At 40.2% G+C, this 144,179-nt stretch overlaps 3 protein-coding genes across 6 annotated transcripts; 1 reads left to right on the top strand and 2 right to left on the bottom strand.

Moving 5' to 3' along the window:
- Window positions 1-35,350: 35,350 nt before the first annotated feature.
- LTN1 (listerin E3 ubiquitin protein ligase 1) lies at window positions 35,351-99,434 on the bottom strand. The gene is made up of 30 exons (XM_063448221.1): window positions 99,297-99,434; window positions 94,953-95,156; window positions 93,995-94,093; window positions 91,914-92,144; window positions 89,340-89,392; window positions 88,456-88,636; window positions 84,775-84,948; window positions 81,041-81,231; window positions 80,331-80,478; window positions 78,239-79,054; window positions 77,398-77,439; window positions 76,622-76,814; window positions 75,934-76,173; window positions 75,245-75,398; window positions 74,599-74,749; window positions 72,874-73,072; window positions 68,146-68,308; window positions 66,826-66,930; window positions 65,390-65,532; window positions 64,338-64,473; window positions 63,174-63,327; window positions 60,973-61,186; window positions 59,430-59,664; window positions 54,333-54,407; window positions 50,322-50,508; window positions 48,038-48,209; window positions 45,715-45,935; window positions 43,936-44,130; window positions 42,029-42,196; window positions 35,351-35,616 (listed from the first exon to the last, which is right to left on the bottom strand). The coding sequence occupies exons 1-30, from the start codon at window positions 99,336-99,338 to the stop codon at window positions 35,554-35,556; spliced, it is 5,349 nt and encodes a 1,782-aa protein (XP_063304291.1). The 5' UTR covers window positions 99,339-99,434; the 3' UTR covers window positions 35,351-35,553.
- Window positions 99,435-102,095: 2,661 nt separating this feature from the next.
- On the bottom strand, window positions 102,096-113,330 carry RWDD2B (RWD domain containing 2B). Of its 2 annotated transcripts, none has more exons than XM_063448208.1 (5): window positions 113,241-113,330; window positions 111,688-111,934; window positions 111,023-111,090; window positions 109,787-110,155; window positions 102,096-102,452 (listed from the first exon to the last, which is right to left on the bottom strand). In XM_063448208.1, exons 2-5 carry the CDS (start codon window positions 111,892-111,894, stop codon window positions 102,206-102,208), a joined length of 891 nt encoding a protein of 296 aa, XP_063304278.1. In that variant the 5' UTR covers window positions 111,895-111,934; window positions 113,241-113,330; the 3' UTR covers window positions 102,096-102,205. The 2 variants fall into 2 exon arrangements, with proteins under 2 accessions (XP_063304278.1, XP_063304268.1); XM_063448198.1 differs by lacking the exon at window positions 113,241-113,330 and adding an exon at window positions 112,985-113,171.
- A 78-nt stretch (window positions 113,331-113,408) lies between these two features.
- USP16 (ubiquitin specific peptidase 16) lies at window positions 113,409-136,601 on the top strand. Of its 3 annotated transcripts, none has more exons than XM_063448167.1 (19): window positions 113,409-113,526; window positions 117,869-117,965; window positions 118,053-118,122; window positions 118,908-119,086; window positions 119,755-119,858; window positions 120,763-120,872; window positions 123,056-123,255; window positions 123,482-123,565; window positions 124,626-124,759; window positions 125,567-125,654; window positions 126,814-126,895; window positions 127,267-127,358; window positions 129,950-130,006; window positions 130,891-131,067; window positions 132,111-133,017; window positions 133,812-133,906; window positions 135,063-135,149; window positions 136,203-136,359; window positions 136,449-136,601. In XM_063448167.1, the coding sequence occupies exons 3-19, from the start codon at window positions 118,071-118,073 to the stop codon at window positions 136,571-136,573; spliced, it is 2,730 nt and encodes a 909-aa protein (XP_063304237.1). In that variant the 5' UTR covers window positions 113,409-113,526; window positions 117,869-117,965; window positions 118,053-118,070; the 3' UTR covers window positions 136,574-136,601. The 3 variants fall into 3 exon arrangements, with proteins under 3 accessions (XP_063304237.1, XP_063304246.1, XP_063304256.1); XM_063448176.1 differs by lacking the exon at window positions 113,409-113,526 and adding an exon at window positions 113,582-113,622; XM_063448186.1 differs by lacking the exon at window positions 113,409-113,526 and adding an exon at window positions 113,582-113,622 and having other exon boundaries at window positions 117,869-117,971.
- The last annotated feature ends 7,578 nt before the right edge of the window (window positions 136,602-144,179 follow it).

The raw sequence follows: 144,179 nt of genomic DNA, 5'->3' as shown, positions 1-144,179 counted from the left end.
ACATTTTTTGCTAAGGTACCAGATGGTAAGAGAGAAATTATTCAGTGAAACTCTCTTATTTGTGCAAATCGGATCACCTGTTTTCATTTTTATTTACACCAATAGGGAGGAGTCGGGCAACTGTAGGCCAGTAAGCCTTACTTCAGTAGTGGGGAAAGTGATGGAAACCATGTTAAAGGATAGGATTGTTGAACATCTAAAATCACATGGATTTTAAGATCAGAGACAACATGGGTTTACTTCAGGGAGATCATGCCAAACTAATCTTATTGATTTTTTTGATTGGGTAACTAAAATTATAGATCAGGGTGGTGCAGTAGACATTGCTTACCTAGATTTCAGTCAAGCTTTTGACACTGTTGCACATAGAAGGCTTATCAATAAACTGCAATCTTTAAGTTTGGATTCCAATATTGTTGAATGGGTAAGGCAGTGGCTGAGGGACAGGCAACAGAGGGTTGTAGTCAATGGAGTATATTCAAAGCGTGGGCTTGTCACCAGTGGGGTACCTCAGGGATCTGTACTTGGACCCATTCTCTTTAATATTTTTATTAGTGATATTACAGAAGGTCTTGATGGTAAGGTATGTCTTTTTGCTGATGATATTAAGATATGTAACAGGGTTGATGTTCCAGGAGGGATAAGCCAAATGGCTAATGATTTAGGTAAACTAGAAAAAGTTGTGGCAACTGACATTTAATGTGGATAAGTGCAAGATCTTGGACGTAAAAACCCAAGGGCAGAGTACAGAATATTTGATAGAGTCCTAACCTCAACATCTGAGGAAAGGGATTTAGGGGTGATTATTTCTGATGACTTAAAGGTAGGCAGACAATGTAATAGAGCAGCAGGAAATGCTAGCAGAATGCTTGGTTGTATAGGGAGAGGCATTAGCAGTAGAAAGAGGGAAGTGCTCATGCCATTGTGCAGAACACTGGTGAGACCTCACTTGGAGTATTGTACGCAGTACTGGAGACTGTATCTTCAGAAGGATATTGATACCTTAGTGAGAGTCCAGAGAAGGGCTACTAAACTGGTTCATGGATTGCAGGATAAAGCTTACCAGGAAAGGTTAAAGGATCTTAACATGTAAAGCTTGGAGGTGTACTGAAAATATACCCCAACTCGCAGGATTCAACTCGACAAAAGACAACACAGAGGAGAGATACGTCTACCGGACCTTAGAATGTCCGGACTCGACGTATATGAGAAGAGACAGAGTCAGGAACGATCCGAGGTCAAGGGCACAGAGAGACAGCGTAAACTAGGACTAGCCGGGGTCTGGTACACAGTAAACAGCAAGCCGGCAAACAGAACAGATAAGGATAAAGAGATAACGTAGTCAGAAACAAAGCCAAGGTCAATACGAAGGAACACAACTGAACACAACAAGCGCTAAAGGGAACTGAAACAGAAACCACGATAGGGCAGGGAGTAAAGGGAGAGGTACATTTAAATACCTTCAACTTATTCGTGATTGGCCCCTGTCATATCCACGCCCCCAATATGTGAGAGTATGGGGAGTGTGGGGTGACAGGGGCCAATGGGAGACCGTTTTGATTTTCGGCTCCCACTTCCCCTTTAAGAGAGTGCTCGTGACGCGCGGCGCGCTCTCAAAGCTAGACGGGACACGTGACCGCATTCCGCGGTCAGCGCCCGCCGTCATCGGTGCTCTGAGCGCGCCGAGAACAGAGGACCTCGGCCGGCCCCCGGACAAGGTAAGTAACGCTACAGTACCCCCCCTGAGGACACGCCCTCTGGGCAGGTAGGGCCAGTTCTGGCAGGAAAACAAGAATGGAAAGAACGCACAAGGTGGGAAGCATGAACAGCATCAGCTGAAATCCAACTGCGCTCCTCAGGCCCAAAACCCTTCTAATGTACCAAGTACTGAAGTCGACCCCTAAGGAAACGAGAGTCAAGAACAGCAGAAACTTCGAATTCCTCATGACCCTCCACAGAGACAGGAGGGGGAGGAGGAGTATGACGGGTATAGCGGTTGCATACGTAAGGCTACAACAATGAGGTGTGAAAGACATTAGGAATACGCAGATTCTTTGGCAGACCCAAGGCATACGAAACAGGATTAACCTTATGTAGAATACGATAAGGACCAATGAAGCGGGGAGCCAATTTCATAGAAGATACCCGTAGGTGAATATTCCACGTGGAAAGCAAAACCTTGTCCCCCACAACATAAGAAGGAGCCGCTCTGCGATGCTTGTCAGCCTGAGCCTTCTGGCGAGCAGCAGAATCCACCAAAGAACGCTGAACCTGCTCCCAAGTATTACGCAAACCAGCCAAATGCTCATCCAGAACTGGCATGCCCTTTGAGGAGAATGCAGCCGGAAGAACAACGGGATGCTGGCCATAGACAACGTAAAAAGGGCTTCTGCCGGAAGAATCATGAGTGGCGTTATTCCGAGTAAACTCAGCCCAAGGAAGAAGGTCAGACCAATTGTTCTGATGGTGGGACACAAAACAATGAAAGTACCGCTCCAGAGACTGGTTGGCACGTTCTGCAGCTCCATTAGACTGGGGATGATAAGCGGAAGAAAATGAGAGAGAAATACCCATTTCTGAACAAAAGGCTTTCCAGAACCTGGAAATAAATTGGCTACCCCTATCGGACACAATAGATACGGGAATACCATGCAACCGGAAAACCTCTCTAGCGAAGATACTAGCTAGTTCCCTGGATGTGGGCAACTTGTGAAGAGGCACAAAGTGAGCCATCTTGGAAAACTGATTTACCATCATCAGGATAACTGATAACAGGATAACTGATAACATTCAAAGGGGGTAATTCAACAATAAAATCCATGGATAGGTTAGACCAAGGTCTCTCAGGAACGGGTAACGGATGCAAAAGCCCACAAGGAACTCTACGAGAAGATTTCATACATGCACAAGTAGTACAAGCACCTATATAGTCAGTGACATCCTTGCGTAAGTAATCCCACCAAAAATACCAAGAAACAGCTGACATAGTTTTGGAAATACCAGGATGTCCAGCAGTCTTAGTATCATGATATAACGACAGAATCTCCCGTCTCTCGGCAACATCAACGAACAATTTATCAATAGGCCTCTCGCTAGGTGCCATGCTTTGTTTCGCCTGTATGGCCTGCAAGAGGGATGAAGAAATAGACAAAATAGTGGTAGCTACTATTCTGTCTGGGGGAATGACAGGAGTAACATCAATCTCCTGTTTGTCAGCAGTTTCGAACTGTCTGGACAGAGCGTCTGCTTTAATGTTGCGATCACCTAGTCTATAGGTGATAATATAATTGAAAAGGGACAAAAACAATGACCACCTAGCCTGCCTAGAAGATAATCTTTTAGCTTCCCCAAGGTAGGATAGGTTCTTGTGATCCGTAAAAATGAGGATAGGATCCTTAGTTCCTTCTAACAAGTGTCTCCATTCTTTAAGAGCTAAGATAATAGCAAGGAGTTCGCGATTACCCACATCATAATTCTTTTCAGCTTTGGACATTTGTCTAAAAAAGAAGCCACAAGGATGCAATGGCTTTTCAGGCGATTCTCTTTGGGACAAAACAGCACCTACCCCGATATCAGAAGCATCAACTTCAAGAATATAAGGCAGTGAGGGGATAGGATGCTGTAAAATAGGTGCAGAGGCGAATGTAGTTTTAAGAAAGTCGAAAGCCTGAAGTGCCTCGGGAGACCAGACACGAGTATTACCACCCTTTTTTGTCATACGGGTGATAGGCGCTACAATAGAAGAAAAACCCTTAATAAAGCGTCTATAATAGTTAGAGAAACCAAGAAAACGCTGAATTGCTTTCAAACCTTGTGGTAGAGGCCACTCTATGACAGCAGAAAGCTTCTGGGGATCCATACGAAAACCTTTGGTGGAAATCAAATACCCCAAAAACTGGACTTCGGATTGGTCAAATAAACATTTTTCTAGTTTACAATAAAGACCATTAGCAAGAAGGGTCTTCAGGACTATTGTAACATGTCTGTGATGAGGGTGTAAATCTGTAGAATATATTAGTATGTCGTCCAAGTATACAATTACATATGTGTGAATAAAGTCTCTTAAGACATCATTAATGAATTCTTGAAATATTGCTGGGGCATTGCAAAGACCAAATGGCATAACAGTATACTCGTAATGACCGGATCTAGTTTTGAATGCAGTCTTCCATTCGTGGCCTTTCTTAATACGTATTAAATTGTATGCACCTCTAAGGTCCAATTTAGTGAATAGAGTAGCATGTTTCAGCCTGTCAAACAATTCTGTAATTAAAGGTATAGGGTATGCATTTTTGATAGTGATTTTGTTTAGACCTCTATAATCGATACACGGTCTTAAATCACCTTCTTTCTTAGATACGAAGAAAAACCCCGCTCCAGCCAGAGAAGAGGATCTCCTAATGAACCCCTTTTCTAGTGATTCCTTAACATACTCCTCCATGATACATATTTCTTGAATAGATAAAGGGTACACCCTGCCCTTTGGAGGTATAGTGCCAGGCAATAAATCGATAGCACAATCATAGGGTCTGTGAGGCGGTAATTTATCAGCTTCCCTTTTATCGAATACAGTCTTGAGAAACAAGTACTGAGGGGGTATAACAGTAGACAAAGAAGGAGTAGTAGGAACATAAATAGTATTTAAAGGGGTGACTTTAATCATACAAGATTCGTGGCAGGCTTTGCTCCATGATTTTAATTGTCCCAACTCCCAGTCGAAAATGGGATTGTGAGAACATAACCATGGGTACGCTAACACGATATGAGAAGAGGGAGAGGTGATAACCTGGAACTGAATGGTCTCAAAGTGTAAAACCCCTGTGTACATGAATAATGGTAAAGTTTCATGGGTAACGACTGTAGTACTTAAAGGTCTACCATCTATGGCCTCAATGGCCAAGGGTATCTCCCTCTCTCTGACGGGGATGTTGTTTTTCGTAACAAAACCAGAGTCTATGAAATTCTCAGCAGCCCCGGAATCAACCAAGGCTAGTATGCTTTCAGCTGTGAATAGCACATTTTCTGTCTCTTTGCATTTCATTCTCCTCACCCTCTCTTTTTAAGTTATTAGTTTTAGTTATTAATTTTGTTATTAATTCCATTAATTTACTACAGTGATAGTTGTCCTTTAAGACTATCCAAGCTATCCAAGGATAGCTGTGATTTTACATGGAATAAATGCCTTATGAAGAGGTCTATAGTTCAGAATCTGGGATATAAATAAAAATAGGTGTTTATTAGAGGATGCGTTGTGGAACAGTAACCTCAACGGACTATGGTGAAAACTATGAACTATGGAGTGGAAGAATTACACCATTGATGCCTGACCTCCTCCTGGTACAAACAGACAGAGAATGCACATGCCCACCTTAAATCAATCAGAGAAAGACTAAGATCCTATGGGGCTGTAGGCCGGTTAACGTTTCAACGTTTGTGAACCCCCACCTTAATTTTTTACATAGCGATAGTTAATGGGGCCAAACATTTTCAGTGTTCTGGTGGCCCCTGATGTGAATCACGTAACCAGAACTGCCCAAAGGGTCAAACATGCCCAAAAGCGGGCGTGTCTACACCCACTGCACGCACCCATTGCAGCCCTGCACACACCCACTGGGTTTTATAAATCGAGATTTTAATGTTGGACTCGATTGTCACTGCTCATCTCTGACTTCACTTTGTGGAAATCATAAGTGTCTTGTAATTATACTGATATTCCATGGTATGATTACGCAGGTCATACATTGGTATTCTAGGATTCAGTCCACCAAAACATATCAATCGAGTGCTGATAACTATGATGCTTTAAATACCACCTGTTGTCATTGAAACATAGAAACATAGAATGTGACGGCAGATATGAACCAAGTACCAGACCCCGGCTAGTCCTAGTTTACGCTGTCTCTCTGTGCCCTTGACCTCGGATCGTTCCTGACTCTGTCTCTTCTCATATACATCGAGTCCGGCCATTCTAAGGTCCGGTAGACGTATACATTACGATAGGGCCATGGACCCCGCAGATTTGGCTCAGCAAATGGCTTCTCATGAGGCAAGGTTTGTAGAGCAGGATCACCGTATGGATCAGATAGCTCAGGTTCTCCAGACGCTCTTGCCTAGAACTATTCCTGCAACCGCACCTAACCCTCCTACACCTCTTCTTCCCGAAGTATCCAATTTACCTAATACTTCGCCCCATTTAACACCCCCTCCCAGGTATGGAGGGGTAACTAAGACATGCAGAGGTTTCATTAATCAAATAGAATTCCACTTTGAGATGTATCCACATTACTTTCCCACTGATAGGTCTAAAGTGGGGTTTTTGATGCATCAACTTACTGACAAAGCACTTGAGTGGGCAAATCCTATTTGGGAGGCCAATGGACCTATGGTGCATAATTTCAATAGTTTTCTTACGGCTTTTCGTAGAACTTTTGACACAACGAAAAGGTCAAAGAATGCCGCAAGAGCATTAATGAGAATTAAACAGGGTTTTAGGTCTGTGGCTGACTATGCCATTCAGTTTCGTACCCTTGCTTCACAGGTAGATTGGACCAATAATGGGTTAACTACTGCATTCATGGAAGGTTTATCTGACACTATTTTGGATGAGGTAGCAGCATGGGAGCTTCCCATTGCATTAGAGGACCTTATTGATTACCTCATTGATATAGATAATAGGATTCGTGACAGGCTCTATACTAAGAACAGGAATAGACGTTTTATTACACCTATTAACCCCAGAATTGATAAATCTGAGAGTGTTAAAGTATCTGAGGAGGAACCCATGCAATTAGGGGTTGCCAAACTCTCTGATACTGAAAAATTATTTGGGAGAAGGGACGGCTTCTGCCTATCTTGTGGTAGTTTAGACCATATGGTAAAGGAATGTCCTTTGCTTCCGGAAAACTCTCGCACCTAAGACCTTACAGGGGACTGGCCTTGGGTGTGATATCTAAGTCTCCTAAATTGCCTCCTAACCGTTTGCTTCTCCCTGTTTCTCCCTTAGGATGTAACAGAACCAGAGTGCCTCCTGGGGGCAAGAAGGATTGCACTGGAAGAGAATGGAGGAGGAATTTATCAACAACCCAACTGTTTTTTTCCTGGTGAAAGGCCATGTGTTTCACAGAGGACTCCATTATTGCCTTAGGGTAAAATTAGCATACAGTTTGGCATTTAATCAGTCACCCCACTTATTACAGTCACCTAAAAAATATTTTTTTAATATAATAATATATAAAACTCAACCTGTTTATGACATGATCCTTTAGCCATATACATGCGTGTTGGGTCAGACTGTGTTTAAAACCCGACAGTTAGTCTCTATGGTCTTTCCTGCTTTACTCCTTGCACAGATGCAGTGAAGACCATAGAGATTAGCTGTCAGTTTCCAAACACTGTCTGACTCACGTTGTATGTATATGGCTGAAGAATCCTGTCATAAACTGAAGGTAGGGAAGAGTTTTTCATGAACTTCATTTGAAAAATATATATATGGCGAAATGTATGCACAAAACAAACAAAAGTGGCAAAGGCCCAATATTTCAGTGAAAAACATATCAAACCCAAGAAACTTTTGGAAAATCATAAATAGCATACAAACTCCCACAATCCACTCCCATCCCTCCACTGTCAAAATGGACAACCAAACACTTTAACACCCCCTAGATGTAGCAAATGCCTTTAATAATTATTTTGTTGGATGTGCTACCACCCTGGTTGTTAAAATAACAAATGACACTCATTTTCAGACCACAAATAAAGATCAGGCCCTGACAAATCTTCAAAAGCCTCATATAAAGAAATTAAACTTTAGACCTATGCCTGTTAGTGTCGTTAATAAACATCTTAATAATTTAAAAATAAAAAAACAGCGTGGACCTGATCAAATCCCAGCAATGTTGCTGAAGCTCAGTGCTCCAGCAGTTGCTAAACCTGTCAGTACCCTTATCAATGAATCCCTGGTGTCAGGATACATACCCAAACTTTGGAAGACTGCAAAAGTTGTACCTATCCATAAAAGTGGTGACAATACTTTGGTATCTAACTATCGCCCGATATCATTGCTCAAATCTTGGAAAAATGCGTCCACACGCAACTATGTGATTATTATAAATGATCAAATTATCTGACCCCTGATCAATCAGGCTTTCGATCAAATCACTCAACTTCGACTGCCCTCTTAAAAGTTTGCAATGACATCCAGAGACTTAACTGGAGCTATTTTCCTTGATTTTTCCTAGGCCTTTGACACAGTAGACCACGGCATTATTTTGCAAAAACGTAAAAACTCAGGCATTGGTGATCGTCCGCTAACCTGGTTTCAATCATTTATTTCAGACTGATTGCAATATGTGGCCATTTCTGATAGCGCTTCCCTCCCTCTTCCAGTAAGGTGTGGTGTTCCCCAAGACTCCATACTCAGTCCCCTGCTATTCAAATAATTTATAAATGATCTGCCTAACGTCTGCAAATCCTCAACTGTGCACATGTATGCAGACGACAACGTAATCTACGCTAGTAAACCCAAACTACCGCAGCTTGAGGCTGTGCTCCAAAACCAATTCCCAGAGGTAGAAAAGTGGATAGCGTTAACAAAATCTTCCTAAACACTGACAAAACAGTTACAATGATCTTTGGAACTGTACTTAAATTACGTAAACTAAAAAATCAACAACTGTGTATCAGAACAAATTCAGATAGCTCACTGACAGCAGTCTGTTCTTTTAAATATCTAGGTATGTTGTTAGACCCCAATCTATCCTTAGGCCTTCACATTGAAAAGACCTCTTCAAAACTTTACCCAAAACTAGGTGCCCTGTACAGAAACAAATCCTGCCAAAGCCCTACAGTAAGTAAACAGATTTTGCAACAAATTCTAATGCGGATCATTGATTATGGGGATGTCGTGTATGCACCGGCATCACAAACCCACCTTCCTAAACTTAATACGTTATATAATTCGTTTACCGCTTTGTACTAGAATGTAATTACTTTACCCACCATTGTGACATGTTAAAAGAGCTAAACTGGCTATCACTTAAATCCCGACGCACTCTTCATCTTTCCAGCCTTGTGCATAAAAGCATTTCTGGGAAGCTTCCCACCCTACCTGACTAGAATGCTCTCCCCGGCTGTTCCCACCTTCTGTAACCTCCGATCCAGTACTAGTGCGATATTTAGCATACCGCAATACAAAAATAAAGTAGCTCGATACTCATTTTCCTACAGAGCCCTGCAATTATGGAATAACCTCAAGGACATAGTCAAATTTTCATTAATTCTAAAATCTTTTAAGAGATCTATGGCAATATACCTGAATGCACTTGTCATGGTTGAATATATTTATTACCTGTTATGTGTTAAATTATATACGTGTATGTATATATATATATATTGTTGTATATTATATTTTTTGTTATATTGTATCCTATTGTAACAATGCGATGTTTTGTGGACCCAGGACATACTTGAAAACGAGAGAAATCTCAATGTATCCATCCTGGTGAAATATTTTATAAATAAATAAATACATTTCATTTCAATACTTGATTAAACAGACATCACAACATGCAAAAACTAATTTCAAGGAGGTGACTGCACCCCCCACCTCCATGCCCGTCCCTACATGCCCTACCCTTCTCCCCAAGCGGATGAAAGCTTTCCTTTAAGTGCAAAAGCCTCCAAATCACTTCTCAAACACCACAAATTAACTAGAAATGAGTGCTTACTCACTGCTAAACTAAGGTGTTAGCGTTCTCTAAAGGCTGAGTGGAGAACCTTTCCCCAAAAAGTTACAAATATAATTGTAATGCTATAGAATATATAGCATTGCAAATATTACCTCCTGCTGGGACATGCAGGGTTAAGCCTACCACCATCAGGCTAACAATCAGCAGGTGAAGGCTCTGCTCTGTATATATTCCACAGCTGTTGGACATAGTTCTGCCCATCAACTGATTGTTTCAAGAAGATATTCTGTTATCTAAAGCTTTATGCCCCCCCCCCTCCGTCCCCCACCCCATCCAGCTGTTAAACAGTGATTTGTTTGTTGTTCGGTTCTCTTGACTATCTTTGGCAGAAGAATCCTGGAAATTACAAGTCAAAATTTGTGGTCTTGCTATATTCCAGATGTTTCGACAATCCTATATTTTTTTTTCAAGGGGTTGATAGATAAATAGTTGAAACATCAGTAATAATAGTATTTTTTATAACTCTGTTCTCCCTACAGGACTCAAATAACGCGCAATGCATTATTACAGAATATTACAAAGAACATCATAAAATGTAACATAGAATGTGACGGCAGATAAGAACCATTCGGCCCATCTAGTCTGCCCAGTTTTCTAAATACTTTCATTAGTCCCTGGCCTTATCTTATAATTAGGAAAGCCTTGTGCCTATCCCACGCATGCTTAAACTCCTTTACTGTGTTAACCTCTACCACTTCAGCTGGAAGGCTATTCTGTGCATCCACTACCCTCTCAGTAAAGTAATACTTCCTGATATTATTTTTAAACCTTTGTCCCTCTAATTTAAGACTATGTCCTCTTGTTGTGGTGGTTTTTCTTCTTTTAAATATAGTCTCCTCCTTTACTGTGTTGATTCCCTTTATGTATTTAAATGTTTCTATCATATCCCCCCTGTCTCGTCTTTCCTCCAAGCTATACATGTTAAGATCCTTTAGCCTTTCCTGGTAAGTTTTATCCTGCAATCCATGAACCAGTTTAGTAGCCCTTCTTTGAACTCTCTCTAAGGTATCAATATCCTTCTGAAGATATGGTCTCCAGTACTGTGTACAGTACTAAAAGTGAGGTCTCACCAGTGTTCTGTAAAATGGCATGAGCACTTCCCTCGTTCTACTGCTAATACCTCTCCCTATACAACCAAGCATTCTGCTAGCATTTTCCTGCTATTACATTGTCTGCCTACCTTTAAGCAGGCCCGGACTGGCCATCGGGCATACCGGGCAAATGCCCGGTGGGCCGCGATGGCCGTGGGGCCGAGGCCGACAGGGGAGATCACAGAATCTCCCCTGCCAGCCCCTGCAGGGCCAGCGCTATCAGTGTGCCGGCCCTGCATAGTGCCTCCTTGGGGGGCCGGTGGGGAGATCAAAGATCTCCCTCACCAGCCCAGAATCACTAAGATGCGGCCGCCGGCTGTGTAGTGTGGGAGGGAGGAGAGGACCGGCGGAGCTCTTGCCAGCAGCTCCGCCGGGTCCTCTCGCGAGGTCTGAGCGTTGCCGCGGTTACCGCGGCAACGCTCAGATCTCGCGAGAGTTAACTCTCACCACTGGACCACTAGGGAAGATAGGAAGCATGGCAGCACAGCACCCCCCCCCCCCCATGGCAGCGCAGCACGGCACCCCCCCATGGCAGCACGGCACCCCCCCATGGCAGCACGGCACCCCCCCATGGCAGCACGGCACCCCCCCTCCCAGGCTAAAGGTAAGAAGGGAGGGGGGGGAACATAACTTTTTTTTTATAACAAAAAAATATATTTAATTTAAATAAATACATTCACACTCACACACAGCACCCCCAGACACACACAGCACCCTCACACACAGCACCCCCAGACACACACAGCACCCTCAGACACACACAGCACCCCCAGACACACACAGCACCCCCAGACACACACAGCACCCCCAGACACACACAGCACCCTCACACACAGCACCCAGACACACACAGCACCCCCAGACACACAGCACCCCCAGACACACACAGCACCCCCAGACACACACAGCACCCCCAGACACACACAGCACCCCCAGACACACACAGCACCCCCAGACACACACAGCACCCCCAGACACACAGCACCCTCACACACAGCACCCTCACACACAACACCCTCACACACAGCACCCTCACACACAGCACCCCCAGACACAGCACCCCCAGACACACACAGCACCCACAGACACACAGCACCCCCAGACACACAGCACCCCCAGACACACAGCACCCCCAGACACACAGCACCCTCACACACAGCACCCTCAGATACACACAGCACCCTCAGATACACACAGCACCCTCAGATACACACAGCACCCCCAGACACACACAGCACCCCCAGACACACACAGCACCCCCAGACACACACAGCACCCCCAGACACACACAGCACCCTCAGACACACACAGCACCCAGACACACACAGCACCCTCACTCACACACATCACCCTCAGACAGACAGCACCCTCGCTCACACACACAGCACACACACACATATATATATATAATATATAAAATAACCCTCAGTGAGTTAAAAGACAAAGAAAATTAGAAACCTAGAATGTGACGGCAGATAAAAACACCCTCACACACAGCACCCTTCTTACACACACACACACTGTGCCCCTCACACATACAATACTTCCATATAAATTATATATATATATTATATAAATATATATATATATACACACACTACAGCACCCCTCACACAGCACAACTACATACATTACACTCCAGATACACGCTAGATCCCTTACCTTATATGCACTCTTAATCCTCTACACACACACACACACACACACACACTCTCCTATACACACTCTCCTATACACACTCTGTGTCCTTTACACACTGCACCACCTAAGCACACACTACATTCTCTAAACACACCCTCTCTACAACCCCTACACACACTACGTCACCTATACACACACACTACAGCCTGTATGCACACACTCGCTACGTCACCTATAACACTATGCCCAATATACACACACTCTCTACATTCCCTAGCCACACATATTACACCACAAACACAAATGAAATTGACCTATTTACACAATACCACACCACACTCTACACACACGCAATCCCACAAGCAGGCTCCAAACACATGCACCATACACTTTCCTGGCCCTTTTGTCCTCTGGTATCCCACTTGTGGAGACACCAGAGACAATTTAAAAGCCAACTCAGTGCAAGCATGTTATTAAATTTGCTTGCGCTGCGCAGAACAAATTCAGGGCCTTTTTCTAATGCCAGAGCTCTTTAGCGGGGCTCTGCGCATTGAACCAACATGCTCACTTTGAGGGGGGGCGTGCTTGTCATTAGTGATGACAAAACACACCCTCTCTGGCCCCGCCCCCTTCTTAGGGGGCCGCTCTGATTGAAAAATGCCCGGGCCTAATTTTTTTCCCAGTCCGGCCCTGCCTTTAAGTCATCAGAAATAATCACCCCTAAATCCCTTTCCTCAGATGTTGAGGTTAGGACTCTATCAAATATTCTGTACTCTGCCCTTGGGTTTTTACGTCCAAGATGCATTATCTTGCACTTATCCACATTAAATGTCAGCTGCCACAACTCTGACCATTTTTCTAGTTTACCTAAATCATTAGCCATTTGGCTTATCCCTCCTGGAACATCAACCCTGTTACATATCTTAGTATCATCCGCAAAAAGACACACCTTACCATCAAGACCTTCTGCAATATCACTAATAAAAATATTAAAGAGAGTGGGTACAAGTAACATGTAAGGACTGCCATAATATAAAGCAATTGTATAAAACCTACATGATGAATGTGCTAGAGAAGCAAAATAATTTGTACGTTCCTGGCAGATGGATTTAAGTTTACTTGCACAGGAGAATAGGTGAGTCTTGAATTAGATGTAGGAATTTACAGCAAATCTCACTTATGCCTCAATCATGGCTCCCTGTCAATAATTGTTCTGCGTTTTCTTATTTTCTGTCATTCAAAAAAAACAAAATAAAAAAATTAATTAATTAAAAAAAAGAATACAACTCCACCACCAAAACTAAAACAAAAACCTGTCTGCGCTGTTTCTCCTCCTTCAAAGCAATCTGTGCATTAACTGGACCGCAAGAGCCTCCACAGATCAAATGTACTAATCAATGATACGGTGGTTCATTCCCAACTGTCGATAGTTAATAGGTAAAACTTGAAAGTACATTGGATATTTTATTATCCTGGGAATAAACTTACCTGTTTCCCTCCTTCTCTCGAATTTTACCCCATAGTTTGTTGCATATTTTCTATAGTCGCTACACTCTTAAGCATACTCTCAAGACATTCAGCTTATTCAATCTATTCAATTTATGCAATTTATAACATTGTGTAACTTTTATATAGTTACTGGAGTGACTGCAGCTTCTTTCCATATTGGGTGGATTTGATTTAGGTATATGTCTCCTTTTTTAACATATCGGTTTTTTTCTGTCACATACACTTTTTCTTATCACTATTTTCGTTTCACGTCTATGTGTGGTTATGTGTTTAATAAAGTTTAAAGTATTTGTGTTTTTACCAATTATACTGAGTTATTAACTTAATTCTCCCTGTTTTTGATAGTCAATATCTCAGGTGATTTCACCACTGGGCTGTTTTTTTCTTTCAAAAACTGTTCTAGCTATTTCTCTCAGTGTCCCTCTTGGGTTTCGCCCATATTACCCACCTAGTCCTACTTGACTTCTAGGTCAGGCTTGTCCTGTACCTTTAGTCTTGAAATTCTCTGTCTAAGGTTTGATGGAAGTAGCTTGGTCTTGTGTCAAGCTATGCCAGGTGTAGGAAATATACTGAGACATTACTTTGTCTCAGTATATCTTTTGACTGAGTTGGAATTCCAGTAAAATCTAACACAGTCAATCTGAGTGTTTCATAGAGATCCAATATTCATGAAATACTCATTTTGGAGGAGGTAGACAGTGCCGTGGCAATGCTCCCTTTAAATACAATTACAATATACATACAGATATACAGCCATGTGCAACCTGTTGCTCCTATTTTAATTCTCCACTATAATGATCGTCACGCAGTCAAAATCAACTCTAACTGGCAAACCAGAGGGAATAAAAAATATTTTCTTCAAAAATCCAGTAACATATTGGTAAATTTCCCTTTAAGTCAATCCATTTTCATACGTGGGCATATTTCATTCTTTTAGCATATGAAGACAGATGGAAAAAAATATTTGGCTTGAACACATCTTTAAACAAGATAAGACTACATCATGTCTGGCTCTTGAGGGGGAAATAAAACAACGACTGGCTCTGCAACAAAGTTTCATAATTTCCAAATTAGTATCTAAGGAGACTGTTGTGCTTTTTAAGTAATAAGTCTTTAATCAACACAGTGTAATTAAAATGAATTGTGTATCTTCTGCTTTAGCGGCTCATCTGGACCCGTAGGTGCATGTAGATATGATATAGGAATCAATCTTCTTTGCAGACAGTGATTTTACGTTTGAAGTCATTGTTATAAATTGTTAATAATGGAATTTATAATTGTAGAGGTTACTCGGGGCTATAAAGAGACACTCCAAGTCCATTAAAAACTAGCAAATGTCAGATTAGAATGCATGTGACTGCCTGGTCTCTTTGTCCTAATGCTTAATAATGTAGCAGTTTTCAAAAATGAATGTATCTGTGACTTTACTGGACTGACTGATGACATCGTAGGTAGATTCTGTGCTTTTTCATGGCGTGCATGTGTGATATGGGAACCCACTCTCTCCACAGCATCTCTTCCAACATTGCATGCATGACTGGAATGGGAAAAATTCAACCTGAAAATGTTTTAATCGCAGCGAGCTAGTGAGAAGGTGGTTTTGTGTCATCGCAAATGACAAGCGTGCTGTAGAGAGTGTGTATAGGTGCTGTAGTGTGTGTGTCAAGAATGCAGTGTGTGTCTGAAGGCAATCTAGTGTGTGTAGGGAATACAGAGTGTGTATATTATTATTATTATTATTATTATTATTATTATTTATAAAGTGCCAGTGCAGTACAATGGGTGGATAGGGGATGTAGTGTGTGTGTGTGCGTATAAGGGTGCAGTGTACTGTCTATAGGGGGAGTAGTGTGTGTAAAAGGTGCAGTGTGTGTGATAACACAAGTCATGCATCTAGGTCATGGGTTAATATGCAGTACTGACCTATAACATACAGCACGTTTTGCTAGTTTCATATGTGGATGTCCAGGTATCATTTTTCAGATTTTGTGGCCCCACAATGACAGATTAGCTGTGTGCATGGCCCAATGTGAACACTGACACAGTCTTTTTAATACAATAAAAAACAAAGAAAATAGTTTCTTGCCCACTACCCAAATCCCTATGCATATTTAAAAAACTGGAGGTTTTTAGTTACCCCAATGGTCATTAGATTGTAAGTTCACCAGCCACATCAAGGCAAACCTCTAAGGTGAGTCCTACACTATGAGACAGAGAGGTGTATATTTCTAAACCCTTACATATTTATTAACCCTCAATAGGAACACATGGGGTGGGTGGCAGTATCCATGTGGCCCTTTTATGTCTCCTGCTGAAAGTGATCTGTTCTTGGTGGATCATGTGCATAATAGCAAGACAGCTTGTCAAGGTATTATTCGATAACTAAGAAGGAGCTTTCCCTCTCATGCTACAGTCACACATAGAGTACTCTGTGCTATATAACCAGAGAGAATCCATCTCTGCCATGTCAGCAGTAACATTGGCAGAGAAAATCCCTCAGCTTTATTGTTTGGCTTGGTGTGGGGTTTAGTGTAGGGTAAGCATAGGGTTAGAGTTGGTGCAGGGTTAAGGTCGGGTTTAGGGTTGGTGTGGTTTTATGTTTAGGTTGGAGTAGGGTAACTCTCTCACCCTATTAGCACTCACTGAGACCTGACTGCCCCCCTCTGAAAGCACTACACCTGCTTCTTTATGCTTTGGTGGTCTAAAGCTATCCCAGACTCAATAACTGTAAAGGAGGCCGTGTAGGCATCCTTCTCTCCCTCAATGTACCTTTCAACTAATCTTCCCTGCCCTTGCTTTATCGTTTCTGTCATTTGAAGTTCACATTGTCCGCCTATTTAAACCCACTCCTTTAAGAATTTCTATAATTTATCGCCCCTCTCCTGGTCATTCTAGGCTATTCATTGAATACTTTTCTTCCTGGCTCTCCTCTCCTCTAGCACTCCTTCTCTTACCCTTTGGGAATTTAATATACCAATCAACAGCTGTGATGCCTCTTGACTCCTATCTGTAACCTCCTCCTCCGGCCTCACACAGTGATCTAACTCAGCAACTCATACAGCTGGAAACAGCTTGATCTCATCCTCTCTGCCAACTCTAATCTTTCCAATATTCCATTTCCTCTATATGACCCCATCTACTGACCTTTGATATTGGCACACCGTGTGCACAAATTATACCAAAAGTGGTACATCAATCTCATAGGTGCCTTTACCGTCTTGACTCTTGACCTGCAACTATTCTCTACCAACCTCCAAACTTTCCTTTTATCTATATCAAACTTCACCTTCCCTAGCTCTGCAACCTCCGTCTGCAACTCCATCCTCTCCTCTGAATTAGACTTAATGGCACCTCCCACATTTAAACATTGTAAGCAACCCAGTTTCAACATAGGCAGACTTAGCTAACTCAATACCTCCAAAAATGCTCCAGAACTGCTGAATGCTGCTGGAGAAAGTCTCATTCCGCATATCACTTCCTCCGATATAAATTCATGCTACGTACAAACAGCTTGACTGCTTCCAGTACAAAAAAAAAAAAATCAATACCCTCATCACCACACTCTCCCAAGAACCCAAACGTCTCTTTTATACTTTTAATGCTCTTCTTCACCCTGTTGCAAATTCTTGTATGTTTGTCCACATATTGTACAGTGATGCGGAATAATAATATGAGCCTAAATCAATACTTATGATGAACATGTTATTTCAACTACAAATCTCCAACATATTTTCAAATGAGTATTTTAAAGCTGTACACTACACATTTGGAACATAAAGCAAAACAAGGCAAACAAAGATGAAAAAGGATGACAAAGAACGGAAATGGCCTCATCCCAAACTGCTGAAACCCTAATGCCTACACAAAAGGAAATAACTGGTGATTACTTATGAGCTCCTAAATGATTGTCGATATTAGACATGTGCATTCGTTATCGGACGAATAGGATTTAGTCAGAATTTTCAAGCTTTTTCATATTTGTTTACTATAGCATTAATGAAAGTCCTACATACAAATTATATACGAAACAAAATAGCAAATGCTGAATGCTTTACTTTTTCCTTTCAGTTCTTTTTTTCCCTGTTTTGTTCGGTAACTGAACAAAACCACGAAATACCAAGACCACCCGTATGCTTATTAACCTCGTTCACCCCTGTTAACATCTCAATAACCATTCTCAATAACAGTGTTCTAAGTGGTCGGCTGAGTGGCCACCGTTCGTATGCACGAACACGTGGTGGCAGGCATCTTGTTCTCACGAACGCAGGCAGCGGTGTTTGGTCGTCGAGTGCATGGAACTAAAATCGGACACTCAACCTCACGAACACCACTGAACTTCCATCCCCGCCTGCGTTAGTTTCTTTATATCCTGGAAGCGCACTGTTCTGTGGAATCGTTCGGATGGATTAGGTGAACACTATCTGCATACCAGCTGGTGCATATGTCTAATCGATATGACCACATTCTGACAAGTCTATAGGCAACATAGAGAGAAAGTATTCCATTGGGGTCTCCTGATTCTGATTATATATAGTCAAGCAATAGCATCCAGATTTAGTAGAACAGGACCACACATCTGTGAAACAAGATGAGTTACTGGAAGGAAAAAAAATACGTATGGATCCGGGATCAGAATTAAAGTGGAAACAGTTTTCACACATTTAATAAGATGTGCACTCTCCAAATATGACTTTCCCATGTGGCTTGTTGATCGCAGAAATAAAAATAGAACATAAAGATGTTAAGCATTAGAAGACTTTGTTTCCAAACATGTTTATATTGCATTCTATGGCTACAAGGGGAAAAAAATGTGAGAAAGGAAAAACGTTTACCATATCTTTAAAATGAGAGATAGAAGAAAGGCATTTTAGGAGGAAAATGTATTTAGAAAATATACATTAACAGTTTAAATAGAATTAAATCTAGAAAAATGGTGCAAAAAGTATATATATTTTCGACCAACAGAAATATTGATACAGGATTCTGAGACCTTGACTTAAGTCCAGCTGATAAAGTTTATCGGTTCCCAATGAGACATTCAACAGTTTGGATCAATTTCATTAGAGCAGTTAATGGTTTATTGGGAGCCGATCAATATTGGTTTGAATATCGATTCTGATAACTATATTTTACTTAGAAAATATTGAATTTAGTGATTCAATTCCATGTATTGAGGACATAATTCAAGATAGATGGCCTTATAGGGTGGGTGTTATTGATTTTTTTTTAAAGTGGGAAGGATATCCCACTGTCCCCCTGCCCCCCGAGTGGGGGGTTATTAACTAAGGAATACACAGGAGGACTTAGACTACCCACTGTCCCCAACCAAAGTAAGCTAATTAAAATAAATGAGGGATACCTAGTGTCCAACCGAGGCCCCACTCATAGGTGGCAGGTGGGGCTCCAATAATTATAACTGGGGGGTCTAACATTTTCATCTTCTTTTCTTTCCCCCCCAAAAAGGTTAAATAAAATCCACTAAGTCCTGACACAATTATTAAAATAAAAAAATTATAAAAGCTATGCAATCTCACTCTAGAGTACATCGATAAGCAAATCTCACTTCTCTCATCTCGAGAAAAATGATACCTACCTGTCAGAGTACTCAGACAATGGCATGCCTACCCCTTAAAAATGTTATTAATAGCCTCTACCCACTACCTATGAGGTCTACCAAGGTTATTATTAGAACCCCCACCTCCACCCATGGGTGAGGGCTGGGGGGCATTAGCCTCTAGGCATTAAAACAACTATGGCTTCCACCCATTGTCTACGCCAGGCTGTGCCTTGACAGACAAATATTTAGTATACGTAATTTAAAATAAAAAAATTTCATTTTATTTTTTAAAAATAAAGTGCAATGTAAAACTTTTAATTAGCTACGAGTTTGTACAAAAGTCAAGAAATGTACAGTTCCTCTATATCATGTATGAACTATCGCGCAGGGACTCAGTGACCAGCTCAGTGAGAGCCTGTGATGCCCCTGGTTTTAATAAATCAACACAAAAATAGTTTGACCAAGAACCGGGAAGCACACAGAGCCTGCTAGCCCCATAAACACTACAATAGCACACAATAGTTATGGTGTTTAGACAGCCCCTTTTATTTGAAACAAACAGTGCCCAGAACTATATTTTCACTTTAGTGTACTACTTAACACGGCTCTTAAATAGCAATAATTATTCTGTGATCCTTTAATGCTGATATTTCTGGTGATCTCAAATGGAAGCATAGATTCCACAACCTATTTAGTTTTGTACTGGTAAACATATGCTAATCAAATAAAAATTACTTGCAAATAAGTATTTTCAATGCATATTTTCAAGCACGGATGTCAAAGTGCCATGAGATTTCTCATTGTTTTCATAGCACTTTTTACTCATTTTCATTCGTCCCTTAAAATTTTGTTCCACCATCCACAACAGTACCCCAATTTGACTTCTGTATATATTGGTTTCCTCTTTACATTAACTCACAATCCACTTTTGGGGTCAAGAAGGAATTTTTTCCTAGTTTGTTGCAAAATTGGAAGCGCTTCAGACTGGGTTTTTTGCCTTCTTTTGGATCAACAGCAAAAGCATATGTGAGGAAAGCTGAACTTGATGGACGCAAGTCTCTTATCAGCTATGTAACTATGTAACTATGTAACTTCCCCTCCATTTATTTTGTTTCTCCTTCATAGAATATCAATCCTCTTGTCTTTCATTGTTTCATGAGTCCACTTTTCTATATCGGTTTTATTTATTCTCCTCTGAATGTCAAGCCATCTTCTTGAGTTTTCTCTCCTCTTCCAGATAAGAAGACGCTAGGTATTTGAGGATCTCCAGTCCTACATGTCAGATACATGTTTGTCGGGGTAAGTCCAAGTAAAAATCATACATTAAAGAGTCAAAAAGAGTCAAATGTGTGTTCATGTCTGCACTGGCCACAAACAAACCAGCTACTCCTTAAATGAATGTTCTGGGCACATCACGCACCCCATGAAATATCCTATATTTTTGGTGACATTATGGTCACCCGCTATGTGCCACCTCAGAGACTTAGGTGTGTCAGTGGTGGCAGGTGTGCAGCCTCTTTACTGGCTAAACATTAGGGGAAATTATCTAACGCACAAAAGTTTCAGTCTTAGAGTTTAGTCATCTCTGTGCTGTGGTAAGTTTCCAAGACAACTGGTATGCATCTTGACTAAATTAAGTAAGATCACATTTTCCCTCAAAGAATTTGTGATTGTAATTATCAACACGATTATATCATATTTTAGAGAACAAACTGGTACAACTTCTTGGAATAAATGAGAAAAAATAAAGTTTTGTGACATTCTGTACAAAACAGTATTACATGGGTTCTGCATTGTTACACTGTACACACGTAATTGCTAGCTGAAAAAGACGTATACTTATTGTTGAAAAAAACAGTATGGTCCCTAAAAAGATAAATATAATAAATAAGACCCATAACAGAATTTTATGATTTTAATTGAAAACAGCTAAACAGCACAAGCTTTAGATTTTTCTCGATGTCATTAGATAGTCATCACCCCACCGTATTATTTCAATATTAAAATAATAATAATGCTTCAATTTATGTTAAGCTTATATAAAAAAGCAAATTTCGAGGAATTGAAGATTCAAGTAAGTCTGAATTCTTGAGAACGTAAGCAACACGATGTACTATGTTCTTAAGTTCCCATAATTCATGAAGGAGCATGTTTCAACAAAAACGAAATACCCTGATGACTACATAATGCTGATCTGTATACCTTTATTAGTATGATGGCGAAACGAATTACGTAAGAATATAGTTTGTTTTTTGATTGTTTGTTTGTTTTTAGCAGTATGACAGTAGAACACTTTGGAGAATTACATAAGAATATAGTTTGTTGTTTGTTTGTTTTTTTAAATTATAGATCCTGGACCTCTAAATAAAAATGTGTGGGTTGAATAATGTTCCTCTATTGCCACACCATACTTCAAAGCTTCCACCTATAAGAGTTAGTTTGTATATGCTAGTTATTTAGCATGGGATTGTGTGAGGGACTTGTTTTGTTTAAATGTACCATGTACCTCCCTCAGGATTTTAGAGAGGATAAGATATATAGTAGGCATATATAGTTACCTGTTAATAACCCTCCATGAATGAGTGAGTGTGCGCTAACCAAATTTTCACTACGAGGAGTTGTGTTGACCACATAGTTAGCAGAGGTTGCACAGAGCATTGCACAATTGCGAAAGTAATTTTGTATCCAAATCCTTCATACTTATTGTGGATGATGATTTATGTGTGAGCTTGATGGTTATTAGTACTGGAGATTAAAAAGTTATTTTCTTAGTATTTGTCGCAATAAAAGAGAGTTGATTCAAAGCTAAAGTGGAAAAGAGCTTTGTATAAATGTGAAACGCAATGGGCTGGCAATAAACACTGTGTGCGCAACTCTCCGAAGGTTATAGCAGTTCATGTCAGGGAGGGAGATCATGGGATGATTCCAATGGGTGACTTGATGGAGATTTACTTTTTATAGCTCCATAGATAAAAATAAAATTTTAGAACTGGAAAAGAGAGCATCATCCCCATTGCATGTGCGAATTCCTTGAAATCTAGATTGTCACAATTTATGGATGTGGAATGGCTCGAGCCCAGACAAGAATTAGAAAACATGTTTACATGATTTCCAGGCTATTCCAGCTACATGCTCGCTTTTGCTTAGAAGGAAACCTCACTTTGTGGTCAAAACAAATTCGAAAGCGACTGAGAGAAAAAACATTCGAAGCATATCCCCAGATTCCACCAGGTTTCCTAAATGGGAAAAATAAGCATACAATAATTACATAAATTTAAAAAAAAAAAAAAACTATTGTAAACTTGTCCGAAGTGAGAGACAAGTGCCCTTGGTCTAAACTAAAAATTCTGATAGTACTGAAAATATCGAATGATTTCCATCATTCCAAGAATTCTCTCAAATACAAAGCTTTGAACTGCCTTTGTTACACGCAATAATTACACTAAATAAAAGTATTAAGATACATGCTTCATAAGTAATTATAAAGAACAGACAACATAACATCGTGGAAGTTAAAATGTGGTGTTAAAATGTCAATACTAACTTTCCAATCACTTTCAGAAATACAAATGGAATCTGATTTGGCAAAAATAAATCTACTCTACACCAAGTAAAACATTTCTTTATATCATAGCTGTGCTAAAGCAATTAAAACAAAGGTTGCAAAACATTTGTAGAGGAGATTTATAAGTTAAAAAATGAATCATAATTAGTTCGGCTTTAAGCCGCATATAATAGCCAAGACCAACAGTGAAGACAGCTGAAAAGGTGAGGTCATTATTTGAGCAAGACTCAAAAGCACTACCACCTGTAGAGATAAAAACAGGCAACGAATTTGTTTTCCAGTAATGGACGGAGTGTGATCTGCCTCTGGATATAAATGTTCCACGTCTATTTCCATGGATTTCAATGTAGCAATATTCAGAATCTCATTGTTTATTTCTGGGAAATAAATCTAGTCCCATTAACAACCACGTTACAAGATACACACAACAATGTGAATGCATTAGTAAGGCTACTAAGGAATATCATAACTTTTTTTCTTTATGTATGACTTTTTTTGGCCAAGGCAGCTCTATGTTGTAGAAATTTGATAAACTGACTCGACTTGAAAAAGCGGTGTCCTCAAAATGTATCAAGTTATAAGGCACTGAGTTCCACAATATGAGCCATTCTAATACCAATGTTTGTCTATGAAGTCTGCATGTCTTTAGACTTGTTTTTATGAACCAGTCTGCAATGGGATATCTACATAGATTAGTCTATCTAATGTGGCTCAAAATCTTGACCTAGAGAGTGGACCATGCAAAATAATATTTATAGGAATAGCAATACCTTATGCCTTTGATGTACTGGAATGGTGACTGGATTAGAGTTTAATGCAAAATGTGTGGTTATATTACACCTGATGAGTGGGCACAGTTGAAGGGTATGATGAAAGAAAAAACAGTCTTCAAACTTGCCACTTGAGCAGTAATAGCAAATGAGTCGGACCTTTATTCGTAGACATAACATGGCATGTATATACAGTGGGGAGGATTTTGATTTATCCTTTAATGTATTTTGGACCTTAACAGAACTTCATTTGATGCTGACCATCTCTGGACTGGAGGCACAGTGACTACTTTGAACGTTGGCCTGGCCAACATTTCGTTGTGCTAAACTCTGAATAAAAGGAACACTGATCTACAGTGTGGTTTTCTTCTTCCAGATACATTGAGAAGAATACAGGTCACTAAAGAACTTCACACATATTCCAACAATTATCAACTTTATCATCGGAATAAAAAGTTCCACTGAAGGTAGATTACCATAGTTGAATTAAAGAAACCGCTTTGTGCCAATTGATATTTTCCTCTTCACAACGAGATAAAATATAGTAAATCCTGACATCTAATAAAATCTGTAATCCGCAAGGAGAAAAAGGAAAATAGAATATGATAAGTATGCCATTACAATCGTATTCGCTTAATTATGTAATAGTAAAACGTTGCATAGAAGTATGAATTCCCTGAGAACACATTGAAACTATCATCGCCATCCAACCATTGTTATCAGATACCTCAATTCTGTTTTTTCTTACTCCGTAATAGCATTCAAAGTACAGATGTGTGCTGGACACACCACAAGTAAAATACTTTTGGGGAAACTAAAAAGAAAAATTAGATGTTAAAAATATCCTGTCGTATAAGTTACTATTATTGTTTCATTTATTTTATTTGGCAAAATATTTTCTATTTTGAGTCCGGATGAGATCATTTTATTTTTCTCTAATAAATCTTATGTTTCACGACGGCAAGGTGACTGAATAATGTTTTGTTTTTTTTGTAAATTTTATGCATATAAAAAAATAATCACATTCTCAGCAGTATTAATAAAATTTAGTATGAGTGAAAAAAAAAGAACTGGAGGTAGAAAATTATTTCAGGATATTACTTTTTTTTAACAAAATAGAATTACGTATATATGGAAAAAATACTATATGGCATATATGGCATGGCCTCGGCAAACATTATATTAATAGCTTATGGTCTAAAGGTATATATATATTTTTTAACTTTATGTATTTTCTAGGTTTTGAAGCTGTATGAGAGTATACGAATCATCTGTGTAATCTGTTCTTGTCACTTTACAGAGAACAATGAGGGCTTATTGACGAAGACAAAGTTGTAAAGTTGGAACAGCAGAAACATGTGATTGGGTTATTAGTATTCGTATTTATAAAGTGCCAGCATATTCTCAGGCGCTGTACAATCGGTGAAGGCTGACAGTACAATATAAACAGACTAATACAGAATGAATAGAGGACTCTGTCCGTGGGTTGAGATCTAGCATGCACAGTCCTTTTATACAAAGTACTAAACTAGATGGCTTGTGAGCTAACAATCTACGGGTTATGATGGGGACTTGAGACAAGAGGGAGCAGGGGGGAAATGTGACGGTCATGGATTGGGAATTGTAGAAAGTAATCCAGGCACTCCAATGAATTCCAAATTAATAGGCAATTTATTTGAACCAGGAATTACACAGCAACGTTTCAACCCCTTAGGGTCTTTATCAAGCTGGGTATCTAGCTTGATAAAGACCCTAAGGGGTTGAAACGTTGCTGTGTAATTCCTGGTTCAAATACATTGCCTATTAATTTGAAATTCATTGGAGTGCCTGGATTACTTTCTACAATTTATAATTTTATGCTTGGTCCTTTTTTGGTACTGGGACTAGTCCATTGGAGCACCCTGGATTCCTGGATAAAGGGCTGAGTGCACTTCCACCATTATATATATTGGTCATGGATTGGGAGTCTTAATGCTAAGATGTGATATGAATGAGAGGGTAATTGGAGAAGATGCCAAACACATTGAAAGGCATTTTATAATGGAAGTAGGAAACGGGGTAGGTGGGTGGAAAGTGCTTAGTGAAAATGGAAGATATTGCATAGAGTGGATTTGACGTGAGTGAGGCCCCTAGATGAGATGAAATGAGAAGATAACAATTAGCAGAAGGTATCTACTGCTGGGGAACAGGAGGTGGGGGGGAGGGGCAGGGTAAGAACAAAAGGAAGGTGGAGGTGAAACACATGTGGAGGTTAAAAATTAAATGTTTGCCCAATAGTTGATATGCCCCAAAAAGTATAATTATACAGTAAATATTTAATATTGATTGCTCAACTTTAAAGGGACACTATAGGCACCCAGACCACTTCATCTCGTTGAAGTGGTCTGGGTGCAATGTCCTTGTTTCCCATAGTCCTGCAATCTAATTTCGAAGAAACCTCAATGCTTATATTGCAGGGTTCAGCCAGAGAGCCACTAGAGGAGCTTTATGCTGTTTCACTGAGTTTGTCTCTGTGAAACAAAGCTGGATGTCCTCACACTTTGCATGAGGACGTACAGAGTATTGAAATCCCCCATGGGAAAGCATTAAATCAATGTTTTCCTATGGTGAAGGCCTAATACGTGGGTGGCACCAGGTTAAGGTAAATGTAAAAAGGGCTTTTAACCCTTTATTTGATGGGGTGGGGGGAGGGCAGATATACAATTTAGTGTCAGGAATACAGCTTTGTACTCCTAACGCTAACGTGTTCCTTTAAGAACTTTTCCAGAGAATTGCTCATTGTTTGATACAAGAACGGGGAACATACACAATTCAGTAAAACTGTAAGGCAAAGTAAAAGGGCAATGAGAAAAACCATAAAAGCAATGGCATGCAAATACAAAAAGCAGAGATTTATAGGAAGTAGTTATAGTGCTGCTTTCTACTTGCCTAATCCCTTACACTATGGACTCAATACCTACATTGATTTTGACATTGTTTCCTCTTCTTTTCTTCTCAGAATTTGTACTTTATGTCTTATTTATTTGTCCTTTAAAATATAAGACAAAGGGGGGGTGGAGGAGCTGGGCCTGATAGCCGACCAAGATGGTCGCATCATACTGGAGCTCTTCGAGTAAACCTTTCACTAAGCCGAATTCTGGACTTTAGCACTCTATTTTGTTTACATAATCCTGCACATTGCCATCAAGGAGCATCCTGTCGAGCAAGTAGCCCGCTTTGGCACCATATCTGTTGGGCTCAGCCTTTACGGCCTGCGGACATACTCGAGGCGGGAGAGTTGGCTGATCCTCTGCCAGGGTCTGTTGAGCCCTGTTTCCCTCCAGAAAGATAAGGGTTATCCTGGTCCTTATAACCTTATAACCCAATCGACCCACAAGGTAGTGGCCTACTGCTCAAGATGGACATCATGCCGCAGCCTGCACAGTCCTTTCCACAGCCATCTACCTATGCTGCTCCATTCCTGCAAACCTTTGACAGTTGTGTGGATAGTTCTTGGTGAAGCTAAGCACTCGCATACTCACCACTCCTCCTATAAGCCCAGGGGAAGTCTCCTGGCTCTGGTCTGTGGATCGACGCCACATGGCGGGATCTCACCAACGCGGCCACCCCAAGACTTTTTCAGGCGCCCAACGTGGATGGCCACAGCTGATCCATGATCGCAATATTCAGTTCACTGCACTCCATCATTGTGTCCCTGCAAGGCGCTCAGGAAGAGGCAAACACCATCTACGTGGTGGGAGATTTAATGCATGGCCGCATGCATACACTCCACGACTTGATGGACTTTTGAATCCTTTTGTCACTGGCCTCCCATCCGTCGATATTGGCTGAGCAGTCCCATGTAAAGATCGCAAGTTATGATGTCTTCTGTTTCAATACTTTATATAAGATAGGTAGCATTTATATAGGCCTGGAACATTTGATTCTTGTTATCCCTCTGCAGTTAATGCCCTATAGAACTTTATCTAATTTGTTATGTCTCTTCTTACTGTAGTCCAGTACCGTGCTTTTGCAGGTCATATATATATTTGGGTTATGGGTTCTTGTTACTTACTCTGTTAGGGGACCCTAATAGTTATCTGCATTGGTTAATATTACTCACCCAGTGGTATCATCTCATTCAACTATCTATCTACAGTTCTATGCTATAGCATTTGTGTCTCTCTCTTAGCTTTTCTAATGGAATTGTGCATCTGATGTTTTTTCACATTTATTATAAAAATAGTGCAGTAATCTTGACATTTCATGTTCCTACTACAATAGTGTATTGCCATGTATACTCTTAAGGAATGTCTCTGCAAACCTGTTATACTATGCACTGCAAAATTAAAGAATATTTACAAAAAAAATTACATATGTTTTAAGGCCATAGGCCTGTATTTGTGGGAGGAGTTTAAATCTTTTGTTTGCCTATAAAAACCCAAATCACCCTCTTACCTGGTCTTCCTCGTTCAGGTTATCCCACCCACCTCACTACTTATGTTATTTATTTACTTTTCTTAATACCTTTACATTGGTGGGCCCTCTTTTATTACAGGCCTACCAGTATGTTGGTTACGGCACACCCCAACCAACTTTTGTATTATCATGAACCACGCTTACTCCATAATATTTCCGACCACAAATGTTATATGTTGGAAGGCCATTTGGCCTGAATTTGTCAGAAGAGTTATGAACCTATATAAACCCTAACCCCCTACTTACCTTGTTGTGCAAGCTGTTTGTCTTCACCATAGCAACCAGCACTTCCGGTCCGTTGTTCCCGCCAAAGTCAGTCTCCAGTAAACAGTCGGTCGCCAGCAGCTCCAACCTCCGTCTTCCGTGCCCGTCCACCGGCTTCTACCCATCTTCCCTACTTGCTACCCAGCTTCCGGTCACGAGACCGGCACGTCCACGTAAGCATAACATGGGAAATAACGTTCCGGCCTAAAAAGGCAGGGATAGGCTCCCTAAATCACTTACCTATTAGTGCTATTATGCTGTTCGTGTACTTCCGTGTTCGTGCGGCTAACAGCCGAACGTGGAACACACACGCTTTCTTTTACTTTTGCTTAATTCTATGTACCGTACGTGCACACTTACCCTACGTTCGTCTGTTCTTTCATACATTCATTCAGCCGAACACGTTCAAACGGCTTTTTCATGCAACCTTTGGTTAATTGACACGTTACAGCCTGCAGCTGATTATTCAATTGGCTTTCGTTTAAATCCTTTCGTGGGTTCCATTTACCGAATGCGTTCTTTCTATTTATAGTACTCTTGTTCATTCGGTTAACTGAACGAAAGGGGCTACAGTGTTTAAATTTACTAATCTATTATAAAATATCTAGTTATGTCTCTTTACTTATACCAAGCACTCACATAATTTGTTTCCTATATGATGTTAAGTTTATTATATGGCTCTTAAAGTCACCACTGGGTGAAATATATGTGTTTTACAGATTTTCCTTCCATGGTCATATAATTGTGGGCACAACTATTTTTCACAGGGTAATCTTCTTAAAGGCACAGTTTGGCCACTTTCTTTTATAATTTACGTATAATACACCTCCACTTTCCTCCAATCAGTCTTTAAGAAGTGGTATCCCAGTACCCTGTATTACTGTATCAGGTAAGTAGGTTTACCAGATCTCTTTTCCCTCGAGGCCTCATTCAGCCTCCACGGCCTCATTCAGCCTCCCCACCTCCCAAAGTGGGTTCTAAACTTCTAACAGGCCAGTTCTGAGATTCCTCACGGCGTTTAAAACATCAATCACACAAACTTACACCACCTTGCTACTACTTATACTTTTCTTCAAACAGAGCTCCAAGAAGAGGTACCCAGTATCCTGCATTTCCGTAACAGGTAAGAAGGTTTTATCATTTTACGTTTTCCTTTGAGGCCTCATTCAGCCTCCACGGCCTCATACAGCCCCCCACCTCCCAAAGTGGGCTCTACAATTCAAAACATACCTGGGCTAAGATTCCTCACAAAATGTCAACAACAATCTCATAATCATAATCCACCATATTACTACTATATTTAATGGTACATGTTTTGTCATTTATTTCTACATATCATTACTTAGACCTGTGTCATTGCCGCAGCTTACCAAGTCCTACGCCATCGACAACCTACAGGCTACCTGGTTCCCTGCATTGCAGTATCAGGTATTGGTAATCTTACTCACTACGATTACGTTTCTCCTTAAGGCCTCACTTTGCCTTCATATCATTCAAAAAATTCACATTTATGTGAACCCAGGGGCTTGTCTCTAATTTACGGACCAACGTTCAGGTCCCTCAGCTTACCCACGTTCGTACGTTACAGTATCTCTGATACACACCTTCTCATACGTTCAACATTTTTAAACTCATTATATTAGTGGCACACGTCAGGCCCACTAGCATCTTTTTCCCCCTAAGGTTTCCCGGACCGGGCCCGTTCCCTGCAGAAGCAAGAATATATTGTAATCTTCCGGCGCGTTGCCATTCTAAGAGACAAGCCCCATTAGGCTAGAGAACTGGCATTGAGGGTTAGGCGCTGGCCTTAGCTATCCTAAGTAATACTACGGTCCCGCGAGGTCTACACCCCACCTCAACACGGAGGTTCAGCCCCACGACCAAATCATAATTAGCCACCTCGCTCGTCCTTCTTTAGGGCTACAGTTAGGGCTTCCCATGTCACGGCCACACGTTTTGAATCTCTTACGGTCACCGAGAGGCCGACATCCTGCCACCACGTTCAAGTGGCCACAAAATCCCCTCGGCCCAAATCATAGGTAGAGCCTCTCTCCGCCACTTGGCACTAGCAGGGCCTCACCTGTCACTTGGTTCTAGGTAAATTCTTCGCCTTGGCACTAGCAAGCAGGCCAGTTCTCCGAAGGTCTCATCCATACCTCTAAGACACATTACTTATCCAAATCATTATTTATTTTTCAGAATGTCACAAGTATCCATCCCGATAATCGGTCTGCTGTTGGACGAAATACCCAGCACGCCAGTCTGGCCAGGGTCTCCATAGGAATCCCTCACCCCTTCTACCCTCAGTTACCTGGGATTCTGGTACATTCCAAAAAATATCAGCAGAGCTCTGACACAGGGGTATCCCCTCCCCAGCCACTAAGGTAGAACTACACTGGCTCACAACGGCTCAGCCCAATGTTCCCAGGCCCGGCTCTAGTTCTTACTCCTCAGATTCCAATCAGGAGACCCCAGTCGCTATCCTGGCCAACTTCCAAATGATTAACAGGCTGATAAATGGAATCGGCTATAGCCACACCAGGTGTCTCGTTAAGCCCGGCAGGCACTCACCTGGTGATCTCGGTCATACAGGCTGGCTTACCCCTCATTTCCCTCCCCGTCCCCCACCACCCACTATCACTACTCCATACGTCTCACCTTCCCACCCTGTTCCAATTTCCATGGAGAAAGTCATTCTCGATGGTAAGGATGTTAAACTAATATCACTACTTAACTTCACAAGACTCCCTACAGTACAAAGGTTATATTCTTGGTGACATTTCAGTAGTCCAAAGAGTGACACCCACGACTTAACAAGCTTTCCATTCCTCTATTTATCATTGCCTCTCGCATAGAGACAGTTACTTCCACTTCTCACCACCCCTTCACCCCATGCACTAGTCAGGGAGGTGGCCAGAGGGACAAGCGGGGCTGACCATTTCATTTCTGGGGAAGGCTCGGGTGCACTATGACTTTAATCCTGGGGTATGCTATTTCTCTACTTGCAGGGTTTTGCACATCTGCTCCAGAACCTACACCTAGTCCACATACGCAGCCCATCTGTCACCTAAGATACGCCCAACTAAGGTTAACATTGTTATCCTGATATACTATCTGCATTTACACCCAGCTAGACATCTGGTAAGCTACTTCATGAATTCCTTCGCTGGTCACTTTTTTTCGCAGGCGCGCTGCATCAGCGGTTCCAAGCTCTTACACCCCAGTCCACATCACTCGGTGATGGGGCCACAGGTAATCCTCAGCTTAGTTACATATATACCTCAATCAGAGTAAAAGCTCCTTACTAGCTTTCAGTACACAAGCTGCATAAACTTGCAATAAAGTGTGTTTTCTTTGAATCCTCTTTTTGCCCTCTTTTACAGGCCTATTCGTACATTGGTTTCGGCACACCTCAACCAACTTTGCTTCTCCTTCTACATTCCATTACGTATTAGATAAATTCCGAGCACAAGTTGGAAGGCCATTTGGCCTGAATTTGTGGGAGGAGTTATGATCCTATATAAACCCTACCCCCCCACTTACCTTTGTTGTGCAAGCTGTTTGTCCCCACCCACCTACACCCATCTATATTAACAATTCACCTTTGTGGGCCCTCTTTTACAGGCCTACTCGTACATTGGTTTCGGCACACCTCAACCAACTTTGCTTCTCCTTCTACATTCCATTACATATTCGATAAATTCCGAGCACATATATATATATATATATATATATATATACACACACACACACTTTGTTTGTCAAGAAAACTCTTCCCACAATACTTTCCATGCGTTGCCTGTGAGATCCCCGCTCATCATTTCTGAGTGCTGTGCAGATGGTCATACACAGGAATTAGATCCCATCGCATACTCTGGGCAGTGTTTAAAGTGCAAAAGATAAAGACGCCACAAACATAGGCAAACAAAATAAGGGGACGTAGGGATAAATAAAAAAAAATTGATTTGGGGACACTAGGCTTGACTTGAAGAGTTGGTGGGTGAGCTGAAATTTTATTTTTATTTTTTTATTTATTATTTTTTTATTGTATTTTTTTAATGGGTAATGGCCTGGCCAGAGTAAAACAATTACTACCATGTTCATCTGTGCTCTTTTTATTTATTTTTTTCTGGAATCAAACTGTTATTTGAAAGAAAAGCAGAACACATTGAGGTTTATACAGCAAACAGAATTGTTTGGAGAAAAAAAAAAGAACACATTCATTCACATACAGGAAGACAGACAGTTTAGATCATTTTTGGGAAGTCCCACCCATTGTTAACATTTCTGGTAACCAGCAACAGTTAAATATCAAGGAAAATGAATGTAAGCAATCATTGCCTTCTTGCATCAAAACCTCATCCACCATGGTATATTTAGGAAAATATATATTTTTATGTTTTATTTCCTTTTTAAGGTACCAAAAAAAAAAAAAAGTGTTTATACAAAAGAACTCTCATATCCTGGACGAAAGAACCCCTTTGTGTATTCTGTAATCTGTTTCAATAACTTAATGGACCTCTCCTCCTGCAGAATTAAAGAGTCTTTAAATACAATTCATTTTACTTTAAGGCAGTTGTGATGGTTTGTAAATGAGAGCACGTTGACTGTGTGAGGCAGCATTCAACAGCAAAGTTTGTCCTTAAGCGACTTTTGCCCTTCGCAATAATGTTCGGCCTACGGGCTTCCTATCCTACTGTGTGACATAATGCAAGCTGCAAAATCACTCTAGTACATAACAATACTTACCATTACAGAGAGATCATATGGATGCCAGCATGTATTCCTTATTAGAAAAACACTTTGAGAAAGTCCCCCAACGAAAACTATATAATATATATATATAGTAGATTTTAACACTATAAGTATTTTATTGGAGTTATATTGCACTGTAATGTTTAGAAATATAACTCCATATTTTCATTTTGTAGTTCATTTTTAGCTCTGTGTAGAGGTTACTGCACACAAGTGTTCTTATAGTATCTAACGTAGAGCCAGGACAAGCTGCTGTTTTATGTGTTTGGACAATTTGACAACTTTTCATTATTAATACCATTTTCCTTTATACGTGTCTGGATATGTCACTCGTGAGGAAAATTGTTAACGGGAACAAGATCAGCCATTTAAAGGGGAAGTACCATCTGAGATTTATACTAGTACGATCCACTCTAGTGCTGAGATTAAAGGGACACACCAGACCCCTAAAGCATTTTAGCCTGCTTAAAAGCTTTATGTGTGAAGATTGTGTCCGTTTATTTCATTTTACAAAAAGTGTAGATTTCAATAGAAATTGACTCTTTTATAAATTATACTTGGTTACAACCCCTGGCTTTTCAATCAGACAACACGTCATGTTACTTCCTGGTTTGGTTAGCTCAGTGGAGCTAAACTGAAGAGGCTGCAATTGCGCAGAGCACCTGCCTTGTAAAGACTTCTCCTTGAGATGCATTGGGAAGTCTGTGATTGGACAGACTTAAAAAAAGTCTGGGCGGGGTTATAAAGGGAGGGCTTGCAAAGGCTTCAGGCAAGCTAACTACATATTTTGCAAGAGGTTTTTAGATATACCCTAGATAAAAACAGGCAAAATTAAATACATGAAAGTTTTCATTAGGGTTTATCTACTAAACGGTAATTTTTATTTATTCTGTTTTTGGGCAGTAGTCTGTCCCTTTGAGGTTTAAGTCAGTGTTATTTTTTAAGTATTTTTTTTATACAGAATTGCATCAAAGGGACACTTTGGGCACTACAACCATTTAATCTCATTGAATCAGTTAGAGTGCCTGGCATGGTCCACCCATCTAGTGTTAAACCATTTTCGAGCCTTACTGATGAGCTCCATGTACCCCTTCCTTCATTGGCGCCAATTTGTTGAAGATGCTTTTAAAGACAGGACGCCGAAGTAGAAAGTACAAGCTCATGAAAAAGTCTGACGGAGAACGAAACGTATTAAGTAAGCAAGCTTTATAATGCAAAGATTTTCATGTCGACTTTTAAAAGAGAACAGCACCATGAACCTGGAATTGCGACCGGGCTTATATGTTTGTACACTTTACAAACTGTGTGTCTTTTTACCTTTTTTATGTTCTATGTTTAATAAAATACTATATATATATATATATATATATATATATATATATATATATATATATTATACATTTTTGCCATTCATATTTCACAATCCATATGGAGGATTTCCCAACACCAGGACATACTGTATTATGCTGTATATTTTATAACTGTGTCACAATATTTTTGTGGGGTGGTGCCTTCAGAGCAAATTAGTTTTAGTTTATATTGTATATAGTATTTTGGGAGAAGTACTACGGATTGGCTGCGGGTTTTACCCTCTTTTTCACTTACAATTATTATGTGATTTAATGGTGTAAAATAAGTGGTTAGCATTGCTAAACATTGATGTATTTTTGAATTAAGCGGACAATCACAGCATCTCATTCCTTCACAGGCTAATGATTCCTTATAAGCCCAATTAGTACATAAGGGATAGGCTGCCAAGAACCTTTCGCTTAGCATTAAAATTGATGTAATGTCGAATTGAACGGTGGTGCCAGGTGACTGCAGACACTTTAACCACTTCAATGAGATGAAGCAATTACGGTGCCCACAGTGTCCTTTTAATTAGTTGATTTCCTTTCGGACTTAATCGAAAACAGAGTCTGCAAAAGCTGGACTGCTGAATTAGCTATAAATCCTGAACAAATTAAAAATAAATTACAACACAGAAACACAGCAATGGAGCATAAATTATACTTTAATTATAAATTTACATTTCTTTGTGTTCAGCAGAGATTGTCTTATTGCTGAAATGGAAGTAAAGATTTTCTGTAACAATAGTGAAACACGGTAGAACATTTTATTGTAAAGAAGAAGTGTGACTTTCTTGCAGAATCTGTCCTGTACACCATAACTTGATAAAATCCAATAACTGCTACTTTTAAAAAAAGGTTTCTCTGCAAAGCGGGCACGTAGACTTGTTGCTGGACGTGAACCATTTGTACTGAAAAACACAAAACAAAATGAAAGCTTTACTACAATACTGCTAATATAATTAATACAATTTACTACAAGCTGAAGATATATACCTATTCAGATCACTTTTCAGCATATCAAACTTAAACTGATATAATACAAGAGCACAGGTATGACATTTCACTGTCCCCAACTCTTATGATATGTGTAGAAAATTGAATTTTATATATTTAATGTATTTGTTAAAGGGAACCTATAGTCCCAAAAATATGTTTTTTTGGGGGACTATAGGATCCCTTCAAGCAATGTGATTTCCACTTCTGTAAATAAAAGCTAACGATTGCTTACATTGCTTCCAACTCCAGGACTCCTCCACTACAGCCGCCCACACTGCTTTTCGGAGACATCAACATGCCAGCTGATGCCATCCGCCATTAACGCCAAATCAATGTTTCTCATCGAGAAGCAATGGATTGGAGATACACCAGCAAGGCCCAACAGTAGCGTTTTATTCGAGGACCTAGTGCCTCTATGGGCTGTCAGGAGTACAGCCTCTAGAGATGCATTTAACCTTGAAATATAAACATTACAGTTTCTACAAAGCTGCAGTGTTTTACATCGCAAGGTTAAAAACACTGCACCCAGGCCACTTTATCTGTGTTTACATATTTAATCTGGAGGTTACACCAGAGCATTCTGGCTGTTGCAGACATCTATAAAGTACCAAATTATGTAAAATGGCTGGAGACAGCTGTAATAATGTCAAACCTAAGCAGAAGTCTAACAGTGAGGCTGAATAAAGCCACGTCACCTAACATTTGTTCTGGTGGGCATAGCTGGTAGCAAACAGTAAAAGTTGCTTTATTATAATCTAATGGATTGCTTTCAGAGGAAGCTGGGTCATGAGGCAACACTACAGGGCAGCATGTGTATATGACAGATGAGTGGAAAGATAGAGCACGGAATTGAAGCACATGGCAAAATTTCACTGAAGTAAAATCAAAACGGCAACTTAAAGGGACACTATAGTCACCAGAACTAAAACTTATTGAATTTGTTCTGGTGAGTAGAATCATTCCCTTTGGGGTTTTTGCTGTAAACAGTCTTTTCAGAGAAAATGCAGTGTTTACATTACAGCCTAGGGATACCTCCACTGGCCACTCCTCAGATGACTGCTAGAGATGATTCCTGGGGCAGTGCAACACAGTGAGCAGCACTGTCATTCAGTGTCTCTACCCTCTGCATGCAGACACTGAACTTTCCTCTATGAGGAGATGCGGATTAGCCAGGGCTGTGTTTGACTTGTGCTGGCTCTGCCCTTGATCTGCCTCATTTACAGCAAATCCTATGGGGAAGCATTGTGATTGGTTCAGACCACCACTTCTGATGATGTCAGCAGACAGGAGACAGGTCAGAGGCAAACAGGGGCAGAGCCAGCAGCTGCAGACTTAAATACAAGTAAGATTTAATTCTTTTTTAAGAAGGCAAGAGGGGTCAAGAAGGGCTAGATGGTGGTTTTAACACTATAGGGTCAGGAATACATGTTTGTGTTCCACATCCTATAGTGTTCCTTTAAGATAGTTAAAGCTGGTGGACCTACGCAGATTTCAGGAGAAGAGACTGGCTATATGAACATTACGCTCTGCTAAGTATTTAAACATGTTCTGCATATGAAAAATAGTCTAAATGTTATTATTTCTTTAATACCCCCTAATGGATGGCATAAATCTAATCTCAGACCTAAAGAATTTTCCTCTCTATTAAAGGTTGTCTTATCTGCACACAAGAGGGAGTTGGTTGAAAAGTGATATATACGTTGGATACTGCCCGGGTTGGAATACACCGCTTACAAAATTACTCCTTTTCAAATAGCTTTAATACAAAATCATTCACAGTGACAGCCGCTCTCAAAAGTCTTTATAGTAAAATATAAACAGAGTAATTCAGCACTCTGGATAAGAAAACTGGTTGAGAATTTAGTTATTCAGGGGCCAATAGATAGTGACAAAGTAGAAAGCATATAAATTTTTTAAACAAATCTGGATATGATGCAGTAAGCACTTCTACCGGGGATATTTAAATAGCATGGTAAACATGTCTAACAATATTTAATGCAATGGGAATACATAGAGGATCTGCAATGCTTGATAAAAAGGGTCCGTTCACCAATAAAATAGCCATAGTAAGGACATTTGGATCATGGAATGGGTACAGCCACAAGCCCCTATATCCCTTATGCCCAGAGAATAGCAGTTGACCCAGAGGCCTGGTATCAGCAGACACTGATGATCCAAGTCAAAAAACAAACATGTTTTTATTAATACACTTTCTATCACTATGAACAATAAAGATGAAATACTAAGCTCTTCATAAAGAAACCATATCATCTTCTAATAAATGACTCCTGTTTGTTTCAAAACACCGACCGACATACTGATCTCTCTTGTTAATATGGCACTTGTCTTTTAAATACAAATGGACAATGAAACCTTAGAACTTGTTAAAAAAGGGAAATTGCTTTTCAAAATCTTGTTGAATATCCAAAGACAGAAACAAAACAAAAAAACAAAAAAACAACAACAACATTGAAAAGGTTCCAAAGGCAGTAACCAATCTTGAACGTTCCAAAGTTCAGCCATTCAAGTAAAGCGTGCTGAGTGGAACCAGAGGTTAAACACCTGCTATCGTTTAAACTTCAGACTGACTTCCTACATATGTCATTCGGGTTCCTGCAATGTAGAACTGCACATACTGTACTGAAAGTAAGGATCCTAAACATTACATGGTACTTTTGGCAATATATTATAGTGATAAATTTAAATCGTCTGTCGCAAAGCATGATCCCCTACTGTGCAGCAGGGTTTATGAGCTACCCACAGCAGACAAGGCCAGAGATTACATGCCGTGATCTGTGGCCTGCTTTTCGTTCCTGAATTATAAATGAGAATTAAGTCATCGGGGCGCTCTGTATTCACCCCCACTGGTAATAATTTTCATCCTATAGTTTTCTGGGAAATGTAATAGTGGCTCAGTCTACACAAACAATAGGAAATAAGTCAAACAATATAAATGCCCTGACAACGCTGACAAACACGAACACTGACATAGTAAGATTGGATGTTATATATTCCCCCATGTACCTCTCAGAGATTACCAATTTACAACCAACTTTTCCAATCCCTATCTGACCTATTAGATTTACACCCATTTAATTTTACCACCAACTTCGTAATTAAAGCGGCCATGTACATAGCCTTCTACGGTTTTCTCAGGCCAAGAGAATTCACTACCATCACCACCACTTATACAGATAGATGTATTCAACGATCCCACCTACGTAAACACATGGATCACTACATATTGGCTCTACCACAGTCCAAAACGAGCCAACACGCACCACCAGTAGAAATAACGTATTATCCTACGCACAATAAATGGTGCCCAGTTGTGGTCCTAGATTAATACCTTCAAAACCCTACCTCACAACCATCACAACAATTATTGGTATTACAAGGCTCAGTGCTTACCGCTGTTACATTCATGAGATATGTCAGATCTCTGTTAACCCAGCTAGAACGCAACCCTTTTACCTACTATATTATAGTGATAAATTTAAATCTGCTGTCGCAGATTTACCTAATCGGGTCACTCCTTCCGCATAGGGGCGGCCTCCACAGCCTCCAGCGTCAACATACCAGTACACATTATCAAATCCCTGGGGCGATGGAAATCTGCTGCTTATACATGATACATACCCAAACCAGTACACCAATAAGAGATAAGAAATGCATTTAAGGAAGTGTCTGGTTAATTTGTATGTATTTGTTGACTGAATTAAATCTTTGATTATTCACTTTTGCCGTCTTTATTTACAGGCCTACCGTATCGTCGGTCCCGGCACACCACGACCGACTTTCTCTTTATACTATCCTACGTTTATACTGGAACTTACTCCATATACAGCTATGTGCCCCTAACACAAGTATTAAGGCAGTTGGGCCTGTAATTGTGGGAGGGGCTTATGGTCCGTGTTTGAATGACCCTTCCACCATTCCTCATTCTCAACACTTTTTCCTTTTCTTTTCTTTTCTTACACCTTGGAGGGCCCTCTTATTTTAGGCTATGTGCCCCTAACACAAATATATATATATATATATATATATATATATATATATATATTGAGGGCTTGCACTCCTGGTGTAATCCTGTGGTGCCCGTGCTAGTCTGGCATGTTTTGTCCTGACGGAAGCTCCTTGTCCTTGGAGTGCGGTCATTTCTGTTATGTATATATATATATATATATATATAATACAATGTTAAACAGAAATCTGCACACCAGTCAAGCCATAAGACTTGCTTTTCCCACAGAAATCACAAATCTGATATTTCTACCGCAAAGGATTCTGGGTGGGCATATGCAAATTGTTTTTTAAAAAATGAATCACATTTTTGCCTCATTCCATTTAATGTGATTCTTTGTTAAACTGATTTGCATATGCACACCCAGAATCCTTTGCGGTAGTAACATCGCTGCAAATTTGTGATTTCTGAGGGAAAAGCTTATGGCTTGACTGGTGTGCAGATTATGTTTAACATTGTATTAACTATCCACAGACTTCAGGTGGAAGTGTATATAATTACAAAATTCAAAAATGTATGTGTATATATGTATATATATATATATATATATATATATATATATATATATATATATATATATATATATATATATATATATATATAAATAGAAAATAATCTTGCACTCCATGTAATAAAAAAGTACTTGCCCGGTGCTTGTCAAGCAAAGTATAGAACAGGATCATCAAGATAGCACTCTCAGGACTCTGAAGTAAAATTTAACTTTTAATAAATCAAAGTAAAAAATCATGATTTTTTACTTTGATTTATTAAAAGTTAAATTTTACTTCAGAGTCCTGAGAGTGCTATCTTGATGATCCTGTTCTATATATATATATATATATATATATATATGCTCTTACCTATATGGCGTTAATAATATTAGGGGGTGTACTCACCCAGGGTGACAGGCGCTCATCCATATTTTCTGACTAGTTGTTATACACCTGACTAGTTGTTATACACCTAGGAGCTATCCTGAATTTTGGAAAGGGCACTTTCCCTGAGGAATAGGTGTATATATACACTTAGGGGTGTTATTGGGAGAATAATGAGGTTATCTATTTCTCGATAATATACAGAGGCAACACTCATGATATGTGCTTTCTATGACTAATCTGGATGACTATGCTTCATTTTACTATTTTTATCTATTTGTATGTTTCTTTCTGCTATATTTAGTTGCCTGTTTCATGCTGTGGGTCTAATTACATGGCTATGCATGCTTTGTCTGCACAATTGGGCTGTAATGTATACATCCGGTTTAATGCTGTAAGATATATTATTCTTGTTTACTAGTACAGATTACCTGGGGGATGCCCGTTAGAAATATGATATTTAAAGGCTTTCCAGCCACGTGTTGTTTGTTTTTATGTTGCTATGGACACTGTGGTCGCATAGCAACACCCTCCCAATTAGGCTGCAAACCCGGCCGATCACGTGACGTGGTAATGACGCCGACGTCACGTGACGACGTCACGTACGCACACGTGACCCATGGCAGAATCCGCGCGTTTTTCGGACCGGTTGGACAGTGAATGGGAGTTAATTTCGGTGGTGGGTAAGTTAATTGCTTGTTCTCTTATGTGTATATAAGTGTGTATTTGTATTGTATATATTAGTCCTGATGAAAGTCTGTGTATAGCAGACTGAAACGTCGATCTTTTATCCTGTAAATCATTAAAAGTTAAATCTTATATTGGAGTCCTGAGAGTGCTATCATCTCTACAATTTTCTACATTTTTGCTTGACAAGCACCAGGCAAGTAACTTTCTATTTCATGGAGTGCAAGATTATTTTCTATATTTATATATATATATATATATATATATATATATATATATATATATATATGTGTGTGTGTATGTGTGTGTATGTATACGGCAATCTGACACATGGCTAATATAAATGGAAGATTTAATCTTGATGCAGATCCTCTCTAATCTGTGGGGTTCCTTAGCTTGTCACATGTCAGCTGAAGCAGCTTTATCATGTCTGCTTGAGACAAAACGATTGGACATGTACACGACTACCCCAGATTTGACACATTTCATATAACTGCTGCAGGCCGAGCATCTGCCCAAAATGAATCATTTTACAATGCATACAGGGTTTACACTCTAAAGATTGTGCACATTTGCTGGCAATGGTCTTACAATATAGTTTTTCTTTCTTTTTAAAGATCTCATATATTACATTTGAATGGAAGTAGAGGTTCCCTTAACATTCTCCTTTTACACGTTCTAAGCTTCCAATTAACACACATTTTCCGGAACAGATCGAGGAATTTCCTTGTCACTTACCAGGCACTCCGAGTGGAATTTCTTTTTGCATGTCCTGCAGGCTTTCTTTGGTAGAGAGTAATTTGAACCATGGATGACTGAGAAACAGATCATACAGTCTTCGACACCTTCAAATCGTTTGTCCACATTGTTCTTCCACAAGGCTAGACCTTCCATTATACTTCCGTTCTACCAGACACAGAATAAAGCACTAATCAAGGACAGGACTCCAACAATATGGGTATTGTTGCATTGTGGAACTTCACGTTGCTAGTTAAGGGTGCAGAGATGTTAGTGATGTAGAAAGGTCAGATTAAATAAAGTGATGGGTTTAGAATTAATGAGAAGATGAATGCTGGATATGTGGAGATTGGGGGATTTTGGGATCACACCTTTATTTGAATTTGAGAATGTACCAAAATAAAAAATAAATAAAAAAAAAAATCAATCTTGTGACATCTCCTAAATGCAGGAAAATTACTAATACCTGCCCCCTCTGTAAGCACCCAGAGATACCCACGAAAGAACAGTGGCTAAGGATATCGAGGCAGTTGAGGCCTGAAAGGCCTTCACGGTCGAGAAATAGCTGAAATCACACCAAGCACTGGTATCCCTGTATTGATTACATACTCCGAAGAGATGCTTAGTGGGTTACGGGTGTTGGGGGTAAGTGACTTAAAAGTCAGGGTAGTGGTGATGTCTCTCTCTCTCCCTCCCCAGTGGTGTACTGTGTGTGTGTGTGTGTAAGTGAGATTTCTGTAGTAAAATCGTAGGGGTGGGTGGTGTCAGTTAGCTGTCGGTAGTGAGCTGTGTGACGATGTGTGTATATTAGTGACCTTGTGTGTAGTGAGCTGTGTGTAGTGATGTTGTATTTATCAATGAGCTTTCTGTAGTGAGCTTGTTTGTGTGAATCAATGAGCACTGTGTAGTAAGCTGTGCGTGTTAGTGAACTGTCTGTAGTGAGATGTGTTATCTTGTGTGTGTCAGTGAGCTTGTGTGAATTGAGCTATGTTTAATGAGCTTTCTGTAGTAGCGGTTTTTCTGTAGTGAGCAAGTAAGCTGTGTGGTCTTGTGTGTGTATCAGTGAGCTGTACATAGCAAGCTTGATGTGTGTGTCAGTAAGCTTTCTGTAGGGAGATGTGTGCAGTGAGCTTGTCTGTGATTGTTCATGTATGTGTAAGAACATTTTGAATAAAAATAAATATATATTGCCCCTCCCAAATTAGGTTCTGGAGCTGGGTCTACCCAAAGTCTTGTTGGTATAGGGAATATATCCCAACCATAAGCATTGGGAAACAAATTGTGAATCTGCACTAACAGCAGAATGCCCTGCCACTGTGCTGTGATCAGTTGTGGTGAGATGCTAACACTGTATTAAATAAAGATTGTGAAAAAAAATAAAAAAATACTGACAATACTGAGAATATTTGGGAGAAGCAATAAAATAATAGATGGTATAGTAAAGAAAATCTAGCAATAAAAAAAAAAAATACGTGATCAAAGTCCAAGTAACATGCATCTGTCAATGGTTATCAAGACAATCCAATACGTTTTGGCAGCATAGAACACAGATTCTTATTAATACAGGATCCAACTGCAAACTGGCACTAATAAAAGACCGCTTAGGGCAAGTAAAATGTTCTGTAGGTGTCAGAGCTCTACTCTAATGGGAACAAACACCACACCTTGTTGTAACACGCAACCCTGCATTGTAACCAAATCAGCAGGTGATAAATGTATGTAAATATTACCCAATGTAATGGGCTCATTTTACCGACCCCAGAACCATGAATGGCTGATTAGATCCTGACTGGAACATAATGTCGGAGTCAGAAGAAGTTTTGTATCCAATCAATCATGAAATAATTTATCAGCATACTATCGGTATATGATGTAACATATGTTTCTTATTTCGCCAATATAGCCACCTGGTGTGTGAGATATGTATTTAGCTGCAGCATCCAATTCCTCCACTGCTGTACAGACACTCCAACTCGACGTCCACTTTCTACCGCGATAGATCCCAGGGGATAATTTATTGGAAGTTTTATGTTGAGTTCGATACAGATATCATCAACGGAATAGTTAGCAACCACCTCGCGTGTGGCAGAACGAGCTTTCACCTGAACAATATAAAACATATGTCAAATTAAACACTGCTCTGAGGAATGAGAATGAAAAATACACTTTTTTGCTTTTAATTTATAAATGCTAATAATTTTTTTAACTCTGGATATCCATCTTAGTAAATAATAGAAAAGTTGACTCTTCGTTTGATATCTCTTAAAGGAATCCTGCTAAGAGGACACTATAGAGTTAGGAATACAAAATTGTATCCCTAACACTATAATATGTCCCTGTCCCTAGCTTTGGGTTCCCCACCCCCAAGCATCAAAAAGTATAGAAATCCTTTTTTGGGTTTCTATAGTGCTGGGCACCTTAAATGAATAATCCAAACACCAGAACCACTATAGCATGCAGTACTTTTCACTCACCTTAATCACGCTCCTCCTCCAGTGAAGTCATGCCGATGGAGGATTTAATACGCAACAAATTATATTTAAAGTACTATAGTACTTTGTAATGCCCACATATAAGAAAATACAGTGCATGTCCTGGCTTACCCTTGCTGTATGAGCAACTCCTTGGTCAGAGGTACAGCTTATCCATCTAATGTTTGTGCAGGAAATCAAGAACTAGTATTCAACCATGAATCCTAACATCATGTGCAAGTGCTGGGCATCTTAAATAAATACTCCAAGCACCAGAACCACTACAGCATGCAGTACTGGTTGTGGTGCCAAGAGTGCCCTTGTGCCCCCCCCTGTTGCAAGTAGTCTAATCGTTCAGTAATGGAGTTTGTACTTCAGATGAATATTGAGATTATATATTTTCTTTTAAATATATTATACAATTTACAAACAATAATTCAGTTTAAAAAAAACACAAACACCTACTTACTGCTAGACAACCTAATACAGTTGATTTTACCGGGCCTCATTGTTTTTGGTTCTGCCTAATGTGTCCCCTAGCGTACCTCTATGATACCTCCTTTAACGTGACATATACCGTAGTGCCAACATGATCTTCTCTGTTTTAACAATCCCTATGTCTACTATTTACCAAGCCTGAATACAACTGTTTAATCATAAGATCTTTTGTTTGTATGCTAGTTAAGTTAATGCTATCTTTTTCATGCACATAGATATCTCATGGCAAGCATAATATACTACCAGTGTGAGCCTGATCAGTTACCAATATGATGTTTAGCTGCCCACTCTGACCATGTTAATGTCTGCCTACCCAATATGCCTTGATAACACTGTCTCACCAGATAATCTCTCTCCTGATGCCCATAACAAATTGTAACGTGCCCCCTGTACCTAACCGAGTTTAAGCTACCGTATTATTATTTTCATTTCAAGGAGCGCTACGTTAACATTTTGTCACTCATCACTATTTTATACCTAACGGGACTTTTCGCAACTAAATGGTTAACGCTTGTTTAAACATTAATATAAAAATGTGCCTGTTCCTCAAATGTCACTTCCAGTTTTGGATGTATAGTATTGAAACTTGTTTACGATGCTGTGATATGTAAAACGCTTATATGTAATTTTCATAAATGCACAACCAAAATAAAGAATTAAAAAAAAAAAAAAAAAAAAAAAAACACAAACAACAGAACCACACACAAATAAACTTACAGTCATGCCGTCGAAGATCTGAGTGCTAGACTGGACGGACGTGATCTCTTGGGATGACAGAACCTTGCTGACATATTTGGTTGTGAATTGGTCAACCACATTGAAAATCCTCTTTTCGCGGCTATTCCACCAAAGCCTGACCATAGCTGGAAGGTCTTTTAGAGTGATGTGGTAAACACAGCATGCCAAGTGTGGGATTTCATACTGCAGGGTGGCAAAGCCTGGAAGAATTAAATAAAGGGCAATAGAAAACGAATCACTCGTACAGGTACCAATAATTGATTACAGGGGCGAGATATCAGCGTTATTAAATGAAGAACATTAACATATGAGAACAGGGCCATTTTGAATCCAGCACTAAAAAAATATAGATTGTTTTCTTTTTATTTAAATTCATTTAGGATTTATCTTTAACGTGCTTTTGCCTCGATTTTCTTCACCAGTGTTTGTTTTTATACCTCTTACACATTCCTTTACCTCCTTACTCCTTCCTTGTTTTGTCATGTCTTATCTCTATTTCCTTCCAACAATACTTCAAATGTACTCTAGCATTCCTTCACACAAATACCATACCTGCTGTGTCATTATTGGTAGCACGGGTACCATGTGTTTAAAATTGAGCCGACAACATAATTTTGCTCATATTTCTGTACCTCGTGCTTTTTATAATGGGGTGTCTACAAGCTGAAATCGAATTCCTAAAAACCCATAGCCACCAAAAAATGGAATGTGTCATAACAGTCTTTGTATAAATCTTCTGATGCCAATTGGCTCATATTACCACAACGAGCATATTTGCGAAATTGAAATGTTGGTGTAAATTTCAAGATCACATCTATTTTAATGAGAATCCAACTTGCAGTAACAGTTGACAGATATATAAAACATAATTTCTTTTACGCACTGTGCTAGCCAAATCACTAGATAATGAATTGTTTAGATGTCACTTTAACCACTTAAGGACACATGACATGTGTGACATGTCATGATTCCCTTTTATTCCAGAAGTTTGGTCCTTAAGGGGATAAGATGAAGATTTCAGCAAAGTAGCTATCGCTATTCTAGCGCAGTGGGTGGGCAAATCCATCAATGCACTCTGCAATTTCTCATACATTTCTGTAGGTAATTGCAATAAAACATAGTTGGCATGCACAACAAAACATTCCTTGATTGACATTTACTAAGGGCAAATATAACAATGACAAATATAACAATGACAATTTTACTGCACTGAAAAGCACTTTATATCAAGAGATGACAGAATTAAGGGGTATTTTTTATTTAATTTTAGGACGGACATGTGATATTTCTTGATAAGATTATTCACAAAAAGCTTCAAATTGTATCAAAATGAAATGTGAATAGCAAACATTAGGCTGAAAAAACAGAACTGGGACTGAAGCACAGTTGGAATGTTGCCCATTTGGGTAACAGTGCACTAAAATTCAGAGTAAAAAAAATATAAAATAAATAATGCTAAAATATCCTGCTTTAACATGGCTCTCCGGCTCTTGTGATTTGACTTTCAAACTCTGTAGTACTTACTATGCTGTATTCAAACAATGTTGTCAAAAGTCTGTGTTAAGATTCATTTGAATACGGAGCTCGAAATCTTTTATTAAAGGTTTTACTGTAAACTGAAGTGTATTACATACAATGAATTCCACCCCTAATACAAAGCGCTCTCATGAGTCGAGCGTAACTTAGTATTTCGGTCTGTGTTTTATAGCCTTTGGAGGCAAGTGCAGATATACGGGATTAATGGAATAAACTGTGAATTCCATACAAGATGATGCTTCACAAATGTGCAATAGTTGCCTGGAATGAATCATATCCCAGATGATTCCTTATCTTGCGAGAGGAATTTTTGAGCTGCCCGAGGCCTCCACCCAAATCCTCATAAGGAATATTCTGCAGAAAGTGAACAGTTAACATGGATTGCTTTTGTTTTGACAGAGAATTTCTTTAGCAACAAGAAGCAGACAGACCGAATATATCGGACACTCCCAAATCTTGTACAACTACCCAAAACAGGAGAAACAGGGGAGATAAACTAGCGTCGAAAAGCTCTCTTTATATATATATTCACGTTATTTATCTCTGCAATCTATACTGGCTATTTATTTTGTATTGATAAATTCACAGTTTTCTGCTCACTGGTGGTGAATAACCATAACCACAGTGAAACCAAAACTATGAGACAACAAAAATGAGCTGTGCAATGCTGGATATTTGACGAGCATGATGCATAAACAACAGGAAAGGTGCCATTTAGAAGAGCAGCCTGACCTTAGGATTGGCTTTCTTTGACACAGCTACCTACCTTTTACAGTTAGATGTAGTTCCTCGGTAAATAAGGTTTTCAGCTCTTTGTTGGTTGCATCTGAGGCTTGGCCAGGAAGGACTGGGTTATGAGGCATTAGTTTGAACAGGTTGCACAAAAGTTTGTTTAAGTTCTTTGTTTTTCGAAGGTACTGGGAGTATAGTGCACGCAGCTGATGAAAAAAACAAAAAACAATAAATATCGATCAAAGCACTGGTTTTCTCTAAAACTGCATACATTTCTTATATAGTCAGAAGGAAATCAACCTGGGCTGAATAAAATTGGTTGAAATGCCTAAGTGAATGAAGTGTAGGTTACCATGGATGCAAAAATGTCATATTTGTGGTCAAAAGAAGCAATCTCTGCACATAGACTATGTGCCTTACAGTGCAATGCAGAAAAGCACAGCAGAAAATCACAAGACATGCAGGGAAGAGGGTAATAGATGATGATTGCAGAAGACATGCAAGGAACAGAATAATAGAACCTTTCAGATGGTGTGTGGGGCAGAGGGGTAACGGATGATGACGGCAAGTGGTGTGCAGAGCAGAGTGGTAATAGATGAGGATATTACGTGGTGTGCAGAGCAGGGCAGAGGGGTAACTGATGAGGATTTTAGCATAAGTGCTGGGCAGAGGGGTAACAGATGATGATTTCAGATATGTGTGACGCAGGAAGGTAACAGATGATGATTTAAGTAGGTATACAGTGAGAAAGTTGAGAGATAATGATCACAGGTGATGTAAGACAATACGATTTTTAGTTGTGTGCGTGGCAGTGGTGATACATTATTTCAGGTGGTGGTGGCCAGGGCAGAGCGGTAATAGATTATGTTTTCAGGGCAGAGGGGTTATACAGTGAGGGGAAAAAAGTATTTGATGCCCTGCTGATTTTGAACGTTTGCCCACTGACAAAGAAATGATCAGTCTATAATTTTAATGGAAGGTATATTTTAAAAGTGAGAGACCGAATAACAAATAAAAAACAGGGAGTGCTCCTAATCTCAGCTTGTTACCTGTATCAAAGACACCTGTCCACAGAAGCAATCAGATTTCAAACTCCCCACCATGGCCAAGACCAAAGAGTTGTCCAAGGATGTCAGGGACAAGATTGCAGACCTACACAAGGCTGGAATGGGCTACAAGACCATCACCAAGCAGCTTGGTGAGAAGGTGACAACAGTTGGTACGATTATTCGCAAATGGAAGATACACAAAATAACTGTCAGATCTCACCTCGTGGACTTTCAAAGATCATGAGAATGATGAGGAATCAGTCCAGAACTACACGGGAGGATCTTGTTAATGATCTTAAGGCAGCTGGGACCATGGTCACCAAGAAAACAATTGGTAACACACTACACCGTGACAGACTGAAATCCTCCAGCGCCCGCAAGGTCCCCCTGCTAAAGAAAGCACATGTACAGGCCCGTCTGAAGTTTGCCAATGAACAACTTATTGATTCAGAGGAGAACTGGGTGAAAGTGTTATGGTCAGATGAGACCAAAATCGAGCTCTTTGGCATCAACTCAACTCGCCGTGTTTGGAGGAGGAGGAATGCTACCTACGACCCCAAGAACACCATCCCATCGTCAAACATGGAGGTGGAAACATTATGCTTTGGGGGTGTTTTTCTTCTAAGGGGACAGTACAACTGCACCGCATCAAAAGGACGATGGACGGGGCCATGTACCATCCATGAAGCTCCATCAACCACCTTCCCAGGGCTTTGAAAATGGGTCATGGATGGGTATTCCAGCATGACAGTGACCCAAAACACACAGCCAAGGCAACAAAGGAGTGGCTCAAGAAGAAGCACATTAAGGTCCTGGAGTGGCCTAGCCAGTCTCCAGACCTTAATCCCATAGAAAATCTGTGGAGGGAGCTAAAGGTTCGAGTTGACAAACATCAGCCTCGAAACCTTAATGACTTGGAGAGGATCTGCAAAGAGGAGTGGAACAAAATCCTTCCTGAGATGTGTGCAAACCTGGTGGCCAACTATAGGAAACATCTGATTGCCAACAAGGGTTTTGCCACCAAGTACTAAATTGAAGGGGTCAAATACTTTTTTCACTCATTGACATGCAAATCAATTTATAACTTTTTTGGTATGTATTTCTGGATTATTTTTTTGTTATTCTGTCTCTCACTTTAAAATACACCTACCATTAAAATTATAGACAGGCAACCTCAAAAGAATTAATAAACCTGTAAGATAATGTGAGCTTTATTTGTTTAATATTTAAACAGTATCACACATAACCGCATAATAATGAAGCACATACTTGTGATGACGAAGCTTTGAAGAAGGTGAGTATTAATTTCCAAGTCAGTAGATAACCAAGAACAAGACAGAATTCATCATTTGGAGGCTGGATTAAGACATATTCTCCGACCGGGATTCCTTGAAGAATACTTTCCACTAAATCTTCCAAAACTGCCAGGACAGACATGAGTGCGGCAGGAGGAGACCTAAACCGAATCACAACCAAAACAAGTTTTTTAACTTGTCCTCTTTAGAGACTGATAGACTTAAAGCAAACACCCAACATGACCAAGCAACAATAATTCCAACAAACTAGTGACTAAGGAATTTACAGTGACCACAATGGAAGGAATGAACAAAAGTGCCACGCTTTATAAGACAGGAAAAAGAAAAAAAGTTACAAAAATGAGAAGAAAGACAGATTGCCAGGATACAAGAGGGAATTCAAAGTGAATTTCAAATGTAAAGGAACACAAACACGTATTCCTGACACTATAGTGTTAAAACCACCATCTAGCCCTCCCGGGCCCTGCTAAATATAGTAAAATCTTACTTTTGTTCAAATCTGCACCTGCCAACTTTGTACCTGATCTGCCTGCTTGGCGGACATCATCAGAAGTGATTCTCTGAGTCAATCACAATGCTTCCCCATAGGATTGGCTGAGACTGTCAAAGAGGCAGATCAGGGGCAGAGCCAGCACAAGTCAAACACAGCCCTGGCCAATCAGCATCTCCTCATAGAGATTCATTCAATCAGTGCATCTCTATGCGGAAAGTTCAATGTCTGCATGCATAGGGTGGAGACACTGAATGTCAGTACTGTACACTGTGCATCACTGCCCCAGAAGGCACCTCTGAGGAGCCATCTGAGGAGTGGCCAGTGGAATTATCCCTAGGCTGTAATGTAAACACTGCATTTTGTCTGGAAAGACAGTGTTCACCGCAAAAAGCCTGAAGGTAATGATTCTACTCACCAGAACAAATTCAATAAAGTAGTTTTTCGGGTGATTATAGTGTCCCTTTATGGCCAAAGCAGCTGAACTGAAAGCAGTTCAGCTATTTTCACCTTAAATTTTAAATTCACTTTGAATTTCTGTCAGTGTTCACTTTAATGAATAACCCTGTATGTCTTGTTCTGTTTTATATTATTTATATTTGAAAGAATTTATGTTTCGAATGCATTATCTTACGATTACAAACATTATTCATTCCTCTACGGGTAAACAGTAAATTCCCAGCATATAACATGCAAAAGTTCTCAGTAATAAAAAAAAGAAATATTAATCTATAGGTATATTTGACATGATCATTAGGAGATAGCAAAGGGATATGTCATTAGAGGCAAACAAGGATGTTAAACGGATAAAGATAAAGTTAGCAGTGGAAAGCAGACTGATACAGTGGTTACTCCGTCAAATCTAGCTTTGACGCAGGCACTGCGTAAGATTAATTAATGACAGCACTAAGTGCACAAGGTGACAAGTCACCGAAGCAAGAGATTTCACGAACAATGTCATGGAACAATCTGAACTCTGTAATACATTAACATTACATTTCTGCTTTTGTTCTCAATTTGAAGGTCTGCATTCTGTTTCAAAATGAATTTCTGGCAAGAAAATATAATGACTGGAAATAAAATGCTAAACATATCAACTCTATGGACTTTGTGTGTTCCTGTAGGTGGATATTAGGGGAACAAATGTCTGGCACCTGTTGAGGGATGACCAATACATTCTGTGGAGTAATTTGGAACATATTGGGAATAGGACTATTGGGGGAATACATTAGGTACACACTGAGGGTAATTCAAACTAAAGGATCTGTTGTACTGAGGTTATTAAATTCACCTTCCTCTAACTTTCTCTATTTCCCCCCCCCCCCCCCCCGCTATATAAACACAACTATTTAATATTGCAATGTAAGAAATTCCCATTACAATTATGCCAAGTTTCATTTACATGAGTCAGTTTTCACTTGGGATCTTTCAGAAATTAAATATGTTCTTACTTTAAGGATAAATTTGTCAGGGTGAAACGAACAAGTATTTCACCTCCAAAGAGAAGTCCCACAGAAAGTAAAATAAAAAGGTTTTTTTTTTTTGAATGAGCATTTAATAGAGCATGGCGAGACGTGCGACTTGCTTTTTACTGTTACACTATGACCAAATAATTCTATTCAGTAGAATGCGGAGAGATAGAGAGATGGTTGGCTTATGTCACTCAGGTGCGACAATCAAAAAGCTTGCAGCCCTTCGTCCCAACCCTTCGCATTCCTGTCTGGTCTGTCCACCAGATGGGTACTAGGAAAGTCTGGCTGACACCCCAGAGGAAATGCAATGTCTAGCTTTGTCGTATTCCCATACACACCGCACATTACTGTAAGGGTGGGACTGAGAAAGAGACTCAAGAAGAGGATAGGAGTACGAGAGATAAAGAGGGAGACTGAGCAACATAAGCAGATATGGAGAAAAACAACATGAGAACCATAGAAAGAAAAGGGAGTCACTGAGAGAGTGAGATAGATCGGTAATAAACCCAGACATGGAGAACTGTAAAGATAAAATGGAAACACAAGGAGAACCGAAGAGATAAAATGGACTGTGAAAAAAAGAAAAGAGATGAAAAACGACTTAATTCCCTCTAATACACACCTCCCCATTATCTTTTTTATTACATTTGTTTTGTGTAAGGGTTAAAGTTAGTCATTCTTATTACGCGCATTGCTTTAAAGCGAATCGCATGCTTTTTATTTTAGATGCAATTTGCTATGATTTTTATTAAAACAGGTCTACACTACCATACATTATGACAGGTGTGCAATAGAGCCAGACCAAAAAATTAAAAGATAAAGGTAAAAATAATAAATATAATGCTACCACCATTCCTATTCTAACCTTATACAGTGAATATAATTGAAAAGCACTATAGTGCAAAGTATTACTGTATATTACTTTATTTTTATTGTTTGGTTCTACATGCATCATCCCTCCATTGGTACCTGCATCTAAGTAATTATGTTATATATGTGAAAATAGATGTGGTACAGGAAACCAATAAAAAAAACTTTAAATACAATTAAAAAACTTATAAAAAAAAAAAAAACCTTTTTAAAATGTAAACAGAACATAACTAAGTAATGTAATGCTAATTTGCATTTAGACAAAATGGCCTTTGAAATCCGTCTCACTGAAGACAAATTTTATCCCAACATTCGTGATACCAAGAGTATCTGTCCAAATCCACATAAAGGATTACACAGACTTTGAAATCATCTTGTTATTAGCTCTCTTGCTAAGTTAGGTAGGCCATTGAAGCTTAAAGGACCACTAAAGACACCAAGACAATTTAATCTCATTTACCTGGCCTGGGTGCACTGGCACTGTACTTTTAAACCTGCAATCCTCCATGGCAGGATTATACCATGTCTTCCTGACAGCGACTAGAGGCACCCCCGCAGGGACAACCTTGTAAAACTCGATCATGTGCCTCTGAATTCAGTGCTTTTCTGTTTTGTAGAATGTATATGCTATAGTGCTACCTTAAGGAAACAATTACAATCCCTGACTGTAGACATGGGATCATGGGAGGGCTGTCTTAGTGAACCCTTTCGCTGAGGTGACTGGAAGACTAGAGAACGCTTACTGCAATTAATCAGTTAGTGATTAAGAACCACGCTGTATAAAACGGAACTGATTACGGTCCCTTGCGAATTGGACAATTGGTCTAAAAGGATTACTTTTGATAAATGACTGGGTAATTAGGAAGACCATTCCACTCTGAAATATCACCAATCAGCTCATTTTCTATGCTGTGTTGTATTATCCATAGAATAAACCAACAAGTTCAGATTACTCAGCATTGGGATACATGGCAACCAATCACAATCAGCCTTTTCTATTTAGGCATTTATTGTGTATTGCATGTATTTTATGGTAGTTACTTGGCAGAGTACAGGGGAGGTGGAAGAAAAAAAAATTAGAGACACATAAATCTACATTCAAAAAAAAGTAAAGCATAAATGTGTGACTTACAAAGCAGGCTCTTCATCTTCATCGCCATAGGATTTTAGATCCTCATTATCATACGCAGGGAGATCAGCCATTATTCTATAAAAGAATGTTCATTTTAATGATGTGTTAATGTCTGGTTTCACAGATGGAATTCCTTTGTTTTGATGGTCAGCTGTGCGCATAAACTCTTATCTGCCATGGGTATAATTAAATGGACACTGCAGGACGGAGCCGACTCATTCTTCGATATAATATACATTCAGAATAATATGCAAAAAACAATACATTACAAATATAAATAAAGAAATACAAAAAAATAATAATGTACATGTTCATGCAGTCAGCTTTCCATTCAGGAAGTGACTTGATCCATCATGCTCATGGCACTTCTGAGAAAGGTTTTATGGGAACAGAAAGCATTTCAGAGAATTGTAAAGCAATTGTTCGCTTTCTGCTGTAAAAGGCCTGTAGCCAATATTACGTCATATACTGTAACATTTTTAAAGGAACGCTAGGTTTAAAAGTAAAATAAATTATTAAATACGTGTCGTTGTCTGGTTTGCTCCTTTAAAACAAAAACTGGAGTATAAGGATGACTGCTTTCTGCTCTTCAAATTTCTCTGCTGCTCCTGGTGTTTTGAGATAATTGACTACTACAGTAAAATTACAAATAATTGGATCTAAAAATGCCTCCACTTGTGTTGTTTTGCAGTGTTTTAACAGCTCAATTCCAGGTTTAGCCTAGATTAGAACATGGTGACCAACCTAATCCATCTGCTGTTGGATTACATTCCAACCATTCTCAGCCAGCCAGTGGTTGGTGGAAAATTAGAAGGATCTAGACTCTAAGATTGACTTTCATTAGGAGGGACATAGGATTACACATTCCTATCTATTTTTTTAGCTATATAGACTTTAAAGGGATATCAAGTAAATTCATTACTATTATTTTTTCTATGATTTATTTATATCTTTTGACTACTTGAATATTTCCAGACACTTGCAGCCCATATACCTGCTTTTTGCAAGATATGTGGTCTGCATAATTTGTTTTGTTTTCTATATACAATTTGGGGTTAAGCCCCGTGAGACCTCTGGAGTCTCTAATAGGTACTGGACAAGTCTACTGACACCGGTAGCGCCGATCTTGTTAGGCACTACATGGTAGCGGTTTACTTTTTCTATTCATTTTTAAACAATCAATAAGTGTCAGAGGTTTGATCAGAGGAATCATAAAAAAATAAAAAATAAAAATGAAAAAATAAAAGTAAAAATAAAAATAATGCAACTTTTTCAATACATACATGTGACATGGCAGAAATCCTAATCCACTCTACATTAAATTTTTAGAGATTCTACCTATGAAAAGGGATTGTCCCTTAAAATATCAGTTACTTCCATTTATTTATTTTTTCTAGGATAATGTGTGTGGGGGGGGGGGGGATCTTGATACCTAGAAATCATGGGAATCTTAGTGCACAACAGCTGCACAATGACTGTGCAATGCAGGCCTATAATGTGCTAGGAAAACTTGATTAAGAAACACTTGGAAATACAAAGATGTAATCCCAGGGCTTGAGTCCTGCAGGAACGCGTGGGAACGGCGTTCCTGCACTTTTTTTAGTGCAGGAACGCCGTTCCCGTTTATGGTCCTGCAGGCACTCGGGGGGCGGCAAGAAATGCCGCCCCAAATGTCCCCCCTGTCATGGGGGGCCCAAGAGGTGGCCTAATGGCCACCTGAAGGATCCCCCCCGGCCGGCTCTTGTCTCGCTGTCAGCCTCGGCGAGGGAGCTGTGTCCTCTCTGCTCCCTCTCGCCGCGTCGTTTGCTGATGCTGGGAGCCGGAATATGACGTCATTTCCGGCTCCCGGCATCAGCAGACAGCCCGCGCGGCGAGAGGGAGCAGAGAGGACACAGCTCCCTCGCCGCGGCTGACAGCTAGACAAGAGCCGGCCGCACTGAAGCCCCACTGGACCCCAGGGACAGGTCCACGCCAGCTCTCCAGGTAGGGAGGCTGGGTGGACATTTTTAAATTAAAAAAATATATGCAAATTATTTTTGTGTATGTGAGTGTGTCTGTGTGTGAGTGTGTGTATGTGTCTGTGTGTGAGTGTGTGTATGTGTCTGTGTGTATGTGTCTGTGTGTATGTGTCTGTGTGTATGTGTCTGTGTGTATGTGTCTGTGTATGTGTCTGTGTGTCTGTGTGTCTGTGTGTCTGTGTGTCTGTGTGTCTGTGTGTCTGTGTGTATGTGTCTGTGTGTATGTGTCTGTGTGTATGTGTCTGTGTGTATGTGTCTGTGTGTATGTGTCTGTGTGTATGTGTCTGTGTGTATGTGTCTGTGTGTATGTGTCTGTGTGTATGTGTCTGTGTGTATGTGTCTGTGTGTGTGTCTGTGTGTGTGTCTGTGTGTGTGTCTGTGTGTGTGTCTGTGTGTGTGTCTGTGTGTGTGTCTGTGTGTGTGTCTGTGTGTGTGTCTGTGTGTGTGTCTGGGAGTGTGTCTGGGAGTGTGTCTGGGAGTGTGTCTGGGAGTGTGTCTGGGAGTGTGTCTGGGAGTGTGTCTGGGAGTGTGTCTGGGAGTGTGTCTGGGAGTGTGTCTGTGTGTGTGTCTGTGTGTGTGTCTGTGTGTGTGTCTGTGTGTGTGTGTGTGTGTGTGTGTCTGTGTGTGTGTGTCTGTGTGTGTGTCTGTGTGTGTGTCTGTGTGTGTGTCTGTGTGTGTCTGTCTGTGTGTGTGTGTCTGTGTGTGTGTGTCTGTGTGTGTGTGTCTGTGTGTGTCTGTCTGTGTGTGTGTCTGTGTGTGTCTGTGTGTGTGTCTGTGTGTGTGTCTGTGTGTGTGTCTGTGTGTGTGTCTGTGTGTGTGTCTGTGTGTGTGTCTGTGTGTGTCTGTGTGTGTGTCTGTGTGTGTGTCTGTGTGTGTGTCTGTGTGTATGTCTGTGTGTATGTCTGTGAGTGTGTGTGTGTGTCTGGGAGTGTGTGTGTCTGTGAGTGTGTGTATGTGTCTGTGAGTGTGTATGTGTGTATGTCTGTGAGTGTGTGTGTGTGTGTGTGTGTATGTGAGTGTCTGGGTGTGTGTGCGTGTATGTGTCTGGGAGTGTGTGTGTGTCTGTGAGTGTGTGTGTCTGTGTGTGTCTGTGAGTGTGTGTATGTGTATGTGTATGTGTCTGTGTATGACTGTGAGTGTGTGTGTGTGTGTGTCTGTGAGTGTATGTGTGTTTGTGTCTGTGAGTGTGTGTGTGTATGTGTCTGGGAGTGTGTGTGTCTGTGAGTGTATGTGTGTGTCTGTGAGTGTGTGTATGTGTCTGTGTGTGTATCTGTGAGTGTATGTGTGTATGTCTGTGAGTGTGTGTATATGTGTCTGTGAGTGTATGTGTGTATGTGTGTGTGTCTGTGTGTGTGTGTGTCTGTGAGTGGATGTGTGTGTGTGTGTGTGTGTGTGTATGTGTCTGTGAGTGTATGTGTGTATGTGTCTGGGAGTGTGTGTGTGTGTGTGTGTGTGTGTGTGTATGTGTCTGGGAGTGTGTGTGTATGTTAAAAAACAAAAGAGAAGCTACAGACAGTCTTAGAAGAAAAACCCAGACTGTCTGTATAACCTGGAAATAATATATAGTACCAGAGCGTCAGAAATAAACTGGTTATCTTGTATGGGTATCTAAATCAAAAGCGTAACTTAAAGTTTAATATACATACTCGAGACTAATATGCCTGATGCCACCTGTAGGTAAAGGAAAAAATTGGACGCCAGTATGTGGAATTATATAGTCTGATCCCCCATCCTATATAACAGCTTTATTCGAAAAAATATATATACTAAATAGGACCGGATCCAATATACTATACTCCAAATATAATCTTCTCAAAGGTGGTGTCACTTAGAGAATCCTGTAGCCACAGGAAAAAATAATATTAATAGGAGTGTCTGTTGTAAATTAATACATGCACCCAACCTAATGTATTATAGCAGTGCATGGTCAATATCTTCCACAGCAGTACACCTCAATAAGAAAGAATAATAATAATAGCAGACAGGATACTGCTCCTATAGACATGGAGCTACAGGGGTAGAGAGGAAAGAAAGTATCAATATCGAAAAGTCAGTCTAAAATAAGCTGACTGTAAAACATTACAAAGCCTCTCTCCCTGTTAAACTGACTAGACAGGCATAGAAGTAAAGAATGATAATAATATTAAGAAGGAATAAATAAATCAAGTGAAAATCATAATATTAAAGTGCCATTCAGTGCCCAGTGTGCAATGTGCATTGTGCAAAGAATATTAACGCCCTGTGTGTGTGTGTATGTGTCTGGGAGTGTGTGTGTGTGTGTGTGTGTGTCTGGGAGTGTATGTGTCTGGGAGTGTGTGTGTGTGTGTCTGTGAGTGTATGTGTCTGGGAGTGTGTGTCTGTGAGTGTATGTGTGTGTGTCTGAGTGTATGTATGTTTGTGTGTGTGTACGTGTGTGTCTGTGAGTCTGTGTGTGTGTCTGTGAGTCTGTGTGTGTGTGTGTCTGTGAGTGTGTGTACGTGTTTACATATGCATGCAAGTTTTTTTTTTTCTGGTGGTGGGGTGAGGGTGGAACTCGAGTGAGTTCCCACACTTTATTCCCCAGGACTTGACCCCTGTGTAATCCTAACACTAAAGCATCCCTCTGCCACCACATGCCTACCCCACTCCACAGGGGCAAAATGGTTAAAAACAAACAAACAAAAAACAACCTTTCAGTCCCAACCCAGGGCCCCTCCTCCATCGATAGCCAATGGAGGGACCTAAGGCGCATTCTGCTATCCCCATAGGAAAGCACTGACTCAGTGCTTTCCTACGGGGATATTAAAGTCACTGGATGTCCTCATGCAAAGTGTAAGGAGGGCCAGAGTCGTTTCATGTAGTCACACTCATTGAAAAGGCCAGGAAGCGAATGTATTTTACATTACAGGCCTAACAGGGAAAGGGACACTGCACCCAGACCACTTCAATGAGATTAAGTGGTTTCGGTGCCTATAGTGTTCCTTTAAGAGGTTTGCAAAGTAAGCTAAAGGAACATTTACTGCAACTCAATACAATACGCACTGCAGACATCAGCATTCTGTGTGACTCAAAAAAAAAAAAAAATACATTCTGTTCTTACTTATCCAGCATATGGTAAATTGTGATTTGCACAGATCTCTCTCTATACAGCAGGAGTGGAGACAGCGTATTCAGCAAGCTCTGTATGTTGTCAGGGAGGTTGGTCTTCTGTCCAGCCACAAACTTGGCAGGCAGTTTGTGCTTCTGCAGCTGGTGATTTGAAATGTAACAGAGGGCTTCACCCAGTGACTGCAGCACGGGGCTCAGATGGGACGTCTCCGAAGCTTTGCACTCCCCTGCACCAGTGAAAAAACAAAGTGTAAAACAATTTAAGGGAAGGAATTCCAATGGCATGCTTGCATTTTTTACATTTCTGTTATGGCAAAAGCAGAACTCCTTCCTTACTAGCCAGATGTAATATACGGTGTTTAGGAGACACATGTAACATGTAGACACTGTTATTTAATTTTACATTGTTATATTAGATTAATTTCACTTGTAACATGTAGACAGCGGTGTTCAATTTTACATTGCTATATTAGATTAATTTTGCTTGTAACATGTAGACAGCGATGTTCAGTTTTACATTGTTATATTAGATTTATTTCGGTTGCAACATGTAGACAGCGATGTTCAATTTTACATTGTTATGTTAGAAAGTCTGGGAGAGCATATTTTGTGTACCAATAAGGAGGTTAAAATATATAACTAAAAATAGCTGTTGTGAGACAATAGCCATGAAGTTTTTAAATGAATACAGATGGCTATATTATGGAGATTTGACTGTAAATATTTAACAATGATTCACACTGTTGGATCTTGTGTTTTATCGCAGCTACTACACAACTCTAAGGATTTATGGGAAGAGCATCATCTCTGAAAGCCAACCTTCAACTGTGATCAGATAAAGCACTGATTTAAGAAATGTGTTAGGGCAACTAATTAGTCTGGATTTGTGGTAAAGACTTGCCTGTCTTTACAAACCTGCCCCATTCTTCTTCCAGCTGTTTAGTTTTCTGGTTACCTACTCCATTATCTCTAAATCCATGTGCCTCCCCTCAATTCTTTTCTCAACACTAGGTTCTAACTAACACGGTCTGCCGACAGGTGCATCTGTCAAATTCGCAAATTACAGAACAGCCCCAAGCAGACCACAACTGAATATTAATTCGTTTTAACATGGACTCTATTAATTTTAAGGCAAGCTTGCACTTTCAGAGCTGTTCTCTGTAGAATTTCCTCCTCTGGTTGGTCCTAATTTGGTATTCAAATCTGAGTCATTCTAATTCCCCCCCAGAAACATGTTTTCCTATTCTCAGGCTAAGTGGGCCCTTAATGAATAAGGACACAAAACACACAAACAAAATCATTAAGGTTGTTTCTGTACCAGGAGAAATGTAGTTTGCATGTAGCATTTATGGGAGTTATGTACAAAAATTAACTATGTGCTATACATCTAAAAATGTATCAATCACCATAGAAACCAAATGAATGTCCCTGATGACTGCACCATTTGTTGATCTTTGTCCCAGAAGGGTTCTCTAAAAACATCTCTAAGTCACCACATCATAGAACCTTATTCATTTGATACTTGTTCTTGTTACCTGTTATTTTCACCAACATAGGTAAGAGTAAACTGTGTACGCCTTCAGAAAAAAACTCGTTCCATTCTGACGTAAGGTTTGCAGGAAGATTTTCTGGTTCCGTTACAGTGACAGCTTGAAAATAGGCAGAGAGATGTGATGCTATGTTGCAGCTGGTACAGACAAACAGACGAACGAGGGGAATATGGTACAATGCTCCGCTTTCACAGGCTGTCTGAAAATGCAAACATACAGAATGACAATCAGTTAAACCAGAAAACGCTACATTTAGGTCATTTTCAAGCGTATCAATTGCGGAATAAAATGGGACACTGTAGGCAAAACAGCCACTTTATTTTATTGAAGTGGTTAAAGTGCTAAACAGTACTCTGTGTTTCCCTGCAACATACACTGGAGACGCAACACTTTAGTACTTTTCTAAGAGACTAATTTGATTGGCGGCATGCACAGTAAATCCTCAATACTCGTCTGTGCAAAGCCATTTGATTGGAGGCATGTAGTGTGTGGATAACCCTCCTCTATGAGAAGCGTTTCATTGGACAGCTATCGTCAAGCCAGGAGAAGTATCTCAGTCACACAGGGGTAGGTGGGCCAGCCCTGGGAGAAGAGGCTGTTTCAGTGTTACAAGAAAAGTTAAAAACCTTTTTAAAGAGTTCTTAAAAAATGTGAACAGTGAATTACTTAATATAAAGATGCAATGTAAAAGGCGCAAATTGTATTTTTGCCTAGAGTGCCCCTTTAACTTGAAAAGAATGCACTTAAACAGTGTTTGCACAGCAAAATCTCCCCCAATAATCCATATTTATTGCATTCATGAGAAGCAGAAGATGAAAAGGAATAGTTCTCAATCCAAAGTGAAAATGAATGAAGGATTTATTTTGGTTTTGTGATTTTCTAGATAATGCCAATGTTTCCTTATTCATAGCTATGTACCCCCTTTGCAGCCGTGTCCCAATTCACATTTGTGAGACTGTTGCAGACACATCCTGTGCATTATACTCGAATTGTATATAGTTTTACATCGAAGAACTACGAATTTACACCAGTGCTAACATTTTTTTCAGGAAACGGTATTCTTTTAAGTAAATACACAAATACTGATTTAGCAATAATGTTTTGCACAGCAAACTTCAGAAGAGAGGTTAACATTTAATAAACGTATTATTTTGACTCATCCAAATTACAAAGTTTGTACAAGGGTGCCCTCATGTGGACGTTTATGCTATCTGCCTGAGTTCAGAGGAATGCAACAAAACTATTTGATAAAGATTTTTTTCGACATTCAACAGCAAGTCAGACATACTTTAAAATGCAGCAATATCTCCATTTTGGCATCAACTTTAAGTCTGGTAAGCTCTATTAAGTAATTCTGATAAAACTGTGCAGATCATTTCAGAAGAGATCTGGACAATGTTAGCAAACAGCCATCTTCCACCGGCATAATATTATGAGAGGGGGAACATACCTGCTCTGGGAAAGGTTATCTGTACTTAATTACGGATAAGGGTGATGGATGTGATGTAATTTGTTGTAACAACCTATAGATCAGTTTCAAAAAAATGTAAATTAAAAACTGTATTCCCCGAAGTGGAAATTAATATTGTAGGACCATGTCTGCTGGACTTGTTTTTGGCGGAGATTTATGCCCCCAAGGGAGACTGAAGCAAGAAAAATCTAGTGTGTTTATTAAATTAGAAATATAATATTCCAAATGAGTGCAGGCAAAGTCCTATGACCTGAAAGAAAAACAGAATGATATCTTACATTGTCTTAAATTGTATTTGTTCTAAAGAGAGAGCACTGCCCTCAAATCTGTTCTCTGAGTTGTCATTTCTCAGTGAAAATATAAAATGATCCAAGTTTCTATTTGCAGTATAGCAAAAACTATTAGAAAAAGGCAAGTCAATATAAAACGTGGAAAATGTGTTTCACAAAGAGAAAAACAAACAAACATACAACTTGTCTCACCACCTCCTTCTCAAAGTGGGAAATGACTTAACGGGTCTATCCTATTTTTTGAAAACACCGTTCATCTACGTTTCTAAAACATATTACACTTTAGGTGTGTGGAGTGTCCAATAAATATTACCAATTCTAGAACAAATTCATAAAAACAGATCGTGCACTGCTCTTGAGTTAAAGATGTTGGTAAAAAACACACTAAGTTTAATTTGTGTTGTGCACTTTGAGAATGATCTTACCTCTAACCATGATAACATGGAGCACATTAGGAAGTCCCACTCAGCCTCATCCAGCGACGTTGCAGCTGATGACAAATTATCAAGAAGAAGAGAAAATAATCTAATAATTTCAATGTTAAGACCGATCAGATTCGGGTTCACATCTTGCAAATTGCTGAAAAAGAAAGTGCAGAATCTTTCAGAAAAGTACTTTAGATTTTCAACTTTCTGGATGCTTTTTTGTAAAGTAAATATACATACACTAAGAAGGCACCAAGGAAAGAGACACTAAAAATGAAGTTAAACTAAAGAAATGCCAAATATGCTTTTTAAAGTGTGAAGTCTTGAACTGGTGGTGGGAAGACTCAGCACAAAAAAAAATAAAAAATAGCATGAAACATAACTCTATAGCAATATTCAAAAAAAGTGCAGACAAACTCCTACTACATTTGTGAATCACAAATCACTGCTTTGTAGATAAAAGTATGTGTTCTTTAAATGAGGAATCTATGCTTGATAGTGCACTACTTGCAAAATATGTATTCTGAATTCTAGTATAGCAATGAAAACCACACTATGGCCCAGCACTCATCTCGTACGTTCAAGACTTTATTGCGGAGCACACACAGTGAGTAACATTCAGCCTTCTAGAGGCCTTTATCAAAACACCGGTTTAGGAGATTAACTGTATCTTGTTTATGGGATCACAGCTTGCGGATCTCAGTTCTATATACGGTATGGCACTTGTAAGCCTATTTCCTTTACATGAAAGGCATATTCAAACCATGAGACTGTCAAAGGTTTATGCACCAGAAAATTAATTAGAATACTTAACGAGTCATTCACACCTCCCATATGTTAAAACGTGGAGCCTGAATACCAGTATCTAATGTTTATTTTTGTATATTTGCGATTAGTAACAGCCTTCCTCAGTAAATGTTTCACATTAGGGATGGTTAAAAGGTATCTACCACTCCCCTTAGCTGTTTTGGGAATTACAATTCTGCAATACATAATGCTGTGGAAGATTTTATCAGAAGTCAAAGTGATTCAGAAAAAAACCTCTGTACAGCTTCACTCCCATGGATCTCTTAGGGTTAAACTTGACTGACAGAGCAAAGCACGGTTTGCCCTCTCCAGTGCCAAAAAGGCTTAGCTGGCCACTGCCTGCCCCGCTTCACTCACCTGCTAAACAGAAAGATATCCTCCTGATCATTTTTCCACGCCAAAATGACTTTTAACACTGCAGGGAGTATTTCAGCAGACGATACAGATTCCGGGTCTGAGCAAGAGTTAATCACTGCCAGATATCCAAAGCCACCTGAACAACAACAAAAAAAATTGTCAATAAGTCTGCTGGTGAGAAAGCTCAGTGGATAATGTTCCAGCATCATAGGTTTGATCCTGGTCCAACTTACTCAGCATTTCCCTCTTTAAGAGGTCGATACAAATAGTTCAGTTATTTTGTGTAATAGTGCAAAAAGCATGAAAGATAAAGAGAACAGGTCTTCCTCCTATCTGTCCTTTAAATATCTCCTGTCTGGTCTCAGTTTGTGGGTGTACATGTACTTGAATAAAAGAATATGAATACATATTATATAAATATGTGTGTGTATAAAAATGCTTTAGAGTTATTATTTATAAATCGACTGCATGGGCAACAGTAATGACATTCATTTTTCATTACATTTTTCAGGGAAAGTTACTGTTGCCCAATGCAATAGATTAGTATTAAAACTGCTTTGTCATTTGTGATGTCACTAGAAAATATTTAGCCAGACAGATAATCTAATTAATAGTAATTATTTGACGCATTTTTTTTCTTCTTTCTTTGAAATTAAAACTTTGCTTCCTGCAAGACGTATTTGAACTGCAGTAGTAACTGTAGTCCTTGCAAACAAAAGCAATTTGTCAGATATGGGAAGAACAAGTTCCTGCAAGCAAAAAGGTTATTTCTCCCCCCGAACTCACACGAACGACCTGCACTGTGGCATTATTTAGGTTAGAGCATGAGGACATCTCCAGGTTTACACAACTTTTGCTGATGGTTTCAATAGCACAATATATAGTTTGTATGGTAATACACTAGAAGCAGACATATCCGTATTACATGTGGGTACATGAGTAAAAAAGAAAGTGGACAGATATTGTATGTAAATTAAAAAAAATGATCTGGAAACATTAAGTACTATGAGTAAAACTATAAACAATATAAAGTGAAACTGCTACACACTAACCATCTATACAGGACACAGTTGATGGAGGGCAGCTCATAATCCTAGCTGTACATTGGAGTACAATGTCTTCCTTTTCTTCTTTACTTAAGAAAGGAGAGAGGCTCTGGATGGTGTTCAGGGTTCCCTGGGTCATTGGAAAATATCTGTTTGGAGTTAATAGGAGAGAGTTTAGTTTGTATTAAACCGCCAGGTAATAGACAGTTTTCATCACCTTCTTACTAAGAAACCAATTAAAAGCTTACTGAAGTAGTGCAGAAGAATTCTAATGGAAGATGCTGCTCTGCTATTAACCTTCACACTCAGATTTTGGAGATGTAATTTAAAGGGAAACTATAAGGTAAAAATGACCCTTTGCTTTGTAATCCAATATAAAATATAATATATGAAAATATTGCATTAAAAAAAAGTTACCACTAAGGTTCCCCTCGACACACTACCCAGTGGGATTCTATGCAGCTGCAGGCAGACCTCTGACATCAGGAGGGAACTCTGATCTAATTAATTGCCATAAAGAATGTGTTTTTGTGATGAGTAATGTATCCTGAGATGCTATCAGTGACACATAGACCACTTCAGTATTTAGTGAGCAGGGCTACATGCAGATCTTGGAAGAGCAATGCATTCATCTCCAGTTGATGGTTCTGCCCATGATCTCCTGGAGGACCTCAGCCCAAGTTGTGCGGCAGGCAGGTACTTCATACAAAACATAGATAAAATTTACAAAGGCAACCCGGATCTCTCCTTCTAGGCTACCTGATTGACAGCTCAGAGAGGCAGACTTGAAGCTGCTGTATTTTTTTTTTTTTACAAATCTCTGCAACCCTGAAACAACTCTCTGAGCTGGTAGTTGTTTCAGGGTGCTCTATGCGCCATTACATTTGTAATTACACAAGATTGTGATTGTGCTTAGAGTGACACTTTAAAAGGGAACCAAAAAAACAATCCTTAGATTCTGCTTCTCACCAGCACTGATTTTTCCCTAGTGATGAAAAAGAGAGGTTACACTGACCTTGGAACTAAACTAGTGGCGCATACAAAGAGACAAGAAGCAAAAGACAAGGGTGACAGATCAGTGGTACAAAGTACGCATCAGTGTTTGTATGATTCTCTATTAGATACACGTTTGTGGGGTTTGTGCCCAGGACGTCCCTGTACATTCAGAATAATAGAATGTTTAAAATTGAAAGCATTTAGGTTCCATGTTTTCTCCCCAATGATTAGTGGTGACCCTTTACAGATAACAAAATCCTATCTATACATTAAGCTAGCCAGGGTATACATATGACAGCTATGACAGCACAGTGAAATATATGCATTCCCACAAAGAAAAATAGTATTTTGCTATTTTAGTACATTTTTCCTACTCTGTTTCACAAGCCTGAAATGACTTGTATGTATATTATACATTTAGTTAAAAAAAAAAATAGATGCCTTACCCTTCTGTGCTTTTAATCAGTTGTTTAAGTTCATCTTGTCCAGCATTTGTCAGATGAATTAATTTTTTACAAGCCAAGGACCAAAGTGTACCGCTCTCTTTTGACCTGGAAGAATGAATATTAAATACATAAAAGCTCATCAAAGGAAGTGTTTCACAGCAAGAAATGAGCAAAGAACAGGACAAACCAATAATAGGAATTTTACTAAAATTTAGTGAAGGGATAACTGAAAAACTACATTTAAGCAAACAAATGCTTAATTATTTTAGACTGAATTTTGCAATTCATTTTACAAAGCATAGAAACATGGAATGTAATGGCAGATAAGAACCAGTCGGCCCATCTAGTCTGCCCAATTTTCTAAATACTTTCATTAGTCCCTGGCCTTATCTTATAGTTAGGATAGCCTTATGCCTAACCCATGCATGCTTAAACTCCTTTACTATGTTAACCTCTACCACTTCAGCTGGAAGGCTATTCCATGCGTCCACTACCCTTTCTGTAAAGTAATACTTCCTGATATTATTTTTAAACCTTTGCCCCTCTAATTTAAGACTATGTGTCTATGTTTGCTAATGAGTTTTTGTCAACTGGCAAAAAGTTGAAAGCAGTATCACACAGATTGTTGGGTTGACTGCACATAAAACTCATTCTATTGAAAATGACATTTTAACAGTATAATCTACAGACTATATTATATTTCAAAGAATGAGCAGCCATCGGAGATACATGTGTACAATATCATTTTTTTATTGAACAAGTGCCATATTTGATCATATGTACCAATTAAACACAGTAGAAGAAAAAAAATATAGAATTTTGAGCAAAAACACTAAAATTAAAGTGTGTAAAATAAGTACAAATATATTCTAGGGTGCTTTTCTTACAGTGTGACTCACATGACAGAATTATAAATCATTATATTTCATCTAGCCATTGTTAGCCAAATCACTAGGCAAGCATTTGAATAACATATCACCAGGACTTTCCCTTATTCTTATGTGAAATTGGCATTAGATCTAAACTGCAAATATAGTGTCTGCAGTGACTGTACCTGAGTGTGGGATTGAACAGTGAGTACATGGCGGGCACTAGGCATTGTGGGATATCATGCTCAGTATTATGGGAGTGAACAGATGCCCAGCAGCACATTGTATTGGCCCAGTTTCAACCTCCAGGTCTTTATAACTGTACAAACTAACTTTCAATTAAATAAACAACAGCCGGTGATTAATAGCCACATGCTTGCAAGTATCATCACATGAATAGTGTCCCTGCCTCCCTCTCACCCAAAAAACATGCATGTGCGCGATGACCTACCGTTCATACAGTAATTCCAAGATTGCAGGTAAGTGGTGGCTGGATTCTTTTATTTCTTCGTGGGTTATGTCTAGTGCACGGAGCATTTCGCAGTATTCACTAATGATGGCTGGAGACCTGTCCAGCTCTTCACACCACTGCATGGAATACAGCATTTCTGCAACTAATAAACAGGGCAGGGTCACTAGATATTGTCCTTGGAATGAAATGCTATATATAGGTAAGCTCTAGCAGGCATATTAAAGATTTCAACAATAAAAAAAGCATTGTTGTCTGAATTGTTTGATACCTTTTAAAATGTATGCAAACATTCTTTTCATTGCATCAATTTATCTATATATATCGATATACTATCTCCCCCAATTGGTGGGCCATTTAAAGAATACTATATTTACCCCACTTCTGCTAAACATTTTCAGGGTTGGCTCAGCCCTTCATCCTTCCGAGGTAGATAAAATGAGTACCATTAAATATGGTAATAGTAACAACCCCTAGATGTTGGGCTAAGGTCACATCGACCAGGACGTACTTGAAAACCAGAGTAATCTGAATTGTTATTATTCTCCATTTTTAACCCCTTAAGACCGCAGCCAAATGTACACGTTGTGATCAAAACAAAACTTAAATAAAACCTGGAATTTGCGCTATATGTCTGTCCAACCGTACTTCATCTATTTCATATTAAATGCACCCACACATATTATATATCATTTTATACAGGGGAAACAGGGCTTTCATTTAACATCAAATATTTAGCTATGAAACATAATTTAATATAAATAAAATATAAAACAAATGGGAGAAAATAAGAAATTGTATTTTTTTAGTTCTACATGACATTTTAACTGTGAATGTCATAATACTGCCTTTACTGCAATAAAATACACATATTTGTATTCAGCGATGTCTCACGTGTAAAACAGTACCCCCTATGTACAGGTTTTATGGTGTTTTGGAAAGTCACAGGGTCAAATATAGCGTCTTACATGTTTCTGCACATTGAAATTCGCCAGATTGGTTACGTTGCCTTTGAGACCGTATGGTAGCCCAGGAATGAGAATTACCCCCATTATGGCATACTATTTGCAACAGTAGTCAACCCAAAGTATTGCAAATGGGGTATGTCCAATCATTTTTAGTAGCCACTTAGTCACAAACACTGGCCAAAGTTAGCGTTAATATTTGTTCGTGAGTGAAAAATGCAAAAAACTAATTTGAATGCCAATTTTGGCCAGTGTTTGTAAATAAGAGGCCTCTAAAAAAGACTGGACATACCCCATTTCCAATACCTTGGGTTGTCTACTAATGCAAATGGTATGCCATCATGGGGGTAATTTTCATTCCTGGGCTACTATTAGGAATCGACCGATATTGATTTTTTAGAGCAGATACCGATAAGCTGTGAACTTTCAGGCCGATAGACGATAACTTGCCGATATTCTGTACATTTACCATTTTGAAAAAATAACTTTCTAACGGTAAATGCACAAAATATACATGCCACATGTAGTGGATTAAGTTTATTTAGACAGGGGAGCTGTGTGTGTAGTGGATGCAGTGTGTATTTGTGTAGTGTGTGTGTATATATATATATATATATATAGTGAATGCAGAGTGTGTATAGTGAATGCAGAGTGTGTGTTTGTGTAGTGTGTGTATAGTGAATGCAGAGTGTGTGTTTGTGTAGTGTGTGTATAGTGAATGCAGAGTGTGTGTTTGTGTAGTGTGTGTATAGTGAATGCAGAGTGTGTGTTTGTGTAGTGTGTGTATAGTGAATGCAGTGTGTGTTTGTGTAGTGTGTGTATAGTGAATGCAGTGTGTGTAGTGTGAGTAAAGTGAATGCAGTGTGTGTATATAATGCAGTGTGTGTTTGTGTAGAGTGTGTGTTTGTGTAGTGTGTGTATAGTGAATGCAGAGTGTGTTTGTGTAGTGTGTGTGTTTGTGTAGTGTGTGTATAGTGAATGCAGAGTGTGTGTTTGTGTAGTGTGTGTATAGTGAATGCAGAGTGTGTGTTTGTGTAGTGTGTGTATAGTGAATGCAGAGTGTGTGTTTGTGTAGTGTGTGTATAGTGAATGCAGAGTGTGTGTTTGTGTAGTGTGTGTATAGTGAATGCAGTGTGTGTAAAGTGAATGCAGTGTGTGTATATAATGCAGTGTGTGTTTGTGTAGTGTGTGTATGTAATGCAGTGTGTGTTTGTGTAGAGTGTGTGTAGTGTGCGTATGTAATGCAGTGTGTGTTTGTGTAGAGTGTGTGTTTGTGTAGTGTATGTATGTAATGCAGTGTATGTTTTTTTGTACTGTGTATGTATGTAATGTAGTGTGTGTGTGTTTGTGTAGTGTGTATGTATGTAATGCAGTGTGTGTGTTTGTGTAGTGTGTATGTATGTAATGCAGGTTGTGTGTGTGTAGTTTGTGTATGTAATGCAGTGTGTGTGTTTGTGTAGTGTGTATGTATGTAATGCAGTGAGTGTGTGTGTGTGTGTGTGTGTGTGTGTAGTGATGTAATTTGTGTAAAATGGAGGGGGGGGATTTTTTTTATGTTTATTATTTTTTTTAATATTTAAATTGTATTGTTTTTGTTTCTTTTAGTCCCCCCACCCCCACCTGCTTCTTACCAGGGAGGGGGGGATATAGTATTCCCTGGTGATCCGGTGGCTTGTTAAGTACTGTGGGGCGGCTGGCAGCAAGCGCTGACTTACCCTCCCAGCAGCTCCTCCAGCTCCCCAGTGTGAATCTCGCGGCCCTTAGTGCCGCGTGGAGCGTTGCCATAGTAACCCGTGGCAACGCTCTGCAGCCGCGGGTCTCGCGAGATTTAGACATGGAGCTGCAGGAGCTGCTGGGAGGGTAAGTCAGCGCTTGCTGCCGGCCCCCCCAGGACCGCCGGGCTTGTAATGAGCCTGGCGGTCCTAGGAGGTATTATCGGCAATATCAGTAGCTATATTGGCCGATACCGATATTGCCGAAAATACAGAATATCGGCCGATTATATCGGTAAAAACGATAATCGGTCGATCCCTAGCTACTATATGGTCTCAAAGGCAACGTAACCAATCGGGCGAATTTCAATGTGAAAAAACTGAAACGCAAGCCTTATATTTGACTCTAACTTCTGAAAAAAACATAAAACCTGTACATGAGGGGTACTGTTATACTCGGAGACTTTGCTGAACATAAATATTAGTGTTTCAAAACAGAAAAATGCAAAAATATTCACTTTCACTGACGATATCATTGTTTTAATACATTTTACAGTTTTTAAACAATAATATTTGTGTACAGCTCAGTCTCCCCAGTAAAACAGTACCCCCCATGTACAGATTTTACGGTGTCTTGGAAAGTTACAGGGTTAAATATAGTGCTAGCAAAATTCCCTGGACTTTTGGCCTGGGTTGTCAGGCAGGTCCCGCATATTGTAATTAATACAATTATTTGCATATATATTATAAATATATACACACACACACTTAGATCTATGTATATATTATTGAATTAAAAACGTTTTTAAAACATTATTTTAATTTTATTGCAGGCAGCAGGGGGACTACCTGTCATTCCAGGCACTCCCCCTGCTGGCACTGCTATGAACGGCTATTCTGTCCACGTGATTGTGAGGTCCTCGCAAGCACCTCGCAATCACATGGCCCAGGAGGGGCGGATCGGCAGCAGGGGGACTCCCTGGGATGTCAGGTAAGTCCCCCCCATCGCGATCACCGGTGAGCGTGTAAGTACATAGGACGGCGTGGACGTGCTATGCCGCCCACTGGTGATTAGAGCCGAGTCCCCAAGGACGGCATAGCACGCCCACCGTCCTGAAGGGGTTAACAAATACAGGTTTGAAACACATCTCTGTCACACGGAAAGCCTCTAGATGTTGCTTCAGCAGTGAGAACTGTGTCAGACTCTGTTCTCGACGTTCAACGTCCTATGCATGAGGAAATTCATTATTCAATCAATGCTTCTCATGGAAATCGGATTCAATGCTTTTTTATGAGGAGCATTTGACTCGAGAAGTGTGGTGCTTCCCACGCAATGATTCCGTTTCTCTTCCTACAATACGTTACGTGCTCTTGCTCCACCCGAACCGAATTGGGTTGTGAAGTAAATGACAAAATGTATGATTTACATTTTAAAGTAAACGGAGCATCATATGAAAAAACATAGTTAACGCAATTAACAGGTGATTTTCCGTGTTTTTTTTCAGTGTAGTTACCAGTGCCTTATAATGACCCTGTTATCAATCTGAAGAAAGCAAAGTGTGGAAAAAAGAATATGTTAATCCTAATCAAACTTTTTTCTTGTGGAGGTATATGTCTCAGTGAGCCTCGCACATTGCTTAAACTCCATAATGCCATATTACACACCGCATCCACTAAGCAAGTGAGAAATATGTTGATTGGAAAGCTTTTAAGCTAGTGCGTGGGTGGATCAATCCACAATGTTCTAAGAACGTTCCAGCTGGCCAATTAATGGACACTAATTGGCTTTAATCTAAACATAAGTTGTTCTGTCCTAGAAATGAGATGGAGTTTTGGCAGCCCTAGCATTGATGAAAGGGAATTCCAAGAGAGAGTGAGAGAAAAAGAAATGATAAAAAGTCAAGACAAAGATAGAAATCATTCCAAGAAGACTTGAAATAATTATTTGCTTATAGTAGATGTAAATGTGAATCGTGACCGAACAAAAAAAAAAAAAGGAAAACTACATATAGTTACAATTAAAACATGCTTACCGATTACGCTTATTTTTGTTGCAATTTCCTTTTCTTTAAAAAGTGCACGGCTCTCCAACATTTGAAAAGCCATTTTGCTCAATAAAGAGGTCGTGCAGAGATGATTTGGAAGCCAATTTTTAGAGAAAGTTTTAAGATCTATCCCAGATGTTTCCGAGTTCATGCTCAGCCGTCCTTCCAAAAGCGGCTTGCTCAACCACTGTAATAGAACACAACTGTCACAATACAGGAACGGTGTATTTTCAACAATTCATCTAAATTAAAATTTCATTGTACATTTAAATGTGAACTTGTTCTCTTCCAGTATTATTATGGGCAAAAAACTTAATACAAGGGAGTCAAAATAGTCCCACAATGTTAAGAGTTCACATATCGGCCCCAAGTACCCGCCAACCATCTAGGTCTCATGCTTGCACCTACGTAACTTAAAGGGACTCTCCACTGCCCAAATGCAAAAAAAATGTGTAAAAAAAAAAAAAAAACTGTTTAGTTGATATACCTCAACTGAAACATTGCATGTTTCCAAAAGGGTAATTTCTAAAAACAGCTGCAAAACCTGCTGATCTTTTGTCTGCAGCCTTTACAAGTCCTCCTTTCCTAGCCCCGCCCAGATGTTCTGGGGCTGTCCAATCACAAACTTCCCGATGCAGCTCGTTGAAAAGTGTTTGCAAAGCAGGTGCTCTGTACAATCGCTGCCTCTTTAGTTTAGCTCCACTGAGCTAACCGAACCAGGAAGTAACATTACCTGTTGTATGCTTGGAAGCCAAGGGGGTGGAACAAAGTTTCTTCAAGTGTCAATTTCTACTTAACATTTTGCAAAATGAAAAAAAGAGGACACACTATTTGCACATAAAACTTTTCAGCAAGCTAAACTGCTTTTGGTGTCCGAAGTGTCTCTTTAAATCATCTTGCTCCCAAGTCTAACCCTAAGCACATTCCATCATATATTTTCCAAGTCTGCCACCAGGTACCACCAACAACTAAGCTTCAAACAACCTACTTTCAAAGACCACACAGAGGTACCACCAACCATCTAATTCCAAGTCTCACCTTCTAGTTCTCAAGCACTAGCAAACCATCTATCTCTCCCAAGTATGCCCAAGTACCAACAAGGTAGTTCTTTGTCTGGTCTGAACCAACAACCATCAGTTGTCTAGTTAACAAGTAATGTCCCTGATAAGAACATGGGTTTTTAGTATGATCTTGCTTAAGGTGAGTCACTTAACACGAATTCCTAACTTCTGTTCAAAAAAAAGATATCTTAATATCAACAGCACCTAAACCCCAGGACATGAAAATGGAACACTCCTGCCTGGATCCGAGGCGGGTTTATAGAAATAATGCATTCAATATATCAAAGCGAAAACAATAGATCAGAAGTAAAACAAAATACATTTGAAGTTCCTGCATTTCCAGTAAAATCCCAGTCTTTGTATCTCACCAGAACAGGTTAAAAGCATAACTCTGCAATATTTAATAAAAATGCTGATAAGGGAAATCACCACTTTTATATATCCACTGTCTCCTGACTATACTCTGCTATTGAACCTCACTATAAGTTGCTAAGGAGATATAGTATCATATAGTGCAATAGGTTTAAGTGCAACTAAATCAACTCATTTAGATATATAGCCAAGCTCCTTAATCATGCCTATACAATTTCAATATATTAGCTCAGTGATTGATTTTTTTTTTTTTATTTCATTTTGCGTTTTATAGCCATACCTGGTTAGAGAGACACTGACGCATCTTTTGCCACTGTTCCGTGTCTGGAATCATTAATGTTAGATGTTCTTCTAGAAGGGGGATAGCCAACGAACCTGCCTCCAGGATTTTGCAGTACAGATTGTTAACAGCGCCAATTAAAGACTGAAGGCTGCGAGAAAGATTAAAGAAAAAAACAATATATAAATTGAGTAAATAACAGTTAAGTCCAGTAAATACGCTCTGTAAATCTGGTAACAAAAAAAGAAATGAATGTGGCAGGTCTACCCTTCATGGAAACAAATGTAACCAAATATTGCACATAGAAATAATATGAATATCCATAAAATAAATTGTCCTTGACCTGCTCCACAGGATTATGAGCATTGCACTACATAAGCACAGGGGAACATTACCTCCCCATCATCCCGTCTCTATCAAAGAGTGTGGAAGTCTGCATTTGGCGGTTACTGGCCTTTTACAGTGTGATACTTTGCCTAGTTTATTATGTGTCTTGCAGTCTGCTTCGGTAAGCTGGTGAAGGCTGCTCACTTTAAAGAGCACTGTGCCAGTGTAGGCCAAGTCTCTTCTCCACTGTCAAATTCAGAATCACACAATGAACACTCCGTTCTATGATCCCTCTCAATACACTTAAAATGTAACTTACCTCTGAACACTGAGCTGCGACTTCTGAATCTGATTCTTAACCCATTGAGCAGATCTATTCAAGAACATGCTTCCTTGGGGTATACTGTCAAAATGGCAGACCAATGAATTTAGGCCACACAGCCAGGTATGTTCCAGCTTGAGCACCAGCGAATCTAGCAGTAAATACACAAATTAGCTGATGTTAATTCTTGATTTTGGTTGTAAGAAAACATTACACACACACATAGAAAAAGCACAATGAGAATTTAACAGACATTATAACCTGATACAGGCTACTACAATGGACATCAAACACAAACACAAGACACGTAGTGCCATTTACTTTCCTGCATACAATGTAAGTAATAACTAATTTGATATAACAGGACTAAATTATTTACATATAGTAATAATAACAAAGTATTTTACAAGGAAAGGTGCATTCAGATTACTCTGGTTTCCAAGTACGTCCTGGGGATATTAATTTTGCCCAACATCCAGGGGATGTTACTATCACCCAATTTAACGGTACTCATTTTATCTGCCTCTCAAGGAATCAACCCTGACAGGATTTGAACCTGTGACCACCAGCGATTCTACAGATGGTGCATTAGCTCACTGAGCTAACCAGCCTTATGTCATCTTTCCTTTAGCAGTCAGTTATTTCCACATAATGCACTACTTTCGCTATCCAGACTGAAATTATACCTGACAAATGGGTTGTATCAGGTGTTTGGGCACAGAGCTGGAAGATGGTCAGAAGCAGATCTTCCGCTGAGGGCATCAGAAAACAGCCCTTCACGGAGCTAAAAAAGTTAGACGCCACGTCGCATATGAATGAAACGGACTGTTCGACATCTCCAGCTTCAGAAAGATCCCTGGCTTTAGAGAGAGCCGAATGCAGCTGATCGATGATTCTTTCCACGTAGGTTTCACCAATCAATGATTCTGTGTATGGAAAAGTAAAAAAGTTAGAGCGGAAAAGATTTAGTGGAAAATACCAATTTAGATGCGTCCCACGTGAATAGTCTTTACCAGCATGTGTAAAGAAAATTCTCTAAAATCTATTTATTACATTTCCTGTCTAAAAGCAGAACAGCTTTTCAACTTCCATGATGAGCACCTACAATTTATCTATTTTGTATTTCTTTTTTTATTTGTTTTGCTTTGCCAGGCTAATTCTGATGCAAGTCAAGTAAAGCAAAATTTGGACAAAGTTTCCTTAACAGTATAATAAAGAGTACTATTGATACAAACGTCAGATAACAAGATCACAGGCCTGAATATCGGCTCATTCTGTGCTCGTATTTCTATATGTGCAGTACTGTACTACTGTTAATCATTTACTTGTGCTGAATGCTGAATAAATAAATGATTAAATAAATGTATAACTCACCATTTTTCACATGCTCTGACAACACCAAACTCAAAAGAGCCCATTTATTTGAACAATAGGATTCTGATTGTGTTGCTTTATCTCTTAGCCCACTCGCACAAAGCTCATTTGCAAGAGAGATCAACTTGTCACCTAGAACATCACCGGTCAGCCAATCACAGACAAGAGAATGCTTCACGGAATCTGAACATGCCTGTTGGAGGAGTGATAAAAAAAAAAAGGCATTTAACGAAGAACACTAAAACCTTTATGTGAGTTGTGAACTCACTCATATCAGACCTGACTTATTCACTAATACTAGGAATTGTCAAGAATTTTGCCAAGCAAACGTTAAGTCAAAACAGTCAAGTTGGAAGTATAGCTCAAATAGAGAATGGAACTCAACCATTTTGGTATAAAAGTCACAGTTCCTGTATCAATGTTATAAATTTTCTGGTTAAGCTTGAAATTACTCTCTGTGGCCAGGGCCAGGGTTTACTCTATTCATATCCTGACAGACTCAAAAAATAACAACTTCTGGGTTAAAGAATGGCATGGACCACCCCAAAAAAATATCATCTAAGAAAACAATTGAATCCATTATTCGACTATGTAATCAAACCCTTACCAAAAGGAAAACAAACCAAAGATTAGTCAGGGCTCAAAACTTCTACTCTCTCACTAGCCACAGGCAATTGAAAATTGGCCATTGACCCTCCGGGCTTGCTGTGGCGAGTGACTTTTACACCTGGTTAGTAAAATTGGGTGCCGCGGATTCGTTATGATCTGTGCATTACCTTTTGAATGATGTGAAGAAAAACGCTCCATTTAAAGTCCATCTAAAAAAAAAAAAGAATATTTAAAAAAAAAAATGGTTATTTTAAGACATTTCCACAGGTGACAAGTGCAAGCCAACATTTCATTGTGCAAGTCATTATTTTTAAGACCCACAAGAGCACATTAAACATAATGTCATAAAACAAAATATTACAGAGGAAAATAAAACCTAGGCAGCTTGGAGACCACACAACAACTATAATACTGCATCTGGACTGTTACTTGGACAACGGCAGGAGATGGAAATAAAATGAAACAGAATAAGCATTTCAAACAGGAATCATCAAAGTCAATGAGTATAAATGTCTTAAGAAAAACTAAATGCGTTTTTTTTCCACGTTTTTATTGCCTGACTGCAAACACACCAACTTCAGGGATCTATACTATGTATACTATGCCAAGTCACTTTCAGGCAGTTTGACCAAAACCAGGATTCTCTAAGGTAACCGCAGCATGATAAACCATATTGCAAATGTTGAAATTCCTCCTTTCTAAAAGCCTTTCTTGCGGTTTGTTATTTGAAAATGGGTAAGCTCCCTGGTGTCCCCGAATGTGGAACTCTAGGAAAAGAACCTAAAACAGTGGGACAGGACCCTGAAATAGGGACTGTCCTGCTTTTTTACTTTTTGCGAGTACTGCACTTGCATGGTGTTTAGCTAGAATTTATATCCAAATGAATATGAACCTCTAACCCACACAATGTTTGGATGACTGGTTCATTTTAACATATGTATTACAATCTGAACCCAGGAATAATTTTGACAGAGAACAAATCTGTGTAAATTAAACATGTAGTGTTACCTTTGTCATGTTGTCCATGATACTTTTTCTTTCCAAAGGATCAGAACAGCACACCAGGACACTATACAAGATGTCCACCAAGAAATCAGAATCCTCCTCGCTTCCTTCTCTTAACCAGTTTGTTAATTTTCGATAAAGGAACTGCACTGCTGGGTTTTCGTTTTTGAGTACCATCCCCCGCCCAAGGAGCTCTGCATTTGTGGGGGCTTCATCAAAACTTTGTTCTACGAGAACCTGAAAAACCTTAGCAGAACAAAATGCCCTAAGGAGAGCAGCCAAGAATTTCAGATGACGTTTGGACCCCTGTTCAGAAATGTAAACCATGCTGAGCTCAGCCAACTTGCACACCAATTCTTCCAGGAATTCCTGCCTCAATCGACTGATGGTTGGCTCTCTGTTCCTTACAGGAACAATGTTGTCCTGGTCTTTAGACACACTCTTGGTATCTCTTGTAGGTGGCTCTGGTCTAATGCTACCACCAGCACTTTCCTCTTCGTCAGCAAATCGTATCTTTGCTTTTTTCTTTTTGTTTACTTTCATGCAAGTGTTTGGGTTCTGAAGAATATGTAAAAGCCCAGAAACACCTGCTAGATCCTTTTCTCCAGCCTCTAATGTATCCACATTAGCAACGCATACATTTGATAAGCTCTCCCAAAATCCAGATAATATGGTGGAATGTATACAAGAAACATCTTCTCCAAGACGTTCATTCTCTGCTTTCTTCTCCCAGGAATATATTGTTTCCTCCACGTGGCCATAAAATGGGCTGTTTTGAAGTTTGTAGTCTTTTAAAGAAGAATCAATAAGAGGGATCAGCTTGAAAAAAAAGAGAACAAAATAACAATTTCTTAGAATGTAACCAATTAACTATACAATCAATCAAACTAAAAACATTGTAATTCCTTAAAAAAATGCCTTTGTGCTTATTAATACAATAGTTTATATGTGAAATGGGGACTAGGCAGTACCTCGTAACAAAGATCTATTGTATCCCAAACCATCAAATGTTTACCACTGCTGTTTGGAATCCAAGACCTTTTACAGACCCTGAACACTGATCTAATTCATCGACTGCATATGGACCGCACCCCTCAGGTTCATGGAGTCTATAAACCATGTGATTAAAGAGGTTCTGTCACCTTCTGGGGTATTTTCCCCAAGCAGTTTTAGGGTGACAGAGCTGCTTTTAAATGTCTTTCACAGTCAACAAAGAATATTGGTGTTTTTCAGCCTGGATATGGTAGATAAATGGACTCCTTTAAAGAAACACTCCAAGTACCATAACCATAATAGCTAATTGAAGTGGTTATGGCCCCAGAATTGTACTGGCACCCTCTCGCACATTGTAGAGTTCTAAAACAGTTTGCCAACTTACAATGGGGGACGGGGTGAGGCACCAGAGTTGTTATAGTGCTTGGAGTCTTCTAATCTGACTTCTGTTTCAAAAAACAAAATGATGAGCAAAATCTAGACGTCTAGTCTCAATCACACGCAGCCTTGTGATGCTCTAAATATATGTGTTGCCGCCACTTACAACACAGATATATTAAGATTACTGACGGTTCTCTGTGCGGCTGCATGATATCATTATCATTAAAGCAATTAATACATGGCTCCGGGAGCTTGTATTCCATTTAACCATTTGTCTAACCAACTGATGTTTCCCCTGGCAATCAGAAGGGCTCCCATTAGTAACTATTCCAGAAAACTGCTATAATCAACATACATACATACATAAAAATGTATTACTTACAAAAATCCACCCAAAAAAAAAATTAAATCCACCAGCGGTAATAAAATAGTTTTTTTAGAATTGATGGGGGATCTTCAAATAAAATAAAATCACCGTACTTTAAGACACCATAATTGGACATTTTTCCCACTGTTATTTCAGTTTTGCGTATAAGGTTTATGTGCAGTTTTAGCAGTTCATCAAAAAAGTACATAATTCCGCTCTTTTGGATGCAGTTGGATGAACTACATGGAATTACCAGAAACTATTATTCAGCCGCATTCCCTTCAAACAAAGACTAATTATACAATGCTTTGGAACGGCAATCTCAGATTCACATTAAAAAAAAGTTTCCCATACTTGGTCAGTGATGAGCATTTGCCGAATTTTCCTCTGTTCCTCTCCCTCTCCGGCGTTTTCATGCATGGCAAAGCGTAGGCATTCCATGTAGGCAGATATAATGGCAGAACATTCTGCGGGGCTTGTGATGGCCCGCTCACTAGAGATACTATTAATGTAGGAAAATAATACAGTATTCAAGACATCGTTTAGCAATGCCAGAAACAGATAATTTCCAATAATATAAAGCTTCTAAACAATTCTCACATTTCATGGCCTGTACAGGTGTAAATTCCAGTAAAAACATGATTATTATCATTCATTTACAGTTAGAGAAGCTGTGAATCAGTGCAGAATAAGGTGATAGAATTGTAGGCAGGACAAACTCCTTTTTACAGTTACTTCTAAGGACTGCAAGTTTAGTTTAATTAAACACCTTATAGATCTGGGATTATCAGCACATACTCCACTCTGCTGGGATTAAACTACAAGTCCCATGATGCTCAGCAAGAATTCATAGTGATTGGCCCTCTTTTTTAACTCTGCACCGGTTTAGACAACAGAAGAATTTGAGACGTCTCCCCATGTGTGCATACAAGCAATTTTACATGCTAAATAACTACACTTTCATATATAACTTGACTAAATGCCTGACTTCCTCCAAAAATATGAATAATAATAATAGCAGCATTTGGAATTATTTTTTACTCAAACGGCAACAAGAAACTTACCCTTGAACAAATGCTTCAAATAGGTTATTGTAAAAGTCCAGCCTAGAATCTGTAATTTGTTGAGGAACTCTGCTGATAAACGGTAGTAGGTTCGGGAAGATTACAATAGCCAGTCCACGACCTCCCTCTCTCAACACAGCCCATAACTTGGGCAATACACCCTTCTTGGCATTCACATGAACCCAACAGTCCTGAAAAAAAGACAATTTACATCTATTTAGTTCCATTTTAATTAGCATTGATGCAGGCAGACAATCGAGAAGGCAATAAGCTATTTTAAACTTTACTGAATCATAATCAACCGCTGCATGGCATAAGATATAGTCACTGTCCTTGAGAGACTGGCTGACAGATTATACATGATGTTAACCCCTTAAGGACACAACTTCTGTAATAAAATTGAATCATCACGGAATATATCCGTCGTGTGTCCTCAAGGGGTTAAAGGCAGATAACAGATCACCTATTCATATCAACCTACACCAGGGGTGCCCAATAGTTAGATCCCCAGATGTTGTAGAACTACAACTCCAATGATGTTTTGCATGACTTTAGAACTCCTTTAGAATGACAAAGCATCATGGAAACTGTAGTTTTAAAACATCAGGTGATCTACCGTTTGGGCACCCCTGACCTACACCATCTCTGTCTATTCTAGAATTTAATAATTCAAAGATAAAGAATACCACACTCTCACAGTGAAAACCAGGTGCATCAAAGACCGGGCTGGTCTTTGATGCACCTGGTTAGTAGATATTAGTAGAAAGTAGGTCCAGGCACTCAAAGTTACTTCAAAACGGCAGATTTATTGAAAACTGAATGTGCAACGTTTTGACCTACACAGAGGTCTTTGTCAAGCCTTGACAAGCTTGACAAAGGCCTCTGTGTATGTCGAAACGTTGCACATTCAGTTTTCAATAAATCTGCCTATTTAAAGAAGCCCTGTACATTGTACGTACAAGCTATTTTTAACACGGAGATTGTATTCAATGCTTCAGCTGGAAAAGTATCTGCGAAAAGTGTTACACAGCAACAATTCACACACACACACACACACACACAAATAGAAAAAGAAAGTTGGACTCAGCAAGAATTTAGAATTTCTATTGTACTGTTTTGTCTTAGCTTTTCTTAGGGATAAGAGTAATGATTTCAGTCTGCCGAGCACAATATAAAAGAGATGAGATACTGAACAAACATCAGGGGGTTATTCAATAAACTGTGAGTTGTAGTGAATTTTAAACTGCTGCCTGTTTAAGAAGGATAATCTTTAATCTCGGACCCAAGCCCCATTGTTTTTGGTGTGTATTATATAAAAGGGCTCAGAAACAGAACTTAAAAATAATATGCCTTTTGGAATTGTTGAATGCTCATTGTTATCATTGGCTCTGTAAAGTTCATTTTGGAAGCATCGTTCTAGAAGACGACTGTTTTATCTCAGCTTGTCAGATTTGTACTTGATACATTCATATTACAACTTTCAATAAATATTAGAACACAAAAAGAATTTCAAGTCTTTAAAATACATGTTTTTGTACATGACTATACGAGTAAGAAACCGTGTTCTAATTTACATTTTGAGTTCCATGTAAGGGTCTTCGATAAGCTCCTCACCTGGTGTCACAACCAGCCAAACCCTCTAAAATGTTAAGTGTCTATCTCTGACCATGTCACCACCAATCTTAATCTGCACTTAATCTATTATCATATGGATAGCTGGGAGGAATAAAGACTTTAAAAAAAAATATAAGGTTTACTTGAGATCAGGCTTGTACAGTTCCTTTAACCCCTTAAGGACACATGACATGTGTGACATGTCATGATTCCCTTTTATTCCAGAAGTTTGGTCCTTAAGGGGTTAAGGAAGAAACAACAGTATTCTACCAATGCTCAGAAAATTAAGCCACTTTAACAGATGCTCAACATGTAAAATAATTGCCTATCAAGATATACAATACACCCGTGACACTTTCTATAAATATAAATACATTTAAAAAATAAATAAATACATTCAATGAACAGTATTACTTGTTTAAAATGTATCACTGTCTTAATGTTTACCCCAGCAGGGACACAAGTTCCTGTCTCTTTATATTTATGGGTCTGCTGTTTATTTATGCGTACTGGTTCCATGTGATAATTGGGTACATTGTGTCCTAAAATGTTGATAACATCTCCACTTTAGAGATCTAGAGTTTTTTTTCCTAATTCTACAATACCTTAACGATGTTAATAATTTGATAACTGGAAGAGGGAAGGACCGTTGCGGGAATCATCTGGTGCCGTCTTTAATTATCCTTTTACAGTTGTAATAAATATTCCATTTCAGAATTTCTTTGATCTTTGCTTTTTTTTTTCTTCAAATGACAAATACTAGCTCTCTTAGCTTTTGGGGGGGGTTTCAAGTCTATTTGGTTAGTTAGCAGAATGCACGTATTTGTGGTTATATTGCCCAATCTGCTTGTATACTGACCTATCAATGTCATTTTATTTTAAAAATGTTTAAGCCTCTAATTAGTCATTTTGACAATTCAGACCTTTAGTGGTTATTACCAACAACAGTCTCACAAGAACATACAAACATTTTAAATGTAAACCAGAAGAAACTTTTTTTTTAGTCTTGTGAGGTCTTCATATTTTTGGGGCAACACGTCATCTTCAACACGTCATCTTCTACAGCATCACCAGGTGAAGGGGGTGGGAAATACTTAATACTGCTTTCCTCATGGTTGCGTTGTGGTTGTGAGAAGCTTGTATCCGTAATTAACAAAATCGTGTGTGACAGTATTTAATGGGTGTTTATGGAAGATTTCACAAGACCGAAGATCTTCAAATCGATTCTATGTACGCGCCATGGCTTATACATCTACATCTATAGGGCATCACACAAGAAGTCTGATGGGAAATGAGAAGATGTGCTGACTAAAGCAGATTAACACTTCTCTTTCTCCCCCCCCCCCCCCCCCCCCCATCCCATATTTAGCAATTTCATAATAAGAAGTAGTTCCAAATTTGTTCTATTCACCAAAAAAAATAAAAAATAAAATGTTAAAATACAACATATCTACGTTTCTAGTTAGTTCTAAGCATGTGCCTTCAGCCCCAAAGTAACAACTCCTCTGTCAATGGCCTACCACTATATCCAAGCAGCCTTGTCATAGATTTATCTTTTCCTATGTATAGATTATTTTAAAGAAAATTAAAAATGGAAATTACAGATTGTGGGGGAGTTGCAGGTTGTTGTTTTTTTAATATTACTCCCACGTCCCTAAGAAGATCAGGAAATAAAGTTTCCTTGTTAATTTATTTCAGTGTTAAGGGTCATGTCAGGATATTGATCATAATGACAGTCTGTAGTAGTGCAGGACTTTGAGAATATTCCACAATTTCACAAACAGCCGAGTAATGAGGATTATAAAATTATATGTAAGCTTTGGTGCAATCAGGCAATGTAACACCCAGTCTAGCACAAATACTATAATCTATCAACTACAAGTATACAGGGTGAAGCTTTATTAGTGACATGTGAAGAAGTCATTAGAGCAAAGGTGATAAATATAGACAGACACAGCATGTGGGTTGTTGATGTATCTAGGTAGTTAGCCATTGAAGTGGAAGCAGAACAAAAAAGTATGGTGGCAGCAGTTCAAACGAACCAGTCCTGTTGTAATTTATAAAAAAATAAATTTAATAAAAATCATTTAAAATACAACCTATATAATATACAAGCATACCTCAATGGTGGTTACGGTGTAAAGGACAGCCTCCCAGAGGGCAGGACACACCACAGCATCACTGTCATCGATACTGAGGAGTACTGCAGTGCATACGCGGGAAGCCTCAGTAATTAAAACAGTGGGCAGATGCTGGCACAGACAGGATATAAGTTCAAAGAAAGCAGATCGGATCTAAGGCAAAAAAAAAGGTGTTAATGTATTCAATAAGGGTATTCTGAAAACAGCACAAATAAATAGCTTTAGCACCATAATGTTACAGATATTGTAAGATTTTATTGAGGCACAATGTCAGGTTAGATGGCAAAATGTAGACATTCACATCCCACGGGGGGAGGGGGTCTGTCTGCAGAAGATTTCCAAGAGCTGGACTCTTACACTTAACATAACAGACACCGAGAATTTCAGCAAAAATTTTGAAATTCGCAATTCATGCGCAATGACGCAATTGTATTATACCAGAAGCTCGTGGGAATATCTTCCCATGTTTTTTTTTTTATATGTAATAAAAATAGAAAATTGTTCTTATTTCTTAGTTCGTCTTTAACTAGCTCTGAAAATACAAACGGTAATTATTAAAAAAAATAATAAGTGAATTTATTGGTTACTTGGATATTTACTGAACTTCCAGATGGTTGGACGTTACTTTTGAACAGCTTCATAAATAGACCATAAACTAAAGAAAATTACAGAAAATTATCTTTTCCCGGCAATACATAACATCTGGATTGCAAACAAGCAGTAAATACATTGGGACGACTACAAACATCAAATAACTGCATCCATTTGAGCTTTCAAAGTTAACTGCTGATTGAAGGGCTTGCCTGACAAAAAAACAAAAAGAACAAAATGCTTGTCATGATGCTTTCACATGTGGTTTAGAACATATGATGTCATGCCTAAAGAACACATGGTTCTAGAGTAGGAAATTGCTTGCCACAGACCCAACGGTCCACAGAAAGGACTCCAAAAACTTAACGGCAACTAGGGATTGAGAACTCAGAAGAAGAGTTTCTGATCCACTGTGTAAAAAAAAAAAAAAAATCATCACTGACTTGGGTGCAAAATCAATAAGCCACAATAACAGTACTGGGGATAGGAACTTAACTCTGCCAAATCCAGCCAGGAACATATTGGAAGCAAACAACGATCTCATTGTATTTACTGCAAGTACTTGAACATATCTTCAAATAAAAAAATGAACTGTGAACAAAAAAGAACACCATGTGGGGACTTAACCGCTTGCATTAATAGTATCGTTTGTACTTTGTAGTAAAGTATAGCCTACGATTAAATCCCCATAATGAAATGCATTAAATGGGGAGAAGGGAGTCCTTTTTTGCTTTTACCCATCTTTGCATTTTTAACTTTATTTTTATTTTTTTTTATATCCACCATTATCTTAAACTGCAATTATTTGCTTCTAATCAAGATTTCGACAACCATAGTCAGGGACTGGCTAAAAGGAAAACATGTTCGAAAGAAAAATAAACTAAGATATATAAAAAAAAAAGGGCACTATAGATGCCTTATTAGGCATATTAAATAGAGGAGATGCCAAGTATTCATTTTATGAAAGGAGATTAGCAAATATTTGGAACGCATTTTATTCATTCACTCCTGATACATTTCATTGAATCGCACAGGTCGAGAGAAAACGTTATGTAAACATTTGTACTTGGGTAACCACACAGTCCATTAAGGATATGTTAATGTCAGTAAACAAGGTCATATAGTCGTATATACAGATTAGCTTTATATATCATTTGCCTTTTCTAAAATGCAATTGGGAATGAAGTATGGCAATGGTTTCAAATGTTTCTAGCCACTTTTGGTAATGGAATGAAAAGTGAAAAAATGTGTTTGTTTGTTTTTAAGCAGAAAAAAGCAAAATACAAGCAAGTTGTAAATAGTACTTCCTGAACAAATCTTTTATATGTATATTCCAGGGCCTTCTTCCTTTTTTGTGAAATGGAATGCTGATGACAGGTATCTACTTGAGACGTGCACTTACACTTTTAGTAAATCATTAAACATCTCACCAGTCACCTTTATGGGTGATGTCAAATGGAGCAATAAACTTGGTCACAATGTATTTTGCTAGGTAATCAATAAATGGAGTGGAGAGTTTGTGCTATTATTATTATTGCCATTTATATAGTGCCAACAGATTCCGTAGCGCTTTACAATATTATGAGAGGGGATTTAACTATAAATAGGACAATTACAAAAAACAAAAATTTAAAGGTACGATAGGTTGGAGAGGACCCTGCTCAAACAAGCTTACATTCTATAGGAGGTGGGGTGTAAAACACAATAGGACAGGAAATATCAAATTGGGTGGGAGTAAAGCAGAGCTGGAAAAGAGAGTAGAGTGCTGCCCTTTAGGAGAGCGCAAGAGACAGGTATGTGAGGTAGAGGTTAGTCTGGGAGGCCATAAGCTTTCCTAAAGAGATGGGTTTTAAGGCACTTCTTAAAAGATGCAAGACTAGGGGAGAGTCTGATGGCGGTAGGCAGGCTATTCAATAGGAAGGGAGCTGCCCGCGAGAAGTCCTGCAAGCGTGAGTTGGCTGTACGGGTGCGAACAACGGACAGGAGGTGGTCACGGGCAGAGCGGAGAGACCGAGAAGGGACATACCTATGGATCTGTTTTGCTATCTTATTACATAGTTTAGTGACCTTTATTAAACAGACTAAACTAAACTCCCAATAATTTTACCTCAGTGTGGGTCTGTGGTCTTTTGAGTGATGCATGTGTGAACGCCCCACCAAAATAGGCAGTCAATAAGTTTTCGAAAATTTTGACGACTTCTAACCTGTGGTGCTCCCCACCTCCATTATGGCCTTTAGAGAGCAAGACGCAGTGCAGGGATAAACTCAAAGGCTGCAGAGGAGGCGAGGAGAGGTGGGGAGCAGTGACTGGCAAATACCAGGTCCTTGTTCTAAAATGGTTTCACTACTCACAATGGAGGGAGGGGACACCGGGGAACTCCTCGCACCATAACCAGTATGGAACACTTTAGTGGTTATGATTCTAGTTTTGATTATGATTTTAGTGGTTATGAGTGTTCCTTTAACAAATGATAGATGAGTGTCAAATAACCAACTCAGCTAGCACGGAAAAGTGGGATGTCAAGGGAGCTGATAAGAATGTGTTATTAAAATGTATGCGATATTTTTATAAAATATGTATTAAAGCAGCACTGTCCCCACCTCTCCAGCGAACACATTCACTGCATCGTGGAGAATGGATTGAGAAGAAAAAGGGCGATATACTTACCTGAAACTCTCCCTCTGGTTCCACCATTTTCCTCTCTTCAGCTCGTCTCAGTTAAACCTATCAGTAGCCACAACATCTTTGAAACCTAACAGATTTCACAGATTTTTTTTTCCAGCAAGTGAAATGAGATATTATAAGCATCTATCGCATATCTCATGGCTTATGGGAAGCGGCAAGCAACAGGAAGGAAAAGCTCATTACTTCCTTTTTTGTTAAATTGTTTAAAATCGGATGTTTAACCAAGACAAAGCAGCTCATATTTTGCCTTAATTATAACCTTTGATTGCAATGTATGGAAGTTTGCGTCAAGATTCATAATTTTGATGAGGTGACATATCTGCCTGAAGTTTTAATATAAATTTATTAATTACTGCATAAAATGATCAATGAAAGGAACTCACAGTTGGAGTTGTATGCTTGCTGAACTTCCAGAACTTGCCCTGTGACAGTAGATAAGCCAGTCTCTCAGACAGGGAGCCAGTCTCGCTGCTTGGCAGCATACAAAGCAGCCTCTTCAATGCCAACAAGGAGCAAGTAACAACTCGATAGTATTTGGACTCTCGTTCTTCAGGTGGCACAGTCCTGGGAGAGATTTGAATACAGCAATTAAACATAGGCTTTCCGTTCATGGAATCCACAGAAACATACATATTCCCATACAATAAGATATATACGAACCTGTAATATCATTGTGCAATAAAAGTCTAGCATCTTTTACATACATATAAATAGGTCTTTTTAACATTCAAAAATATTTTTAATATTCAAATTCAAAGGATGTCTTGAGTTCTGTATTTGTGAAACCCTGAATTGTCAATTCTTACTAAAGCACAGCCTTGACTTTATTCACTACAGGGAGCTGAAATATATTGCAGCCATTAGGTTAAATAGTCACCCACATACAGTGTCTTTCTCAAGCCATAAATGTGTTGAAATGTTGCCTGTTATTTTTTTGAGCTCTATAAACCACAAATCACTGCTGTGTGCTGAGGACTTTCTTCATTCATTCATCTATTGAGGTCTGGTCAAGCACCGGCACCAATTCGATCTGCGTTTGGAGGCCAATTTTCTACATTTACGTACATGTGGCCGAATTAGAGATTTTTTTTTCCCAAAATCAAATAATTGTAACCTTGTTTTTTTTAATCTAATTTTGAATTCACTTAAATTTGATAATTTTCAACAATATAAACTGATAATTTGCATACACTTCCAAACACGAAGACGCCAGGATCTAGATTTACTGCACAAACTACATACAGAGAATCGGGAATGCATCACTTACTGGGGATCGCTCAGTGTGTCAGGAGTTTCTTTCAACAAGTGATCCATCAAAACCTGAAAACAGTAACACAGCTAAGTAAATAATTGTATAAAATTTTCCATTTTTTTTTTATTCTAAATTCAATAGTAATTCAACATATGAAATACCAAAGACTAAGACATTCTTACATTTTAGTCATAAAAAAACAACACCATGCCAAGGCATTGTACAGAGGTGCAGCACGAATTGAAACAGGGACCAAGTACAGCAAGTGGGTATGGGCTGTCTGTTCTACCGTAATTTTAAAGAAATTAGTTTGCAAGCTTTAGTTACTTTGTACCAGCAGTACCATATGTAGCCACTAGGCTAGATAAATGTCTAGAACAGGGATAGGCAACCTTCGGCACTCCAGATGTTGTGAACTACACCCCCCATAATGTGTGTAATCCAAAACATCTGGAGTGCCGAAGGCTGCCTATGTTTGGTCTAGAAGATTGCATATGCAGGTTTGGGTAAAACTACCCCTCTGCTCAAGCTTGTACCCCACAAGGGACTGCCACAGGGGCACTATAGTTTGGCATAAAAGGCCAGTGTGTCGGGAAGCATGATTACATTCTAAATAGATTTGCTAGCAGTTTACGTAGCATAAGGCCAATATGGATAAAACTGTTAGAGCATTAAACCATGTCATACTTTGTCTAGCTAAGTCAATTCGAGGAACATGACAGAACAGTGTCTTTGCTAATATCCACATGGTGAGCAACAAATGGAAAAATACAAAACAAAAGAAAATCATTAGATCGCACAGACAGAGGAGAATATTACCATGGTGAACTAAGAAATTCTCAAGCTGTTCCAGAACACTCCATACTGTGTACCTGACAGGTCAAACAACAAGAGCTCATCGAGAAGAACTTCTCGTGCATACCTACAAAGCCCAAATAGTGCCAATTGTAAGTACAATGTGTTATATAGTACGCACCTTTGGACTATCTAATTTCTGGAAAATAAATCTCTATGTCATTAGTGTTGCATTTTACCCATTAGGAAACAAAAACAAATACCGACACTGCAAACGCGCACTTATTTAAAATGTCAGATAAGCGAAGTCTCTTTCGTCCAAAGGGTTAAGGTACATGAGGTATAAATTGCCAAACCGTAGCAGATGTTGGGATCACAACCTCATGTAATTGGGAGTTTCAATGAGACAGGCTTTGTGCCAACAAAAGTCTACGTTTTCATTTTTAACAGCTAAAGTATTTTTCTAATGATATTAACAGATGTGTAAATGAGTTAATGATGGCAGTTCCCAGAAAGAATATTGTGGTTACAATGTTACTGAGCCACCCCTGATATCAGGTAAAACAGCTGCAGGAAAACCTTACAGAAAGAAAGTCTGCCCTGTGAATAGCACATTAGGCCCAGCAGGAGTACCCTAGGAGTACCCATACCATGTAAATAGACCCCAGCAGGAGTACCCATACCATGTAAATAGCACATTAGACCCACAGCAGGAGTACCCTAGGAGTACCCATACCATGTAAATAGCACAATATGCCCCAGCAAAAGTACCCTAGGAGTACACATTAGAACCAATGCCATAGGCTATATCGTGACATTACTGGACTTAAGTGGAGAGAAAGTGTTTTACCAGATTGTTTGCTGCAGGTTCTTTAACAACTGTATCACAATGCCAGTGTAATCTACTTCTTCTGCACATATAGGTTAATATGCTAACAAAGGGGCTTTTCTTTACAAGTAATCTTTGTAGCACTTGATGCTGTAGGACTACAAGTCTCATATCTCTCACGTGACATGCTATACCTGCCAAAGAACTATGGTAGTTGTGGTCTAAAACAAGCTTAAAGGATAGCCATTCAAAATCCCTCATCCATTGATCTGTTAGCAAATTGACAAACACAATGTAAAAGAAGCTGCTACCATTTAGATGAGAACAGGCTTACTTGCCATATCCTCATGTGCCCGCTGTCTATTTCTATGGGGAGAGATATGTGATGGATGACCTGATTTATTGGGCACGGGCCACAAGCATGCGGCGCCATTTTTGTGATTGTCTTACATGGGTCTGTATATGCAGCTGTGGGTCAACAAGGGGGGGGGGGATTCAGTTCTGTAAAGTAGAGTTAAGTGAAATGAATTGCACTGTTCCTCTCCCCATCCATTTTGTGAGTGTATGGTCTGTCTGTATCTCTCCCCCTTTCCCCTCCCTTTTCCTGTCACAGCAGGACGTGGACACAGGGACACTTCCAGCTCAGACTGCGGGGGCGCTGTACCCCCCACCCCCATCAGCTTCTTGGGATTGAAACCCCTGTTGTTTTGTATTGGAGACCTCATGTAGGGGTGAATGCCTGCTTGTTGTAAGGGTTTCTGAACGGCTAAGGAAGGAATTTGCCGAGGTAACCGGTCGGGTTACCAAGGGGGTCTGTTACACTTGTACTCACTACCTAATGCAGACTGCAGAGAAATGGTTCAGCACCCTTACTGTTTTATCAGTATTTTATTAAATGTTGCATTAGGTCTGCAGGGCATACATATTGTAGTAGGAAATCCAATCTTCATTTACATATTACTTACATTCAAAATTTCTTCTTTGCAGAAAGCCAAGGCTTCGGGTTGCTTGTGTGGAGGGAACGCGGCTTCAAAGGCCACTTTGGCTGCGCTAGCGGCAGGTGAGTACGTGTCACACTGAGCAAGGAGCCAGTAACCCATTAGGCTTTTCAAATGAGGAGCCAGATATTTCTTCACTTTCAAGATCAGCTGCTCAAAAGCTTGTTGAGTGGCTTCTCGGACTCTGCGATCATGATCCTGGTAAATAAAATGAATGGTAATGTTGTGGATGTGTTTTCACAGTTTTTTCCCCACTCATTTATAAAATAAAATAAAATTGTTTGCAGATGCGTATCAATGCAATGTCTTCCCCAGGCTCTACTTTGATTCCTTTAATATCTTGTTATTCAGAAAACACTGGGGGCGGGGGGGAGGTTCCCTGCAATCTCTTTCAATGCTGGAGCTGTGCTGTGGACATACACTCATACACAACGATACCAAACAGAGTATTGTGCAGTGTCTATGCTCGTTAACAACACATCTCCAGCAAGGGAAGGAACCTAACCTGAGCATGCTCACACTGTCCAAGTAACCTTATGGCTCCATGACTCCAATTTGACATTAGGTGGAAGGGTGTGGACCTTCGGCATCACAGATTAAAAGCACGCAGCAGACACCATAACAACTTCATCTCATTAATGTCATTATGGTGTCTGGAGGTCCTGAGAGCCTTCTTACCTTATGAGGACAAACCATTATTAAACCCAAAGTTCGCTTATCCTCTCAACCCATCTGCCTCCTCCTCCAGTCCAGATATGTGATATACATGAACATATGATACCGCACTCACAATTGCTCAGATACGTTTCTATAGGTATGTATTACCACACTAAGTAAATGCTTGAAAATAGGAATTGCGCGCCAAATAAAAACACACTGCATTTCTTCCAAACAGGGCCATTGAAGGGACTATCAGGTCCTGAGCGCGCAGCCCGAGCACCCCACCGACGCCTTTCTTGGGTAGCAGATACAGGTGGACACACCAGGAAGATCCTATTGGGAAATATCATTATCCTGCAGAGGCACATAGAGGAGTCTTTTTACTCATGCAGACCTGGATAAGCCACAGCTTCTGATTACTTCATCCTCTACAGTACAGATATCAGCCAGAATATTGGTGAGCTCTATCCAATCATTATTTTGATGGGACATGCATAACTGCCAATTGGAGTGTACACACTGGGACTTTAAATACGATTTTTTTATTTTATTTTTTTTCATTTATTGTGTATTTTGTATTTTTCTCTTTTGCATTTTTTTTCATTTTTTTACTTTTTTTTTTTCTGGATGGATATATATTTGCTCCCCCTGCCAGAAAGAATATCTGATCCTGATTGTATAGAGGGTTCTCAACTAAACAGTGCAAACAGACACTAGTACTACTGACATTGTCGGACTTTATTGGGGTATATTTATTTTGTGTTAGGTGTATCAAAGATAACCACAGTGATTATGGTAGAATGAGGTGTATATAACCTATTGTAGAAATTACATTGTTTTAAGTGATTATTCATTTTTGATATGGTAAATTGAATAAAAAGCAGCCTTTTTTTCAAGCATTTACTTAGTGTGGTAATACATACCTATAGAAACGTATATATGAGCAATTGCGAGTGCGGTATTATATGTTCATGTGTATATATTTTTGAGGTATCAAGAGTGGGTTACCTAGATATCCAGCACCTATTTGGATGGAAGAGTGCCTGTACACATCTCTTATTTCAGGCATAAGACCTCCATAAATCATAACAACTTCACTGAGATAATGATGTTAATGTTCCTGGAGTGGTACTTTAAGAAAAAAAAACTTTTTTAAAAAGGTACATTTCAGGGAGGTGATCCCTAGCACAATAACCACTACAATAAGTCAAGAGTAATTATAGTGATTGGAGCCCCTTTAACCCTGTAACTTTGCTAAATTACTTTAATGTACCCCAAAGGTACTAAATGGACAGACTAATCATGGGTTTTCTTATTTAAAAATACTTTATATTTACATTAGATGTAATCTCAGAGAGAAAAAAAACAGTATGATAAAGCATGATTACCAGTGAGATCTTGCAATAGTTCCTTGGCCAGTACGGAAGCACACCTCGAACAGTCATGACCTCTCTCTCCTTGCACATTGCACCAAACTCTTGCATGGCCTGAAAAGTAATTAGGAATTAACTGTGTGTACTATGTCGTAGTAAAGTTGTATTGACAGGTACAGTTAGTAGGAATACAACAAAATAAACAAATCAAACTAGGTATCGAACAAATGTAACAATGGCATTGAGAAATAATTGTAGTGTCAGGAGTCAGTAATGTTTAGGAACCAAATGTATATCTTTATAAACTAATGAAGTTTAAGAAAAAGAAAAAGAAAAAAAGCAACAGCAAAATTCTCCAGAATTAGAACATAATAAGTAGAATAATAATACAGGAAATAAAACTTCAGCAAAGAATAAAAAAAAAAAAGTGTGTGTTATTAATAAACAGAATGATCTGATGCACATCTTTTATGACTAGGTACAACCAATATATTTTTAAAAAGAAGAAAAGCAAAGGAAGATAAATCGAGGTCCATATTCCCTCAAGCTGATATATAATTAAAAAGTGCTGAATTATTACATATAAAACAGTGAATTACAAGCCAGAATTTTTTTTTTTTAATAATATACACATATATAGACACACACACACACACACAGGCAAGCAATTATAACCTGATCAGAGTAGAAGAAAAATTCAAAGCTGAGTTTTTTTAACTTTGCCTTTTTTATATGTTACTTAGAGTACATGGTAGAGGCAATATTATTTGCAATATTCTCTAACTAATTAAAATAAAATGCAATTGGAATGCTAAATGGTACAGGGTTCTTGATCAAGGCCCAAATGTATACAAATAAATGAAAAACTAAGCACTCCTTAAGATATGTATCTTCACTGCTGACCTATTCCCGTTAGCACATATAGTCTAATCTTACGACATTACATTCGATAAAGAACCATAAGAACCCTTACTTTTAGTTTTGTAGTAACGTCTCTCTTGGAGAGTTTACGAAGCACCATACGAAAATCGGCATCGACAAGGCTATCGACTTCTTCTGCCCCCTGGATTGCAGGAACATAGCCAAGGTCACTCTGTGATGAGCCAAAGCCAATAAAACCAGGCACTGTGCCACTTTCCTTAGCAAGAAGCTCTGCTGCCTGTCCGCTGCTTGAGGGCTGCAACAAAGGTACAAAGCAAAATAGTTCACATGTGCCTCAACAGATATAAGCAAGGCAGCGTAGAATGTATGGAAGAAATATAGCTCGTGTTTTATGTTAAACATTACTAAAGGTCAAAGAATATGAACAATTATATTATCTCCTTCACATATTTTCTATTTTGCAGCAATCAAACACAGCCGGAGGTAAATCACTTGGCAGATCTTTTGGGATTCATCATCTGACTGATTGCCTTCTGCAGCATGTAGGTTTTTACTTATTACAAGGCACCACTTTTGCACGCTGCTCACTATCATGTAGTGGTGAAATAAACCCGTGAAAACTTGGTGGATTGGGTAAATCATTCCCAAAGGTGAAACAATCAATAACTGAATAGAATTAGATCCAGCACAACTTTCAATTTAGTGGAGCTTTCTTACACCAACAATAAAGGTGATGTTTCAAGTTAGGCTTTGTACATAATAAATTTCCATCAAATTTATATGCTGCCAGAGGAAATCAATGAGTCACATCTAGAACAGGGGTTGGCAAACTACGTTCCCCCTGATGCTTGCCAGTATTATTGCTGTAAGTGCATTATGGGAGATGTAGTCCACAACATCTGGAGTGCTGAAGGTTGCCTACTGCTGGCCTCAAATGACCCTGTAGGCCGAGGCATATCTACTGAAGATAGTGCCTATTGCAAGCACTGAAATTGCGCCCCTCTCCAAACATCTGACACACATCTTCCAGATAACTTTACAATAAAATCTGCTCACAAATTCGAGCTGTGTGTGGTCGTGCTCTATGTAGCACGCTCCTGCTTGGCTTTCTTTAAATAAGGGGGAGCTATGATCCATTGTGGTCCAATGGAAGGGTCATGCTCCTGGTGGTCCAGAAGGGGATCCTAAGTCTCTGATGGTCTAGCGGGGGAGTAAGGTTTGCACCACTGGATAATGCAGATCTCAGTAATCGTTCCCTCGCAGTTCGGCATTCAACGTGTCAGAGTACAAACTGGGATCATCCGGTGGCTGTGCTCGAACATACCGCTATCCAGGAAAATATGGCAAAGGTAGCAAGCTAATAAGAGGACAAATGTTATTATTATTATTAAGGGTGTTTGTGATAATACAAACTAACAAAAAAAGCTTCCTCTCAGAATGCTTTATAATTTGTAAATATAAAACATGCCAGGAAATGCAAATTGTTAGCCCAGGGTCCACTGCAAGCATTAGGAAACCTTGTGATTTCAGTTGATGTGGGGTAGCTTTAGACCCCGGTTATGCGATAGAGCCCTGTGGCCCCAGTTATGCGATAGAGCCCTGTGGCCCCAGTTATGGGATAGAGCCCTGTGGCCCCAGTTATGGGATAGAGCCCTGTGGCCCCAGTTATGGGATAGAGCCCTGTGGCCCCAGTTATGGGATAGAGCCCTGTGGCCCCAGTTATGGGATAGAGCCCTGTGGCCCCAGTTATGGGATAGAGCCCTGTGGCCCCAGTTATGGGATAGAGCCCTGTGGCCCCAGTTATGGGATAGAGCCCTGTGGCCCCAGTTATGCGATAGAGCCCTGTGGCCCCAGTTATGCGATAGAGCCCTGTGGCCCCAGTTATGCGATAGAGCCCTGTGGCCCCAGTTATGCGATAGAGCCCTGTGGCCCCAGTTATGCGATAGAGCCCTGTGGCCCCAGTTATGCGATAGAGCCCTGTGGCCCCAGTTATGCGATAGAGCCCTGTGGCCCCAGTTATGCGGTAGAGCCCTGTGGCCCCAGTTATGCGGTAGAGCCCTGTGGCCCCAGTTATGCGGTAGAGCCCTGTGGCCTTAGTTATGCGGTAGAGCCCTGTGGCCCCAGTTATGGGATAGAGCCCTGCGGCCCCTATTATGACAGAGCCATGTGGTCCCTGTCAGCCTGGAGCAGCCCTGGGGCCACTGTTAGCATTAGGAAACCTTGTGATTTCAGTTGATGTGGGGTAGCTTTAGACCCCTGATGAGACAGAGCCTATATATGATAGAGTCCTGTGGTCCATGTTATGCGATAGAGCCCTGTGGCCCCTGTTATGCGATAGAGCCCTGTGGCCCCTGTTAGGTGATAGAGCCCTGTGGCCCCTGTTAGGTGATAGAGCCCTGTGGCCCTTGTTATGCGACAGAGCCCTGTGGCCCATGTTATGCGACAGAGCCCTGTGGCCCATGTTAGGCGACAGAGCCCTGTGGCCCATGTTAGGCGACAGAGCCCTGTGGCCCATGTTAGGCGACAGAGCCCTGTGGCCCATGTTAGGCGACAGAGCCCTGTGGCCCATGTTAGGCGACAGAGCCCTGTGGCCCATGTTAGGCGACAGAGCCCTGTGGCCCATGTTAGGCGACAGAGCCCTGTGGCCCATGTTAGGCGACAGAGCCCTGTGGCCCATGTTAGGCGACAGAGCCCTGTGGCCCATGTTAGGCGACAGAGCCCTGTGGCCCATGTTAGGCGACAGAGCCCTGTGGCCCATGTTAGGCGACAGAGCCCTGTGGCCCATGTTAGGCGACAGAGCCCTGTGGCCCATGTTAGGCGACAGAGCCCTGTGGCCCATGTTAGGCGACAGAGCCCTGTGGCCCATGTTAGGCGACAGAGCCCTGTGGCCCATGTTAGGCGACAGAGCCCTGTGGCCCATGTTAGGCGACAGAGCCCTGTGGCCCATGTTAGGCGACAGAGCCCTGTGGCCCATGTTAGGCGACAGAGCCCTGTGGCCCATGTTAGGCGACAGAGCCCTGTGGCCCATGTTAGGCGACAGAGCCCTGTGGCCCATGTTAGGCGACAGAGCCCTGTGGCCCATGTTAGGCGACAGAGCCCTGTGGCCCATGTTAGGCGACAGAGCCCTGTGGCCCATGTTAGGCGACAGAGCCCTGTGGCCCATGTTAGGCGACAGAGCCCTGTGGCCCATGTTAGGCGACAGAGCCCTGTGGCCCATGTTAGGCGACAGAGCCCTGTGGCCCATGTTAGGCGACAGAGCCCTGTGGCCCATGTTAGGCGACAGAGCCCTGTGGCCCATGTTAGGCGACAGAGCCCTGTGGCCCATGTTAGGCGACAGAGCCCTGTGGCCCATGTTAGGCGACAGAGCCCTGTGGCCCATGTTAGGCGACAGAGCCCTGTGGCCCATGTTAGGCGACAGAGCCCTGTGGCCCATGTTAGGCGACAGAGCCCTGTGGCCCATGTTAGGCGACAGAGCCCTGTGGCCCATGTTAGGCGACAGAGCCCTGTGGCCCATGTTAGGCGACAGAGCCCTGTGGCCCATGTTAGGCGACAGAGCCCTGTGGCCCATGTTAGGCGACAGAGCCCTGTGGCCCATGTTAGGCGAAAGAGCCCTGTGGCCCATGTTAGGCGATAGAGCCCTGTGGCCCATGTTAGGCGATAGAGCCCTGTGGCCCATGTTAGGCGATAGAGCCCTGTGGCCCATGTTAGGCGATAGAACCCTGTGGCCCATGTTAGGCGATAGAACCCTGTGGCTCATGTTAGGCGATAGAACCCTGTGGCCCATGTTAGGCGATAGAACCCTGTGGCCCATGTTAGGCGATAGAGCCCTGTGGCCCCAGTTAGGCGATCGAGGCTTATGTAATAGAGCCCTGTGGCCCCAGTTAGGCGATCGAGGCTTATGTAATAGAGCCCTGTTGCCCGAGTTATGCGAGAGAGCCCGGTTGCCCGAGTTATGCGAGAGAGCCCGGTGGCCCGAGTTATGCGAGAGAGCCCGGTGGCCACAGTTATGCGAGAGAGCCCTGTGGCCACAGTTATGCGATAGAGCCCTGTGGCCCCTGTTATGCGATAGAGCCCTGTGGCCCCTGTTATGCGATAGAGCCCTGTGGCCCCTGTTATGCTATAGAGCCCTGTGGCCCATGTTATGCTATAGAGCCCTGTGGCCCATGTTATGCTATAGAGCCCTGTGGCCCCTGTTATGCGATAGAGCCCTGTGGCCCCAGTTATGCGATAGAGCCCTGTGGCCCCTGTTATGCGATAGAGCCCTGTGGCCCCTGTTATGCGATAGAGCCCTGTGGCCCCTGTTATGCGATAGAGCCCTGTGGCCCCTGGTATGTGATAGAGCCCTGTGGCCCCAATCAGCTTGGAGCCCCATTCCCACGTGTTAGCACAGGGCCCACTCTCTGTGTTATAGGAAAGCTGACACCGAGTCACTCACCCGGACATTTCCCTTCGTTCGCTGCTTGTTCTTGCCCCCCATCTTTGTTCCGGGATAGCTTGGAACCGACCTACCGACTCAGATCTCCAATCGGCGATCGATTACTCCTCCTGCAACCGAGAGAGCGCGTCAGCAAGGTTCCCACGTGGTGCTGGCTGGCTGCGTCCTCGCCAGGCTTCCGCCCTCTCTCGAGCGACTCGATCGGCGCTCGGCTTCCTAGGAAATGTCAATACATTGTGTGGGAATTTTATATAAAGGAGTAAAATTGCTTTTGTTCTTTTTTGGTGTGATGACGAAACATTTTATTAAAAAAAAGTTTGAATGTATGAAAATATGATTAGAAGAGTTCCTTTTATCTGGTGTCCATAATAAAGTTTTAGTGTAGATAATTCTCATAGAGAGGAGAATATTAATTTCTGTACTTTGCAAAATCAACAGAACTGTGCTGAAAGATTTCAGGGAATTTAAGTTTATTTTCCATTTTCAATTCATGTCATTTTTAGAAAACCAGAATGGCCATTTGTTTAGGGGGAAAACAGCCAGCGGTGACTGTCCCTGTTTAACACTCCAGTCCTCCCAATAAATGCAGACATTGCAGCATGCATAGGCAGAACAAAAGACCCAAACCCATCATCTTAAAGTGTCTCTGACACCATCCGGATCTTTGCCTAAATTTGCAAAATTGCCCGATAGCGACTCTGCCACTGTGTGTCTGGTTGCCGCAAGGGAAGATGAGCTACACTTACCTAAACCTGTGCTTTGACGCCGCTGTCATTTTCTTTCTCGCGCATGTCCAATAATACAATACTCAGGTCTTTGTACGATCCCCCAAAGACGGAGACTATTAACCTAAGCCATCACTAGTTGCCACTGTAAATATATTGCAATAAAGTGTATTTCTTGGTTAATCTTTTGCCTTCTTTATTACAGGCCTACCCGTACACTAGTTTCGGCACACCTCAACCAACTTTGCCCAAATACGAATTATGCATATAGAGATTATGTTTCCACCACAAGTTGGAAGGCCGGAGGCCTGTATTTGTGGGAGGAGTATGACCCTATAAAAAACCCACTCTCCCTCTTACCTGCGCCGTTTCCGTTCAGTTCACTCCTTATAAATTATAATATAATAATCTTCTTGGTGGGCCCTCTTTATTACAGGCCTACCCGTATGTTGGTTTCGGTACAACTCAACCAACTCTGCCCAAATACGAATTATGCATATAACGATTATGTTTCCCACAACAAATTTGTATTATACCGTTGATCCAGTAGAAGGGGGGGAAAAAACACAATTTGAAGCATTTTCAAATTTTGCCACAAAATGAGAAAAATATTTCTTCACTCCAAAGTGGCATTCAGATTTCTACTTGGATCAAGAAGCTGTTACCCCACATATTAACAAGGCACTCTAAGCACCAAAACAACATTAACTTAATGAAGTGGTTTTGGTGTATAGATCAAGGTGTGGTTAGGACTGCATAAACAAAATGATTTAACTCCTAAACGGCAAAGAATTTAGCAGTGACACTGCAGGGGGAAGATCTATACACCAAATCTGCTAACAATTAAGCTAAAGTTGTTTTGGTGCTTAGAGTTTTGCTTTAACTATTATATCCTTGTATATAATGTTTTTCCTAAAAAGACATCCAGATGTTTAGAAATCTGTAAGTTATCTATAAGTTATAGATTTCCACATTTTTATCATGTTTGTATCTGTTTGTAAAGAATCCTTTACTCTACCATAGGTGAAATCTCATAGTCATTCAGTCCTCAGCCATGAGTGGGACTGACCCACAATGCCTCTCCCATGTCACCAATGGAAACAAATTAATTTTCATATTCATTATTGGTCCAGCCGAGTGCCACATTCATACGTCCGCTGGGAGGAATATTCAGCACTAATAAACTGCTATGTTGGAGAGTGCGTTCCACATAATTATATTACGAAAGATTTAGCAGCTATCACTGTTTCATAATAATACTATTGTAAAGAAATGTAACAACTTAAATGGACACATCTCATTGAAGTGGTCTGGGTGCAGTGTCCGTGCCCCCCTTAATCCTGCAAGAGGATCTGCAATGTTTTCATTGCAGTACTAAGACTGCCTCTAGTGGCGCTTCAGGGAGTTTCACGGGGTTTGACTCAGTGAAACGACTCTGGACGTTTTCTCACTCTGCATAGGGATATCCAACGTCAGAGAAATCACCTTAGGAAATCATTCAGGCAATGCTTTCCTATGGGGAATGCCTAATATGTGTGCGGCACTTGCCACGCATGTCCATTAGGTCACCCCCATTCGTCGACGTTGAAGGAGGTGGACCTCGGTGTTAGAATCGGGTAAGTGAAGAAAGGATATTTTAACCTTTTATATCGCTGTGGGACACACGGGGGCTGAGGTACGTTAGTGTTAGGATACATCTTTGTATTTCTAACACCAAAGTATTCTTTTAAGCAGTGTAAACAACTCCAATCAGTGTAGCTAAAAGCCAATCCCCCACTAATACACCTCCCAGCAGGAAGATTTCCAAGTATTTGTACAGAATGTTCATTGGGTAGGTGAGCACGATATATGTTCGACCTCTCACAGCATTCTGTGAAGGCTATGGAACTGTACTTTGTCACTCATAACATCATGAATACGGCTATTGATATACTGTTTATCTGCTGTTGCTGCAGTTGCATTCACATTTTCTAATTAATGGAACTCAAAATACATTAATAAATCCCCATTGATAATGTCTGGCCAAGTTAATTCTTAGAATCAAAACATACAATTTACTTTTACCAGTTTAAAAAATAATGTCATTTTACTTTAAAAAGGGTTGGTTGTACAAATGCAGGAATATTTGTGTTTGTAGGACATTCCTTTAAATGTCTAAGAAGTTGTTTATGCTTAAAATGACTTCTATTTTCCTTCGATTCCAAAGTACATAGGGAAGACATTTGAACATCCATTTTCATTGAGGAACTGATAAAGTTGACCCAGGTCCATGTGATTTCCCCTGGTGCCGTGAACATCAAATGCTTTTTCTTCCAAGGCCGGGAATTTTCTCAGTTTCTGGATTTCTTTACTGGATTCTAAATTACCGCAGGGCAAACTGATGTCTTCTCGGTGTCTAATTAAAATGCGCTTCCATGTTAATTTTCTTATTCTGTGAATTGTAGAAAGGACAAGACGTTTTTTGTAATAATCGGTTTTCAAACACAAAAAAATACTTGATGCCTAACTAAATTTGCTATAGAAAAATACATCTTTCTTATAAAGTATGTAATAGATGGTATATTGTAACAACTAGGTTAACCCCTTAAGGACACATGACATGTGTGACATGTCATGATTACCTTTTATTCCAGAAGTTTGGTCTTTAAAGCGGCACTGTCATGCCGAATCCCGTTTTGTTTTTTTTAACCCCCCCTCCCGCCTCCACTACATCCAATTGACCCCCTTGTCACCCCCAAATACCCCTAAGCCCCCAGATTACCTCTTTTTTATTCTTTATTTTCTGCCCCGATCTATATTCAGGGCGCCGCCATCTTTGTGTGGGTAGGTGAAGTCCCTGTGGGATACGTCATCTCCCACACTAGATAGCACTGAGATTCCCGCACATGCCCAGTGAAACACCTGGACATGCGAACGGGAATTTCCTCTATTCATTCATTAGTCAGCCAGACGAATGAATAAATAGAAAAATCAGACGAACAAACTAACACTGAGTATCAGTGTTCGCTTGTTCGTTCAGTTTATTACAAGGAGGGAGCTACCAGCGTGCAGCTCCCTCCTTGTAATATGTAAAGACAGAAGCAGCGGGGAGCAGTGCTCCCCGCCACTTCATAAGCCCCCCATAATGAGGGGGGGGGGGACCTACTGTCCTTCTCCCCAGGCCCCCACCCCTGGGTGGCGGGTGGGGACCATAAAGATAATAAGGGGGGGGACTTCTGTCCTTCCCTCCCCCTGCTCCCACCCCTGAGCGGTGGGTGGGGGCACTAAATAAAGAGAAGGGGGGGGACCTACTGTCCTACTGAACCTACTGTCCTCACCCCGGCTCCACCCCTGAGCACAGAGCACTGTGATTGGATGGATTTCAAGCCATCCAATCACAGTGCTCTGTGTCATTTTACACAGCGTGGGAAAATTCCAAAGAACTTTCCCACGCTGTGTAAAATGACAAAGAGCACTCTGAGTGGCTTAAACCCACCAATCAGAATGTTCTTAGCCTAAATTGCAGGGCGGGGCAAGGCTTTATAAGCCTTCCCCCGTCCTGCGTAGCTCAGTCTGCGCGGAGCCCTCCATGGGTGAAGATGGATTATTTTTTTGCGCTCTGGTTTTTTCTTTTTCGTCAGGTTTTTTATTTTATTTTAAGTTTGACGGGTATGATGGCTTTTTATTTGGCCTTTTTTGGGGCTGAAAAATGAAGATTTTAGAATGGTAAGTTTAATTTTTTTTTTTACAGGTTAGTTATATTTTATTCCCCCCTCACTATTTTTAGGGTGAGGGGGGTAGGTAGGGGATAGTTTGATTTGGGTGGGGGGGTGACTAGGGGCTTGGGGGGGAGGACAGTAGGTGTCCCCCCCCTATCTTTATTTAGGGACCCCACCCACCGCTCAGGAGTGAGGGCCAGGGGGGAGGACAGTAGGTCGTCGTCCCCCCTTATTGTTATTTAGGGGGCCCCCACCAGCCGCGCAAGGGGGGGGGGGGTTATTGGTTTTTTTGTTTTTACAGTGAACAGCCACAGGCTGCTCACTGCTTACTAGACATGCCCCTACTCGAGGTATAGCGAGTAGTAGGGGCATATTATTTACTAATACTAAGTAATGTTTACTTAGTATTAGTAAATGTGGCTGAAAGACCAATTTAGGTCTTTCAGCCTTTTAGTAGATAACTCCCTAATTCCCACGGTATCAGGGAGCTATCTACTAAGCTGCTGCAAGATGCAGCCGCGGCAATGAATAGGATCGGAGTTTCATTCATTAGAATGAAATTGGGATCCGAACAAAGTGCCGAATTGCGTTCTAAAACAAACGAACATACTGTTCTCATTCAGTTAGAACGCAATTCGGCAGTTTCGTCTAAAATGACAGGAAGCATCGTGGGAACAGGGAGGAAAGGTAAGAATTATGAGAAAATTGCTCTGACCAGCGGAAATGAAGCACACTTTGCTCCTCTGCTGGTCAGAGCTGGTCAAGTGGAGGAATCCTCCATAAGGCAAAGAGTCCCTACTTTGTCTTATGATTTTAAAGAAAACTAAAGAAGACAGGAAGAAAAGAAGACAGGTCCTGAGAGAGGGGGAGAAGAGGAAGAGATTGAGGAAAGGTAAGTTCGGCATGACAGTGCCACTTTAAGGGGTTAAACAGAATCGATCCTAATGCTTCAAAGATCTGTTGGAGATGTATAGAAGCGGTCGGAAGTTATTTGCATATATGGTGGAGCTGCCCAAAAATAAAAAAATTGTGGGATCAGGTCTATAGTACTTATATGGATAAGATTAAAACTGATAAAATTCCTAAGGCAGCAATATTACACTTAGGTTGGTCGACCGTAGGAGCATCTCAATACTATCTGGCCACTGTAACGGATCCACTGGCACCCCGACTGGGTACCTCCGTTGAAAGATGCTCCTAGCGCTTCCAGAGGACTCCAAGCACTCCACCAGACACCATAAGCACCGCAGGCTGCAGCTATCTCCCTTCAGAACGAAGCAGGAACAAGCTCTTACAAGAGCTCAGTGATTATAGCAAGGGAATATGCCTAGCATAGCAATCCCTTGTAGCAGATTCCCCCAATAAGACACAGGACTCAAGTTGAGGGTAAAACAGGAACTCTCCACTGGCTCATCCAGCCTGGCTTTTATTTCCACCTCACACATACAGGCCACACCCAGGGGGAGGCATAAAAGAACCAATGACATAGATGTTACCTCCCACACATCCCCTCCCCTTAGTGTGACACATAATCCCATTATGCATACAGTTCAAAATATACTTTTACACAACTTTCATAACTTTAAAACCATACATCACATTCACATAAAAATACATATCCACAATCAATCCATTCAGGGGAACAACATATTAAAAAATGGCATGAATCCGACCAGGGAAACAAAAGTTACTAAAAGTATCTTTTGTTCCTTTCTGGCTGGCAGAAAAACATCCCCACAATGCACCCTGGTTTCCTCCCTTCTGCCCTGGAAATAATTGGAGAAGTAATCCAATTACCCAGAACTAAAGGCAGACTCCATTAACCACATGGTTGCAAAACAACATAAAACACTTTAAAATACATAACGTCACATTTACACATAACACACAGACATTTCACCTATCCCCAGATAGCTGGGATCTGCATGCACAAAACTACCGAATAGCGCGCAGATCCTACTCACACAGTACAATTGCCATGGAGCTAAAGTCTTTCCCATAGTCTTTCATTATATGAATAGGCTCCATGGTATGGCTATCTGGGGTATCACACTCCCATAAAGTCTGGTCCATAGTCCAAAGGCAAGAGGCGGGCAATCAGCCCCCTCCAAGGACACATGGCGAGATCGGTTTCGCCACACTTCTCCCCTTTACCCCCCAGACTAACAGGGTACTTGACCTCCTGCCGGTCAGTGCCCTTGTTAGTCCAGCAGCCCACCCACAAGACAGAAACAGCAGAGCAGCCCACCCACAATAAACAGTTACTACACCTGGGTGAGGGAGAATCCTGTCCAGGTTCAGGTGCCTCACCACGGCTGTGTGGGGGACTGGTAGGCTGCCTTGGTAGGTTGCTGAGGGGGCAGAGACCAGCGGTACTCTGTCCTGTTGCCAGCACTACCACGGGAGTAGTCTGGTTGGAGCCTGGTTGCTGGAGACCGACTGTCTCCCCTTTAAATACACCGCTCTGCTGCTGGAGACCGACTGTCTCCCCTTGAGTTACACCGCTCTGCTGCTGGAGACCGACTGTCTCCCCTTGAGTTACACAGCTCTGCTGCTGGAGACCGACTGTCTCCCCTTTAGTTACACAGCTCTGCTGCTGGAGACAGACTGTCTCCCCTTTGGCTAAACAGCCCTGTTGTGGGGGGGCAGGACCGACCGTCCCTACCCCCTGTGCTGGAAGTGCAGAGACCACGGTCCCATCTGCACAAGTGTGGGGCTTACAGTCTCCCCCTGGTACATTAAGCTGCCGCTGGGGAGAGGTGGTAACCAGCTCCTCTCCCATTAGAACACTCTGCCCATTGATGATCCGCCGCTGGGGAGAGGTGGTAACAATCTCCTCTCCCATGCCTACTTTCAGTCTTTGTGGAGGGAGACCGACTGTCTCTCCTCCCAATTCAGTGTCCTGCTCCTGGGGAATAGAGACTGGGCTCTCTATTCCCAAAAAATCACGCTGCTGCTGGGGGGTAGGACCAACTACCTCTGCCCCCTGTAACTCAGCCTTCCGCTGGGGAATGTAGACTGGGCTCCCAATTCCCAATAAATCACGCTGCTGCTGGGGAGGGAGGACGGCCCCTTCAGCTCCCTGTAACTTGGGCGCAGAGACCACGGTCCCATCTGCGCTGGTGTGGGGCTTACTGTCTCCCCTTGGTGCGCTAAGCTGCCGCTGGGGGGAGGGGGTAACAAACTCCTCTCCCTTCAGCCGCTGGGGAGAGGGGATAACAGGCTCCTCACCCTGCACCGTAGACTGCCGCTGGGGAGCAGGGCTGACCCTCTGTACTCCCTGTAGGCAGGGCGCAGAGACCACGGTCCCATCTGCGCTGGTGAGGGGCTTACTATCTCCCCTTGGTGTGCTAAGCTGCCGCTGGGGAGAGGGGGTAACAAACTCCTCTCCCTTACACACTTTCAGCCGCTGGGGAGAGGGGATAACTGGCTCCTCTCCCTGAACCGTAGACTGCCGCTGGGGAGGAAGGACGACACCTTCAGCTGCTTTTTTGTCTGCTAGACCCTGCAGATACGCTGCCGCTACTTTCCTTGTGCTCTGTATGTATTTCTCCTCCGGGGGTTCTGGTCCAAAGAAAGCCAGCAGCATTTTCATCATAGAGTCAAACTCCTGTTGACTGTAACTGGGCGCCATGCTTGCCCTGCCGACGTTGCTTCTTTTGTAGATAGGGGCGCTGTACGGGCACTAGCGTTGCCCTCCCTTTGTAATTCAAACGAACTGTGTCTCCGAGCTGCTTTACCTCACACTAGGACGCCATCCCACCGCTGCCACCAATGTAACGGATCCACTGGCACCCCGACTGGGTACCTCCGTTGAAAGATGCTCCTAGCGCTTCCAGAGGACTCCAAGCACTCCACCAGACACCATAAGCACCGCAGGCTGCAGCTATCTCCCTTCAGAACGAAGCAGGAACAAGCTCTTACAAGAGCTCAGTGATTATAGCAAGGGAATATGCCTAGCATAGCAATCCCTTGTAGCAGATTCCCCCAATAAGACACAGGACTCAAGTTGAGGGTAAAACAGGAACTCTCCACTGGCTCATCCAGCCTGGCTTTTATTTCCACCTCACACATACAGGCCACACCCAGGGGGAGGCATAAAAGAACCAATGACATAGATGTTACCTCCCACACATCCCCTCCCCTTAGTGTGACACATAATCCCATTATGCATACAGTTCAAAATATACTTTTACACAACTTTCATAACTTTAAAACCATACATCACATTCACATAAAAATACATATCCACAATCAATCCATTCAGGGGAACAACATATTAAAAAATGGCATGAATCCGACCAGGGAAACAAAAGTTACTAAAAGTATCTTTTGTTCCTTTCTGGCTGGCAGAAAAACATCCCCACAATGCACCCTGGTTTCCTCCCTTCTGCCCTGGAAATAATTGGAGAAGTAATCCAATTACCCAGAACTAAAGGCAGACTCCATTAACCACATGGTTGCAAAACAACATAAAACACTTTAAAATACATAACGTCACATTTACACATAACACACAGACATTTCACCTATCCCCAGATAGCTGGGATCTGCATGCACAAAACTACCGAATAGCGCGCAGATCCTACTCACACAGTACAATTGCCATGGAGCTAAAGTCTTTCCCATAGTCTTTCATTATATGAATAGGCTCCATGGTATGGCTATCTGGGGTATCACACTCCCATAAAGTCTGGTCCATAGTCCAAAGGCAAGAGGCGGGCAATCAGCCCCCTCCAAGGACACATGGCGAGATCGGTTTCGCCACAGCCACAAATGGTTTTATGGCTGTTAAGATTTTGATAGCAAGAAATTGGAAACAACCTATAGAAATTGAATACACACAATGGGCAAGACAATTAATTTTCCAATTAAAGATGGAACATGGTATAAGCTGGACAAACAACTCTTCAGTTAAGAATAAACTGCTAAGAGAAACATGTATTCGCAAAGTATCTGCACTTTTGTAAGAAACCAGCAAACTATGCACTTTAGAATTATTTGTAAGGTATTTAAAATACTGAAATTTAAAGAACAGATATATACTCCTCTCTATGAGCTCAGTCAATATTCCTCTCAGGTATAATGTAATATGCTGGGAATAGTGTTGTGTGGTTTTGTCTTAATTATTGTGTTTTGTCTATATGGTATGTTTGTAAATTCATGTAAATTTTTTTTATGTGATGAGAAAATCTAAATAAAGAATATTTAAAAAAAAAAAAGAAAAATACATCTGTCAAGAAATAAATCTCCCTAGGTGATGTTCAGATCCAATTTACAATGCAAAGCAAAGGCTTTCGGTTTATAGGTTATGTTGTGCTGAATACCTGCAAACCTAAGCTGTACAGTAGCCAGCATTATGAAAACACAGTATTCTTTTTTTTTTTTCCATGAGTGAGTGATGATGGAAAATCTGAGAGCTTACTAGTGTTCAAACTTGGAGTCAGTATTTTATGGGCTCCAGGTAAAGGTGAGCAAAACCAATATATCTGTATTTAACTTTAACACTACCTCAGAGGTACTTTCACTATCGTGTGCTCCTTGTGTGTCTTCATTTCCTATATGCACTTTATTGGAGAATTTTGATCCACAGAAGAGGTACAGTTGCCGCCAGAAGGGCACACATACGTGCACATTCAGAGCCATACCGTTCAAAAGGCTCAGAATATTGTGAGCATATACCTACCGTATATTTATATACTATTTCTAGTGTGTACTCTGTTGCACTATTGTGTTCTCTTCTCTCGTTTTATATGTATATGAGAAACTACTACCCTAAGTCCATATATAGGGGTAAGTTCAACATACTGTAAGTGCTGCACTCGCACTTTGATGTTTTAAGGTGGTGGGCTTATCACCTAAACATTGCGGTATTTTGCTTTGTATAAAAGGTCACATACACAAGGAGTTTTTTACTTTCTTATCTGCTGTGCAATAATATATGCAACATAGATTGGCCAGAGCACATTATAAAGTGTTATTTAAAACCCTGTGTCGATATGCTTAGAACAGCGATTGTGTCACTAGGTGTTTGAAAAACGAAACCATAATATCTATAATCACACACCTTGACCAAAACTCTTCACACAAGTCTTGCAGTCCCTCCACACAGACAATCCCAGGTTTGCCAGGCATGCTGAATCCCGAAAGCTCCAGCTCCTTAGACCATTCTAAAATATGTTTTCTTTTCTGTTTATTATATATATGATGACTGTATATCCACAGTCTAGTGAATACAGCTTTTTCGGGCGTGGCTAAGCATGCTTTCTGTAACTCAGGGGAAGATAAAGGGTCCTTGTTTAGATACGGCAAAGCATTATCTTTCACCCATTCTGTAGCTGTTAGTAGACATGCGTCTCCACTACAACCCTTGTGTAAATAGGCGCTGAGATCAGAATTTAGCTGTGCTTGCTGGGAACGGATTAAAGATGGAGATCTGTTAAAACAAAAATGAAATAAAAGATTGCAGTAAAAATATTTCCGGTAGCTACATTTTCACAGTAGCTCTAATATGACATATTTCCAAATACAATATGTCCTGTAAGAACCTCGAATATAACTAAATTAATTAGAGTTGGGAGCCTCACAAGAGTTAGAAAATGTATACTTGCTCTTTGTGACCACCCAACTTCTGCCTAGTTTTCATGCCTTCTTCCGCATTCTTGATCAACCCCTCTGTCTTCCTCCATTTACTCCATTAGTTTCACGTTCCTTGTTTAATTTCTTATGCACACAGTTCTATTACCTCCCATTTTATCCCCAAAACCCAGGGAATTAGTAGAAACACTATACTGGGCAGTCTTATTAACTTATGGTTACCATTTCCTTTATGGTACCCTGGTCTAAGGGATGTCACATGTATTTTATTTCAACACTTTACAACTTTCATTTAAAAAAAAAAAATGTTGTGTACCAATTTGCTGTTGCTTGGATAATGGGGAAGGTACTCTTTGACATGATCTCTCCAATATCTTCAATATATCAAACTATATAGTAGGAATGGTGGGATACCACATAAGCCATCTGTGGACTAGGTCAGTGTTTCCCAACCCAGTCCTCAAGGCACACCTACCAGTCCAGGATTTAAGGATTACCCAGTTTTGTCTAAGGTGTTTTTAGAAAAAAAAAAAAGAAAAAACACCTTAGACAAAACTGGGTAATCCTTAAATCCTGGACTGGTAGGTGTGCCTTGAGGACTGGGTTGGGAAACATTGGACTAGGTAACCTTTCCAGAAGCAATTTTAGAGAATGCGCAAAGGAAAAATTGTACAATTTTCTATAAGGAAATAAGTGTACACTTTACCTGACCACGATTTCAGGTGGAACTGTTGGATAGTGTACCGGGTATGAGCAATGCAAAGAAAGACAATGCTGTAATAAAGGACAAAGTAAGCTTTAGTGACTCGAAAATAGTTATAAAAGTGATTAAAATATTTTTTTGCAAAATCAGTTTTGAATCAAAGTTCTAAAAGTGGAGCAATCACAATATAGACCAATGTAATAGCCCACTTTAAATGAACACTATAGCATTAAGAATACAAATATGCATTTCTAATGAGAGTACCCAACAATCTATCTTTGTGCTCCTTGGACTGACGAGGAAGGATAATTCTGAGCAGCAATGGGCAATGGTAATTGGTTAATAATCTGCTGTCCCCTTTCAATCTATCACAGCCGGCATTGAAATGGTACGGCTAGAAGGAAGTGTTTAATCTCTGCCTTAGACCAGTGGGAGCCGAGCTGAGGGTGGCCACGGACCTTAATTTCGTTTTAAACAGCTCGAATATGGTTTATTAACACTCAATGGAGGGACAGCGGTGAACAACTCCGAACACTACAACCAATTCAGGGGATAAAACATTCTGAGGGCCTAGAGTGTCCCTTTAATGATGATAAAAGCTGAGATAAGTTATATTTTAAATACATTTGCTGCCTCACAAGGAAAGACACCACATAGTTTAACATTACCTTAGAATTAGCGTTGTCTTCCAGTTTCATATTTACAATAAACTGAATTGTAGAAGATGGTGCATCCGTGGTCTGATTTTCTACATAATGCCTTAGCTCTGCCAGAGCAACCTGGTCAGTAACCACAAATTCATCATTGTTCGGAAACATACTAGAGAGCAAATCCAGTTCAGACAGCTGGGCCTCAGCTTCTTCTTGACTCAACATTTTCAGACAGCATCCGGTGGACACTTACATTTGTGGACACCTACATTAAAAACAAAAGCAAATATGATACCAAGATAACAGTTCATTTATTCCAGTTAAAAACACATGGACATTAAGGTTTTGTGACCCTTTTCATGATCAGTTCATCATGTGACGCAGTTACATAGGATAAAAAGAGACATGCGTCTTACAAGTTCACCATTTCTCACATCTGTTGTTGCTGTTGATCCAAAAAAGGGCAGCAAAAAATAATAATAAAAAACGCTTTCCAGTTTTGCAAACAAACTAGAAAAAAATCCATCTCTACCCCAAAATGGCAGTCAATCTACTTGAATCAAGAAGCTATGAAATTGACGCAGAGATGTCCAGTTTTTCAGATGGTTGCTTAATAGATCATTACTTTCTTGAAGAAGAAGCCAACTTGAATAAGAAGCTGGGGATAGCAGGAAGCGAACGACAGAATCAGACAAGTGAATAACCCTGTATAGCTGAGTTAAAAGGATACCACAAGCACCATGACCACCTCAGTGATTTGACCTGTTCATGTTGTTTTGAGTTTCACTATGAAACCTTGCACTTACCGAGATTAATCCTTTTAATGCCGGAGGTGTAGCTCCCCTCGGGCTGGCATCGCTGGGGCATCATTAGCCAGTCCGGAAGGAAGAAGAGTCCAGGTGGCTAATGTGAATTATGTGCATATTGGACATCTGATGTCGGCACCCATGCTGGCGACAGGCGTCTCTTGGTGGAGCGGCGCAGTTCCCACTCTTCGTGTGGCTCACGTCTACCCCTCAGCCCACCTCCCTGCCATCTGTCCCCCTACGGCAAAGGAGAGTGACATACTTGGGAGGAGAATTGGGCTGCGGGGAGAACTCTAACCAAATTAAAGTTTTAAAGTATTTTTACATAGAGTCGCGGCTTGGTTAATATAAATAACATAAATCTTAGAATTTGGCTTTCAATGGACTAAATATTACTTTTTAATAAAATAAAATGAAAAAAACCCTAACCATCTCTCCCTTATACCTAACCTGATGGCTTAATTATCCCTTATAACAAAACCAACGTCCATGAATGTTACCCCACTTACCTGAAGCAGGTCTCCCAACTAAAATGCTTATAAAATCCAATTCTACCTCCAGATCAATGAAAGTCCAAAGATCCAGGTGGAAACCAACGTCTGCACTAACTGTCTAAGCAGGAGACCGCCATCTTTACTTTGGGCAAAACTCTAACAATTCTTGAAATCCCCATTCACCTTGTATCTGCTATTCTAATCGTTTTTTGTTGAGTTTTGTTGCATTCCAAACATTGCTTTTACATATTACAAGTACAACGTAGAAAACCTGTTGTGAAGGTTTGCCAGTTTCCAAAATGGCCGCCACGGGCTGTAACCGCTGATGCTGCTTTGCTAATCCTACCCTGGAACGTTGGCAGTTCCCAGCCAGTGGGACTTTGTCTGCGTCCAATGGGAGCGCGGCGGCTGCTGCTGATGACGTACAGGTGTGGGCGTGAAGCCGCTGGGTGGAGGGGCAAGGAGAACACACCGGTAACGTGGAGAGGAAGCATTGCAGCTGAGTGGAGGGATTGCTCGTCAGGGGAGCTAGCCACACGTGTTTTATTGAGACCCAGGTATCAGACACCCCACTATCCCAACTTTATGGCCTTAGCCCTCCCCTGTTAGACCTATTCCTCTCTGCTGAAGGTGCCCTTCTGCCAGGGAGAGAGGTAGGTACCCCCCATGGACCTGGCAATTCCACCATCAATTCTCTCATCAGACATATAAAGGGTGCTGCACCCTCCCCTCTCCCTCCCTGAGAGATTGGCTGACTTCACATCATGGAGCAGGTTGCCCACCCACCACAACAGCTGGTATGGCAAGCAGTAGCCATCACTTGCTTGGTGACCCAGTATTGTCCCTAAAAAAAGCTCTGCTAGTTCTTTAATCCAGGCCTTCATGTGTTAGAATCATTTTACTTTTAAACCTGTTCTGAATAAATAATCAGTTACGTAAAGAATCATAAGGAAAATATAAAGAATTATGGGGAATGTAGTCCATGGCAGGTGGAGTGCCAAAGATCTGTCCTATAGTGAAAGGGAGGTTGCATTCCCTGCTCATGTCAATGCAGGAGTATCCGTTTACCCTCAGGCGCTCCTATGACAGCATTAAATGGTTGCCAGATTACCGAATGCCTTCTGCCAGTTATACTTTTTCATTGGTTGCTGTTTGTAGAATTGTATTTCTAATCTGTTTTGGGGGGAATCGAACATTCTACGTTTCTAAACATAACTATGCTCAAAATTATTTTTTAAAGATTCTAAGCTATGGAATTGAGCAGCCCAAGCCTAATTAAAGGGTTACGCCAATCAAAAAACATTGTTTTTATAAAACATTAGCTTTGGTTAGAATAACTAATGGTGTGCTAGTCTGACAACCCCTTCCCCCTATTTAAATTTTATATATATATTATATTTTATAATAAAATACATCTAAAACGTACTTCTATTCCAGAGCCCCGCGCAAGCTCTCCTTGGAGCCTGATCCTCCTCTGCTGACGTCACTCCTGCACACTGGGGGAACAATGTCACAGAGCAACTCTTATTTCAGGGTGGCAAATGAGGTGGAGTTCATAGCAAAATACTGCACATACAAACTTCAGGCACCATGACCACATCAAATCAATGATTTGAACATGATGCTTGGAGCCAGTATAAATGTTTTTATTTTCATGTTTGTTTGTTTTTTTCTTCATAATGAAATCTAGTCCATAAAGCCTTACTCACCCTCATGTATACTACAGGTATGATTGCCAGCCTGTAGAGGTATGGATTTATTTTGCCAAAAGCCACTAGTCACCGATATGCCTGTAAATCTGTTGAAAATGTAAGTTCACCCTCTCCTTTCAAACAGTACAGGAAGTTTCAATGGGTCACATAATTCTTTCAGTAAGAGAGAGGGAAGGAGTGAATGAACCCTTCCATTTCACTGTTAGCATTACATTAGCCGTTTTAAATACCTTTTTGTTTTAGAAGTATATGATTTAACTGTATTTACTATATGTGGGCGTCAACATAATTGCAGACATTCTTTTATATTCTGTGGGCATTTTCATTAAGCCGCACTGCTAGTCTTTACAAACACCTAAAAACAAGATATTTGACCAGATGAATTTATTTATTATTGTCGCAGGTACTGTATGTAAGAAGAATTGCATTTTTTGCTTGTATACTAGTATTCCAGTTATCTTGAGCAATCAGAATCTGTTCTTATTATTCACTAAACCTCCAATCTTAGCGAATCATTTCTAAATGGTAAATTCAGACCAAATAGCTAGCTTAATTTCACAGTTGAGATTTAAAGGGACACTCCATGCACCCAGACCACTTCTACCCATTGGAGTGGTCTGGGTGCCAACTACCACCACCCTTAACCCTGCAAGTGTAATTATTGCAGTTTTTATAAACTGCAATAATTACCTTGCAGGGTTAAGTCCTCCTCTAGTGGGTGTATATCAGACAGCCACTAGAGGGACTTCCGGCTTCTTAGAACACAAAAAGTGTTCTAAACTACGCTGGATGTCCTCACGCTATGCATGAGGACCTCCAGCGTTGCCGGAATCCCCATAGGAAAGCATTGTATAATGCTTTCCTAGGGGGAGGTCTAATGCACGCACGCGGCCATTGCCGCGCATGCGCATTAGGGCGGAGGAGTGTGGGCGGAGCCTGATTCAGCGCCGAGGGACATCGGCTCTGGGTTCAGGTAAATCACTGAAGGGGTTTTAACCCATCACCACTACAGTTTATTGTAGTTGTTCTGAAGTCTATATACTGTCCCTGCATGATTTCCAATGTAAACACTGACTTTCCAGACTAAAGGCAGTGTTTACATTGCTTTCTGGTAAAACCTCTAGTGACAGTCACTCAGACGGCCTCTAGAAGTGCTTCATGGGTTAGTACTGCACAGTGTGAAGCACTTATGTTAATGCTTTCCATAAGGAAGCATTGATTCAATGCATCTCTATGAGGAGACGTTGATTGCGCAGCATGGCGTTTTGTCGCGCATGCCCAAATGTCTCCCAATGTTTTTCTTTGAGGAAGCATTGGATTGGCTTAGATTGTCGAGATTGATGATATCAGCCATTGGGGTGGGGCCAGCCGAGGCGCCACCAGCACAGCGTGGGGAAAAGGGTGAGTAAAAACACCTTTCCCATGCGATTGTAGGGGGCAAGTAACCTAAACACATACACTGATTTGATACATGCTCACTGACAGACACACACACATACACACACTCACTAATTTGACACACACACTCACAAATCATTACTTTTTTTTTATTTTAAAATCCTCCCAACAAGGTAGGGACCTATGGGAGAGCTGGAGTTGATCAGCTTTCCCTGGGGTCCAGTGGGGCTGCTGTCATCTCCATGCTCTCCTGCCTAGAGCGCTTTTTTTATTGATGCAGTGCTGGAATAAGGTCATATTCCGGCTCCCGGCATCACTGGAGGGCGTGCAAGGGAGTAGAGCAGGGAGATTGCAGCTCCCTTGCCGCCACGTCGCTCATTTAGCCCACCGCCTCCCTTATTCAGCCTCCTGTCCTCAGCTCTCAATGAGCCGACCGTCCGCCTGCCTGCCCGCCCGCCTCAGCCCTGCGTGAGTCAACTGCCCGCCTCCAATCTCAGGCAGTCAGTCACCTCAAGGGCCAAACAGGCTCACAAATCCTGGGCACCAGGACAAATTTCATGGTCGCCATGGCGACCTGACGCCTGTGATTTGTCGAGCCCTGTACTATAGCATACAATTAATGGGGATTTGTTATCTGCTATTTAAATCAGATGGTCGCATAGAAATCTCACCTATATATAATAGTTAAAAACTATAGCGTTAGGAATACATGTTTGTATACCTAATGCCACAGTGTTCTTTTAACACATAAATTGCTGAAAATTGATCAGTGAGACTGCAGTGTCACACTTTATACACCAAAACCGCTTAATTTAGCTAAAGTTGTGTTGGTACGTGGAGTATCCCTTTAAAGAGAAGCATTTTTTCCTCTTTTCTTTTATTTTGCAGATTATTTTTTATGGTGCAATTAGTTTTAAGACTTTGTTTTTCCTTGAAGTGAAATAATATTTTAGAGTCAATAAGATACAAAAGAAGATACCCTTGTGCTTACCATTTTAGTGAGGGATTTCCTATTGACTGACATTTTTAGCTAATGTTCATTTTAAGAATTTGTTCTAAACACTGTTGTGAAATGTACTGTGGAGCCTAGTGAACCTGTTTAGTGGGGAGGCCTTAATATACCCAGAGACAGGGGCACTAAAGCGTTAGGAATACTGAGTACTCATAACGCTTTAGTGTTAATTTAACACAGAATTTTAGTGAATTGAAAGCCAGAATGTGCGCTGAAATAGCCAAATGCAGTGGTAACGTCACTACTTAGAAATGGGAAACTGAGGTTTAATTCCCAAACCGACCTTATTTTATCCAAACGATATATATCTTTCTACTTGAAATGGTTATAGATTGTGAACTTGTCTGAGCAGGGCCTTCTTTGCCTCTAAATATTCCCATTGTATAATTATAAAGTGCTGCAGAATATGTTGGAACAATATAAGTGATTATTATTATAATAATAATAGAAGAATTGAATCATTTTACAAATCATAACTTTTCACCTAAACTTTTTCAGTCCCTTAAAATATGATAATGAATGCTTCAACCTTACCATTACTTGTCTCCTTGCACTGCTTTGTATATGGGTATACAGTATGAATGTGCTACTCATTGTGTGGGTACAATTTATTTTTTTGTTTTAATTCAGTTTCGACTGGATCATAAATAATTTGTAGAGATAGACACAGGCTGATTGACTAAAGTGGGATATTTTTTTTGAGAATTAAAACTAAAAATATAGTTGAATTTTTTTGTTCCAATCAATCAGTTTTGTCCTAAAATTTTATATTTTCAGATTCCTTTTTACATGCTCCAAAATCCTTACTTTACTCTCTAACCCTAAAAGTACTACGCAAAAGTCTTCCTTCTTTCAAAGTAAAGCCATCAGAGTAGTACCGGTAAGTGTTTATCTGTGAAGGGAATAAGATCACGTTTGTGACTGATCTATATTTATATTAATCTATTGTCTTCTCTTTCAGTCACTGTGTAACGGCATTATGGTGAAGAAAAAAGTAAAAAACATTCCTGTAGAAGATTCGTCAGATACTGGTATGGTTAATTTGATGATGGTTTTATATCATGGACTGTAACTGTATCTCTGGGAAGTGGGGACAGCTTCTGTATTTTTTTTGCTTGAATTCACACACTGAAGCAATTGCTTTCTGCTCAGCAAGCACAATTTGATGAGTCCGACTTAGTTTAATGAATAGAATGTCCCGTATCTACTTACAATATCTTTGTGGCTGTCCTGGATAGGGAGTGATCACAGTAAGTGCTCCATTATATCCATTGAATGACATCATTACATATCTTACAGGTCATTGCACATGTTATCTCACGTTGGCATAATGGGTCATAGTGAATCCATGACTTAATAATACTCTTCCTTTTTTCGTAGGCTGCCTTTTGTCTTTAAACAGGACTGTTTCATACAATTGTTAGATTTTTGTTTATTATGCATTGTCTCAGGCTTTGCCAGAGTAAGCCCAAAGAATCAGGTCTTACTGTTTTGAATGTTGTTCTTGCGTAACGCTGAGCTGTCTGTATAAGTGTTTCTATCACACGTGAACATGGCAAACTCTGCTTATATGTGCTATCCTGCATGAGAGAAACATCAGGACAAATAGTGTTGGCAAGATTTAAAAAAATAAGGAAGGGGATTAAAAGAAAGTTTGGAAAGAGTACGGTAAACTCTGTGGAAAAATCCTTGTTTTAAATTTTGTCTGTAATAGTGAAATGTCCTGCCAGTTTTCTGATGGCTATGTACCTGGAGTTGTAGACCTGCTCCCCTGCACAGATCCTGATAATTACAAACGTACCATTTTCCATGACAGGACCAGCATGCAGTCATCTCCGGAAAGCAGTAGAAGAAGGACCAGTTAAAAAGGCTTTGGTGAATGTCGATTGGACCATTTGTCAGGATTGTCCAACGGACAACAAGGAGAAGGATGGTTCTGAAGAGGAGTCTGTAGAAAGCTCTCCGATTTGGCTGTGTCTCAAATGTGGAAATCGGGTACAGTACAAGTATATTAGTTGAGAAATCACAATGCTTCAAACTTTCATTCTGCTCTATGAGAACAGCTCGTATCCTATAATTCTTTACCAGCAAAGAATGGGCTGAGTAGTTTTTCCTTAAAGAGCAATTTAAATAGTCACATAAGCTGATCTGAACTGCTTTTTAAACGCATAGCAGCCATACTGTTTAGTGCAATGGGCTGTGTGTTAGAGCTGCACATGCCTAGTCTGAGGCTTTGCTTTCTCTCCAGGGAAGATAAAGGCTTTCCTACTGTTCCTGATATAAGCAACCAGCTTGATTGATAGTCCTGATGGCAGTGAGTGCACTCAGGGTATTCTAAGAACCAAGCACTTTGCAATAATGCAAAGCACACTTGGTGCTTAGACTGACCATGTAACTGTACAATTGAAAGTTGATGATTCATCCTCCTTAAAAAAAAAAAAAAAAAAAATGTTTTAAAATTTGTTCCTTTATTTGAGAAAGAAACCTTGGATACAAAGTTCCTGGCCCTTTAAGGCTAGATTCTCTCACATGACATTCTAAGTGTTTCTATTGGCCACATTGTACTGTGCTGCAGAACATGTGCACTGATTTATTTTAATTTTATTGGATGTGTGACATAACTTTCCTTATTTTTTTATTTTATTTTTTTTGTCTCTTTGAAGGGTTGTGGGAGGTATTCGACACACCAGCACGCATTAAACCATTATAACAAACCAAGATCAGTCCCTCACTGCGTGGTGCTCAGTATGGAGACGTGGGGTGTATGGTATGTTAAGCTTCAGCTTGTCTGTATATCGAATTCAGTGATTAGCATGTGCTGTGAGTTGCTAGGAGTTGTAGCCGATATCATTCTAACTCCAGAAAACACTGCTAGGTCAGTACAAAAATTTGTAATTTTGGTTTTAAAGGGACACTGTAGTCACCAGAACCACTACAATTTCTGTAGCATGACCCTGCAAAATTTTCAATGTAAACGCAGACTTTTCATAGAAAAGGCAGTCTGTACACTGGTGCCTAGTAACACCTCTAGGTGCAGTCATTAAGACGGCCACAAGAGGTGCTTCTTAGTTATTAATATTAATTATATAGCGCCATCAAATTCCGTAGTGCTGTACAATGCGTGGACTAACAGACATGTAATTGTAACCAGACAACTGGACGTACAGGAACAGAGAGGTGGAGGGCCCTGCTCCATCAGTTTACATTCTAGAGGGAGTGGGTTATAGTGACACAAAGGGTAAACGTAGTAGGTACGAAGTAGGTTGTTAGAAAAGTATTCACTGAGGGCTTAGTAGGTAATTTTTGACAGTTGCAGGAGAGGAGTCATAGGGGGTGGGGGATATAAACCTGCTAGCAGTTTAATTGAAACACCATGTGCAGCACTTGTGTTCAGCGTCTCTATGCTCTGCAAGGAGGTGCTGAACATTCCCCATAGAGATGCATTGATGCAGTGCATCCCTATAAGGAGATGCAGACTGGTACAGAGTTTTTGCCGCGCATGCACAATAGCCTCCCAGTGCTTTCCTAAAAAAGGTGAGTAAAATCATCTTCATTTTGGCTGATTTAGCTGTAAACTTGAAATTCCCTTTAAATTATCAACAGTTCTCATTTTAGCAAATAACTAGGTTAGTCATATTTATTCTAAAACATTTCTCTGCTCATTTCAATAGGTGCTATGCATGTGATGTTGAAGTTCCATTCGCTAACACTAGTCGATTAGGTCAGCTGGTGGAATACATCCAACGAAAATCCAAATCAAGTGTCAAAACTCTCAATTCAGGTTTGTACTTAACGGGACACTCCACTCCAATACGGTTTGGTATTCACTAAACCTTGAATCTTGGCAAACAAATTCAGCATATATCTATCCCAACAAAATGAGAGCACTCGCTGGATTTTTTCAAAATAAAACCGGTGTATTTTTTTATTTTTTTTTTAACTATAAATTTATTAAACATCGAAACGTTGATTTTTGCAAAAATCAACGTTTCGACCCACTGGCCTTTATCTTGATAAAGATTGAATTCGATCTTTTCCCTTGTTTGTACGGTTTCACCTAAGTGAGCAAAGAAAATGCAGATAATCTCAATGGAAATGATATTCTGGCAGTTTAGTGTATTCAAAAATGCCAACTGTATTAAACCATCTTTAAAAACGCATTCTCAGTAAATGTGGTCATAATGAAAAGAAATGCAAAATACTTTTTGTAGAGGAAAACAAATTAAAACCTGCTTTGTGCATTTTGCACCAGTGGATAGGGTACTTTTCACTTTAAGCAGTAGTGTTACAACTAAGCAGCCATTTTTTTTACCAATATAAATATTTATTGTTATGCATCCCCTGCATATCTCAAGTTTGAATTTGAGGGTCCTTCTTGGGCGTTGAAAGTTGCAATATAGTGTTTCCACTATAAAAATTAGCACAGGCAGACATTGTGTTTCATACTTCCTTCTGCATTGTTGGAGATACCCTTAGCAATAGACATTGCTTCAAACACAGCTTTTAGAGAAAAAAGAAAGAAGGGAAAAAAAAAAAACTTGGCTATAATTCAAAAGAATCAGTGAGCAGAAAAAATATATGGCAATGGACAGAAGCAGTCAGGACCGTACGCAGACAATACAACACAGCACATGGCAGAAGACCATGAAACTTTGTTTTGTTGTAAAGATTTCTCTTTAACTCTGTATCCTACTCTGAAAGTATTGCAGAACAGTTTGTACTCGTAATTTTAGATTTCTGAAGACATTTTGTATATCAATATTTACTGATCTTTTCTTGTGACAGTGTCTGTGCCATTTTAAACAAGACTTACTTCAAAGACCAGCCTTGCTTTGCATATATGGCTATAAATGGTCTTTGGTGGCTTGATTTTGGAATTGTTTCATTTGTTTTGTCTTTTGTTTCATAAGAGAAAGCTGGGTTATTGTTGGCGTTCACATCTGACCCAGACACCTGTGCAAATATAAAATATTGTATTCCCGGGCAACTTCCTTGATGAATATGTTGGGCCATTTAAAGTTTTGCCATATTTTAGAATAACCCCAACCTTCCTGAGAGGGCTATGGATTTATATCTATACGTTGTGTAAATGATTCCATGTAGGGGTTTTCGGGACCTCTTTAATAATTCACAAGATCAAAGTGATTCATGATGGCTCCAGAATTCTGCATTCTTTTTCCATGATGATTCTGTTATGATTTTTTTTTTCTTCAGTTAGGATTATGTTTGGGATAGAGATAGAGTTCCTTTAAACATATGGGAGCACCAGGGAAGTCATGATAGTATTTGTGCATTTACTTTTTTTTTTTTTTTATTAATTAATTATTTTCTTCCTTAAAGGGACACTGTAGGCACCCAGACCACTTCTGCCCATTGGAGTGGTCTGGGTGCCTTGCCCCTCTCCCCTTAACCCTGTCAGTTAGTTTTGATTACAGGGCTTATCCCAAGTCTAGTTGCTGTCTCTCAGACAGCTGCTAGATGGTGCTTCCGGATTCTTACAGCACCAAAAGTGTTTTAAATGATGTTTGACGTCCCCACGCTCTGCATGGGGACATCGAGCGTCGCCAGAATCCCCGTAGGAAAGCATTGAATATTGCTTTCCTATTGGGAGGTCTAATGCGCACGTTCGGCCATTGCCTCGCATGCCCATTAGGTCTCCCCTGCCAGCAGCCGGCGTTGGGGAGGAGCGTGGGCGGAGCTGAGGCAGTGCTGAGGAACATCGGCGCTGGACCCAGGTATGTGATTGAAGGGGTTATTAACCCCTTCAGCACTGTGGGTTGGGGCCTTGACAGAAGGGAAAGCTACAGTGCCAGGAAAACTAGTTTGTTTTTCTGGCACTATAGTTTCCCTTTAAGGTGGACGAGTAGCCTCTCTAATTAAAAATGTAAATTAAGAGAGAACCCACCCCTGATACCTTAAATAATGTCTTGGTGTTTGTTATTTGTTTTATTCTGTTTACGTCAGTATTAACAGAGCAAGATGTGTGTACATCTGAAAAGGTGGAAGAGACAATTAAAAGTAGAACGAGCGAGAACATGGAAGAAGATCCCAACAAAATTTCTAAAGGGGACAAAGCAGTCAACATCTTGAGTAACAATCAAGAACCCACTGTAAAGGGGCTCAGTAATTTGGGGAACACGTGCTTCTTTAATGCTGTGATGCAAGTGAGTCAAAAAGTTCTTGTCGATAATGTTTTTTTTTTGTTTTTTTTTGTTTTTTTTTAAACCATTATGTTAGCGTTAACAGAATGACCTAATATCGTAACTTGGAATTCATATTTTATGCATGTGTGTTAGCGATGTGACTAGCGCAATGAATATTCTTGATACATAGACTGTAAGTTAAGATTCTAATGCACTTTATGTTTTGCTTTTCTTTCTTTTTATGAAGAATTTATCACAGACCCCTACCTTAAGGGAGCTTCTGATTGAAGTAAAATTACCCCAGAGTGTTTCTGTTGAACTGCTGGATTCTGTAAGTGGAAACCTATATTAGAATGTCCTTTTTACCGAACCGAAAAGTATGAGCTTGTACGCAACAAGTTAAATATTACATTTAAAGGGTGAACTATCACTTTCTGTGTTTGTTTTTATTGTGCTTGATTATGCCTGTATTTAACAAATATGTATTTGTGAGTTGTAGAAAGTAAGTGCAATACTTTTTAACTTTTTTTTTTTTTTTTTTTTTATCCTGCTTCCATTTTAACTCTTTGTTCTAAGCTCTGCCCTTTTGCACGTCACAGTCAGCGTAGGTTCTATTCAGTGGTGTTCCCCTTTAATCTCACGTTTCTGCTTATCAAGATGAATTGTAAAAAATAAATGTTTTTTTTAATATGTGCAGATCATGTTTTCAAATCCTGCATTGCAAAGTGTGATTGACAATGTGCAATGTGGGAATCCCTAATGTTGGGGAATACTGGGACATCCATGTGTCTGTCTGCCTGAGAATAGTGGTAGTTGAATTGATTGGGCAGCAGCCGCTGACATTATTTCAGCTCTCTCCTTTAATGATCAGATGGGAGAGAAGTTGGCGAGAGAATCACAATGCCTCCCCGCCCCCTCCCCTTCTGGTACTGGCATAGGATTAAAGAAGCAGTCACACTTTTAAACATGAAAATAAAAAAAAAAAACATAGGTCTGATATGCAACGGTATACACACATAACAAACCAGTACGTCTGTTTTACATGTGATTTTAATCAGGATAGATGTGTGCATGTGTCATCTGTTGATGAAGCGGTGTTCTCGCCGAGGGTTTATATTTTGTATCTCCGGTTAGCAGGGAATTGTAACTAACATGGGAATTTATACGTGTGGTGGCAATTTCGCAGCCAGCATAACGCACGTATTAAATGTGACGTTCATTAAAACTTGTGGCATATACTATAACTGGTACTGGAGGTCCTGCTCTGCCCGTGACTTTGAAACAATTGTTTCCTCAATGCATCAACAGTGCAAATGTCTAAGATCGTTTTATTATTGCATTAAAAGTTCTTTTGGGTTAATTATTAAATCTGCAAGTTCATCTATTTCCAGTCTCTTCAAGAGTTGAATTTAAATCAGTCGCCTGGACCCCTGACCTTAGCAATGTCCCAGTTCCTGACAGAAATGCAGGAAACCAAAAAAGGGGTGGTGACCCCAAAAGAGGTCTTCACTCAGGTCTGTAAAAAGTGAGTATGTACCAGAGCTGCCCAGCTGTCTTAAAGTAAATGTTTAAACGTCTCATGGAAGAGTTTCAATGTCTTGATAATATGATACTTGTTCGTATAGAGATCATTATCTCCTGCTTTGCCTTTATCTGGGCAGGAACGTAGATGTTCCCATTGGATCTGCTAGCCACCATGGCATTACTGCCACTTGCCGAGACCCTCGCTTAAAATGGAACTGTTACATTGCTGAATTTATTTATATTCTGTTACCCCTCCCTTATATTTTAAGTTAGGTCTCGAAAATGATATAGACATCCATAGACGTTTTATACTGATGCTGAATGCCTTCCATGGATGTGACCTACACAGCCTGCTTAGAAAAAAAAAACTAATGGGACTTTGCAAGTCATAGCCAGTTGAGATGTAACTAGGAATGCAGAAACAGTGATACATGATTTAACTCCTAAATCATGTATCACCAAAGCCACTTCAATAAGCTAAAGTTGATTTGGTGCTTAGTGCCCCTTTAAAACCGAAACATCCTCCTGCTGTGTCTTGCCTATGCAAAATTGTCTTCATAAAACAAAAAAAAAATCTTCTTGAAGCCATGTGGCTCAGTCACTTTTCATTTGGATATCCGGGAGATTTGGGGTTCTTTGTCTCAGTCTGCGTTCTAGTCTCCGAAAGGTTTGGTTTTCAGGACACTGCAGTTCATAATTTAGTGATTTTGCAGCTTCTTTCTCCATTACTCATTTTTTTGTTTTTAACAATAGTTTGTTGGATTTTTTTTTATTTTTTTTTTTGGTGATCATTGTAATTTCTTTACAGAGCTATACGGTTTAAAGGATACCAGCAGCAAGATAGTCAGGAACTGCTTCGTTACCTTCTGGACGGCATGAGAGGCGAGGAGATCCAGGTAGTACTGCTGAAAGAAGGCGAGCTGGTTAGGATTATTAACGTCTCCGAATGTATGTAGACGATATGTTCCAAACGAAAGACAATCCAGCATGGATACACCACCCAGTATTAACGCATTGCAGGATTTAAAATAAAAACCTAGCCAAATATTACATACCTCTAAGGAAATTCTGGACTTGATCCTAGTCCTCATATTGTCAAGGAAAATGCAGAGATTAGTTATTTCTCATAACGCCAAAAAAGCCATGAGCATCTTCTCATTCACTTCACACAAAAATAAATGTGTTTGCCAGCTGCCTTGATTGCCTTGCAAGAGCTGCACTTTGAATACTACTCTCAGCCATCTTCGCATGGTAATGTGAAAGGTGTGTGTTTATTTTTTGCTTCTTTTTTTTTCCTGGCTGTATTGGAGAAACCTACCACTTTATTTGTCTCGCCACTCAGTCACCCCTGATATGTTGGTGTCACTTTCTATTCTGTACATTCCGTCTCTCTCTATCTCACTGTTTCTCAATTGGCACAATATCCATAAAACGCTACCTGTTAAAATGAGCCTCCAATAAGAACACTTTTATCCATCACTGATTCTACCGATGTAACGAATGCTGTTCTAATTTGTCTTGAATTGAAGCTGGGACTTTTTAGCTGAGTTGAAGAATTATTGCCTAAATATTTAATTTTGATCTCAATTTACTGCAATGAAGTGTTTTCTGAATACACTCATTTCTGTTTCATGTGTCTTATGTGCCAAGCAGTCTGTAAGCATGCAGGAAAAACTCTCTCTACCTTTTTTGTTATACATTTGTGACAGCTTTGAAATCTCTAATCACACATTATCAGCGTTATTCACTGCAGTGAGAATTGTCAGGATTTCAAAATGAATTTACATTTTTAGACTTAATTAGCCGAACTAGAAAAACCTCCAAGTCAGCTGTGATTTCCATTCAGCTCATTTGGCCTTAAATCTAAAAATTCATTTTGAATTCCTGCAAAGTCTTACATTAGTTAATGATCCTGTATGCAAATTTTCTGGCACCTTCATATTTTAATAAACGAACAATGGTCCATGTAATGAAACTATAATGCAAAAAAACTGTTCAATCAAAAACACATTTCTTTGAAGGTAGTCTCCTAACGATTTTCCTCGTACACTCTAGAGAATACGTGTTGCAATGACCAAGGAGCTGCACGGTACCTCTGAAAAACAAGATGAAGAGGAAATTAAAAAGAAAATTAAAGGTAACTTGAAAGTAAACTATATGTGAATACTAAGTTGTTAAAGGAATGACTCTATAATGACTCATTCGAAATTGCGGCCGCTGGGAAAATACAAAGTTAACACTTTGACAATATTATTGTCTGTTTTCATTCAACCTGGACAGAATTGGTTGAGGGTGCTGGAATTGGGTTATCCCGGTGTTTTTATCTAAATTGGCATTGATATAAGGTGCTGGTTCTGCATTATCATTGCTGCTGAGAATAGACACGTTACATCAAAGCATTCCTAAACGGACTCTTAATAAATTGGGGGTCAGCATCCAGGCACTCTAGGCAACATGAACTTTACAGCGAGCTCCCTTTAACCACCTATTTTTGTTTGCCTTCTCCAGACTGTGAAAAACGAAGAGCGTTCCCGAACTTCGTGGACCGTTTATTTGGAGGAGAGCTTACTAGTACAATTATGTGTGAGGAATGTCATACGGTAAGCGAAAACATATTTCCTATCGTTGGAGTTCTCAATGTGTCGTCATCTGCTATGTTCGAAAGAACAATGCCATGAACATTATCTACTATACTATGTATCATTAAAATTCACCATTACAATACTTTGCGTTTTCAAATGCATATATATAAAATTTTACTCTGAAATTAAAATTGTCTATATTGATGTGGTGGCAACTCAGAGTAGACATTGGGGTGCTGGCTTAGCATGGGGTATCAGTGTTCTAGTGTTTCCAAGTAGATATGGGGGTGCTGGTTTTACAGCCTGGTTATTCGTTAAACGAAAACGGTTGGCAATTTGCCAGGGAATTTAATCCAATTTAGTTAAAATAGAAAATTTATGTATGTCGGCTGGGTTTCCAACTCTGCTATAATGGACTTAAATCTGCAACTTATAGGATTTCAAAGCATTTTAGTGTTAAAGGACAACTATAATCACGCAGACAAACTCTAATCAATGAAGTGGTCTTCGTACAATGGTCCTGTCATTTTAACCCAGCAATGTAAAAGATTGTATTTGTTTTAGAACAGGAAGAGTAAAACTTCAGGAAGAGTAAAACTTGTTCACGTGATGCGAAAGCTTATAGCAAAGTATTGGATTCAGTACTTTCCTATGAAGCATTGGATGCACATGCGCATCAGGTCCCCGGGGCTGCTCTATGAGGAGCATTGGATTGGACGATCGTTGGTGGAGACCATGCCTGGTCCATGCCAAGGGAGTCTCAGCACTGAAAAAGGCAAATAAGAATCTTTTATTTTATTCTAAAGTGGGGGGCTCATCATCTATGGAACTAGGGACAGTGTATCTTTAGGAATACAGGTTTGAATTCCTAATGCTAAAGTGTTCCTTTAATAAGCCTTGTAATATGTGGTACAACTAGGCATTTTCTCACTGTTGAACAGACACAGAATTGCAAGATTCCCGATTAACGGGATCTATAGTGTGTCCACAGAACCCTATATAGGGGGTAACCCTTGGATATATAGCAAATACTTAAACTGAAGGTGATCCCTAGAAAAGAAGAGCCTGGGAGCACCAAAAAAGGGTTCTCTGGGCGTTGCACATATGTATTAAATTAAAATAAAAAACACCTTTATTATAGGGTATAAATTCCCCAAATAAAAAAAGGAAACTTATATAAAGTCTATCACATCTAATAAAACACACAGGGGAGACCCTGGTCTTGTATACGAGTAGGAGTATGCAGATAAGAAAATATGTTTAGAGATAAATAGTAAACTGATGTGCTTGATTGCAGTAATGAAATTACTTCTCTATACTGGCACAAATGGTGCTTAAGTCTTGGTAATGATATGCAAATAATAGGTAGGTATATCCTTTGATAGAGATTGAACCAAAAGCTTGAGATAATAAATTGAAATCACCCTACAATGTTGTATAGTATAGCTTAAACCTAATATTTGTGTATAGGTATCTTGGCAAATAGGTTGATACACTTAGAAGAGTGTCCCTTTCTAGAGTCTCCAAAAAGTATCAATAAATGAACAGCCCTAGGTGGTTAGAATGTATCCACCAGTTGAACAAAACCGTAAGCTAACTCTTTGCTAGGGATCACATTCAGTTTTTGCTATTTTCTCACTGTTCAATCAATATCAGGGGTCTGAGAGGGGGCCAGATGACTGACTGAAATTCTTAAGAGTCCACTGCCATATGATATTAATGAGATGGTTGTGCCATACCCAATATCACTTCTCCACCAATAGCTCACTTGTATCTATGTTATGATACTTGTCAAAGAAGGTTGTTCTGATCCTTTGCTCCCCTGATGATTTTGTGTGCACTGGAAAATCCGGCTGTTTTTAGAGAGACTCTGTCTCATTGCCACTGTCTGATTCTCCTGAGCAGCAGCAGCAGCTAGGCCTGTTTAGGAAGGATAGACCGTGCTGAGACATTACTCTGACACCACATCCTCATTCTCCCCATTGGCGCTGCTCACACTACATGATCGCACGAGAAAGAGCTTCTCAAAGGCTCTGAGGCTCCTTCTCATGTGGTCATGTAGTGCAAACTGTGCCTGTGGTCAGTATATTTGCTAATCAAAAGGCAGCAGCTCTATGATGCTGGTGGAGCTCTGGTTCTGTTGATTGGCCCTGTGTCTCCTCATCAGACCAGTGACAAGCGTCTCCCTCTGTCCTCCTCCTTAATGCGTCTCATGCATCCACTGGATTTGGCCGGGGGTCCAGAGGCGCTGCACCCCTACTCTATATATTTACATAATAAACCCTAAAGGTCCTGTCTGCTATGAAGAGATATAAGGTTAATAACATGGATCTAACTTTCTGTGAATATATCTATATCTATGCAGTCGAGATAGCTCAATGGGCTAATGCATCATGAATAGAATCTGTTCAACCAGGAAGGTTGACTCGGTCCTTAATCCTTCTGAGGTAGATAAAATGAGTATCATTAAATTAGGCAAAAGTAACATCCCCAATATTTCCTGTTTAAACGATGATATTATTATATTTTTTTTTTCCTTGAACTATACTATAATACGTTAACATTTACAATTAAAATGAAAATAAATGTAACTTTTTTTTTTCCCCAAGGTGTCACTGGTGCATGAACCATTTCTTGACCTTTCCCTTCCTGTTCTGGATGATGTGGTAAGAGATGGGCTAACTGTTGTAAAGCACTACTGATACACTTATTTACACTATATAATTATAAGCACTTTGTATAAAAGAACTGTAAGCAGGGTCCTAGTCCTTTCTTCACTTTGTATCAGTATGTGTTCATTATTTATCTGTATTTAGAAACATAGAATGTGACGGCAGATAAGAAATATTCAGGCAATCTAGTCTGCCCATTTTTTTTAAAATACTTTCATTAGTCCCTGGCCTTATCTTATAGTTAGGATAGCCTTATGCCTATCCCACGCATGCTTAAATTCCTTCACTGTGTAAACCTCTACCACTTCAGCTGGAAGGCTATTCCATGCATCCACTACCCTCTCAGTAAAGGAATATATCCTGAAATTATTTGTAACCTTTGTCCCTCTAATTTAAGACTGTCCTCTTGTTGTGGTAGTTCTTTCTTTTAAATATAGTCTCCTCCTTTACTGTGTTGATTCCCTTTCTGTATTTAAATGTTTCTATCATATCCCTCCTGTCTCGTCTTTCCTCCAAGCTATACATGTTAAGTTCTTTAACCTTTCCTGGTAAGTTTTATCCTGCAATCCATGAACCAGTTTAGTAGCCCTTTCCTCTATTGTACAGCACTACGGAAGATGTAGGTATTCTATAAATACCAAATAATCTAATAAACCGAATCATTTAAAACGTAATTACAAAATTTAGATTAAAGTAGCCAAGCTGTGATTGAATTGTAGATTTTGGTTCTGTATTGTTGCCTACATTCTACAGTTTAAATCGAAGTTCACTACAATTCTGAGTTTAATGCACCACTTGTTCTGTGGGTGACATATTGAGGCTCCTATGTTAGAGAGTGCGGAATCAGTCTCTCAAAAGCACAACTTTACTTATTGCAGCTCTCAAAAAAGGTTTCTCCTAAAACCTCAAAAAATTTGGGGGTAAAGAAGCCTCAAGACGAAGAAGAAGAAGATGAGGATGACGACGATAGCTATGTGAAAGAGAAAAGTGAAGGGACTGGAACAAGTAAACATCTTCAGAAAAAGGCCAAGAAACAAGCTAAAAAGCAGGCAAAGGTTGGTAATTAGGAACTATGAAAAGCAGGTACAGACATGACTTCCTGTGAGAAGAATATGACCTCTTATAACCCTGGTTAGGAATAATTAATGTTCATCACGAGTGCGGTTACTCATTCAGAATCACATCTTGCTCACGTTAGGTCTGTTTGTTAATCCTAAACCCTGGGGGAATGCTCTAAACTCTACCAGAGCCGCTATAACTTAAAGGCACACTATAGTCACCTGAACAACTACAGCTTATTGTAGTTGTTCTGCTGGTGAGTATAGTCGGTCCCTGCAGGGGTTTTCCTGGGAACACATTAGTGCTCCGCTACATTAGAGGTGCTTTCTGGGTTGTACAGCAATGCTCTGCATTGAGGCACTGAACTATCCCCATAGAGATTCATTGAGTCCATGCATCTCTACATGGAGATGCTGATTGGCCAGCACAGCATTGTATGTGCATGCGAAATAGCCTCACAATGTTTTCCTACGGGAAAGCATTGGATTGGCTTAGGTTGTCAGTTCTTATAAACTCAACCAAGGAGGTGAAGCGTGGATGGGGTCAGCGGCGCTTGACAAGCATGGTGCTAAAATAAAGGTGGGGTTTTCAACTTATTAAAGGGGGGCTAGGGAGCTAAATAGTGTTTTTACCACTATAGGGTCAGGAATACACATTTTGTATTTCTGACCCTATAGTGTCCCTTTGATGTAATGGTAATGGTGCAAAAAGTCGGTCCCTGCTGTGTAGCTCACCCCCTTACTGAGATACCTTGACTGGCTGATAAATTTAGGTCTACATATCTTACTCACTCCTAATGAAAGGACTTCCAAGGGATTAGAAAATTACATGACATAATTACTGTGGAACATAAGTGCTACCTTCCAAGTGAAAGAGTGCTCACAACATTCCACTAGCCTGCCTTGCTTCATAAAGGTCATTGTGAGGACCCTCCTTTTTGTTTGTATGTACATGTCGCGTTATGTTTATAATTGAAGAAATCAATATCAGAAATTTTTTTAGTTCTCATCTCTTTTTTTTTTTTTTATTTTTTTTACAGAATCAGCGTCGGCAGCAGAAATTCGAAAATAAGACAGTGCTCTTCAACAATCTATGTGCCACACAGAAGGAAGATGACAGTGGCAACGAAGAATCGGTCTCAGACAAGCCTGAGTCGGAAACTAACCCAAAGCAGGATGCGAACGGCCATTCTGACAATTTAGATACGGTCAGTCGAGAAGATAATGCTAATTTGGAAAGTGATTCTAAAGGACAAACAGAACAATCTGCTGAGAGCACTGTGACATCAGAGGAAATCGTGGGGGCTAATTCTGTACTCTGCAAACAAAAGCTGGAAAGTAATACTGACATAGAAATAGGCAATCCAGAAAACAACATGGATAAAGCAGACATGGATGTAGGAATTCTGGAAAATAACAGTGAGCTGGGGGTCAAGGTTTTGGAAACCAGTAATGAAATCAGTGTCAGAAACCTGGAAAATGGAACAGAAATGGATGTAGGAAATATGGAAAATAATACTGAATCTGCTGCGTTTCTGGAAAATGGTTCCACTGGATGTCTAAACACGGATACCACCGAGCTCCAAGATGAATCGTCACATGTTCAGCTTGATGGCAATAAACCTTGCACAGAACAATTCGATGAAGAAGACCAATTAACGGAAAATTTAAATAGACTTAATTTGGGTCCAGTCATTAATCCAAGTGAAATAGAGCTTGAGATAATTGATGAACCGCCTGAAGCACATGTCTACGAAGTGGTAATGGAGGACCCAAAAACTGCCTTTCGTACACTAGCGGACAGACTAGATCTCCCGTTGGATGAATGCTCTGTGCTCCGTTGTCTCTCTCAGTTTACTCACAAAGAAAACCTGACTGGGAACAACCAGTTGCTTTGTAATGTGTGTACACGAAAACATGCAAGTAAACCAAAGAACAATGTTAAAGGTAAGACAAGTTCCCTTTTTGGTTTTGGCTAAATATGTCCAGAACAAGAAACAAAGCATCTCAAGAAAAAAATAGTGATATACATTTTCAATGTGGGATTACTCGATGTGCCAAATAAATTAAATTAAAAAAAATTAAACCTGTTCCTGCAGTGATGCTCTGCCTTTTCTATAGCAGTGCTCAGCTGATCCCAATTTGTCTGCATAGAATGCAAATAGGTTGCAGTAAGTGCGTCTGGGAGTTGTAGTTCAGTTGTCCGCTTTCTACTGTATAGTATTACATCCTGTAGAGCTACATATTTTAAAGACAAGAATGATCAGTCAGAAGCCACTCAGTATGATTTTTGAGTCTGATCTTAACCCATAAACCCTTGCTGAACCGAGGGTTAGAGAAATAAGTAGTAATATCTGTCCCTATTTCACTCATCACATAGGTGGAATTGAACTATCTATTAACTGATAACAGCTGTAATTAATTTCTAAATAGATCAGTTCAGTCGGTGTGCAGCGATTGGCGGAGCCACTGATCGCACGTGCTTGTGGCTTGTCTTACTTTCCAAAGAGGAGAGAGATCCTTCCCACTAGTGGAGGCATGAGGGGGGGGGGGGTTTGTAGACGCTAAGAACGGAGAGTGGTAGATTTATACTGTCTACATGATAACCTTTTCAATAACTTAAAGTTCTCTCAGATTCACATGTGCCACGTTTTATCTTTCAGTGTTCTTGTTCTCACAGTTAGACTGTAATGTTTGGAAATCCTGTGAATACAGATCATTATAATGATATTCTGTTACAGGAGACAAGAAATTTGTTTACACCAATGCCAAGAAGCAAATGTTGATATCTGACCCTCCTCCAATCCTTACGCTACATCTGAAACGGTTTCAGCAAGTAAGTCTGGTCTTTGTATGTGATCATATCAACCCCACTTACATAAATTACATGACAAAAATTGTTAAAGGGTGTAATATCTTGTGTTCAAGGGTTAAAGGCTCGCTGCGTTAATTTAAATCTATATTAACCACAGGTACTAATACGCAATCTGACGTTCTTTGTAAAAAAAAAAAAATATATGCAATTATTGTACTCCAAAAGCAAACAATAATCTACTTAACAGATGGCATTTCTTAACGACATTACAGAGAGAGAGAGATCTTTGATGTAGTCGTCTTTGTATCAACAAGTCAGAGACACACTAGGAGAAGAGAGCGTGGTCCTTTTGTCTAATGTTCTTTATAGGCAAAATTACGCTATAGCTTTTAAATTAAACTCTGTCCGTATAAGGACACTACCCCCAATCTCCCTATACTGCACATTTCAGAGTCCTCTTGCTACTGAATAGCAAACTACCATCTGTTCTTTTTAACCCATTAGACATGCAGACTTTAATATGTATTTGAACAGGAATATAGAATACTAAACCCACCCAGAACATTGTATCAATGAAGTAGGTGGGTGCAGCGCCTCTCGTGTTTTAGCCCTGCAATCTGTTAGTAGACCTATTAATGTTATGCAGTGCTAAACACACCACCAGTGATTGTCTTCCTGAGAGTTACAAGAGGCACTTCCACATTGAGAACAGAGTGTGACTCTGTTCTGTGACATTCTTGCCATCAAACCCTGATCATAGGAAAGCATAGTATATACCTTTATGAGAAGCTTTTGATTAGACAAGTGAAGCATTTGCTATGCTTGCCCATGTCATCACCAATACTATTGTATGAGAAACATCGGATTGGACAATAAGCCAGGAAGTGGCGCTTCCAGGATAATGTCGCGGGAAGAGGAGTGGGCAGAAGCACAGAGTGTTGGCACTGGGATAAAGGAAGTAAAAACATTTTGGGGGGGCCTTGCATCTAACTAGTGAGGAGTACAATATAGTGTTATGAATATATGTTTGTATTCCTAACGCTATATTGTTCCTTTAAAGTATTTGCTGTAATTTATAATATTTTTATTAAATTTTTTCTTCTTTTCTTCCATGGTTTGAACTATTAGACTGTAAATATTTTCCCTCTTTTTTTTTTTTTTTTCCCTCTATTCCTAGAATGGTTTTAATCTCCACAAAATTAACAAGCATATCAAGTTTCCTGAACTGATAGACTTGGCACCCTTCTGCACGGTGAAATGCAAGGTGAGTGAGCATACTGCAATGCTGATTTCACATAGTTCTGAAGGTAATTCATTTTACTTAGTCATGTGTTGGTCATCTTAAAGCGTCACTGTCACTGTCTGGGGACATTGAACAATTCGAAAAGACCCCTGACGGTGACTTTGCCATTAGAGTTGGCGGGGCAGGTGAAGGTGAGGTTTACTTACCTGAAACTATGCCACATGGGTGTGGCCTTCTTCCTCCGGTGGGTCCACTTCAGCTCCTGGTGCTCCTGTCCCTTGCAAGAGTACAGCACTGAGATCTATGGAGGATCCCACAAGATCCTCCATAGACAGAGACCATTCCCGGCAGCCATCACTGATGACGGCAGAAAGGATTGACACTTATAGACCGCGGTAGCTCCGCCCAGTGTCAAGAAGGCATGGGAAATCTAAAGAGACAAAGTAGACCCTACTTTTTTTCTGTATATCTATTCTAATTTTTAGGGGAGAGGAATAGAATTTTTTTTGTTTTGTTTTTTTTTGCACAATAATATATATTTTTTGTAAAAAAAAGTATTTTTATGCAGATAACATATATAAAAACAAACATTCCTTTTTATTTCTTTAATTAAAAGTAGAAATCACATGTCACAGGGAGGGTTAACTTGAAAGATAACAACTGTTCATCAATTGATGGAGGATATCGGAAGGCGTAGATCTTGGTTGAGCTAGTAAATATTGCTGCCAGATCGTCAAAGCAAGGCTTAATGCTTATGGTGTGATGGGTGTAAACAAATGTATACGTCTCTCATTTATTCTGGAGGAAATCTACAACTCTTTTCACTTAATGTATATATAGAATTTCTACATGTGGGTAATATACTCCCCTCCTGCTCCTTGAAAGACATACCATGTGCAGCACTGCAACCAATCCTGCCATCTGAACAAATTGAATGCTTGCTAGGGCTGAATTTTCACTTGCCAATGTCAAGGAGGTGAGGGGAAAGTTTGAGCCATGATTATTTTTAATGTAAGTGGGGGATAAGCTCAGCTTGTTTCTAAAAGAGACTAAATCAGTGCTATCTATCTACAGAACATCCCCAAAGGAGAGTCTAGATTATTATATTCCTTGTATGGAGTCATCGAACACAGCGGCACCATGAGGTCAGGACATTACACAGCTTACGTCAAGCTGAGGAATCCAAATTCTCGATTTTATGACCTTGTACTTCGGAGTCAAATACCTGAAGGTAAACTAAATATGCCATGTATGTGTGTGATATTTTTTATATATTCTTAATTATATTCTAAGCCATTTCTTTCCCTTTTTCCTACACAGAATCGAACATCGAGCCCACCAGGGGACCATGGTATCACATTAGTGACAGTCATGTGCAAGCAGTTCCACTAAGCAAAGTTCTTAACTCGCAAGCGTACCTCCTGTTTTATGAGCGAATACTGTAATATTACTTCAAAACGGCACCCTTTTCATTTTTTTTTTTTATTAATAATAATAATATTATTATGATTTATTTTTTTTTGACCCAGGATTTGCCAGGGAATATTTATTTTAATTGAATTACACAGGCATTTTGGAATTTGTGTGTATTTTTATATAAATATCTTTGCACCAGGAATTTATGCTTTACAAAACATGACATAAACATATATACATACATACATATACATATATCTGTTAAATATGGAAAAAGCATTTATGGGATCTGTTGGGCACCTCTAATGGTGACTCTTATGCAATGAATATTATATAAATACCATGCTATCATTTTCTTTCTATATTTTGTTGTGATTAATTCTCCCCTCCCCCACCCCCTCTTCTATTTTTTTTTTTTTTTATTATTAAATGTCAAATTCCAAAACCAATAGACTCCTCTATTTGTCTATGGATTTAAACAGAGCATAAAAAGAGCAAGCCCTGCTATGATTTACAGAGCCACGTATTCTGTAAAATAGCTATACAAAAGAAATCCAAGAAACCGTAACAGACAGGAATTAGATGTGTCGAGTGCCCTTCTCAAACAAACTTGTCCCTTTTATTATCTGTTCTGGTCTCCAGTTATTCTCCCACCCATTGTTCTTTCTGCATCCTATTTCATAGTATATCTGACTACCTCCTATGATATTCTGTTTGGCTGCTTTTAGCCTGGCCAAATACATTTGGGATTTAAATTGTCCAGAAAGTCGACAAAAAAAAAACATAAGGTTCTCTTGATCCTGTTGTAAAGTGCAGAATTTCTAACACCATAAACCTAGAAACAGTCATATTACAAAGATCTTATTGTTTAATATTTATTTGAACGATGCAGGGTTTCAGAGTTCATTTTAAGTCATTACACTATTATGTGATTTTAAAAAACACAAGTTATGGAGTATTTTCCAAATTCACTGTTTGCCCTCCATTTCACATTTTTCTTAATTCAGGTCCCCTTTGACTGCTAAAAACGTACATTTTTACATCCACAAAATCCTTGGAACACAGTATCCTTAAATTGGACCAACGGGAGAGGTCTTGTCAAGCACAATCAGTATATGCAGGAGCCATCCAGAAAGAAAAAAGTCCAACATATGCTGGCAGTATCTATGCCATTTTTATCTTGCCGCAAACCATGTAAAACAAAATGTACAATACAAACGGCAGAGAACCTATCGGGTCACACAAAAAGAACAGAAGCCAGGTTACGGTGTATTTACATGGTTTATTCACTAAACATTGAATTTTGGACAATTAAATCCGAATGATCAAATCTAAGCTAACATAGCCGCACTGTCATTATAACGAGTTGGAACATCTTTTTTTTTTTTCTTTTTATGAAACGTTTAGCCTAAATTGTTCCATTTGGATTTAATTTACTAAAATGAGTTGTTAAATGAATAATCATTCTAAATCCATCCTCTTTCTGGTAATAAGGATGTTTTATAGATTATGTCATATTTCTGAATAAACTTTAACATGATTAACCAATTCTGAAACATTTGAATTTTGTAAAATATAGATTTTTATGTTGGTTTTTTTTTTTTTGTTATATATGACAATTTTTTTTTTTTTTTACATATATAATATTTTTTAAATGTTGAAAAAAATAATTGTAGCAGTTTATCCAAAATAGTAAATCCCATGGAAAGCTTATCCAGCGCTTATCCAGCAATATTAAATTGTGGCCCAAGTCTTCAAGTCACACAAAACAGACTAGATTCTGTCAGTATCCCATTGCCTAAATCCAGGACTGTTTTGAGTGCTTTGTAAACTGGATTGGGAATCACTTCTCTGGGAGGAGTTTAGCATACCTGGCTGCCTGCTGTCTGTGATATTCTGTAGATCTGAGCAGTAATAAACAGGTCTCCTGGGAAAACCCTCATGTTCTAGGAGAGAGAGAGTGATGTTGGATTGCCAACCCAAACTGGTTCAGCCTCGGGATACCAAATATTCCCATGGTTTGAAGGTAGAATTTTGCCATGTGAAACCAACCCTGCTCTTCCTAAGCTGGTTTGACTTCTTTTCTGGCATGGAACTTGAATAATTGGGTAGTCCTACAGGGCTGATCATTAAGTACCATAAATGAGTAAGCGTGATCATGTGCTGCGATCACTGTAAAGTTTGGCATATTGGTTTAACCCTAAGACCAGCATTGTTCGCTATTTAAAGAGTGAAATAAGTTAGTCAGTAATTCAAAGCAAATTTCAAAGTCTAGGCTACAGTAGCCAATATAGAAAGTCTCAAAGTCAATTATGTCATTATTTTGCCCTAAAATTTTAACTTTACTTTTAAACCACAATAGTGAGCACTTTATTACACCCCCACTGCTAGTATTGTTCACTAAAGAGATGAATTGGCACTTGACACATCATGCAGAATGCTTACTGAAACGGGAATCTGCATCTTAAAAATGTAGAACTATTTAACTAAAATACCAGTTCTTAGTTAGGCGTGTAGAATCTTGGACTTGATAATTCGCTGAGAAACAACCTCTGATTGCATAGTATCCTGTAGCTCATGCAGACTTACCAACATTTGCACATGGTTTCCATAAAAGGTTGGCCCCCAACTTACCAACTGGCATGTTTCTGCTAGATAGAGTGCATAGGCCCAAACACCTACCTGATACAGTACCGTCAGATGTACTTCTTCATGCCCACTACTTCCATGTGAAGGAACATTAACTACGTTACAACCACACATAAGGGACACTCTAGGAACCCAGACCACTTCAGCTCATTAAAGTAGTCTGGGTGCAATGTACCATCACCCTTAACCCTGAGCATGTAATTATTGCAGTTTTTATAAACTGCAATAATTACATGCTAGGGTTAATAACTCCTCCTACAGTGGCTGTCTACTAGACAGCCATTAGACGGATTTGCGGGTTCAAAGGTGACTTTTTGTCGCCTAAATGACGCTGGACGTCGTCACGCTATGCATGAGGACTTCCAGCATCACCAGAATCCCCATAGGAAAGCATTGAATAATGCTTTTGTATAGGGAAATTCTAATGCAAGGTTATTAACCTGTTCTGCACCACGGGGAGGGGGAGAGGGGGTCTTGTCAGAGGGGGAAGCTATATTGCCAGGAAAACAAGTTTGTTTTTCTGGCACTATAGTTTCCCTTTTAAAAAGAAAAAAAAAATGTAAGCACTTAATATGCTAAAATTCGGGTCTCCTCTGACCTCTCTTGCACTTCGTTGAGATGTCGAAAAGCCTATCCGCAAATTTCAGACACTATGCACCCACCATATCGGGATACCCTACTCGTGTCTCTGTGGAATGGAGTCATGTAAACAATTCAATCTCCAGCCTTCCATTCTTGCAGCAATGGGAGCTGGCACCTCTGCCCCACCTTCACGCATATCCTCCGAAAGGAAAACTACGAACAACTGAGACAAACCAACACTAAAAAGGACTGATCCTTTGATACACACGTTGGTCTGCAAGTATTTTGATGCCATGCTCGATCTGTGTTTGGCTTCACCTGATTGAATGCGATTAAAATGTTAAAAGCGAACTCCACTGGTGAATACGTACCTTCCCCGCTATATTGCTCCTCAACCTGCAGCTTGGTGTGTGTGTGGACTAGTGATGTACCGAACTGTTCGCCGGCGAATAGTTCCTGGCGAACATAGCGTGTTCGCGTTCGCCACGGCGGGCGAACACATGCGCGGTTCAATCCGCCCCCTATTCGTCATCATTGAGTAAACTTTGACCCTGTGCCTCACGGTCAGCAGACACATTCCAGCAAATTAGCAGCAGACCCTCCCTTCCAGACCCTCCCACCTCCTGTACAGCATCCATATTAGATTCATTCTGAAGCTGCATTCTTATATAGAGGAGGGAAAGTGTAGCTGCTGCTCATTTGATAGGGAAATTGATAGCTAGGCTAGGGTATTCAGTGTCCACTACAGTCCTGAAGGACTCATCTGATCTCTGCTGTAAGGACAGCACCCCAAAAAGCCCTTTTTAGGGCTAGAACATCAGTCTGCTTTTTTTTTTCTGTGTAATGTAATTGCAGTTGCCTGTCTGCCAGCTTCTGTATCAGGCTCACAGTGGATACTGTGCCCACTTGCCCAGTGCCACCACTCATATCTGGTGTCACAATAGCTTAAGCTTGCATTTAAAAACAAAAAAAATGTTTTCACTGTAATCGATTGAATAGCAGTTAGTTGTCTGTCAGGCCTTCAGCGTGTACTCTGCCAACCTCTGCCAGTGTACTTTGCCACTCATATCTGGTGTCTCTATAGCGTGCCTTTAAAAAGAAAAAAGTTTTTCACTCTAAGCTAATAGCAGTTAGTTGTCTGCAAGCGTCTGGGTGTCAGGCCTTCAGCGTGTACTCTGCCAACCTCTGCCAGTGTACTTTGCCACTCATATCTGGTGTCACAATAGCGTGCCTTTAAAAAGAAAAACAGTTTTTCACTGTAATCTAATAGCAGTCAGTGTCCTTAAAGCGGGTATCAGGCCTTCAGCGTGTACTCTGCCAACCTCTGCCAGTGTACTTTGCCACTCATATCTGGTGTCACAATAGCGTGCCTTTAAAAAGAAAAAAAGTTTTTCACTGTAAGCTAATAGCAGTCAGTGTCCTTAAAGCGGGTGTCAGGCCTTCAGCGTGTACTCTGCCAACCTCTGCCAGTGTACTTTGCCACTCATATCTGGTGTCACAATAGCGTGCCTTTAAAAAGAAAAAAGTTTTTCACTGTAAGCTAATAGCAGTTAGTTGTCTGCAAGCGTCTGGGTGTCAGGCCTTCAGCGTGTACTCTGCCAACCTCTGCCAGTGTACTTTGCCACTCATATCTGGTGTCTCTATAGCGTGCCTTTAAAAAGAAAAAAAGTTTTTCACTGTAAGCTAATAGCAGTTAGTTGTCTGCAAGCGTCTGGGTGTCAGGCCTTCAGCGTGTACTCTGCCAACCTCTGCCAGTGTACTTTGCCACTCATATCTGGTGTCTCTATAGCGTGCTTTTAAAAAGAAAAAACGTTTTTCACTGTAAGCTAATAGCAGTCAGTGTCCTTAACCCCTTAAGGACCAAACTTCTGGAATAAAAGGGAATCATGACATGTCACACATGTCATGTGTCCTTAAGGGGTTAAAGCGGGTGTCAGGCCTTCAGCGTGTACTCTGCCAACCTCTGCAAGTGCACTTTGCCACTCATATCTGGTGTCTCTATAGCGTGCCTTTAAAAAGAAAAAAGTTTTTCACTGTAAGCTAATAGCAGTCAGTGTCCTTAAAGCGGGTGTCAGGCCTTCAGCATGTACTCTGCCAACCTCTGCAAGTGCACTTTGCCACTCATATCTGGTGTCTATAGCGTGCCTTTAAAAAGAAAAAAAGTTTTTCACTGTAAGCTAATAGCAGTTAGTTGTCTGCAAGCGTCTGGGTGTCAGGCCTTCAGCGTGTACTCTGCCAACCTCTGCCAGTGTACTTTGCCACTCATATCTGGTGTCACAATAGCGTGCCTTTAAAAAGAAAAAAGGTTTTTCACTGTAAGCTAATAGCAGTTAGTTGTCTGCAAGCGTCTGGGTGTCAGGCCTTCAGCGTGTACTCTGCCAACCTCTGCCAGTGTACTTTGCCACTCATATCTGGTGTCTCTATAGCGTGCCTTTACAAAGAAAAAAGTTTTTCACTCTAAGCTAATAGCAGTCAGTGTCCTTAAAGCGGGTGTCAGGCCTTCAGCGTGTGCTCTGCCAACCTCTGCAAGTGCACTTTGCCACTCATATCTGGTGTCTCTATAGCGTGCCTTTAAAAAGAAAAAAGTTTTTCACTGTAAGCTAATAGCAGTTAGTTGTCTGCAAGCGTCTGGGTGTCAGGCCTTCAGCGTGTACTCTGCCAACCTCTGCCAGTGTACTTTGCCACTCATATCTGCTGTCTCTATAGCGTGCCTTTAAAAAGAAAAAAAGTTTTTCACTGTAAGCCAATAGCAGTCAGTGTCCTTAAATCGGGTGTCAGGCCTTCAGCCTGTGCTCTGCCAACCTCTGCAAGTGCACTTTGCTACTCATATCTGCTGTCTCTATAGCGTGCCTTTAAAAAGAAAAACATTTTTCACTGTAAGCTAATAGCAGTCAGTGTACTTAGCCCCTTAAGTAATAGTAAAAATAGAAAATAAATCCAGGCACTCCAAATGAATTCCAAGAAAATGGCAGTTTATTGGAACCAGCAGCTACAAAGCGACGTTTCAACCCCTACGGGTCTTTATCAAGCTGATAAAGACCCTTAGGGGTTGAAACGTCGCTTTGTAGCTGCTGGTTCCAATAAACTGCCTTTTTCTTGGAATTCATTTGGAGTGCCTGGATTTATTTTCTATTTTTACTATTACATTTGGTCCACTTTGGTACTGGGACATATCCAGTTAAGCACCCTGGATTCCTTGGCAAGGGGTGGAGTGCACTTCCATCAATTTTCTACACTTAAAGCGGGTGTCAGGCCTTCAGCGTGTACTCTGCCAACCTCTGCAAGTGCACATTGCCACTCATATCTGGTGTCACAATAGCGTTGATTTAAAAACAAAAACATGTTTTTCACTGTTATAGATTGAATAGCAGCTAGTTGTCTTCAAGCGGGTGTGTCAGGCCTACAGCGTGTACTCTGCCAACCTCTGCCACTGCACAGTGCCACTCATATCTCGTCGCACAGTACCTTGCACGCATAGTACCACTAATCCAAAAAGAAAAGGAAAGGCAGAGGCAGGCCACCCCGCAGGGGCCATCGTGGTAGTGGTGCTGTGATTCCCTTTTGCCCTAGAATAATGCTCAGTTTTCAGAGGCCACGTACCCCGAACTTGAAAACTTCTGAGGACATAGTTGACTGGCTAACACAGGACACCCAATCTTCTACAGCTTCCGCTCGGAACCTTGACGCACCATCCTCCTCCAGCTTAGCTTCGGGCACCTCTCAAGATACCACTCACCCGCCTGCCGCCACCACCAACACTAGCACCACAGCTGCTTCACTTGGTATGTCCGAGGAGTTATTTACACATCCGTTTGAAGAAATGAGTGATGCGCAACCATTATTGCCAGAGGATGTAGATAACAGGGATATATCTCAGGCAGGCAGCATTACACACATGGACGTACGGTGTGATGATGATGATGTTGTACCCGCTGCTGCTTCCTGAGTTGTCAGATACAAGTGAAGCGGTTGATGATGACGATGCGTCCATCGATGTCACGTGGGTGCCCGCTCGGCAAGAAGAAGAACAAGGCGAAAGTTCAGATGGGGAGACAGAGAAGAGGAGGAGGAGACGAGTTGGAAGTAGGGGGAGGTTGTCGCAAGGAGCTAGTGGCACAGTCAGACAGCATGCATCGGCACCCGGGGTCAGCCCGACAGCACGCCAATCAACGCATGCTGTGTCCACCACCAGAATGCCGTCATTGCAGAGCTCAGCAGTGTGGCATTTTTTGTGTGTGTCTGCCTCTGACAACAGCGATGCCATTTGCAACCTGTGCCAAAAGAAACTGAGTCGTGGGAAGTCCAACACCCACCTAGGTACAACTGCTTTGCATAGGCACATGATCGCACATCACAAACGCCTATGGGATCAACACATGAGTACAAGCAGCACACAAACCCAAA

This window comes from Pelobates fuscus, chromosome 1 (assembly GCF_036172605.1).
Source record: "Pelobates fuscus isolate aPelFus1 chromosome 1, aPelFus1.pri, whole genome shotgun sequence".
Classification (NCBI taxonomy): Eukaryota; Metazoa; Chordata; class Amphibia; order Anura; family Pelobatidae; genus Pelobates; species Pelobates fuscus.
The sequence above is the reverse complement of the archived record's forward strand: the minus strand, read 5'-3'. Positions and strand labels throughout refer to the sequence as shown.

Coding starts and splice junctions, on each gene's coding strand:
- LTN1 (XM_063448221.1), bottom strand. CDS start 99,338: ATGGGGGGCAAGAACAAGCAGCGAACGAAGGGAAATGTCCGG. Junction 79,055..80,330: donor AAATGCTCATCACTGACCAA/GTATGGGAAACT, acceptor TTTTTTTTCAAG/CTGATCCCTCTTATTGATTC. Junction 74,750..75,244: donor TCGCAGCTCAGTGTTCAGAG/GTAAGTTACATT, acceptor TCTTTCTCGCAG/CCTTCAGTCTTTAATTGGCG.
- RWDD2B (XM_063448208.1), bottom strand. CDS start 111,894: ATGTTGAGTCAAGAAGAAGCTGAGGCCCAGCTGTCTGAACTGGATTTG. Junction 111,091..111,687: donor AAGACAACGCTAATTCTAAG/GTAATGTTAAAC, acceptor CCTTTATTACAG/CATTGTCTTTCTTTGCATTG. Junction 110,156..111,022: donor CCACCTGAAATCGTGGTCAG/GTAAAGTGTACA, acceptor TTGTTTTAACAG/ATCTCCATCTTTAATCCGTT.
- USP16 (XM_063448167.1), top strand. CDS start 118,071: ATGGTGAAGAAAAAAGTAAAAAACATTCCTGTAGAAGATTCGTCAGAT. Junction 130,007..130,890: donor TTCCTGTTCTGGATGATGTG/GTAAGAGATGGG, acceptor TACTTATTGCAG/CTCTCAAAAAAGGTTTCTCC. Junction 135,150..136,202: donor TCTGCACGGTGAAATGCAAG/GTGAGTGAGCAT, acceptor ATCTATCTACAG/AACATCCCCAAAGGAGAGTC.